This window comes from Canis lupus, chromosome 6 (assembly GCF_003254725.2).
Source record: "Canis lupus dingo isolate Sandy chromosome 6, ASM325472v2, whole genome shotgun sequence".
Classification (NCBI taxonomy): Eukaryota; Metazoa; Chordata; class Mammalia; order Carnivora; family Canidae; genus Canis; species Canis lupus.
This window is the reverse complement of record NC_064248.1, coordinates 4426124-4570302: the sequence shown is the minus strand read 5'-3', so window position 1 is coordinate 4570302 and position 144179 is coordinate 4426124. Positions and strand designations below refer to the sequence as shown.

Below are 144179 nucleotides of genomic sequence, written 5' to 3'. Positions count from 1 at the left end.
CCGGACATGCATTGGACTTACATTTACTTCTTAGATAGACTATAAGCTTCTCAAGCTTAGAGATTCTTTTGCTAAATACACTCTTTCCCCCAGCTTTATGGAGGTTCAATTGACAAGTAAAATTGTAACATATTTATTTTATTTTTTTTAAGATTTTATTTATTTGTTCATGAGAGACAGAGAGAGAGAGAGAGGCAGAGACACAGGCAGAGGGAGAAGCAAGCTCCATGCAGGGAGCCCAATGTGGGACTCGATCCCACGATCCTGGGATCACGCCCTAAGCCAAAGGCAGATGTTCAACCGCTGAGCCTCCCAGGTGCCCCCAAATTGTAACATGTTTGAAGGGTACAACCTGATGATCAGATACACATACACACTGTGGAAGGATTCCCATGATCGTGTTAATTAACACAACCATCGACTTACATAATTACTTTTTTTGTGTGTGAGAATACTTAAGATCTATTAACAAATGTCAATTTTACAATTCAGTATCATTAACCATAGTTATCATGCTGTGCATTAGATCCTCATTCATCTTAAAACTGAAAGTTTGTATCCACTTACCAACCTCTTCTTACCTCTCCTACCCTACCAGGGCCTGGCAACAACCATTCTGTTCTATTTCTATGAGTTCAACTTTTTGTGGGGAGATGGTGATTCCACACACAAGGGATATCACTATTGGTCTTTCTTTGTCTGGATTATTTCACTTAGCATAATTTCCACTAGCTTCACCCAAATTGTCATAAAGGGCAGAGTTTTCTTCCTTTTAGGGCTGAATAATATTCCATTGTATATAGGTATACCACATTTTCTTCATCCATTCACCTGCTGATGGACACTCAGATTGTTTCCATATCTTGGCTATTGTGAATTGTGCTGCAGTGAACAGGGGAGTATAAATACCTCTTCCATGTTGTGAATTCATTCCCTTTGGATATATACCCAGTAGTGGAATTGCTTAGATCATAGGGTGGTTCTATTTTTAATTTTTTTTAATTTATTTTTTATTGGTGTTCAATTTACTAACATACAGAATAACCCCCAGTGCCCGTCACACATTCACTCCCACCCCCCGCCCTCCTCCCCTTCTACCACCCCTAGTTCGTTTCCCAGAGTTAGCAGTCTTTACGTTCTGTCTCCCTTTCTGATATTTCCCACACATTTCTTCTCCCTTCCCTTATATTCCCTTTCACTATTATTTATATTCCCCAAATGAATGAGAACATATAATGTTTGTCCTTCTCTGACTGACTTACTTCACTCAGCATAATACCCTCCAGTTCCATCCACGTTGAAGCAAATGGTGGGTATTTGTCATTTCTAATAGCTGAGTAATATTCCATTGTATACATGGAAGATGTGGTTTACATCTTCTTTATCCATTCATCTTTCGTTGGACACCGAGGCTCCTTCCACAGTTTGGCTATCGTGGCCATTGCTGCTATAAACATCGGGGTGCAGGTGTCCCGGCGTTTCATTGCATTTGTATCTTTGGGGTAAATCCCCAACAGTGCAATTGCTGGGTCGTAGGGCAGGTATATTTTTAACTGTTTGAGGAATCTCTGTGCTGTTTTCCACAGTGATTCCACCAGTTTGCATTCCCACCAGCAGTGAACAAGAGTTCCCTCTCTCTGTATCATTGCTAACATTTATTATCTCTTATTTTTTTGATAATAGCTATTCTTAAATGCAACATGATATCTCCTTGTGGTTTTGATTTGCATTTCCCTGATGACAAGTGATGAATATCTTTTCACATACCTGTTGGCCATCTAGGTATGTTCTTTGGGGAAAAAAAATGTCTACTCAGGCCGCTCCATTTTTTTGTAACTGGGTTGTTTAGCCAAAATGCTAAGTGAGATCGAATAATTGCTTAGACAATGGGAGGGCAAAGGAGAGAGAAGAAAGTATTTGGAGGGGTTGGGGGAGCCAGTGAGTTGCTGGGAGAGAGTGGGATGATGCCAAGGGATGGAGAGCATGGAGAGTACTGTGAAAAGCTGGAGGAAACAACACTACCCACACTTCAATCAGGACGCTTTGGAAAGTATTTTTTTTGGTTGTGAGATAGACAGCCATCAACAAAAGTGACTATCTACCCAAGTCCCTCAGCTATTTATTAAAAACTGTGCTTTTACCATGTTCTTCTGGGACACTCAGGAACACTGTATTTTTTATCCACCTGTTCTGGGCTGATTGCAGGCACAGCCCTATATGTTCATATCTTCCTTGATCCATGCCCTGTGATGTCCCTCTCACACTGACTCTGGGCCTGCTCAGGAAGCTTGCTCTATTGGCTTCTAATTGCCACTGTCACAATCACCTGAGGTTAGTGGCTTAAAGGGACATAAATTAACATCTTGCAGTTCTGGAGGCTAGAACCAGGGCTGAGATCCAAGTTGTTGGCAGAGCTGTATTCCTTTCTGCAGGCTCTAGGGTATAATCCATTTCCTTGACTTTTCCAGTTCCTGGATGCTTGTCTGGATCCCTTGGCTCATGTCCCCTTCCATCAACAAAGTCATCAATGGTAGGTCTGATCTTTCTCATGACGTCATCCCCCCATTTCTCACTGTTCTGCCCCTCTCTTTCCTAATTAAAGACCTATGTGATTACACAGGGTCCACTTGGATACTCCATGATAATCTCCTTATGTTAAGACCAGCTGATTAACACCCTCAATTCCCCCTTGCCATGTAACACACCATTTTAACACATTTCAGAAATTAAGACATGGACTACTTTAGGGAGCCATTATCCTACCTACTTCCAGCCTCCAAAGATTCAACTCCCACATACAAAACACATTCGCCCTTCCCCAAAGCTCTGAATCCATTGCAGTTGCTTTGGCTAACGAGCCAGTAGGAAATGTGATGCAACAGAGATACTGAGATGCATCTGCACTAGGTTGCAGCAACTTGTTCTCTTGCTATGCTGAGAAGTCTGAGCTGCCTGCTAGCTGATGAGAGAGTCATGGCCAAGTCATCCAGAAGCAGAATCTGAACCAAGTATGTGAATCAGGCCAGTGAAATCCAGAGTTAATTGTCAATTCACAGAACTGTGAACTAAGCCTTGGGGTGGTTTGCTGTGTAGCAACACATAACTGAGATATTCCCTCATGGGTAGGTGGGCTTATGTGATTAATTTTGATCAATGGACAAAAGTGATATACATCATTTCTAGGCCTGACCCCTAAAATCTTCTGCAAGAGAATCTACATGCTTCCTCTTGGCCATAAGCCCAGATAGCAGAAGGCTGTAAGGAGGCTCTAGGAGACAGTAGGCAATCCAAATGGAAGGCGCATGAGTCAGAGTCACTACCTGGAGGGTAGCTGTTCAGAGAGCCACCAACTAGGAATATCCTCACTGGACTTTGAGGGAATGAACGGATCAGTGCTTAGGTAAATTTTTACATTGAGTCGCTGAGATATTTGTGGGGTTTTCTTGTTTTTGATTTGTTTTCATTTTTGTCATAGCAACCAGCATTAATGAATCTACTGTTTGGTATTGCTACCTAATATTTGGAACTAGATAAATAGATATGTATCGTGCATGTCCTGATACATCAAACCCATTGACTAGATAGTGGGAAAGGCAATATGTTGATAAATGGGTGAACTGGGGAGAGAATATGAACACGTTTTAATGCCTGCTAAGGCATTTAGTTATTGTGTTTTAAGCAATAAAATGCTAATAGCCTTTTTTTTTTTTTCCAGCAGGACAGTGACAAGATGAACAAGGACTGCCAAATACTTTTCTCTCTCTCTCTCTGCCCACACTTTGCTACCTAACATCATGCTGTGATCACCGGTGGTGTTTCATAAATAACTCCTTACATAAAGGCAGGATGGAGCTGTGTGGAATGGTGCTGTCAGTACCTTCATCGTTCTGCTGTTCTTAGCAGCTGTGTGATTTTCAATCTTTATTAATTACGTGTGTTGCTTTGAGCTATGGTGTTGGAAATTCTTACCTGAATTTGGTTCACTGTCTGTAGCTTTACTCTGCCCCCTTTTAACCCTCTTCAAGGGATGCACCTGTTCTCTGCTTGTCTTTGGAAGGACTCCCTGAAATAGCTCCAGACTATGAAATGCATCTCTATTGATTCCTGGAGAATTCAATCAGCAGAAAGTCAGCCTAGATCTGATGTGAAGTTTGCATGGTCTCTTCTCCCTTCTGGAATCAGGGACACATCATCTCTTAAGGATTACTTATTAAAATGTAAGGTTCAGGGGTGCCTGGTGGCTCAGTGGGTTAAGTATCAGATTCTTGGTTTCGGCTCAAGTCATGACCTTGGGGGCTTGAGATAGAGCCCCAAGTTGGGCTCCATGCTTAGTGCAGTCTGCTTGTTCCTCTCCCTCACTCCCCTCCCCAGAATAAATAAATAAATAAAATCTTAAAATAAATTAAAATGTAAGAAGAAGGTCTGTGAAGTGCCAGTAATCTTTGTTTTCTCTTTTTTCTTTTTCTTACTATAAATCTCTGTGCCTACTTTATCCCATTGGATGAGAATCAGGCTACCCTCCCATCCATTCCCCCTCTTCATGATCCCTCCTCCCTTCTTCATGAACATTGAGTCTTGCTGAAATTGCCAGGTCCAGGTTGTTTAAGATATATTTATTCTGCCATTTAGCTAAAGAGAAGGTACTCAAGGTAAGCACTTTTATTTTATAGGGTTCCGCTCATGTTGTCTCTGATCAAGAAATTAGTAGACTGACCCTTTGTTAAGATTAGCTCTCATGTTAATGGCTTGTCCACTTAACTAACCAGTGGTCACCAACTTGATTTAAGGATGCTAATGAATTAAAAATATTATCAGAAAACAATAATTAACCTTGAGTATAAAAGTATTAACCAGAGACAATCAATCACTCTCCTAGCCTTAGTAAACACTTAGAACGTATTAACTGTCCCTAAAGGAGTAATTAAAGAACTTACCTCTTCTGTTGCAAACATGAAGAGGAAAGGGTCAAGCACAACATGCACATCTGGTGGTTGCGGATGAACGTTAGCAAAATGGTTGACATTGGATGTTGCACTCACAGAGCCAGATGCTCCCTGATAAGTGAATCTATAGCACGTCGGGGTCCCAGGATTGAGCCCCACATCAGGCTCCCTGCTAAGGGGTGGGGAGTCTGCTTCTCCTTCTCTCTCTGCCTGCCTCTCCCCCTGCTTGTGCATATGCAGTCTCCCTCTCTCTGTCAAATAAGTATATGAAATCTTTTAAAAAAGTAGTTTGTTCCCATTTATTGCAAAGCAGTATTCCATTGTAAGGATAAATCACAGCTTGTTTCATCCATTCACCTGTTGTTGGACTCAAGTTATTGGCTATTGTAAATAAAGCTGTTATAAACATTTGCATACAAATCTTCATATGGTTTTACTTCCCTTGGATAAATATCTATCAGTCATATGGCATGTGTATTTTTCACTTTTTAAAGAAACTGCCCAACTGCCTTCCAAAGTGGTTCTGCCATTTTGCATCTCAAGCGGAAGTTTATGAAAGTCTCAGAATCTCAGAATCTTTTAAATTGAATTTAATATTCAATTTTATTCAATTCAATTAATATTATGTTTATTTGGAAGTACTCATTTCTCTTGGGAAGGGTCCATTGCCTAAATATTTGCAGCCAATGTATTTCCAACATGATGTTTACATTTTAGTTATTGTCTGTGTTTTTATTTTTTTTACCATTGCTTATAATTATCCATTTGGTCATAATTTAAGAAAAATAACAGCTATTTATTTCTAGTTTTTCCACTTGGTAAAATAAATCTATTAAATAAATAAATCCGTGTGAAAGGTTTTCCTCTCCCTATATCTTTTAATCTCAATTTTCATGATGCAAGTGTCTTCCAAAGCTTCACCTAAATTTTCTGTCTCTGTGTTTATTATGGAGCTTCACTTTTATTTCTGCTGTCCTAGTGCTTTTTGAGGCTGCCTGGAAAACCTACCTCCCCAATCCCCACTGACCCCACAACTAGCCATGCTTACCTTAGGCCAAGAGCAAGTCTGGCAGAGAGATGATTTCAGATCTCTGAGTGTTTGGTCTGGGTGGCCAAGAGCATCTCTACCTGCTATATAAATAAAATGCATGAGCCAACTATTACCTTGAATGAACCTAAGGATGCCTCCTCTGGGTTTGGGGTAGGGAACAACCTTGGTTTGGTAAAATTTTTTGTGGTTTCCTGACATTGGTTAGGGATGGGCATTGGAGGAGGGGTAGTATTCCATAGGACCTCATTTGAACTTTCTCATATATATTTTTAAGAATTTATTTATTTATTCATGAGATACACAGAGAAAGAGAGAGAGGCAGAGACACAGGCAGAGGGAGAAGCAGGTTCCATGCAGGGAACTTGACGCGGGACTCAATCCCGGGACTCCAGGATCATGCCCTGGGCCAAAGGCAGGCACTAAACTGCTGAGCCACCCAGGCATTCCTTTCTCATAATATTAATGTGAGAAAAACCTAGCCTGACAATAGCATATATATCTACGTGTGTGTACACACAGACACACACACATGCTCATATATGGCCAGTGATTGTATTATTTGGTATAATAACATACATTAGACAATATGTATGTAATATCTATTATTATTTGGTATAATAATAGTGTTTACTATATTTGCTTATTTTTAAAAAAGATTTTATTTATTTATTTATTTGAGAGAGAGACAGGTAGTGAGAGAGAGCACAAGTGAGTAAGGGAGAGAGAGAAGCAGGCTCCCCACTGATCAGGGAGCCCAATGCAGGGCTTGATCCCAGGACTCTGGGGACCTGAGCTGGAGACAGATGCTTAACTGACTGAGCCACCTAGAGGCCCCTATATTTGCTTCTTTTATTTGACACATATATATTGGTGTACAAAGAATATATGTTTGCATCCAACACTTTGGTAAGTCCACTAAAATGAATAGTATGGGGTGCATCAGGTCAAAAAACTTGTTTCTCCTGAAGGTTTGAAGGAAACTTAAGATATTTTTGGAAGAATAGTCTGGAAGAACCATTTAAACCAGTTATTCCATGGTCCTACCATTCTACTACTTTGGAAAAGAGTTGGGCATTATCTACTGATCATGAATATATTTACACCCTATAAACCAGCAGTTTCACTCCTGGATAACAAATGTACATACTCAGGCACACGTGTGTGTGGGGGTTGATGTACATGCTCAATAGAGATGCATTTGCATGCACCAACAGATGAATGTAAGAATGTTCATAGAAGCATTTGGGGTTATAAACCCAAACTGTAAACAATCCAAATGTCTATCAACATTAGAATGAACAAATTCATCACAGAATATTTATACAGTAGAATTCCACACAGCAATGAAATAAATGATGGGTTGCTACATAAATGAATCTTCCATACGTCATGTTGGGCAAAATAAACCAGATACAGAAAATACATGTGTGACTCTATATTAAGTTTAAGAAATAGGCAAACTAATTCATTATGTTTGAATATGCATGCTTGAGTAGCAAGGCTATAAAAAAAGGCAAGAAAGTTATTAGGATATTGGATATCCTAGTTAGGATATTGGTTACTCTTCTGGAGAAAGGAAGGGGTGGTAGTTACACAAAGGAACATGGGAAATTTCTGAGGTGCTGGCTGTTAGATCATGCTTTTGAGGAGTTTGCATTTTGACAAGTCATGGTTATGTAGATTTCTTTTGTGTAGTTTCCCACATAAAATGTACATTTAATAAATTTATGAAAAGAGAGATTTAAAAAATAACAAGCTCTTCAGCCATTGTCCATGGCAGTTGGCCCATGCACTGGCAAGAGATGCCATTTCTTTCTCTTGCTGGCTGCTGCCCATGCTGAGACCCGCTGGTCTAGTCACCTCTGATTCCTCTACAAGCTCCCCTCAGTACTAAGTAGCCCCAGATCTCTATCTTAGATTTCCTTTTAAGGAAAGGAAATGTTCTGACATCTCACTCATACTCACCTGTCTTTCTAGGTGCTTCATCCTTGGTTTATTTCCTCTCATACCAGTGCCAATGGTTTCCCGAAGCTGTCACTACTACAGCAGGAGAAGTTTCTACAGAAATTCCTGGAGCTGGGGTGCCTGGGTGGCTCCATGGTTGAGCATCTGCCTTCAGCTCAGGTCGTGATCCTGGGGTCCTGGGATTGAGTCCCGCATCAGGTTCCCTGAAGGGAGCCTGCTTCTCCCTCTGCCTGTGTCTCTCATGAATAAATAAATAAAATCTTAAAAAAAAAAAAAGAAATTTCTGGAGCCATGGTCTCACCCTCCCCATGTTCTTTATTCCCAGAGACTAGACACACTCAACTATCATCCATTGGCCTGATGTCCCCCTGGGAGCCAGCCTGAGAGACAGTATGCACCCTGTTATCCCAAACAGTCCTTTCCTTTATGCTAGCCTTCCAGTATCTCTTCTTGATGTGCCCTCAGGGCAAGAGACTTTGGAGAGGGATCAGAAAGGGAAGAAGACCACACTACACTGATTAATTGGCTTTAATTAAAAAACAACAAGCCACCATCTTCCAAGTGAACTTACCCAGATATGTCCTGGTTCTTAAACAAATGATTGACCGTGTCCCCAGAGAGTGTACTCATTGACAGTGGTTTAAGGATAGAATGGGAATAAACGATTATTGATTTCTTACTCTGTGTCAAATATGGTGTTAAACTCTCATGCAGTCCCACCCTACAGGGTACATGTCCTTACCTCCAGTTCTCAGGTGAGAAAACAGACCCAGAAAAGGTCACTGGCTTGTCCTTGTTCACTCATACAGAGAATGAGAGACTCAGGATTGAAACTCTCCTGCGCTTGGCTTCAAAACAAAGGCTCTTTCCCTGCCATGATGGTTAGAGCTCCTGGACAGGATGATATATAGGGCAGACCTGGCAAAATGAATATGTTACATAGTAAACATCAGGCGAGTCAGATATTTGTCAAAGCAAATGAATTCTAATGTGAGGTGAGAGAGGAGAGAGCTTCCTGCGTGTTACCTTCATACTACCCTTGAGTGAACAAACTAATTATTGGTCGAGGCAAAATCATGGTGCCTGGATAACTCATTAGCTCTTATTTGTTTAAAGTCTGATGGTGTATGACAAAAGGATCTGTTCCAGATGTCAAAGCAGCACAATAGGGTTTAACAGCCTGTGAGTTAGGAAGGGGAGGAAATCGCAAGAGGTCACTGAGGCAGAGAGAGGCTGGTGGGAGCTGGGTCAACATGGCAGCAAGTCCCCACCTGTCCTCCAGGGAAGTCTCCACTCTCTGACCCACCTAATCCATAAAGTCTTTGTCTACAATTCTGAACGTTAATGACTTTTCCAGTTTCTGAACTTAAGCTATTTGAAAGGATTATTGAGATAAATTCCTTTTGGGGTTTGGTGCTGGAAAAACATTTAATCTGAAAAAAATATATATATGTATAATCACATGATATACTTAATTTGACACATTTTGCTTTTTCCGCTGGTTGTCAGGAAGCTCAGACTTTAATTTCCTACTCAAGCACAGAGCTCTATGGAGCCTAACTTCCTCATAAAATTAATTGCCCACTCTGTTCCATACCTTGTTTTATCACTGTTTAAATGACCCTCTATTTGTTGCGTGAATCTTTATCCACTTTACCTTTGTTTCATTTTTTCCCCTTAGGTTAAAGAACAAAAATTTAACTAAGTAAATTCAAAGATCTAACTGGCTTTATTAAAAGATTCATGAATCAAGAATCAGCTTACAAATAGAAGAGAGCTCCAAGGACTTGTATAAAATGGAAAGTTTTTATAGGAAGGAAGGGGGGCAAGAAATTATTAGCAAAAGAAGAGTTTGTTTCAGGGGTACCTGGGTGGCTCACTGCTTGAGTGTCTGCCTTCAACTCAGGATGTATCCCGGGGTCCTGGGATCAGGGTCCCTGCAGAGAGCCTGCTTCTCCCTCTGCCTGTGTCTCTGTCTCTCCCTCTGTGTCCCTCATGAATAAATAAATAAAATCTCCTAAAAAGGAAAAGTTTGTTTTAGGCAAGACCACCAGCTCTGGGGGAAGAGGAGGGGGACTTGTTAGATGAATTATTTTATCTTTCTTTTTTTTTTTTTTTTTTAAATAATAAGTTTATTTTTTATTGGTGTTCATATTTTATCTTTCTTTAGAGGGGGGATCCCACGTGATGGATGACCTCGCTGGTGCAGACCAGAAAATTCCTGACCGAACAGTTGAGACAACATTTGAGGGGAAGGTTGCAATTGCACTCAGGTTAGGCATTTAGCCCCAGTTTAGTGATTTGTCCTCGCATAAGTGACTCCATTTTAGGCCTATGGACTTTCTTTGTAACATTTGGCAATGATTACTTCCTGGAGTATCATTTATTTACAAATTAGTTTATTGCCTATCTACCAATAGGAAGAATATAAACTCTACAACACACAGACCTCATCTCTTCTGTTCATCATTTTATCCTTGGAGTCTAGGACAGTGCCTTGTAGACTCTAAGTGCTCAGGAAATATGTGGAGAATTGCATAATAAGGATTCCTGTCAAACGTTTGGGAGGTGGACATGATTATCAATCTCACCTTTACATACTTTAGAGGAAGGAAGCAAAGACATGAGTTTTGTGATATTTGAGTAATAGTGATCCTTACTTTTCCAGTAACTTTCCTTGGGAGATTAGAAAATATATCCATTCATCATTAATTCCTTTCAACCTGCCCACACAACCTGTCTGTGGTCATGGAGTGAAGGCCAATCTAGCGTTTTGATGTTACCACTGCTCAGGGTGCTGCTGCTTTTGTCTCCCTTACCCACACCCCATCTCAAGTACTTCCCCACTTCCTTATAAATGGACCCATTCTGGGGCACATGGGTGACTCAGAGGCAGTTGAGCATCTGCCTTCAGCTCAGGGCATGATCCTGGGGTCCTGGAATCAAGTCCCACATTAGGCTCCCCGCAGGGAGCCTGCTTCTCCCTCTGTCTGTGTCTCTGCCTCTCTGTGTGTCTCCCATGAATAAATAAATAAAACATTTAAAAATAACTAAAAATAAATGAACAAACAAACACACAAACCCATTCTTTGCTATCTCACCCCTTGGCTGTCCTTTGGACTTTGCATCTTTTCCACTTGTTGATTTGGTTTCCTGCTTGGCACTCTAGTGTCTGTGAAGACTTTGGGAATGGATATAACCCTGCCTGCTCCTGAATGCTAGTTGTAAACCCCAAGACTCCCAGCCTCCTATGAGGGACAGTAACTGTATGTGCAATAATCACAAACTCTTGGACATGGAGAACCACCTGTAAAGTCCCTGGGAGCCTAAACCCTCACATCCCCTCCCTTTCTGTACCTGGGTCCAGGGTGATTGGGGAAGACTTTTGGGCATCTGTTAAAGTCTTCCTGACATGACTTCTGACACTACTGCTGTCCCTCACCAGATTTATGACTTGTTTGCACAACTTCTGACTTTTAATTCTCTTGCCGTCACCATCATTTCCTTAATTTTGCCAAAATGGGGAGGCATATTCTATGAACTATGTCCTCAACTGATTAAGAACTCCCAAGGAAAGCCTGACTTTGTCCATAACTAAACAGTTACCTATAGGACCACTCATCATTTCCAAAACCCTTCCCAGCTACTTATCTGGGAAGATTTAGCAGATCCTCCTCAAAATAGGAGCGAAAACAGCCTGTTCTAACCTCCCATGGTTTTGTGGTGGGCATGATCAGTAGGGTCCCTCACTAATAATAAATACAAAATGTTGCCCTTTACTGTGTGACACACGCAAGCATCACCAAAAATATTTCTTATACCTTTCTTGTTTCCTGAGAGAAGCTGGAACTGTGCCTCTCACATAGTAAGTGGTCGACGAGTATTTGTGAGACTAGATATTAGCTATTGGATTCATTCATGATCTTTTTGGAGCTGGCACTAATAAAGAAATGGGCAAACATCATTTTAGAATAGGAAGAAATCCCTGTGAGCAGTCATGCCAACATATGGAGGGATTCCATGGCTCTCAGATTTAACTTGGTGAAGCTGCCTGGGTGATGTGTCTTCCCAGGCTGGGCATTTACTGGTAGAGCACATGCTGCTCTCTAGATAGGGTTGCTCCATCTTGTCTAAAATGGAATTGGTTTGTGTAAATGACCTCCATCAGTTGGAGGCTTACAGATGTTTCTGGCCCTACGGCCTTTCTATTTTCCCTTTAACATACTACCCTCCTTCTCACCTTCAATTCCCCAAACCCAGCTATCTGAACTAGACTATTGTAAAGATTTGATTCTGGGTTCTTAGGGTCTCTGGTCTGTTTCAATCATTCTGAACTTCCTTTGTCCAAGACTGGCCCTCCTGACTCTCCATCCCTTTCTCTTGACCGCCTTGCTTCAAATCTTTCCTTTGTCTAACTACGCCTCACTCAGCTAGGTCAGCTAAGTCCCATAGCAGACTAGTTTTCAAATTTACTGACTTAAGCCCATAAAACAGTATCCCTTCTTCAGACAGTAGCCCAGTATAGTAGGGGGAGGGTCATTCTGAAACCCAGACTCTATGATCCCCTTGGGTCCCAGGGTTTTCCACTGAATAGTCAACAGCATCATGCAGTGTGCATCATCCTGTTCACATCCCGCTGTCCAGAATGCAACCACGTGCTCCTTCCTCTGTTCTCAGGAGGAAAAGGAAAAGAAGAACGGACATATTATAGTCCCTGCATAACCAGTGTTATGGGACACATTGCACAGCAGCTTACATCTCTTTTGCAAATCCTGGGATTATTGCCAGGCTAGGGGGAAGAATGGAGTCTGTTTAATATTTAGAAGTCACCAATCCCATCCTGGTTTAATCAGTGGAGATTAATCAAAAGATCCAAGTCTTCTGACAATAATCATAGCTAACACTTACTGTGTACCAAGAACTATTCTAGTCACTTTACATTGTACTTTTCACATTGTATGAGATAGGTTCTACTATTGTCCCCATTTCACAGGAGAACAAACCAGGAAGAGAGAGGTTAAGTACTTCCCCAACATTGCACAGCTAAAAATGCCCAAGCTGGGATTTGAACCAGTCGGTCTGGCTCTAGGATCTATGAATTTCACAACTTTGATACTTTGCCCTAGAATGGGCCAGGATCAGACAAGACATTTTCTTTGATACTAGAGGGTGTGTTGGGCAAAGGAAGTGTCTTGTCCTTTTAGAAATCTTGGAGATGTGCCAAAACTTTAAGCTCGCATGTACATGGAGCCTGTTCTCCTCCTACTTCTTCATCTTTCTTATACAAATGGCTAGAAACGACACAAACTGTTTAGTAGTGTGCCCTCTACATGTTATTTGTCAGCCCCACTGGCTACAAAGGAGAACTCAGAGCACTTCATCTTCCACCTCCTCTCCCCTGTCCCACTCAGCTTTTCCACAATAAAGGATATTTAATGAGCACCTACTATATGCCAGACATGTTTCTAGGTGCCAGAACTGGAAGGAGATGAAAGGAGTCAAAACAACCAGATGCAAGGCATGTCCCTAACAGCATCTGGATTTATAAATGAATAAGAGGCAAAGCACCACAATAAGTCTAGCAGGTCAGATGCTCCATATCTCAGTATCTAGTATGGGGACAGCTGGTGTCAAGTGCCTCAAAGGAAGGGGTGAGGGTGTCCACAGAGGTCTCCTGAGGACATTTGGGCAGAGACATGAATGACCCCAGAAAACCCAGTATTTTAAAATGCACAATGAAATGCAAAAGCCTTCCCAGAAGAGAGAATAACATGTTCAAAGACTCAAAGCAAGCAGCCTTTCATCTTTTGATAATGACAAGGTTTTAACATTTTCAGGGTTTGTCATATTTATATTCTGCTTTTGTAAAAGAAATTATTTTGAGCGGCACCTGGGTGGCACATTTGGTTAAGTGTCCAACTCTTGGTCATGATCTCATGGGGTGTGGGATCGAGCCCCATGCTGGGCTCTATGCTCAACTAGAGTCTGCCTGAGATTCTCTCTCCTTTCCCTCATGCACTGAACTCTGTCTCTCAAATAAAGAAATAAATCTTTAAAAAAATTAAAATAATTTATTTTGAAGTAATCACAAACATACAGAAGAATTATAAGTATGATGGAAAGGATGAAATAGTTGAAAATGAATGAAAGTTAAAATCTCCCTTTCACCCACATTCCCCAGCTGCTAATATTTCATTGTGTTATTCCATATCTTCTCTCTGTCTTTCTCTGTCTCATACACACACACACACACACACACACACACACACACACACACACACAGGTCTTTTTCCTTCACTATTTGAGAGCAAGCTGTAGATGTGATATCCGTTTATTTGTAAATACTCTAGTATGTATTGCCTAAAGCAAAGATAACCATGCTACAAACCTATAAGTCAGGAAGACAATATTTTTACACCACCATCATCCAATCCAAAGATGCCACTCACATTTTGCCAACTATCCCAACCATGTTTTTCTGTCTGTTATGGTCCAGGATGCCACCCAGAAACCTGCACTGGATTGTGATGTCAGGTGTGCTATTGCCTCCAACCTGGAGTAGCTCCTACCTTTCCTGCTTCTCCTGTCCTCAATAATTTTAGAGTACTGGCCTCACATGCTGTCAGATGACCCTCAACGTGATCTCCCCAGGTCATGCATTCCTGATGGGGATATCACGGGAATGATGCTATGCCCTTTGCAGCACATTGACCTCTAAAGATACACAATGTCAGCCCATACTACCCATCACTGCTGAAATTAACCTTGATTACCTGGTCATGCTGGTGTGTGCCATGTTTCTCCACCATAATGATTTCATTTTTCTCTTTGTAACTATCATTCCATGGGGATGGGTATATTCTGAGATTGTGCCAATATCATGTACATCCTCAAACTGCCACCCACCTAGTTTGTGTGCCTGAATCAACACCTACCTGAATTAATGACCATAGGTCCACTGTACCCAACAACCCCTATGATGGCTGCCAAAAGGTGAGCTTCCATTTCCATTTCTTCCACTTAGTAATTTGATTTTACTATAGGGTAGAGCTTTACCTTCTGCATTGGACCCAGACATTCTTTTTTTACTCACTATATTATAATCCCTAATCCATATTGGTTTGAAATCACAATTTTCCTAAGCTTATTCCCACAGTTAGATTGACTCCATACTTACAGCCAGTCTGTTTACCATAGCATTACTGTGCATTTCTGGGTTGGCTGGAGTTTATCATCTAGAATTTCTTTAACAAGACCCTATGGGATTTCTATCCCCTAAATCCTTACACACTTCAAAATGGTTTTTCCCTCATAACAGCTTTATTTAGTTATAATTAATAGACCATACAATTCACTTAATTTGTACAATTCAATGGTTTTTTTTTATATTGACACTTGTGTAACTATCACTACAACCAAATTTAGAACATTTGGATTGAACATTATCAATCCAAAAAGGAAGGTTGTACACATCAGTAGCCACCCTCTGTTCTCCTCACCTACCTCCCTGGCCCTTATCAAAAAAGAATGTATTTTCTGTCTATGTAGACTTACCTATTGTGGATGTTTCATAATGAAATCATATAATATGTAGTCCTCTGTGACTGGCTTATTTTCCTGGACATATTGTTTGCAAGGCTCATTCACATTGTGGTATTTCATTCCTTTTATGCTGAATAGTATTCCATTATACGGATACGCCATATTTTGCTTAGTCATTTATCCATTGGTGGGTATTAAATAGTCATTCCACTTTGAGTTGTTCTGAAAAATGCTGCTAGGAACACTCACGTACAGTCTTGAGTGTGCACTCTTGTATGTGTGGATATACACTTTCATTTGTCTTTGGTATATACCAAGGAGTGGAATTGCTGGTCATATGGTAATACCAGGTTACATCCCCACCACCAATGTCTCCACATCTTCACCAACACTTATTATGTAACCTCCTCATGGTTGACATCCTAGTGGCTATGAAGTGGTACGTCATCGTGGTTGTGATTTGTATTTCGCTGGAGGCTGATGATGTTGAATACCTTTTTAGGGGCTTCATGGCCATTTGTATCTCTTCTCTGGAGAAATGTCTACTCATATCCTTTGCTTATTTCTTAAACTATGTTATTCATCATTTTATTATTCTATCTTTAGTGTTCTTTATATATTCTAGTGATAATTGTCTTGTGAGATAAATTATTTCCAAATGTTCTCTACCATTTATGGGTTGTCTTTTCACTCTCTTTTAAAGCATAAAACTTTTTAATTTGGATAAAGTCCAGTTTATTTTTCTTTGTGTTGCATGTGCTTTTGATGACATATCTAAGAAATTCTTACCTAATCCAAAATCACAAAGACTTATTTCTATGTTTTCTTACAAGAATTTTATAATTACAAAGTTATTACTTTTAAGTCTTTGATCCATCTTGAGTTAATTGTTGTATATGATATGAAGTAGGGGTCCAACTTCATTTTTTTGCATGTGAACATCCTGTTTTCCCAACACCATTTGTTCAAAAGACTAGTCTTTCTGCCATTGAATTGTTTTAGTACCTTTGTCAAAAATCAATTCCTTGTAATGTGAGGACATATTTTTAGACCTTCAGTTCTAGTTCATTGATCTATATGTCTATCCTATGCCAGTACTAAAATGGTTTCCTTTTGGCTTTACACTTGAACAAAAGTTTTTCTAGGGGTATCATTTCTTACCTTGAAAAATTTTGAGTATAGTTCAACTACACCTAGCACTAAATACGGAGAAAGGCTAAGGCCCATCCAGTGATTATTATCTTCAGAGCCAATGCCTAAAGGATTATTTGTCTAAATGTTCACTACTTTTTAGAATACATCTTGATGCTGAGAGCCTCATGTCAGGTTTTCCTGAGAGCATGTTGTGCTTTCATTACATGGATATGATATTTATTACGTGGAGAGGTTTCTTAAATGCTAAATCTTAAAACACATTATTCTAATTTAAGTATTTCCATCTCTTGGGGGTGACAATTATGACAGATTGGAACTTTTTTGTCTTTACTCTCTACATAGATATGTATAAACAGACGATAGGTAGATAGAAGAGAGATGGATGGATGGATAGAGAGTAAATAGGTAAGATATAGACAATACAGTAGATAGATGGTATAGATATTATAAACATACACTTAAAGAATATATATGTATATCATTTGGTTCTGGTTTTATGTAAATTTCTGTTTCATTTTGCTTGCTTCTCTCAACTCTTTCCTCCATAATAATGACCATGCTTCTCACCACACTATAATTCCCGTCTGTCCCGTCTCTAATGTGGCTTGTAAATTTCTGTTTTTATTTTTCTCTTCTGCTTCCTCCTTACTGGCTTCTTTCTGCCAGCTTATGTTTCATCTCATCCTGTTGCCTTGCCCTATATTCTCTGTGCGCTTATATTTCCGCCTCAAGCTTTATTTTTTTAAAAAATGTTCCCTCAACATCTTCTTTCATGAATGAAACTACAGTGACACTCTTCCTCTGTTCAAAGACTGTTTTTCCTCTAGGCGTTTCTCATGTGCTATTTTCTCGTGCTGCTTACCTCCTGTCTTCTTGTTCAGTATTCATAAGGTTCCAGTCTCGATCCCTTTTCGAGTACACTTTGTCTTTGATTGAAGCGAGTTTTTTTCTGGACATACCATGTGTGTAAGGATTTTGTGTTGGGAGGGTGGGGGTGGCGCCATGACTCAGGCCTAAAAGAATCCTCCCCTCTATCCCATGAAGCTGTCGGGGCTCTTGGGCGCCAGGTGAGCAGACCCCGACTCCCTTCAGCGGGTGGAGGCATGCTCCCAGTGCGTTCCTCTTGCCCCATCCTGCCTACTGACTTCTTCCTGCAGTTGCTGTGCACCTGCCCCCGTGTTAATCATTGCTGCGTGTTCCCGAGCACATCCAGAAAGAGAGTCTAACAAAACAGCATCTGTGCTCTCTGAGATGCTGTGCTACGGGGTGCTTTTATCCTACTTGTAGTCTCGTTGTTAACAAAACTGTATATTCTTTCCATAATCAGCAAGTGCGTCATATTAAAAACAGAAGGTTCATATGGCTGCAGGGGGATGAAAGGACCTGGGTGAGTAGGGAGCTGGATATACCAGCCAATCCCTCTGAAGTGTACCACACTAATAGCTAATGACAGGGCAACTGAGGGGGCCGTAGGGTGAGGACCTGGCAAGGTAAGATGGGTCACTACAGTTAAACAAATCACCAGGTCAAGCAGGAAAAAAACCCTGAAACAAGGCCAGGCAGAGGGGAAGTCTTATACATCCAGATTATTATTACAACCAGAGAACTCCCACCTTGGAGGAAACTAAGGCTCAGAGAGGTTGGGTCAATTGCCCAAAGTCCCTCCATCGTGAAAATGCCGATTAAATCATGCTCTTCCAATTCCACATCCCAAGGCTTTTCCTCTCCTTTCTGCCTCCTTATTAGTTCTCTAGCCAGGGTGACTCAGTGTAGGGTATTGCTATTAACTGGGAGTGGGAGCACAAGGGAGGGAAGGAGGCAGCTTGCAGGGAGAGATAATGAGCTCTGTTTTGGACATGATGAGTTATTGTGAGCACAGCACTCACAGCTCTACTGTTGGAATAACATGGAGGCAGAGGCATCATTTCATGTGAAAGCCCACTGTTCCTGTCACCTCACTCCTGTCAGTCAAGCAAGGAAAAAAATAATGTTTCTAGAAACCTGCTGGTGGCTGTCTTTCTCCCAGAATGAAACCACCTAGTACAGATGACACTGGATCTCAAGGAGACGAGGCTCTGACAGCGCCTGCTCTGAGTCATCCGAGGCCCAAATAGCATCGGGATCATCTCTTGGCATCAGGATCATTTCTTGGCATCCATCCGGCTCAGGGCTCTTGAATGGGGCCTTCCAGACACCTTGAAGGTTGGAGGGGGTAGGAGCAGTGACAGCCTTATTGAACTACCCAGGAGCTTCAGAGATTCACCTTCTCCACTGTGGTCTAGGCAATCAGCCTCAGGGGAATTTTACCAGGGTCGTTTTCCCCTTAGGACTGACAAGCACGGCATCCCGAACTTTTATCTGCCTTTGTGCATAGGCCAGTTTGTCAAGACTGACAAGGTGGCGGGGGTGGGGGTGGGGGCAGGTGTCCAACAACAATAACAAAACCACCACCAAAATACATCCAGTCAAACTAACTAATAGCAACTTGGGTGAGATTAAATTTTTGAACAGGAGGTAATTGCTGATTCTCAAACCTATTTTACAAGTGTACCAGTATGAAAAATGAGGCTACCCCATTTTTTTTTTAATCACAAAGGACTGACTTACGTGTGTCAGATTTAGATTCAAATCCAGACTTTACCACTTAGCAGTTCTGTACCCTTTGGAAATAATTTAGTTTCTAAACCTCAACTTTCTCATAATAAAATGGACAGGATAAGCAATCTCATGACATTCTTGCTAGGATTCTATTAAATGCGATAATGTGGACAAAATACCCAGCTGGAGCATAGCCAAGCATAAAATAAATGGCAACTCTCATCAATATTCTTTCACAGAATACAATACGCAATTCCCCACAAAAAAAGTGTACCACGCACATGACTCCAGTGTGATGGTAGCTCATAAGATGTGGCTCCAATGGCGCATTTGGATGTCTGGTTTGATCCTCCTTTACAACAGTGCAGATAAACTCTGTGCTCCGGCATTCATGCAAATGGGACCTTTATCAATACACAGCAGTGACAACGTGTTCCAGTTATGGGTCACCTGCAGAGTGTCGGCAGAAGAGAACAGACACCCTTTTTGTTTTATGTATCAATAGGTCCCCAGCATCGAGTACCTAATAGGGTCTTAATATACATTTTAGATGGAATAAATGAATTGCCTATTTGCCCAACACCATAGGAGTAGCTTTGCAGACTTTGCTTCTTTTAATTCTGGACCCCCGTGAAAACTAACAGAGCCTGTATCTGTCAGGATTGGCTAGGTTATGCTATAGTAACAAATATCCCTCCTGTCTTAGCAGCTTATGAGTTTCTGATTCATTCATTCTACATGTCTAATGATTCAGCTGGCAGCATTGCTCCCCAGTTTCCTCAGCCCCAGATCTAGATAACAGAGCAGCCACCTTTGCCAGTCTCAGGGCACAGAGAAGGATCAGGGAGACTCACAATCTGGCTGGTGGCTCCCATCCCGAAGTGATGCGGGTTTCTTATGCTCCCCTGTCACTGGCCAAGCGTGCCACCTGGCCCACCTAAAATCAAAGAGGATGCGTTGGAGGTAGTGCAACCTTTGTCAACTGCTTCAGAGAAGCAGGCAATGTTTGGGAATGGTTTCTCCACAAGGGAAATTGAAACTCTTGGTTAAGCAACTAAGCCAGGTGTAAGGAAGTGAATCATGGTCTGTCTGACTCCAGAGCACATTGCGTCCCATTTGTCTTTTTGGTCTGCCTGCTTCTCATGTTTTCATGGAGCCAAATATTTGGTCTCTCCAGGAAATCTGCTTTTCCCTAGATTTAAATAGACTGAGCAAATAGAACCAGGTTGCTAATTCAGATAACTATTAAATTCCGGCGAACTGACTCCTAGGCAGAAAGACTCTCTCCAGAACCCAGGAATAGCTGGTTGTCAAGGCCCCACATGTCACCCAGAAGCTGGCCTTTGTCACTCTGATGTGGCACAGATTTCCAGGCCAAGTGCCAAATGCTGTCAGGATTTGTGGTGGAGACGTCCCTGCAATCCGGGCAGATATTCTACTGGTAATCCAAATCCAGGCCTGCTTTTCCCAAATGGCTTGCTAGTCTAGTTTCCTGAGCAATCACTGCCTTGCAAAAACAAAATGCAGATCTTGTTACTGATGCTCCCATTCCAGAAAACTCATAGAACATCTCTACTTATATAAATGTGACGGAGGAAGAAAGAGCATATACCTCTTTTTCTTTCTAAAACATTGAGTAACTCATTTTTCACCAAGTGACATTTCCAAAAAGAAAAGTTGTTTCAGTTCAACCCTTTTTAATTTTTTTCAGTCATGGAGTCGGAGTTTGGGTTCGATTAGGTAAAAGCACTATGGAAATGTACGTGCAACACCGAGGTCTGGAATCACTAGCCTCCGTGTGTTCAGCCCCTGAAGCCTCATCTGAGCCACTTATGAGAATCTGAGGCTTAGCCACTGCTTTTAGCTTTTTCTCTTCCTAGCCTTCTCTTATTGATGTGTTCAAAGAAAATCAAATGGTCACAAGTGAGACAGAAGCAGATGGAAAAGGTGAAAAAGAAATGTGAATCCATTCAAGACTTAATTCAGTGGCTCTCAACTAGAGGTGCGAATCTGCATCATTTGCACACATTTTATAATATCTATCTGCCCAGGATTCATCCCAAACCAATGAATCAGAGCTCTAGGTATGGCACCCCAGACCCTTCTATTCTCAAAGTCCCAGGGTGTCACTTTAGGGTTGAGAACCACTGAATGAGATCATCAAACTTTGAGTGGTTGAGCCGGTGCCTGTTCCTAACCTCCCTGCCTCCCCTTTATTACTTTACATGTTTTGTTCTCATCAAATGAATGATGCATTTGTAGATGTTATGTTGAGGTAAGGGTATATTTATTATGTTAAACCCTAGAAGCTTCTGGATGCTAATTAAGGTCACTTTCAATGTTTGTTCATAAGTCTGCTAGAATAATAACCCTCACTTGTCAAGCAGTGTGGCCTTATCACATTCCCTGTGATAGGTGTGGGAGGGGATGGTTGTCTCACACGTGACTCCTGCCACATCCAATACCTCTGCCTGGTTCAGCATCTTTATTTGGGTCATCTGCACGGGGTACGGATCTATCCCTCAGCTCTGGATTTTCTGGCTCTGGCAATGCTGCATGCCCCACCCCCACCCACCTCCAGATCCCTGGCTTTGACCTTCCTTGCTGGCTTGCAGGAAAATGATTCTCCCTTTCTTATTGGTTATTCATTTTGGAGCTGAGGGTGCGGGGAGAGGGCATGTAGGTCTCCAAGGCTGAGTTGCACTGAGTGTGAGAGACCCAGCATTCCATGTTACCCCGCAATAATTCTTTCCCTGCTACTCAGGCCCCGACGGTCCATCCAGTTGGACTATCATGCCCGACTCCTTCATTTGTGGCATTTTATCTGTCCTCCTCCCTGCAAGTGAGTTTCTGTAGCTTTTCCATATGTAGGCTATTTCAGGACCTTTCTTAAACCTACATTTTGGATTCCATTCCCATGATGTGGTTTGCCTCCAGGGAAGGCAAGGAGGCAGGATCTTTGCTGAAGATGAAGGTCTCCACAGTGTCAATTCCCCAGACTCACAGGGGTAAAGCTGGTAGCACAGATTGGAAAGTGGATTCATGGGGAGGGCTCTGGCTAGAACTGAGACTAGGATTTTCCTTTGACACTCTTCTCCAAAGGACTCAGTGTCTGGAGAACTTTTCATCGTAGAAGCACCATGGCAACTTTCCCAGGAAAAGGGAACAGTGGAGCAGGAAAGCAGAGTGTTGCCTCCTGCCTCAGTTTCCACTTTGTAACACTTGGTAGCTTTTCATTCTAAACTGAGCTCTGAGATAAATCTGCATATACATAAATTTAAAAGGAAGCTGGGAGAAGCTGTTCTATGGCTTTGCAGATCCAGGGTACCCAAGAGGCAGAGTAAGGTGTGATGGGGAAATACTCTGGAGATGGATCCTCACAAAGGGCTGTGGAGCTGAGTCTCATCCCCAGAGGAGGTGAGGTAAAGGGGGCTTTAAAGCACCATTTAAGGCTTACAAATGTGCTCCTGCTTTCAGGAAACACAGGAGACTGATGTCTGAGAACAGGAACACGGATTGTAGACTGCATCAGATTTCCAACCTGAAAGGTCACAGGTGGAGATGGGAGAGGATGACTGGCCCTTTGCCTTGGTGGTGGTGCCTGGGGTAGATGGCATTGGGACTGGCCAGCAAAGGGTCTGCAGGGACATGGGGAATATGAGTGTTCCGTGGCGCAAACACAGGCGACACTGCACAAAAAGAAACCATGGGGTCATCTTGGGTCCTTTTCCATCAGGCTACCCAGAGGGACGAGGAATCCCAGCAGAAAGAGGTTGGAGAAAAAAAAAAAAAAAAGAAAGAAAGAGGTTGGAGGACCACGGCGGGATGGCCAGGGATGAAGAAAAATGGTAAGTCATGACGTGGGACAGAAACATTCACCCCATGGGCAGCTCTGGTTGTGCAGCTGTTTAGCGCTGCCTTTAGCTCAGGGCCTGATCCTGGAGACCGGGGATCGAGTCCCAGGTCGGGCTCCCTGCATGGAGCCTGCTTCTCCCTCTGCCTGTCTCTGCTTTTCTCTCTCTCGAATAAATAAAATAAAATAAATAAAAGAAAAGAAACATTCACCCCAGTCTCCGGGTCAAGGTAGCCACCCAGTCTTCTAAAGAAGCAACAACTAGAAAATGTGAGCAGACACAAAGCAGAAACCAGATGATGTCAGAACTAGTTCAAAGAACACCTTTCCAGCCCGTCTTTCTCCTGGATGCACAGACACTGCAGCTGTGGAGGCCAAGGGTTCGGGGGAAGAGAAATTTGAATCCACTGGCTCCTGTGCCCCCCTCCTCCTGTAGGCTTCCAGACAAGTCCAGAGTCTCTATTTAAATTATGGTGTGGGCCTTTATTCGAGTTTCTGAATTGATCTGTATTTGTGATTTCAAGCAATATTTAGATGTTCTACTATCTGAGAGTGAGCAGAGAAAGCAAAGACTTGCCTGCCCACTAGGAGAAATATCTAAGATGACCCCATGAGCTAAAGTTTAAAGGGACAGTGAGAGACAATAACATTGTGGTGTGCTCACCGACCTACGTGTCTCCATACAATTTTTGACAGGAATCCGAAGGCAGAAGTCAGCGGAAACCCATATGCTCTGAGCTGTGCTTCTTGATTTGCCTTTTATGAATTTCACATATTATTTTTAAAAAGTAAATCAAGGGGAGGGACTCCAGTCCACGCTTGTACTAGAACTTGGAGGAGTCGATTGGAGGGTTGTAGTGCCCCCAGAGGGACAGGCTCATGAGTCCCAGGAATGAGGTGAAATTCAAGGCCTGGGGGCCCCATTTGGACACACACTTCCTGGTGGTAAAAATCTATACTTTGTATGTGTGGCCTCTGTTGGTTTGCTAACCCCTCAGGAGCTTCCTGGGTATGATCTGAAACCAGCCCCTGTTCTCAGAGAGGAGGGAGAGACCAAAGAAAGAGGCAGGCCACTCCAGATGGGTAGGCGGAAGGTTTTCTAAGCAAGAGGACTTACCTACCAGGCTCATCTTGGGCTCTGCATCAGCCCAGTACCCGAGGGAGTATCTAAGTCAACACTACTGTAGTAACATTGTGTAGTGACAGATGGTACCTACACTTTCGGTGGTGAGCAATTGTTGAATCACCACGTTGGACGTCAGAAACTAATATAATATTATATGTCAGTTATACTTCAATTAAAAATAAAAATTGAAAAAATGTGTAAAGTTTATATAGAAACCTTAACTGGGTTCCGTAGCAGGTGCTCTCAAGGCTGTGGCCCCCTGAGCAGCCTCTGGGAGTGAGAAAGGTGGGCAGGAATGCACATGCCCAGGATGGGACAAGGGGCGAGGAGCTTCCCTCATTGCTTGGGTCCCACTCGTGGGTCAGCCGGTGATCACCTCTTCTGGAAGACTTCCTCCAACAACCTCCAGTAGAGAATCAAACTGTCACTTTAATCAAACTTTCCCAGGAGGCCCCAGGAATCATACAGAGAGCACAGAGGCAGAGCTGGGGGGAAGGTAATGTTCACCTGGAGCTCCACTGTGGAGGATGGCACGGATGCACCAGCCACCTTGAATGCAGCTGCACCCCATCGGGATATTTATGCATTGTAAGTTTCACTGGGTAAACAGGTTGGAAACACAAACACTATTAAAATCTAATCAGTAGAAAACATAGCTAAAGGGCAGATTGACTTCAAGAGCCTCGGTTAAGTATACAAAATTGCAATATGCTTTTGGTTTGTTTCCACCTCTTGCCCAGAGCTAACCCATGGACAATGTCATCCTGTGGTGTCATTTGGGAGACGATTTGACTTACATTGGAAAACAGGTCAATGGTATTGATCTGAAACTTCGTGACACTGCCCGTTGTTACTGATAAGCAGTGTGCGGTCAGACTTCTTTCCGGCGGCTGCCCTTTCAGAACTGTGGGGTGGCAGGCAAGTCTGGCGTGGCACAGTGCCCCAGAATTATGGACTTCTGCTTGGAAGCTTCTACTCCATTAGGAGAGGCTCTTGCTCTTGCAACGGTCTGGGCAACTCTGTGGATGCTGTCTTTCAGCAAGTGGCCTTATGAACTTGGAGGGACCTTGAGATCAGAACCCAGTAGACTTGGTCTGAATTTTGACTGCCACTGACCTAGCACCTAATGGTGCTGATTCTCTACATGGCTGCCTCTAAAGCTTGAAGGCTTGAAGTCTTGTTCTGAGGATTAAATAAGTTTTATATTCGAAAATTTTTTGCACAGTGCTTGGCACATAGCAGGCCTTCAACGGATGATAGCTGATCTTTATAAGTCTATTTTTATAACAACACAATAACTCTGGAAGTTCACTACTAAGATGCCCTATCTCATAAAGAAATAATTTTAAGATTTTATTTATTTATTTATTTATTTATTTATTTATTTGAGAGACAGCATGAACAGGGGAGCAAGGGAAGGAGAGGCAGAGAAAAAGGGAGAAGCAGGCTTTCCACTGAGCAGGAAGCCCGACACAGGGCTCAATCCCAGGACCCTGAGATCAGGACCTGGGCTGAAGGCAGAAGCTTAACCCACTGAGCCACCCAGGTGCCCCTAAATATATCATTCTTGAATAGGAGTCAGTGGTTGTGAGTTGATGGATGATCAATCCCCAAACTACTTAAAGTCCAGGAAGTAAAAAATTGGCAGCATTGTGCAATTAAAGAAAACCTAACATCCAGCCCATTTCAGAATGCTCACGGGATCATATTTCCATAAACACTAAAATTGGAGAAAGATTCTTGAAAGTTCTGTCTCTACTGTTCCACTCCCTTTCACCTGGCAGCCAGCCTTCTTAAATATGCCTCCACTTCTCATCTTCCTTTTGAAAGGTTTGTTGAGTGAGCCACTGACATTTTTAAGGCAACCCTGGAAACACCCGAGTGGGCAAAGCACAGTGTTACTAACAGAGGGTATTAAACAGATAAATTGTGGACTGAGAGAGATAAAATTATATGTGAGTGTAAAGGGAAAGTTGCCGTGAGAGGTTATTTGAAGCATTTCTGTAGAGCCTGCAGCTTTTCAGGTGTCGAGCAAGAAGAGGCTGCAAAGCAACCAAAATGTTTACTTGGGGTCCCAGGGATTGCCATCCGGGAGACAAAGGGTCGCAGGAAATTGGAAGTGTGCTCAAAACTGCAAGCAGGCAAAACCCGCAAGGTTACACAACTTGTTTGAAAGAATTGTGCTCAGCAATGACAGAGTTAAGCCACCTAATAAACCCTCCTTACCTAAGCTAACAGCTGTTACATTATCTCTATTTCAGTCCAGGCAGAAGGACCTGCTCCAGTAGGTGGGCGAGTTGCAGTTGACAAAAATCAAAAGTCCACATGTTCCAGAGATCGAAACAGGAGATGTGCCTGGTCCAGCTTCCTCAATATCCCCGGGAGCCTATTTTGAATGACTTTTAGCCATGCTTACTTCACTTTGGAATCTCCTTTCGCACAGCACAAGCTTTCCAGCTGGGAGAACACTTTTTTTTTTCCCTCCCTGCAGTTCCTTAAAAATGTTCCTTATGTAATGAGTTAATTCCTCTGCCAAGAGCTCTCAGGAGCAGATACTCACTGCAACAGCTGCCAGCCTCCGTCTTCCAAATCAGTGTCATGATTTTGAGCCCTTCTCCCCTTTGATCGCTCTGTCCTGGAGCCTCCTGAGCTTCTCCACGTCCCTCCTTCTCGCTCTTCCATGTGGGCGCCAACCTGTGTCGACATGGCTGGGGTTTCCGTGGACTCCTGTTGACTCTTAAGCCTGGGGTCCACACCCCAGCCCCAGCTTGATATGTCAACAACCTTTCTCTTCAAAAACTTAAAGGCAGCCCTTTCTGTTTATCCTCATCATACCAGCGTTTCATGACTGTAGCCGTGTTCCAGACTCTGTATCAGAGGTTTTACATTGGAGCGCCAGGGTGGCTCAGCAGGTGAAGCACCTGACTCTTGACCTCAGTTTAGCTCGTGTTCTCAGGGGCATGAATTCAAGCCCTATGTTGGGCTTGGAGCTTACTTTAAAAAAGAAAAGAAAACCATTTTACATTTGTCACCTCATTTAATCTCTAAACCAGGAGTTAGCAAACTGTTTCCATAGAGGGCCAGACAGTGACTCTTTTCGGTTTTAGGAGCTCTGTGGCGGCTACTTACCTGTGTCACCTTAGCACAAAAATAACCATAGACAGTAGGTAAACAAAGCATGGCTTCGTGCCAATAAAACTTTATTTAGATAAATGTTCAGCAGCATAGTCTTGGCAGACAAGACTCCTCTAAATGACCCTTTGAAGTAGGCATGGTCTAGAACACTCTAGAACGAGAAGACTTGTTCTACAATGGAAAACATGAAGCATAGAGAAAAGATTAAGCAAATTTCCAAAGATCATGCTGGTTGTATGTGGCCAGCCAGAGTGTTTTTGATTCCAGCACCCATGTACACACCACATGGAAATCTCTGCAAATAATGAAGACATGCACCTCAAGAAGAGAGAGAAGGAAGACAGATGCTCTCCCCCACAACCTGCCCCTTCGGCATTATTACAGGCTTCTCCCTAGGATCTCTTCAGCTCCACACTAGCCTCTATTTTTTCCTCATGGGATGGAATCCTGCTCAGGGCAGCTAATTAATTGCTCTTGGTGCTCTGACATGGGTGTCAGACTGTTGCTAGCTATTCTGCATTGAAATGCAACTTCCAGAAAGTTTTCCAATAAACACAACAGCTTTTTCATACTTTGCCTGGAAGTTGAGTAATAATTTTTATTTTTTAAAAGATTTTATTTACTTATTTGAGAGAGAGAGCACAAGCAGGGGGAGCAGCAGGCAGAGGGAGAGGGAGAAGCAGGCTCCCCCACTGAGCAGGGAGCCTGACACGGGGCTCGATCCCCAGGATCATGACCTGAGCTAAAGGCGGACACAACCACCTGAGCCACCCAGGTGCTGCAGTAATATGTTTTAGTGCATATGTTAATGGCATTTAGGAATTTAAGAAATTCTGAGTGTATGTGCATGTGTGTCTGCATATACACAACAGACATGGAGCTTAGTCCTGGGAATGCACTATAAAATAATGAAAACTTCAGACCTTGTTCCTGCCTTGGTGAAATACCATCTAGACATATGTGATTGACTCCATGTTGCTTAGATCTATGCAGTTTGGCCCTTGTCTGCATTACGTGGATTGACCCTCACAACCTGAACGAGGCATCAGTTACCCCATTTTAATGGTAAGATCAGGCTGGGAGATGCAGAGACCTGGCACACAGTGACGACTTTGATGGTGGAGCGGTCTTTGGCTTGGGGCTTCTGACCCCTGCCCTGTGCCCCATCCAGCACACCTTGCAGCTCTGCTTCTCCCAGAGCCATGCTCTGCACCATTCGGCTTTACTCCTGCACCCCCAGCTGGCAGTGTCTTTGTCTGAACTTTATATAACCTGGCTCCTTTCCAGGCCCTCTGGCAGCCTTCCCAGTTCTTGGTTTCTATCTGCCCAGCATCTCCCAGGTTCCCTTCTGAAGCTCTTATCCTTCTCTGGCAGCCAAATGCCCTCTATTTTATTTTCTCCCTAGGGCACACTCATAGGATGGAGAAAAGCCGAGAGATTGTTCACTTTCTTAACAGGAGCTGCTTTCAATTCAGCCACAGCTGCTACACGTTTCAGAAGTAAGATGGATCCCAAGACAGATGGCTCAGCAGCGACTATTTTAAGCCTGAGAGTCACAAGAACAGATCCAAAATAACTCAGTCCAGCAGGGGTCAAACACAGAGCAGAGCTGCTGGCTTTGGAGAAAGCGTGACCCCAGGTTTTTGGAGTCACCAAGTGAGTCAGCCCTGGTGTTTTCTAGTTAATAAGACTTCTTCGGCACAGTTCTTATGCTGATGTTTCAGGACTGAGTCAACTCTATGTTCAGCTGCTGCTCTCAAAAAATCTGCCTCTGTTGGCTTCAAAGCTCTTATTTGAATATTTGTTACTGCTACTGAGATTCCTACCAGGGGAAACTCTGTTCCCCTGTGTATCAGTCAGCTAATTGTAACAATGATGCTGTGTAAGATTCTAGCAATGATTATTTATTCCCTTTCATGTGCCTGAACTTGGCTGGGGTTCAGCTGATCTGGACTCAGCCTAGTTAATCTTGGCTTCAGGTTGCAAATTTGCTTCTGCTGCAACACCCACCTTTCATCCTTGTTGGGCCAGAGGGTAGAAATGCAAGAGGAAAAGTCTCACTATCTCACTATGCTTGCTTGTTTCAAGCCTTCGTTTGCATATGTCTGCTGAGAATCACATTAGCCAGAGCACTTCATGTGGACAAGCCCAATATCAGTGAGGTAGGAAAAGACCCCACAGATGATGGAGCAGGGAGGGCCTGTGAGGTCACAGGTGTGGCTAGGAGAGTGAAGAATTAGGAGCAACATTGGTACCCATTACCCTTGGGCTGCAGAGCACTTGGCAAAGAGGGCTGTATAGAGGGGCAGCAGAGAAACCTGGTGATCTTTCCCTGTTGAGCAGCTATGGCTGCTCATTTTCCTTATCACTCAAGAGTCAGAGTGGAGTCAGAGCCATGACAGATTGCCTGACTTCTCCCTTTGGGATGGCCTTAAACTATCTCTGCCCTCTTTTGTAAAGACTGGCCTTCTGACCCTTGAGTGGGCTGCCTGATGCTGTTGAAGGAACATTTTAATAGATTTGGTAAGTCCAGAGATACAAACAGGATGAGTGAGTAATTGGAGAGCCTGTGTGGTACAGTCGGTTAAGCATCTGACTCATGCTTTCAGCTTAGGTCATGATATTGGGTTCATGAAATCAAGCCCCGTGTCGGGCTCCATGCTCAGCACAGCCTGCTTGAGATTTTCCCTCTCCCTCTGCCCCTCCTGCTTGTGCCCTCATTCTCAGTCTCTCATCAATCAGTCAATCAATCAATCAATCAATCAATCAATCAATCTTTAAAAACAAATGATGGGTAAATAGAGGGTGATTTAAAGTCTTGAGTTCATTTATTTGCGTACGTCTTTCCCTGCACATAAAAGAATCTTGAGTTTCAATGACTATACCAGAGAAGTGGGCTTCCAGGAGCTTGCTGGAGATGACAGCACATTCAAGGTGAAGCTATCTTGCATTTGAGGCCATTATAACGGGTGCAGGCTGGCAATGGGGGCAGACATTCTATGTATAGTATTTTCACATATAAAGAGCATATAACACTAGTCAGTGGCATTGATAGAATCACACAGAGCTTCTCACTGCGCCTACCCCTGTCCAGCACACTGAGCCTTGGTGAAAGGGGCATTTGGCTTCAGAGTCACGGGGGCAATAATGTAATGCCATCTGCCTTCCATTACTCCCTATGCCACTGCCCTCCTTTACACGTTTATGGCATCTGTCACTGTATGACATGCATTTGTGTATTCACTTATTGATTGCCTGGCTCTTCCACTGCTCCTCATGGGCAAAAACTCCATTCATCTCGTTCAGGATTATATCCCCAGAACCTAGACTCTGACATGTAGTATTAGTCAAAAAAGAGTTCAATTAGACATTTGTGAAATAAATAAATAGTCTTGCCTCATTGTGTGAAACAGAGTATTCATTTCCTCCCTTCCTTCTTTCTCTTTTTCCTTTTTTCCTTCTATCTGTCCTTCCTCTGGATGTATGTTGAAGGCCCCATCTAAGACTCTACTTCATCTTTCCCAATGTGCACTGTAAACTTCCTTTTAGCTATATCAACATTTAGGGCCAACTAGTGATTTTAGAGGAAACAAATCAGTCTTGGCTCATGGAGGCCCGACCTTTGGAAACTCAGATGTGAAGACATTAAGGTCTCAGGAAGAAGGGGATCACCATTCTATCTATAGATCTGTCTATCTATTTATCTATCTAATTATAGATTTTATTTATTTCTTCGAGAGAGTGAGAGAGAGAGAGCATGAGCAAGAGGAGGGACAGAAGGAGAAGCAGACTCCCTGCTGAGCAAGGTACCTGCCATGGGGATCAATCCTGGGACCCTGGGATCATGATCTGAGCCAAAGGCAGCCGCTTAACTGCCTGAACCACCCAGGCCCCCCTGGATATTGAGAAATTGTCTCTCTTTTCCTTCATAGAGAAATATTGGAAGTGAGTGAAGAGCAGAGGCTTAGCTCTCCCAAATGCCAGCATGGTACACAGAGCAATGGCCCCTCCGTGATACCCACAGTCTAATCACATTCAGATCCTGTAAATATGTTAGATCACATGGCAAAGAGGGAATTAAGGTTGCAAATGGAATTAAGTTTTCTAATCAGTTGACCTTGAGATAAGGAGATTATCTGGATTATGTGAGTGGGCCCAAAGTTAAAAATTGGGTGGATCCAATTGTTAAAAAATAAAGGATTTTGATGGGAAAGAAAGAGGCAGAAGATCAGTGTCAGAATGACATTGTGTGAGGATGATTCAACTAGCCATCTCTGGCTTTCAAGATGGGAGAAGGCCCTTAGCCTCAGAATGTGGAAGCCGGAAAAGGCAAGAAAACCGATCTTCCTCTAAAAACCTCCAGAAATGTACATTGTTTTTTAAACTTAATGTAAGTTTTGAAGGAAAAGTTTTAAATTCTGATGTAGGTCAATTTTTTTTTTTGTTTTGGCACTTGTGTTTTTGGTATTAAATACATGAAGGCTTTGTCTATCCCAAAGTCATGAAGATGTATTCCTTTATTTTCTTCTAAGAATTTTATAGTTTTAGTTCTTTTTTTTTAATTTATTTTTTATTGGTGTTCAATTTACTAACATACAGAATAACCCCCAGTGCCCATCACCCATTCACTCCCACCCCCCGCCCTCCTCCCCTTCCACCACCCCTAGTTCGTTTCCCAGAGTTAGCAGTCTTTATGTTCTGTCTCCCTTTCTGATATTTCCCACACAATATGATACTACTTTATACCCTCCACAGCTATTAAAATAAAAAAGATAGACAATAACAAATGTTGTTAATTAAGGATCTAGAGAAATTGAAGCCCTCAACATTCCTAGATGGAATAAAATGGTGCAATCACTTTGGAAAACAGGCCAAACATTAAACACAGAGTTACATATAATCCAGCAATCCTATTCCTAGGAATTTACTCAAGAAAATTAAAAACATATGTCCCCACAAAAACTTGTAAACTAATGTTCCCAGCATTTATAATTGCCAAAAAGTGAAGACAATTCAAATGTCCACCAACTGATATGGATAAATAAAACGTGATTTCTTCATACAAGGGAATGTCATCTGACAATGAAAATATATGAAGTACTGATACACGCTACAACATGGATGAATCTTTAATACATGGAAAGAAGCCAGTTTCATGTGATTCAATTTATATGAAATGTCCAGAATAGGCAAATCCCTAGAGTCAGAAAGTAGATTGGTAGTTACCAGAATCTGGAAAGGGGTTGGAGGAAAATGGGAAGTGATTACTAATGGGAGCAAGATTTGTTTTTGGTTTAATGAGAATGTTCTAACACCTGATTGTGATGATGGATGCACAACCCTGAATATACTAAAATTATTGAACTGTATTAAGTGGGGGGGACATTTTATGTACATGATTTATATCTCAATAAGGCTTCCTTTTTAAGGAAGAAGAAACTAAAAAAGAAAGAATGCACCCTTAAAAAAAAAAAAAACTGAGCTAAGAAGTAGAACAAACCTGAAGAATTATTATGTTAGAGGGTATTGTTGTGCCCCTGGAATGTAAGAGACCGTCCTGATGAACCGTCAATATATTTAATTTTAGAAAAAAAATAAAAAAAAAATAAAAAATAAAAAAAATAAAAACCTCCAGAAATGAACGCATCCCTGTTGGCACCCTGATTTTAGTCCTTTTTGGACCTAATGGCCTCTAGAACTCTGAGATAATGATTTTGCACTGTTTTCAGCCACTATGTTTTTATGGTTTTAATTTTTTTACAACAGCAATAGGAAACTAATATGCCGGTTTACTGATGGGATGAAATTTTAATCTTTAAAACCAAGGGGACTGAACTCGATGGCACCAACAATTTTTCCGGTTCTAATTTCCTCTCATTAGAAAACTCTTCATTTCTGTAAACTGTCAAGGAGGCATAACAGGGAAAGGACTGGAAGTTGGAGTCAGGCCGAGCCAGGGTGACTTGTGTTCCTTAGCTCATTCCGAGCCTGTTTGCTCACTGGGAACACCATCATCCCCTTCCCATGGGCATGGTGTAGAGGTCATCAACCATGGCTCAGGCCTTTTTACCTGTTTCTCTTGCTGCTTCCTGTCAGTCTTCCTTTCTGTAATAAAGGTAGAGGGATCATGGTACACACATATGGGACAGAAAAGACACTGGCTTAAGCTTAGCTGAAGGAACCTCTGTGGGTTTGGTTGTTGGCTTTGTGGGCTTCACACTATCTCTATCATGTCTACTTCTTGTTGTCCTTTCTGTGTCAGAACAGGGTGGTCAAGGAACATCCCTCTGGGCCAGACTGTAAGACTCTGACTTCCTCCAACTGTAGTTTCTACTTCAAAAAGTGCTCCATATACAGGCAGGGGTGATGGCTGGGATCCTTGGGGAGACACTGATTCAGGAGAGAGTCCAAGGCTCTCACCTTGGAACCGTAGGCAAATATACTCAATGGGGTTGTATCTATTGCAAGGCTCCTGGTTGGGATCTGAACAGAAGAATATAAGGAGAGGAGGTAATTCACACTGAACAAGGAGGGAGTTTGGAAGGTTACAAACCTTCAGGGTAACCTCAGTCAGAGGCAAATGACCAATCGACCACAGGGTTCAATTTGATGAACTACAGGGAAAGACTCCCAGGGCACCTGGGTGGCTCGGTGGATGAACATCTGACTTTGGCTCAGGTCGCAATCCTGGGGTCCTGGGATCGAGTCCCACATCGGGCTCCCTGCATGGAGCCTGCTTCTCCTTCTGCCTGTATCTCTGCCTCTCTCTGTGTCTCTCATGAATAAATAAAATCTTAAAAAAAAAAAAGACTCCCATTCCAAGTGATTCCTAACTCTCTGTGCTCACACTATTTTTTATTTATTTTAAATTTTTATTTATTTATTAAAGATTTTTTCTTTATTTATTCATGAGAGACACACACACACAGAGAGGCAGAGACATAGCCCGATGTGGGACTATATCCTGGGACCCTGGGATCTTGCCCTGGGCCGAAGGCAGGCACCAAACCATTGAGCCACCCAGGCATCCTTCACTCTATTTTCTTTAAAGTACTTTTTATAAAAGTTAAAATTTTTAAAGTTCATTTTCCTTTTTTTTAAAGGTTTTGTTTTTTTATTCATGAGAGACACAGAGAGAGAGGCAGAGACACAGGCAGAGGGAGAAGCAGGCTCCCTGCAGGGAGTCCAAAATGGAAATCGATCCCCAGACTGGGGGATCACACCCTGAGTCGAAGGCAGGCACTAAACCGCTGAGCCACTTAGGCATCCCTAAAGTTCATTTTCCATCCAAAACTAATTTATATTTTTTGTAGGTACTTTACACTATCTAAAGTTGTTCTGTACTTTTATTTAACAGACAATAAAGGCTGATATTTTATATTAGAGATCAAATTTAACATGAGAATACTGCACATACTTCCGAAAAGGTGGCCCAGCTAGCTCAACCCATTAAATAGTTGGGATGTTATCCTTGCTGAGAGCTAGAAACTTGGGAGGGCAGATGCATGCAGATTCTCCAAAAAATGAGGAAGTTTGACATACAGGATGAAGGAAAAGGGGGTTGCAGAGCTGGGGGGACAGAAAGAAGACCCCTCTGGGGGCCAGGGGCTCTCTCAGCCAGCTTTTCCATTAAGGAGCCAAGTCCACCTCTCTCTGACTGTGGCAGAAATTATACCACTTACATTCCCCAGGCCTCAAGAGACTTGCCACTTCATCTCTTGCCATTCTTGGGAAGCCTGCAGCCATCACTGTGGGAATCAGTCAGGGTTAACCTGCTGACTGACACGAGTGTGTGGCTCAGTTCCTCTGACCCCTAGCCAATCACCAGCCAACCACGTCATGCAACTGAAGCCTTCTATTGTCTGCTCACCGTAAACATGAAGTGAGCCCAACCCACAGCCACAGAAGTGCCCAGCCGCACTCAGCCCAAAATGCCAGCCCATGTGAGCTATAAATGATGGAGGACTTTATTTTAAAGATTTTGTTTATTTATTCATGAGAGACACACAGAGAGAGGCAGAGGGAGAAGGCAGAGGGAGAAGCAGGCTCCCCATGGGAAGCATGATGTGAGACTTGATCCCAAGACCCCTGAACCAAAGGTAGGAGCTTAACCAACTGAGCCACCCAGGTGTCCCTAAATGATGGAGTTTTAAGCCACCAATTTGGAGGCTTAGTTTTTTAATACGGCAAAAGCTAATTGATTAACTTGCGACTGCAGAAGGAAACCTGGAATTTTTGGGGTTTTACTTACAAGGACATTGTCAAGGACACTCAATGGTTAACTGAAGTTCTCCCAGGGGCCTCGTTTAGAGCTGGGAGAGGAAAGCTGTGCTGGCTGAGTGTCTGGCCCAGGGTGGAGGGAAGCTGTTTGAAATTCCAATTCATTCTCTCCTACTGGTGGACAACAATGACCCTGTGCTCTTAGCAAACTGTGCTTTTTTTCATTAGAGTAGTCACTGAAACGGTAGAAAAATCAACACGGCCTCAAGTGATGGCTTTGCTCATTGTTCACTGCTGAAAGAGGTTTCGCCTTAGAATATACAGGCTGAATATCCCAATCTGAATTCTCTGATTAGAAGAGAATGTCTCCCCACCAACAGCCCCACCCCACCCAGCACTGTGCCAGCAACGTTGGGCACCGCCCTGGAGACAGTGAGTGTTATTGGCTGGCGAGCCTGGAAAGAGATTTTTCTGAAGCAGAGACCCTGGCTCTCCATTTCTAGATGCAGGTTCTTGTGTCATTGCTTCTTTTTTGGAAATAGAGCTCCCATTGACATCAAAAAGAATCTTTCTCAAAGTGTGGAGAAACCGCAGGGCGGGCAGCGGGGTTCTCCCAGCGGCAGAGAATCAGCTCCTGATGCATTGACTGGAGATCAAATTGGGTTAAATGCCCCCTTCCAAGCAAGCCTGGAAAATTCTCCAACACGAGGTCTTTCATGCGTTAGACCTCGAATGAAGGGCAAGCCTCAAAGCCTGGCCTAGTTCTAAAATTAGATCAGTAATTTTATCCGAGAATGCAAGCGCACAGTGAATACTTCTGGTTTTCCTTCTCGTCTCATGCCCGAGTGGGGAGGATTAGGGCTACATTTGTGCCTTGACAATTTTGAGAAGGTGTCATGTGGATATTTCTCAGTGAAAAGAGCAAAAGTAATAGGAGACCAGCTTAAAATGTCAAGTCACATTATTGGCAGACACCTAAGGTGATCTTTGCTGCTTTTTCCCTGCTCTTAATTCAAGCAACATTACATGTGCTATGACAACAGAGAGCAGTTTGGAACAGACTGCTTGATCTCCGCGAGCTGGCTGCCGCAAGGACAATCTGAATGGTCCTTCATGCATTTTATCATCCTTAAAGGGGTGCTTATTCTCTGGGGGTCGCTTTATATGCTCTAAGAGCCATAGCAACAGAGAAGGAGTGAAAGGCTCTTGGTGTGCTTAGAGTTGATTTTAAATATTTTAAAAGTTAAATGAATATATGCATATGTATGCGCGCGCACACACACACACACACACACACACACACAAACACACACACCCCAAAACTCCACATTCTAAAATATCAGCTGCCTTTCTTTGGGGATTGAATTATTTCAGCCCATCCTATCAAATGTGGAAAAGAAGGTCTAACTGGGGGGCGCCTGGGTGGCCCAGTCAGTTGAGTGTCTGACTCTTGGTTTTGGCTCAGGTCATGATCTCAAGGTCGTGAGATCGAGCCCCGAGTTGGGCTCCACACTCAGCGTGGAGTCTGCTTGAGATTCTTGCTCCCTCTCCCTTTGCCCCTCCCCCTCTACTCTCTCTCAGATAAATAAATAAATCTTTTTTTAAAAGGTCTAATTGGCAATCATCTATCTATCTATCTATCTATCTATATTAATTTAATAAAAAAGAGCAAAGTAATTAGTGGTTAGGTTATAAACACAGTGTGTTAAGGTCTCAGGGAGAACAAGCAGGACTCGCTCACCCAGCTCTGGAATTCAAAGGCCCCCCTGAAGGGGCACGGGACTGGCCAAGCCAGCAGACTGAATGGCCACATTGGGAGAGGCCAGCAACTCTGTAGTGATTTTTCAGTAGAGTCGCTGCAGAATGCAGATGTTTCGATGAAGATTTTCAGAACAATCCACGTGCTCTTGAGGCGAATCTTGGACTTACCTGTCTCCCTTATAACCTGAAAAGCAAGGCACGGGGGTTTGATTGAATTGCCTAGTAATTCTGTCATGAACTGCACTGCTTTTTTCTCCCTTGAACACATTACTGATGGTAACAAGGGAGTTATTTTCAATCAAAGCATGCTCCAACGAAAAAGATTTCTCCTAACATTGTGATCCCTTCCTCTGAAATCCATTTCAGATTGGCGGATAAAATGTGATTATATTTACACTTCCCTGACACAATTCAGGCAGCAAAATAACAGCCTGCCGGAGACATTTTTCTCCTTCATATTTAGATCTGTCAGTGCTGTAGTGGTGGGGGAACGGGGAGGGGTGCCAGAGGCAGCTGGGGTTGGCGATATGGTTTCGTTGGCTCACAAATAGAGACGTCCTGGGCACTGCGTGTCTATCTCTTTCTCCCTCGTCTCAGAGTTCCTTGAACACCATCCTGAATAGCGTTCAGAGTGATGATACAGCGTGCTAATCAATAGTGCTCTATGCAAATCAAATTTCTCATTTTTGCCTTGACACAGCCCATAAATTATTTCAACATAATACGTTAATTGGTTCACACTCATTAGGGGACGTACGATGTATGACTCACCAGTTTCCATGTAAGTCAGTTGCAATTTGTATTAAAAAAATCTAGGCTTCCAGATTGCGAGGTTAGAGTGGAGGATGGGACAGTGTAGAACAGGAGAGTCTTGAGGTGAGGGGAATCTTAATTCCTGTTCTCGACCTGCAGGGATTTACCGTATATAGTATTAGCCAACTCATTCAACTTCTTTGAGCCCAAGTGTCCTCATCTGTACAATGAGTGGGTTGATTTAGGGGGTAATCAGGATTTTATGTATGTGAACCCCCTGCCTATAGTCCCCAGAGTGGCAATGTCAAGCTTGTGTCCCAGTCTCCACACTCGGGCAAAAATGGACATTCCATTTCAACAAGATTATAAAGATCATCAGGGATCTCACAGACATCACTCACCCTGGACCCTTCCTGAGGAACCATGTTTCTAACTAAATGCAACACTGTCCCTCTTGAATCCAGAGAGGAAGGTGACCCTCCTCTTTCTCAGGTCTTCTCTGAGCTCTGGATCTGTGGTGGATATTGTGATCTAGGAATAAAGGCCTTCTTGGCTCCACAGCTGGGAGCGCTGCCAGCAGATAGCAGCAATTGGCTACCTTTGGGGATTCCCTTAGCAGCAGAGAGCAGAGCCCATAGCCCCTTCCTGGAACAGGCTGCATCCAGTGACAGATGGATATGGAGGAGTGAAAGCTGGGGCTTCTCACCTCAACCTGGGACAGCTCAGAAGGGTCATTCCATCTTGAGAAATCCCCAGAAGGTTGACCGAGACTTCCGCAGACACTACATCGAAGTTCAATGTCTTCCTCTGCCCAGTGTTGCTTCTCTCCCTCCCTTCCCAGAGCACTCACTAATAAACTTATTACCTGCTGAGCTCCATCTCAGGGGCTGCATCCAAAGGAGGCCAATCTGTACCGTGATAAAATGTGTTTCCTCTAGGACCGAAAATTTAGATATCTTCCATCAGCCATACAATGTGGATCCCAGACCCAAGTTCAGTAGCCAACCTTCGAAAACTAGGAGATATTTCACCAACCTACAGATTTCTTTGGAAAATGTTGGAGGTCTCTGAATGTTGAGACAAACACAGCAATAAGCTGAGGCTGAGTAGCCTTGTACCCCTGAGATGGGACCTATCTCTTCTCCCCTATTTGCTATGCCCCCTGCAATGCCCTATTGCTCTCCAGTGTGAAGCTGACTGCAATGATATTTTTGGTGCCAAGTTAGTGACTCCTTTTCTCACCTTCTTCCAGATTGGTAATTTCTCTTTTTATCTGCTGATGCTTGGACACATGGAGTCCAAAGTATCTTGAAAGCACCTATAGTTTGTAGTTTGGTGGACTCTTGCTGTGTCCTCTAGTAAGTATATCTACTTTGGGGGCTAGCCTACAGAAGCCAGAATTTCAGGAATAGAAAATACAAAGTCTCCCAGGGGCTCAGTGGTTGTGATGATAATTAGGAGCAAATTGGCTTCTACCCCATTGTTCCTAGACCCATACAGTCTTCTTATGGAACACAGTTATCAAATAAAGGTCTCTGATTTAATTGTGAATGTATATTTTTAAGGATACCTTCTATGCTTTCCAAGTATTCCTTTCAAGATGGTTGTTCAGCTGTGCATTTAGAAGTCTATTAAGCATTCTTTGAGGCCATTTCTTTCAGGATGGCATAGAATATCATATGACCGTGATAGACAGTATGCCCTTGCTCAAATCTTTACTATCAAGTGGGCCCCTGGCCGAATGCTATGTTGTGTAGGATTCTATCTATGAACCAGGCATTTGTAAGTTCTGTGGAAAAAAACAAAACAAAACCGAATTGCTTGTCTAGACACATAGCCCTATAAGGTGGAACTCCTGGCCCTTCATGGATGGAGGGGGCCTAATGTAGCTAGGTTGCTAACAATGGTCTGCTGGTCTCATTGAGGAAGATTTCTTTATTGGCAGTGGTATGCTGGGGTCAGCTTGTACCAGCTACCGGAAGTTACTTGTGTACATCTTTTCCAACTCTGTGTGAAGGGACATCATATTGGTAGCTTGAAATTTGCCATGGTAGAGTATTTATATCACTGAAATTGGAAAACACCACAAATGAGAGCCACTTATTAAACACTTCCCAGCATATCACTGCTTATCACTAAACTGCTATACACACTGCAGAATTAATTCTAACCCTCACCCCAACTAGGCATTTTTGTTGGCTTAAATCTAAATCAGTGAAGGTTTCTATTTCTACTTATAATGGGCATCTTCTCTTAGAACTATCATCTCACTGAAAGCAACTATGAATTTTTGATGAAATCCAGAAGCAAGCACATTTGAAATGTCTTTTTGATGGCATCAGTGCACAACCAAGGCAACCATGTCTTGAGAAACCATATGAACAGTGCTTTCCCTTGCTTAGGGAATTTGCTGAGTCCCAGCCTGGAGCCTATATGGCCATCAGGAAACATCAGACTAGAGCTTTTAGCACTATCATGGGGATGGGATAGAAATGAGAGTTCAGGGCTCCAAAGGCTTCCAGGATTTGAGAAATCAAAATCCTGGACAAAAGAGCCTACAGAGACATTCTGTGCCGCTTTTTTACCTCATGGTATTTGCTGAATCCAGAGTTGAGCTGGACAAAAAGCCGATAAATAAAGCAGAAAATGGAAACTTACGGCGGAGGTGGGGGGAATCTATAAGCAGAGCTTTTAGTCTCTTGAGGTGCTAGGAATACAAAATTGAACTTCAGAGAGAGCCAGGAAGTTGGCTAAACCTTCATGGGTGAATTTATTTGAGACCCATAAAAGGCTATGCTCCAGGAGTCAGTATGGACCAAAAATAGACAAGCCCATATGGAACCTTAAATCTAGTCCTGAATCATCTTGGCCCCTGAGTAGATGGAGATTGTCCCTGAGAGTCAGGAAAATTTTAAATTCTCTCTGGAAGAATATAAAATTATCCATTAGCCTACAATTTTTTATGCAACATGTCTGGCATTCAATAAAAAAATCATCATGCATGCCAGGAGACAGGAGCAGGTGTCCAAAAGCCAAGAGAAAAAGCAAAACAGAAGAAAGAAACAGACCTATAGGTGATATACATTTTAAGGTGAGGACATTGACTATGATGAATATGTTTAAGAAAACAGATAAGGTGGAAAATTTCAACAGGGAATTAGAACATATAAAAATAACCAATTAGAAATTCTAGAACAAAAAAATAGTAATGGCTAAAATTAAAAATTGATGATTTAATGGTGGATTTGACACAGCAGAGGAAGGAACTCACAGATTGGAAAGTAATATATACAAAAAAATACAAAGTGGTCACAAAGAGAAATAATACTGACAAGTAGAGAAAAGAACACATAGGGCATGTAAGGCATGATCTGTAGGCTAACATGCTTAGAATTAGATTCCTGGGAGGAGGAAAAGCTAGAATGAGACAGAAGCACTATTTTCAGCACATTGGCTAAAAAATTCCCCAAATTGACAAAGGGCACTAAGCCACACATTCAAAAAGCTTAACTGCTCCTTACAAGCATAAATACAAAGAATGTCTTACTAGGCACATCATAATAAAACTCCTGAAAACCATATTGAGACTCTTGAAAAAAGTCATTGACAAAAATACAGATTGCCTTCAAAGGCACAATAATAGTTTTTTAAAAGCTTAAGAGCTGGGTTTTTTTTCTACAGAAATAATGTAAACCAGAAAACAATAAAATGTGCCTATCAAGGTGCCCCTTCCAAAATTATTTCTAACCTAGAATTATATATCCAGTGAGAATATCCTTCAATAGCAAAAGTGATATAAAAACATTTTCAGACAAGCAAATATTGACAACATGTGTGCCCAGTAAAAGTTCACTAAAGAAAATTCTAGAAAGAGTTTCTTAGGCAGATATTAAATGATCCATATAGACGCATAATTATGTAGCAAATTGGTAAAAAACAAAAACAAAAACAAAAACAAAAACAAAAACAAAAAAAACCAACCCTGGAAAGAGTATGTCAGAAGACTGAATATTTTGTATATCTCTTATATGTAGAATCTTCAAAAGCCAAATCCTGCAGAAACAGGGAATAGAATGGTGGTCACCAGAAGTTAGAGCAACTAGGGATATGTTATTAAAGGGAACAACACTGCACCTGGAAGATGAGTAAGTTCTGGAGATCTAATGCACAGCATAGTGATAATAGTCAACAATGCTGTACTACATAACTCACAACTGCTAAGAAGACACAGATCTTAAATGTGTTCACCACAAAGAGGAAGTAATAATTGCATGAGGTGTTGGAGATGCTGGCTAAAGCTGCAATGGTAATCATGTCACAACATATAAACATATGAAATCAATACTTTGTATACCTTAAACTTACATAGTGCTGTATGTCAATTCTATCTCACTTTCAAAAATACAATTGATACGAGCACAAGTTAAGATCAAATCCAGACCAATGGAATACCATACACATTAGTCACCTGATCTATGGTAAATATGCTACTGCAGAATTCCTTTTTATATATAAATGTTAATTTTTAATGTAATCTCTATGTCTAACGTGGGGCTCAAACTTATGGCCCCAAGACCAAGAGCTGCATGCGCTATCAACTGAGCCAGTCAGGTGCCCTGCCCAAATGACAAATGATGAAAAGTTGCTCAACACTACTGGTTGACGGGGAGAACTATGTTAGAACTATAAGATACCATGACAAACAAACAAATACAAAAGTAGCGTGGCTAAAGTTAAGAGGAAAAAGTTGGCCATGCTACACATTGGTAAGATTGTGGAGCGACTAGAATTTTCATAGTCTGCTGGTGAGAGCATGGTTTGGTACTAACCACTTTGGAAAACTTCCAATCACATATGGTGAAGAAGGTAGGGCAAAGGTGAAGGCAGAGGTGGCAGGAGGTTTAGTCGTGGCTCTTATTGTGTAGATGCCAAACTATTGGGACTAGGGAAACAGCCTCAAAGTCTTTCTCCCCTAGCTCAAACGTGGGGTTTGGTAAACTTCAGTAATTAATCTTACAAAGAAGCCTCCGATTTTCTGGGAATTACCGTTCTCCGTTTGAATCTTCTTATGCCAACTACAGACATATGACCTTCCAAGAGATCTTTTTAATATACTTTTCTTTCCACAAAAACATGAGATGGAATCTACTTGATACCAAAGCAGTGGCTAACTTAATTTTTATTTATTTATTGGTTTATTTTTAAATTTCTTTATTTCTAATGTATGTATGTATGTATGTATGTATGTATGTATTATTTTTTTAAGCAATGACTTACTTTAGCCAGTTCTGGCTGCTTCTCTAAGTACTGAGGTCCCGGGATGCCTGAGTAGCTCGACTGTTGAGTGTATGCCTTCAGCTCAGGTCATGATCCCAGGTCCTAGGATCGAGTCCCGCATCAGGTTCCCCACAGGGAGAACTACATAACTCACAATTGCTAAGAAGCAATTGGAATTAGACTAGCAGTTCCTAACCTGCCTGAACAAGGATACGTAAGATGATGGCCTCCCTACCTAAACCCATCATGATGTCTTTGGCTGTGGTTGCTGGTTTCTCCTTTTTGCCTGTGAGGATAGAGGTTCAACTCTGAATGTCAGCAGGATACCTAACAATCTTGTTAGCTCCACATTCCAGTGGCCCACACTGGACGGTGCTTCTGCAATAACCACCAGCTATTGTTGGTTGTTCCCTACATAGGCCCCAAAAGATGTTCCGTACCACAGGTAGGTACTTCTGAGCAGAAGATCGTGACAACCCCACTCAACTTCCTATAAATACATTCCTCGTGGACCCCCCCCTCCAAACTTGGCCATCCCACATTAAACTGAACTCACTATATCCCCAGATTTTGTGATTCGTGCTATCTGACTTAACAGGCTCACCACATTTGTGGCCTTCTCCTTCCAGGGTATTTCTGGTATGTGATATGATTCATGGAAAAACTAAAAAAATCTGTCAAACCAGTTGTTGGAATTCATGTGTACTTGTCTGACAGAAATTTAACATTTCAAAGGCTTTAGGGAAAATTGTGTCAGGACAAAGGATACTTAGAATAATAGATGTACAACATCTCTGTTCAGCGCAGCCTTCCTTGGTTATTAGATCTGTAAGTTGTTACTTAAAGATGCATTTTTCAGTTTGATTTTGTTTAAACATTGCCTCTGAAAATTACATTTCCAGAGGCCACAGGACAGTCCATACAACTTAAATAAATTGGGCATATTTGAATCGATAAATAAATGCATAAATAAATAGAGTGTCCACCCACTCCAGTCCCCTGTGCATGGAATATTCTTGGGGAAAGGTCTAAGAAAATCTTGAGAATTACCACAAGACAGCAGAAAAAATCCTTCTGGAGCAAGGTGAAGTGGGACACCCACCTACCCATGAGATGAGTCAAACACATCTCCAAGGTACGGGGCAGGGAATTTTGTGGTGGAGATTTTGAAATCCAATGGATAGATTAGTTATTTTTTTAAAGACTATTTTTAGAGCTATTTTAGGTTTACAGCAACATGGAGAGGAAGGCACAGAGATTTCCCATTTACTCCCAGCCTTCACCCATGCACAGCATCCCTCATTTGTCAACATCCACCTCTGAGTATTATCTTTGTGGTGATGGATGAGCCTACATGGATACATCACAGTCATCCAACGTCCCCAGTTTACTTTAACGTTCAATCCTGGCGTTGCACATTCTATGGGATTTGACAAAAGAATAAATGACATATAGGGACATGTGGGTGGTGCAGTCAGTTGATCAACTGATTCTTGATTTCAGCTCACTTTGCGATCTTGAGGTTGTGGGATGGAGCTCCTCATCCAGCTCTGTGCTCAGTGCAGAGTCTGCTTCAGATCTCTCTCCTCCTCCCTCCTACTCACTCTCTGTTGCAAATAAATAAATAACATCTTAAAGAAAAAAAATAAATGACACGCATCCACCATTTTGGTACCATACATAATAATTTCACTTCCCTAAAAATCCTCTGTGTTCTGCCTATTGATCTCCTCCTCCCCCCCTCCCACCTCCTGCATTCCATTGGTAATTTTACTGTTTATGTAGTTTTGCCTTGTCCAGAATGTGATATGGTCAGAGTCATATAGCATGTAGCCTTTTCAGCCTGGCTTCTTTCCCTTAGTAATATGCATTTAAGTTTCCTTCATGACTTTTCATGGCTCAACAGCTCATTTCTTTTTCTGGGGAATAATATTGCCTCTTGTGGATGTGCCACAGTTTATTTATCCATTCACCTGCTGAAGGACATCATGGCTGCTTCCAAGTTTTGACAATTATGGGTAAAGCTGCTATAAACATCTGTGTTCAGGCTTTTGTGTGGACAGTTTTCAGCTCCTTTGGGTAAATACCACAGAGTGTAATAGTTCAATCATGTAGTAGGACTATTTTTCGCTTGTAAGAAACTGCCAAACTGTCTTCCAAAGTGGCTGTTCCATTTTGCATCCCCACCAGCATTGAATGAGAGTTCCTGTTGTTCTCCACTCTCACCAGCATTTGGTGCTGTTATTGCTTTGGATTTGGGCTAATAGACGTGTAGGGCTTTCCCATTGTTGTTTTAATTTGTAGCTTCCTGACAGCATATGATGTGGAGCATATTTTCATATGCTTATTTGTCAGATGCATATCTGTCACCCTCTTTGGCCTATTATTTAATTGAGTTGTTTCTTTATTGTTGAATTTTAAGTGTTCTTTGTATATTTTGGGCACCAGGCTTTTTTTTTTTTTTTTTTTTTTGGCACCAGGCTTTTAGCAGATGTTATCTTTTGCAAATATTTTCTCCCAGCCTGTGCCTTGTTTTCTTGTTCTCTTAAGCATGTTATTTTCTTGAGTTGATGGGTACAAGTCAATGGGGTTTGTGCATGATTAATTTCATGAAAAATTATAAGTTAAAAAAAAAACCATCAAGTCTTTGAGCACTTGTTTACTAGAGAGACTGGAGACCATAGTGGTTAAGGTTAAGTTTATGTTTGTGCAGCTTGAGCTGGGAATGGGAGCCAGCGACTGCTCTGCGTCAGGCTGCTTGAACTCCAATCCCAGTTATACCACTTAATTGCGAGCAATCTGGGACAAACTACATAACCTTCTCTGCCATAGGTTCCTAACCTGTCAAATAGAAATAATTATATGGTAAGCATATTGAGAGGATACAAAGATGTGTTTGACTAGATGCAAAGCACTAAGAACACTGCTAGCACTTAGAAAGTGCTCAGTCAATGCTGGTCACTATTATTATACACCCATTCCCACTGGGGTATTTTTGAGGATGCAGGAGAAAAAGACATTCCTACTCAGGGCCATCATATTATTACATTGCAAAAGAAGATTAAAATGCAAGATAATAGAAGCAAAGAGTAAAAGTGAGCATAGGCCATTTTTGAAAACATTCCACGTCACCTAAAGTCAAGCAAAATGTCGGGAACATAGTGGTTTCTGAATACATGTTTCATTCTTCCATTTATTACTCAACATAAAGGCTTACCTTCGTGGTAGGTAAGGTAGAGACATCGAGAATGAAACCGTCTAAGATGATTTAATGAAAGAAAGTGGGATGGGCCCAAATCCCAAAGGATTCAGCCAGATTTGGATTAGTAAGGGAAGAGGAGAAAAGCATAGCAGATTGATGAATAGTAGAAAGGGAGGACTGTATTCACCAGACATGGGTAGCCTGGCAGCAGAGGAAATTAGACAGGAAGCGAAGGGCCATATTACTTGAATATGAATGACGTCAGCTGCCAATTTCCAAACCAGATTTTGCATGTAGGAATAACTGCTTATAAGAATCAATTACTAGGCTTCACCTCCCCTTAAATCTGCTTGCTGAGCAGCTGCTTTCAGAATAACCAGGTGGTTGTTGAATTAAATGGTTGGGTTCACCTGGGCATTCAAGATCGCATTCACCCACCCACCGCCATGTAACTTAGTTCTCCTTCCTGGGACATCTGTTAAATCTAGTATTTCACTCTTGGGGCAAATGCAGCAAAAAGGTGATTTGAGATTCTCTTCACTTACCCAGCCTCCGAGGCCCTCTGAGAAGCTTCAGGCAAAGTGTTTAAATGTTGAACCGCCCCCCTACCCTGCCCCCCGCCCCCCCCCCCCCCGCTGTCCAACTAAATGTTTATTGGTTAAAATTGAATTCAATATACAAGGCATCTGAAAACTGGAGGCAACCATGATGTTCTCCTACAGGAGAAGAGAGAAACCCTGGTACACCTGTACAATAAAGTACCATTCAGAATCAATAGGAACAAGCTAGCAAGTCATAAAAAGACATGATGCAGGGGCAGACCGGGTAGCTCAGCAGTTTAGTGCCGCCTTCTGCCCAGGGCATGATCCTGGATTCTGGAGTCGCTGGATTGAGTCTCGCATCAGGCTCCCTGCATGGAGCCTGCTTCTCCCTCTGCCTGTGTCTCTGCCTCTCTCTTTCTCTGTGTCTCTCATGAATAAATAAAATCTTAAAAAGAAAAAAAGACACGGGGCATCTTAAGTGCATATTGTTAAGTGAAAGAAGCCATCTGAAAAGGCTGCATATGAAAGACTTCATCTATATGATGTTCTAGAAAAGATGAAACTACAGAGATTGCAAATGCATCAGGGGCTGCTAGGGGGTTCCGGGGAAGGAAGGAGAGGCTGAAGAGATGAGGCATGTGGGATTTTTGAAGATGGTGAAAGTAGTCTATGTGCTGCTGTAAGGGTGGCTACATGATGCTCAGGAGATATTTGTTAAAACTCACAGAACTTTATGACTTACAGAGTGAACCTTAATGTATGTAAATGAAAGGAGTCATGTAGGAATTCTGGAGCTCCCAGGATGGCGTAAAGAATGTGGCAGCAAAATGTCTAGGTAAATTACAAATGTATGAGGAAAAATCCTGATAAAGGGGATAGGGAGGAAGGGTGCTGACCCAAGTACATTTGAAAGAGTAGACATAATGCCCAGCCTTTAGCGATTCCGTGGGGGTGGCCCAGATGCTGAGCAGAATGTAGGTCCACCCACTCCCCAGCACCTTTAGGAAGACTTTGCAGCTCCCTGGAAAGGAGCCTAGCCTTATAAGTTTGCCAATTAACCTTGGTGCCCTGGGTCCTTTGCCAGATAGTAGGCCTATCTTAAGTGTCATAAGGGTGCAAACTGAGGACAGTTGTCCGGACAGGTTTCGGTTATGGAGAAATCCCTAAACTATGCAGGAGTCCTGGGATTTCTCCCTGTGGCCCCACAATATCTTAGGGTGGCAAATCAAGGCAGAATTCAGCAGAAGTCCCTGGCATCCAAGTGTAAGCGTGTTAATTAGCCCGTGGTGCCTTTCCAGGCCATGCATGCCATTCTATGAATTCAGTTAGTAAGCCAAAAGCAGTGAAGTCACACGTCATCACGTCTGTCACCGAGCTACCAATTATTTTGAAACTTACCTGGGATTTGTTCTAATCATGTATGGTAAGATGACAGACATGCAGACAACTGCCTTGAGAATAGAGTTTATTATCTATGATTCCCGGGGGTGGGGCATGCCTCTCTTCTGTGGGGGCCAGATGAGGAAGCCCCAGGGTCAGTCAGGAGCAGAAAGAGGGAGAGGAAATGGTAGACAAGAGTCTTTATTCTGGGGTGGTGGGAAGTTGTTAGCCCTGGATGTCCTCTGTGGGGCGGGAAGCAAAATGCAGATGTTGGGGTTTGCCATTGGAAGGGTTGGAATGTGATTTCTGTGTGCTCAGGCACCACACCTCAGAGATGGAAGGGACATAAACAATTTTGACTCATGACTTCAAGATGTCAAATTATCAGTTCTGGGTGATCAAGGTTGATTATCACAATGGGATCCTGAAGCAAAATAAGGGTGGGGGGGCATTAGGTAAGAAGTAAGGATATCTGAATAAAGCATGGAATTTAGGTAAACGCAATGAAGCAATTCATTCATGAGTTGTGACAAATGTACCACTCTGACGAAGGGTGTTAAGTCTGGGGGAAATTGGGTATGAAGTATATGGGAACTCTCTGTGCTATCTTTATAACTTTCCTGCAAATCTGCAACTTTTCCAAAGCAAAAGTTTATTTCATAAAACCAACTTTGAGAATAATGTGTACATTTTAGTTCTCTCTTTTAAGCTTCTTTTTTTCCCCCCACCTTAGGTATGTGTACTTCCACAGGAAGACAGAAAGAAGAGTTGGTACTCATCCTCTCTCAACGTTTGTTAATTCATTTTTCAAGTGCTTATTGAGCACCTGGCTGTTTCTGGCCCAGTGCTGGGGCCAGATCAAAAGAAAAAAAAATGCTAGCCCTGCTCTGAAGAAGGACTAGCCCAGTTCAGTGGACACTGTAGATGTAAAATCACCAAAGTGCCACACACTGTGACAAGTACAGTGCCAGGATTGTACGCAAGATGCCATGAGATACTTGAGAAGTGTTTGGAGGACCTGGGGAGAACTTCTCAGCAGAGCCAACATTTAAAGACATCTTGAAGGGTAAGGAGCAATCTGAGAAGATGCAGAGGAGAATTTGCATGAGAACACGTCTAAAGGCAAAGACACAAAGGCAGAAAGTCATGGTGTTTGGGCAGGACATGGAGCCATGGTCAGGAGTGGTAGGAGATGCATCTGGAAAGGAGTATTAGGGCTCTAGCTATTAGGAAACAATAAACATTTGCTGATTAACAGAATGAATAAGTGACCAGAAGCTGAAAGGTCCCCTGTGATTTCTAGAATTTAGATTTTACTGTCTAGGCAACAGAGAGCCACCTCAGGTTTCCAGAGGGGGCATAACCTGACATGTTGGTGCTCTTGCCACTTCAAGTATGGCTCATGGACCACATGGTTCATGCAGCATCAGCATGATGTGAATGTTTGCAAGAGCCAGAGAATCTGAGGTCAGACTCCAGAATCAGAATCCTCATTTCATCAAGAACCCTGGGGTTGGGAGCGCCTGGGGGTGGCTCAGTGGATGAGCGCCTGCCTTCAGCTCAGGGTGTGATCCTGGAGTCCCGGGATCAAATCTCGCATGGGGTTCCCCGCAAAGAGCCTGCTTCTCCCTTGTGTCTCTCATGAATAAATAAATAAAATCTTAAAAAAAAAGAACCCTGGGGGTGATTCGTTTCCATGTTTAGATTCCAGGAGAGCTGCTTTAGAAAGATCACTTTGTTAATAGAGGGGGGATAAATAGTCTGGTTTTGTTGTGTTGTGTTGTATTTTGCTCCACACCAAAAGAGAAAGAAAGAGAGGGAAGGAGGGAGGGAGGGAGGGAAAGAAGGAAGAAACAGTAACACACATAAAAGATGTGAACCAGCACTGTTCTCCCTGTTTTCTTCCACTTAAGTCCTGACTTGTGAAAGAAGCAATGTCTCTGATCCCTTGGGCAGCCTTTGAAAGGGCTACTTGGCAATTGGGGAGGGAGCAGGACCGGCTGGACCACTGGTGGCAGAGCGACCAGGGCAACCATGGAACCCTCATTCCCTCTGCAAACAGAGGAAACAGGCACCGCATTCCCAGGAAAGTGGCTGCTGGGATTGCAGCTGAGGGCAATCCAAGGCTCAGCGGGCTTCCAGGATTCACACTTGTTTTGTGTGGCCAGAACAGACGATGGGACGGCAGGGTAAAAATGTCCCCGGCTCTTACTGGTGCACTGCTGTGTAAAACCCATCCCGCGCTTCTGTCCCCAGCTGCGCACTTGCCCAGGGCAGCCCAAATCTGGATTCGTGCAGAGAAAAAAAATGGGAATGTCCCACTCTGCGCAGGTACGGGCTGCTGCATGGAGTGATGCACCTCCACCACCTCATCTGTCTACATCGCCTGTGCTGCTAGGCCGTCCTCCTCCCAGGGACACTCACGGTGGTCTATTTGCATTTACCCACAAAGGCTGAATTTCCTTCTGATGAGCTATACAGGATAATGGTATCCTTATGTCTCAGGCTTTTATTTGGGCTGAAAGACCCAACAGAGCCTGATTAGAGCCCTAGGGCCAGTGATTATGTTGGGGGAATAGAGGCAGGGCTGGATTTGGGGTTTTGTTCTCTCCCTCCTCTCACCATTGAGAACAGAGCGCATTCTCCGATAAAGCCTGGCGGCTGCTCCCCTGCTCTGTGCCAGCCATGCTCACACAGCGTTTTCCCTTGAAGCTCCTCACAAGCACACTGGAAGGCCAGCCACTTGTTCCTAGTTTACAGACTGGGACATTGATCCTAGCAGCAGGGCTGGGATTTTGCCCAAGTCCGTGTTTTTTCCCCTGCATCGCTAGTGACAATATTCATTCGAGGTCGAAATCCTTTCACAGCCACCATCCTGGTTCCCTGGAGCAGTATGCTCTGGAACAATCCCCCACCCGGGAGAGTGCCAAGTCTTTCATACTAACACCGATAGCTTACCGTTGCTAGAGCTTTGGGCTTTCTGAACTGTTCATCCCATCTTCTCTCATTTGTGCTCAAGAGCATAAGACCTGCAGGCCTGGAGTAGCATTTCCAACTGTTCCCGGAAAGGGACTGAGCCCTGCACAAGCAACAGCATGGCTTAGCGGGAAGCTTCCTGGGAGAATGGAGGGGCGTTGAGGCACCTTACCTCCCCACCTGTGTGCACAGGCTCCGGCCTTCTCCCAGCAGAAACTGGGATGTGAAGTTTGGGATTGATGGGATGGAATTGGAAGGCTGTGACTGTTGCCTTAGAAAATTTGAAAAAAAAAAAAACATTTTGAAAATGGCTAAGAGAAGGAAGCAGCAGCCTTGGTGTGTGTGTGTGTGTGTGTACATGTGTGTGTGTGTGTACATGTGCGTGCCTGTGTGTGTGTGTGTGTGTTTTCCAGAAGGCTGTGAGAAGGAGAGAATCCAGCCTCTGAATAGGTCTCTGGCAAATCTGAGTCACCCCACTAGCTCAGGCAGATGCAGTTAAATATGGAGACAGGAGCCCTGAGCTGCACATCTCATGAGAACCAGAATGGCCAACAAAGTGACCAGCTCCCCAAGGTGCCACTTGCCTAAAGATGTCATGGGCTTTGTGTGCACAGAGTGAGAAAAGTCCATGGGGATTATGATCTTCCAAGACTGAGATTCTCAAATCAATTGGGAAGCAGCTCCCTGCCCTCCCTTGCTCCCCTGGGCCACATGATAAAGGTACAAGGTGTGCAACACAGACCTGAGCGGACAGTTGGTTGGTAGCAAGGTGGAAGCATTGGGGCTGGTGTCACGCTTACCATCTTTGAGCGTCATCTTAAGGGAATCCAGCTGAGATCCTGAAGAGAGTGACTGCCAGGATCTGGCAACCTCGGTGCCACAAGAAACTGAGTAAACAGAACCATTGAGGGCTGAGGACTACAAGGAGATGTGTCACATAGTCATAGGGAGGGCCACACTCCATCCCAGTGTGGCTAGCTGGCCTGGAGGAGCTGCCGGAAGCATGTGGAAGTGACATCCACTCAGCCTCCATGGCGTTGGCAGTCCCTGTGTGACCCATGGGCAAGGATGGGAGGGGGAAGAGGCGGGGTGGCACGGTCCAGCTGCGACACCAGAGCCATTAACAGGCCAGGAGGAAGATGGAGTCCAGCCAAGCAGCTGTAGCTGGAGAACTTCAATGACTCCCAGGATGGGGGGAGGGGGGTTTTCTGAGATGATGCCTGAGGGACCCTACCCACAGGACACCCCAGTTCTTCTCTCTACTTGATTTTATCTTATTCAACCTTTAAAACCCAGCTCCAAGGACACTCCCTGAAGTGTTCTGTTCTAGAAATGGGTCATCCTCCTCCGAACTCCTGGAGCTCCCAAAGCTCTTAACCTTTATTACACACGTTATTTTCCATCTTGTACTTGGGCTGGCTGTGGTCCATTTGCCCCAATTAATTTTTCTAGACCATAGCCACCTGTCCTGTGTTCCTCTGTCCTCTTTACATCCAACATCTCCTTTGAGATCAAGAGACCTCCTCTCCCGAGTCCTCCCTGCAACCCAGGCAGAGTGCTTCACACATCACGGATGGGGTGATTTTATTTTGAAAGAGTGACTGCATGCCTAATGAAGAAGGCAAGAGGGAGCCCAGATCGGGGAGGGAGACAGGGTGCTTTTGAGTCCTTTGGGAAAGGAATCGCTGTGGCTTTGGCTGCACTGCAGCCTCGTTTTCCCAGGAGGGGTTAAGTCTTGCTCACAGTGGGTGAGCCAAGAGATGGAGGGAAGGAGACAGCCAGTGCAGGAACATGAGTCCCTCAGTTCCAAGGGACAAAATGCCCTTGACAGGGGCAGCCTGTGCTGGGGGCCCCGCCCTGGGGATGTGTTATCCCAGCTGCCTTCCCAGGAATTAGAGGCAGAGAAGGCATGGAAAGACTCATGGTGGAGGCTGGTGGGTGAAGGGACAGGAAGCAGGGATGCGGGTGGGGGCGGAGAGGACACCTGGGCTGACTAATTAAAGCCTTTGGTAGCTGGCCCCCACCAGCTCAAGCAGATTATCACTGCTGACTCAGCTCCCTGCCAAGGCCAGAGGCACACTCCCTTTTTTCCTGCTTGATTTGCCTAATGGAAGCTGACAGTGAAGTTCAACCCTGATTGTCAGATTTCAGTAGGAACCTCAAGGGGGGAGAGGAAGGCAGACATTTGAGGAATAAAAATAGCTCACATAATGAGATCCTTTATTTAGCTGAACCACTTTTTAATGACTCACCTCTCCCTCCCTCTTCTCTCTTTCTCTCTCTCTCTCTCTCTCACACACACACATGCACACACATAGTTGTCCACACAAATGTCTGATTTTCAAGTAGAGCTTGCCTAGAGCCCATAGGAAAGAGGCTGTCCGTCCCGGACCGTCGGGGTCTGCAAAAGGGGATGTGATCTCATGGCGGAGCAGGGAGACATTTGTCCACACCCCTCCGACCAGCCTTCCTTTTAGTGATCCATTTTCCAATAGGTGACCCAAGAAATTGGTCTGGCCAGCAAAACCCAATGTGTGGGCTGGCACTCACGGCCTTGGCTGCTTCCTTACCCATCTGTGCTCTGGTTCTCAGCTGAGGTCTGGAAGGTCTAGTTAACTTCTCAAAATCTGAGCTCCTCCTCATCACAATCAGGCTGACCTCTCGTGCAGAGGAACAAAATGGCACAGGGAAACTTCTAGACACCACCTGTCACACCGCATCTGGCAAGAACGTCAGCGCCTTCTCTCCTCTGACGGGCAGTCTTCTGTGACTTTTATAGGAAGTCACTCAGTAATTGTAAGCTTGGGATTAAAAACAGGAAGCTCTAAAACAGGAAGCTGGGTTTTCATAATGGGAGGTTCTGGGCCACCTGGGTGGCTCAGTGGTTGAGCATCTGCCTTTGGCTCGGTCGTGATCCTGGGGTCCGGAATCGAGTCCCGCATCGGTCTCCCCTCAGGGAGCCTGCTTCTCCCCTTGCCTGTGTCTCTGCCTCTCTCTCTCTCTCTCTGTGTCTCTCATGAATAAATAAATGAAATCTTTAAAAGGGGCGCAGTCCCGAGGGTTTGTGAGGGCCGGGCTCCTTTCTGAACACTTCATGCACACAAACTCAGGGAAGCCTCCCCACTCTTGCCCCCCATTTTACAGATGAGGCAGCTGAGGCACAGGATAGTGAAATTTCTTGCCCAAAGTCACCATGGCATTCATCCGTGGTGAACCTAGACTTTGTGAAAGAACTGAAGAAATTGCGAAGGCTCCATAAATATAAGACGTTAGTATCCTGGGTCACATGTGTGTAAAGATTCTTTCATAAGGAGCTAATAACAAATGACAAGAGCAAAATTCTGTGTGGGAGGGACATGGGCCCAGATCCTTAGGCCTCATTGTGCTTTGTCCCCTATATGCCTCCCTCACCCCATGCTGACCAGGAGATGCTGAAGGTCACTCTGCAGTGACCCCCTTGTCCTGAAGGTCCAGCTAAACACAAACCTTCCCACACTAGCTAATGTCTCCAGAACAGGCTTCTAGAGAGCAAGTCTGGATCTACTGCCTGAAGCCAACCCTGCCTCAGGTATCGCTGAACCCTGAGGGGAAAGGCAAGCCAGAAGGTCACTCTAGGAAATTTAAAAATTGACTTGTGGAGTGTTTTTCTGAGTGGTCTTTTCCCCCGTTTGGATATAGACCACACTTTCTGCTCCTCATCTATCAAAATATCTACTGAGAGTTAGTTGCCATTTTTCATGGTGATGCTTTGCCCCCATTTGTCAACATTTCCACCCCGTCTCTGGTTTCACAGAGGACTCACCTGAGGCACAGAGAATTGATGTAAGTTGCCCAGGATAGAGGCAGCCAAGGAAGGCCTGGTGTCCAAAGCCTGAACTCTGTTCACTGTAAAATGCTCCCTCCTTATGTGGTCAACATAGAATACGAGGCATAATGAGGCAGGGAGGAACAAAAGAAGAAAACCCAGTTAGTGACCCCAGGACCTTGGAACTTACTGTTCTGCGTTGACTCCTATATTTTTTAACATGCCCATGTGAGGGAGCCACACAAACCACCACCCCAGATGCCTGTATTTCTCACCTCATACATTTTCCTTAAATTTATCTTCGTGTCTCCACCATAGGAGAATCTTCCGTTTGATTCTGAGGATTCTGCACAGCAACTCAGCCCTGGCCAGCCTGCCCACCTCTCCCTTCCGCTCCTGCAAAAGAATGATCTTCATATACATTCACGTTTGTTGTTGAGCAACAGTCTATAAACCTATGCTCTGCTCATTGCCACGCAAAGCAACAAAATCACGCACTTTTTAAGGTTCTCTGTGCAGCTATTCAAATTAATGTCTAGGGGCACCTGGGTGGCTCATTGGTTAAGGATCTGCCTTTGGCTTAAGGCATGATCCCAGGGTCCTGGGATCGAGTTCCGCCTCGGGCTCCCTGCATGGAGCCTGCTTCTCCCTCTGCCTGTGTCTCTGCCCCTCTCTCTGTGTCTCTCATGAATAAATAAATAAATAAAATCTTTAAAAAATAATTAATTAATATTTAACTACTTTTACAAGGCAGGCATGATTTTTATCAATCCCCAGCTTCCCATCGTTGGTGAACTGTTAATTTGGAACATATGACCAAATAATAACATCCATTGAAGGATTCCCCAACTTTTGCTCACTTCATTTTCCATCTGCTCCATGACCAAGTGACTAGAAAAGTGGCCATCAGGAGGCTGGTGACAAGACAGAAACAGCAAGAGAAATCTGCAATCAATAAAACAAGTGGGACTCCTATCAGCTCCTCACCTGCTTGGCTCATTCACTTCTGATCAACACCTGCCACGGGCTTCTGCTCTCTCCCTGTCAGGGGGACAGACTGACCATCACCAACTCTGCCCATGAGACCCCAGATGAATCCAAATGAAATAAAAAGCATGCCCACCCAAACCGAGGGAAGGGGCATGGGAGTGGGTTACTGTCGTTAGTGGTTGAGAGATCTCAAGACAGTGAAAAAAGATGAAAGCCACATAAAGTGTATTGTTGGGTAAAACAGGAATCTTAGCTCAGAATATCTAAAGAGATGCAGGGGTGCAGAAGTTGGCCTTCTGAGAAGAGCTCAGAATAGACTCCGGACTAGAAGGGGAATAGAGGCTGACAGAGGGAGGAGAAACAGAAGCAAAGAACTTAATTGAACATTTCCTTGTCCTCAGAATGGATATGCCATGAACCCTTCCCTCTATGCTTATACTTAGGGAATGGAAATGAGGGAAGTTCTAGGATGGAATCCAGGAAGCACCTGGATTGAGTTTGAAAAGAGAGTTTGGGAGGATCCAGGGAGAGAAACTGGGTGCTCTAATAGGTGGAATCGTTGACAGATGGGATAATTTCGAGGATTTGGGTGAGACATAATATTGTTTTATCAATAGATAAGAGAGAAGGAGGGAGGAAGGGAGAAAGGGGGGAAGGAAATAAAGGAAGAAGGAAGGGAGGGAGGGGGGTGGAGGGAAGGGGGTGTTCCAAGTGGCGGAAAGAAACTCAGCATCCAAATATAAAGTGAAGTAAAATGTGAATGTTTCTGAGTCATTAATAGAGTTTTCAAAAAAAAGGAGAGAGAAATTCTACTTCATCTACATGTTTGAAACCTTTTCCCTGGAGTGGGCATTATGCTCAAGAAGGAAATGTAGTCCTAGTATACAGAAGTGCTTTGCAGACCAGAAACTTTATATAGTTAGGTTAGGGTGAATTGTTTTTCAAGTTTTAGAATTAGTCTGTAGAAAAAGTAAACAAGTCCTCATTTGGGTTATGGAACACCATGATTGTGTTTTTATCTTGATCACATAAAAGTGATATTGTTGGAGAGTGGTCGGAGAACAGAGTTAGGGATGGAGGAAGAAGAGGCCAGAAGGCCAAACTGACGAAAAGGATCCACTCTGATGGCCTAAAGTCAGGCATCTGCTAAAGTCTATGCAAGAAGAATTAGAGGTTTAAATATAGTATTTGGGGGCACCTGGGTGGCTCAGTGGTTGAGCATCTATCTGCCTTTGGCTCAGGGTGTGATCCGGGGATCCTGGGATCAAGTCCTGCATTGGGCTCCCCTCGGAGCCTGCTTCTCCTCCTGCCTGTGTCTCTGTCTCTCTCTGTCTGTGTCTCTCATGAATAAATAAATAAATAAAATCTTTAAAAAATAAGCAAATAAGTATAGTACTTAAAATTGTCAGCAGAACGGTGAGGAAAAAAATCCAAATCATAAATATCAAATGTCAGGACTGAAGAGGTTCCTACTGTATTCCACAAGGAGTAAATAGAGTGATCCTGGAGGGAGAGGGAGGCAGAGCAAGTGACCAACACGGTTTTCTTTTACATTATCAGGTCAGTGTATCTGCTTTACCATCGACAAATTAGGAAATGTTGCTATAAGCGCTTTATCTGGAGGAGAAACAAAACCAAGGGAAGTTGAAAGTTCTAGCTTCTGTGGTTAAGAATGGGAATCAGAAGACCATTTCCCTTCTGTTCAAGAATTTTTGAACTATTTGTTTTCTTCCCCCATATACATCTAATATTGTGATTAAAACTTAAATGAAAAAAATTAGATCATTCTAGCAAATGAAAAAAAAAATTGAAGAACTATCATTCTCCCCTGGGAAATTGTGACTCACCTCAGGATAACAGATTTATTTGCTTCAGACCAAATGTGAGAATCTTAAATTTTGCACATGACTGGAATTTTTGTAAATTCAGGAAAACGCAGCTGTGACTCTCATGCTTTACTTCTAGCTTCTGTCTCACTGTATGTATGAGTTGCATGCTTTCCTGAAGACCTCCTAATCAAAGGTCTAAGGCACCATGAAGTTAGCTTATCAATAACCCTTCATCTCATCTCCCTCATAAAGCTTATCCAGAGCCCATTGCTTAAGATAAATGTCTTTTCTTTTCTTTTCTTTTGAAACATTGGCAGGGGGAGAAGCAGGCTCCTTGCAGGGAAAACCCTCCCCCCCCAATGCTGGACTAGATCCTAAGGACCCCAGGATCACGACCTGAGCCCAAGGCAGATGCTCAACCACTGAGCCACCCAGGTCCCCAAGAAATTCATTTTCTTGTTTCTGTTCTCTTTCCATGTGTGTTACAGACCTTCAGATAGCATATCAGTTCACCTCATCCAAAGACTTCCCATTCCACCTATCGATTCTGCTCTTTCGTGCTCCCTGCAACTGTCTGCTCCTGACCATTATCTGCCTCATCATTGGCAGGTTCATCTTGTATTCACTGTCTTACTTTTACTTCTTCTGGGACCTGTCAGGTAGTGTCCTTTGAAACTACATTGATGGCAAGGAAGGAAACCAGCTGGGAACTCAAGTAAAAGTTTACCCCTTGCTAGTAGTTGATTGTATGGGAAAAGAATATACATGATCCAGAGAACCAGCATCTATTGAACACTCTCAATACTATGGTAGGTGTTCCATAGGAATGATCCACTAAATTCCCACAAGCAACTCATGATAAAGGAATTGTTTCTTCTCTATTACAGATAAGAAACAACTTCATTAAAAGTTAGGCACCTGTCCTGGCCATACTGTTACTATGGGGGAGTGCCAAGTTTGACCTTAGGTCTATCTGGCTTCCCGTGTCTTTTAAAAATATAAATCTGATAGTAATTTCATTGTGGCTGGCTTTCCACATAAGACAACTTACAGTGAATAATAAAATGGGGATCAATATAGCTGTATTCCAACCAGCTGGCTTCTAGGCAGTCGAGAACTTGGAGTTGGTGCCATACGTTGGCATCAGGAAACAATCAGCAGGATTGAGGATCCAGGGATATTGGCTTTCATCTAGGCCCTAAGACCAAATAGCTCTTTGGACTTCAATTTTCTCATTTATAAAATAAATCATTTTTACTGGATGATCATTAAGCTCTCCTCTGACACTGTCGAATCTGTATACTTGAAAGAAATAAGGCTCATTAAAGTTATTGTCTAATTCAGATATCTTGCAAATCACTGTGGTGAATGAGGTGGAAAAATGGATTTTTAAGGTTAAATAGTAAGATAATAATTGAACTAAAAATAAAATCCTCACATTCTAACATTTAACTTGTTACTGCATGGAATGGAGTTAAAGTACTATAGTGTATTTGTCAGCTCTGGGCTGCCATGACAAAAAAAAAAAAAAAAAAAAAACACAGACTGCATGCTGTAAGCAACAGAAATATATTTCTCATACTTCTGGAAGTTGAGAGAGCTAAGAGCAAGGTGCCAACAAGGTAAATTGTAGGTGACCACTATCTCCCCATGTGCTCATGTAACCTCTTTTTTTTTTTGTATGTGTGCAAAGAGAAACAGAGAGAGACAGAGCCAGGGAGAGAGAGGGAAGAAAGGGAGAAGGGAGAGGAAGAGAGAGAATGTTATCAGTGTTCTTTTCTTACTGTGACACTAATTCTAATCCTATAGGATCAGAGTCCCACCTTTATGTCCTCATGTAACTTAAATTACTTCCCATCTCCAAAGACAGCCACGTGATAGTGAGGAGGGGTTAGGACTTTAACATATAAATTGTAGGGGGACACAAACATTAAATTCAGAGCATTAGAATCAGGAAACAATGGCCTGAACCTGTGAGAGCTGAATTGCCAAATTATCTCCCTCAAAGAAGAGCAAAGGAAATATCCCAGTAAAAGCCTTAAGTTGTAAATAATGCAGAGCAGTGCTTTCTCAAACTTTAGCATGCATAAGCATCACCTAGAGAGCCTGTTTAGATGTATAGTTTAGCTGTGAAATTGGCTCTCAAATTACCTGTGAACAGAGCAGAAAGGAAAACATGCTGGTTGTACACTTTTCATTGTCCATAAGAAATTTGATATAAATCCCTTAGGGGAACTAAGTTTTTGCCATTGATTAATTCTAAAATAAATGTATCATCTCTATGATAATGAGAATAAGTGAATGATGCTTGGAACAAAATCCTGACAGTAAGTAATAAAGCTATTTCTTAGAGCATTTCTCAATATAAGTTGAGGCTATAATGTCAAAACCAACTCAATAAAATCATTATTCTGGGATTATGGATTATAGACTATTTCAAAATAAATGTAATTTTGTTTCTTCCAAATGCATAGAGTAATTAAAATTGGGCCAACAAAACATTGTCTAACAAAAATCCTTGGGGGACCTGCTTTAATGAATAGATAACACATCTTCGATAAGCATGATTTAAAAAAACAAAAAACAAAAACCGAAGGTACTTCTGTAAAGCTTGAAGAGTTGTTTGTCTCCTAAGTAGTTTAATCATTCTCCTGGGGCTTGTGTTTATACAATTAATTTGCTTAGGAACACTTTTTTGTTTTTGTAGGCCAATAGGTTTTACCTAGAAATAGGGATGTTAATGAGAGAAGACAGGCTGTATGTATAAGATTCAGAAATCCTATGTCCTATAACTTTTATATCTATTTTATGCAGCTGGCCTCTGATGCCTGTCTTTATGGTGTGGTTGAAGGGCTGGTTGGTAAAATATCCATAAGAGTTTGCTCAAAGATATGTAAGACAACAGATTACATTGGATGGGGCATAGTTCTCTGATCCCAATGCTTCTCCATAATATCACTTAAAAATGCCTCCACACAAGTGTTTTGTGCTAGCCCGGGCACTGTATATCTCATCTCTTTTCTGAGCCAGAGGAGATGTGCAGATATGAGGGGAAAAAACAAAGAGAAAACAACAAAATTTCATTGTGTTTGATTTATGGATTTGTTCTACTTTGGGAGTCTCAGAGGCGTTCTTTTTTGATAAGGGCCATAACCGATTAGAAAGTAATGAACTATGGAAAAGAGTCCAAAGATACTGAGATTAGATCTCCATTGAACTGAAACTGGTAGGACTTGTATGAAATGTCCTCTTGCTGTCAGCTACACAAAATGTGGTTGCCTCCCTGTTGTCATGTTCTTTACCTTCTAAGAGCTAGGTTAGAGAGCCAGAAACACCAGCAAAAGGAGTGAGCATGCCTTTGTGCTTGGCAGTTATGTTACCTATTTTAAGTAATGTTACCTCTATTAAGCCATGGGAGTGGGGTGTATGGTATTACAACCTTCCCAGGAGCAATATTTATACTTCCTATACTTCAGCTAAATGACTAAATCTAATCTAGTCACTGAGATCAAAAGTGTTCACAGATAATGTTTGCCTCCTCTTGAGGTAGATTCACCATAAAGATTTCTGATGGACTCCAAAAACACACACAGAATCATATTGTCTATCTTTACATCACGATTGTCTTGTTAGGGCATGTCAGTGGAAATCCAGCTCAGAATTAATATGTATCAATCACTTCTAACTTCATCAGTCACACCATAGACAAGTTTATACTTTGGTTTTGTGCTATTATATATACCTGGAAAGACATCTTTTCATCCATCCATTTATTCAAAAAGGCTTCAACTTCATACCGAGATTGAAATAGAGAAACTAAAGCTCATCTTATTTGTTCTAATTATTTATCCTACAGTATTTATTTTGAAAAGATAAGCAGAGTACAGAAATAGTTCTAGTTTTCAGGGGCTCTGGTGGGCAATCCCAGCAACCCTTTTCATATCAATATAATTGATAAACCTCTAGGCAGACTCAGAGTGAGGGAGAGAGAGAGAGAGAGAAGGAGGGAAGAAGGGAGTAGAGGAAAGAAGAAAGTAAGAGAGAGACAGAAAATCCAAATTATCCATACCAGGAATGAAAGAGGTAATATCACTCCAGATTCTACAGATAATAAAAGGATGTGTCAATAATTTCAGCAATTTAGGTAACAAGGGCCAATTCTTGAAAAAGCACTCAAGAGTAAGTAGATAACCTGAAGAGTCTTGTATCTATTATAGAAATGGAATTTATAGTTTAAATCCTCCTCACAAAGAAAACTCCAGGCCAAGATTACAGCATTGGTAAGTTCCAACAAACATTTAAGGAGGAGATAATTCTAATTCAACACAAACTCTTCCAAAAAATCAAGGAAGGGGGAATACCTCCCCATTCATTCGATGAGGCTAGCATTATACTTACTTCAAATCAGACAAAGACATCCCAAGAAAAGAGACCTGTATACCAATATCCCTTATGAACATTGATGCAAAAATTCAAAACCAAATTTTAGCAAATTAAATTTAAAAATAAAAATAAGACATCATGAGCAAGGAAGGTTATCTCAATAGTACAGTTTTGGTTTAACATTATTAAAGGAATCAAAATCAATTCACCATATTAATAGAGGAAAAAAAGGAAACTCATCTGAACATCTAAATAGATGGAGGGAAAAGCATTAAAAATAAACAGCTTATCTGCATTTAAAATAAACAAACCTCTCAGCACTATAGGAATACAAGGAAATTTCTTCAATCAGATAAAAGGCCTCTAAGAGGAAGCATAGACAAGGATATCTTCTCTCATCACTTCCACGCTGTATGTATTTGGGGTTGTAGCTGGTGCAATCAGGTACAAAAAAAGAGTTAAAAAGCATCCAGATTGGAAAGGAAGAAGTTACCAGTCTTTATTCTCAGACAACCTGATAATCTTTATAGAAAACCCAATGGAATCTACAAAAAGTGCTACTAGATCTAGAAAGTGCAAAGTTGTAGGATCTACAATCAATATACGAAGATAAATTGTATTTCTATACGAGCAATCAGTAATTGAAATTAAAGAAGTAATACCATTTAAAATAGCGTCAAAGTACGAAATATTTAGGAATACATCTGACAAAGTGTGCAGGACTTGTATATTGACAGCTACATAATATTGCCATGAGAATGTAAAGAAGAAATTGATAAGTGGAGAGTTATGTCATATAAGATCTAGAGCTATAAAGCTTTTAGAACAAAATATAAGAAAAATATTTTTACTTTTGCATTCCATACTTTAGATAGGACACTGAAAGCATGATCCAGTTTTTTATTCTGTATGTTGGTAAATTGAACACCAATAAAGAATAAATTTAAAAAAAATAAATAAAAGAAAAAAATTAGACAAATCGGACTTCATTAAAAACTGAAATCTTTTGCTCTTCCAAAGACACCAATGAAAATGAAAAGACAAGCCATGAACTAGGAGAAAATATTTGTCAATCAAACATGTAATAATACATCATATATATTATTATATATAATAATACATTATATTAAATATATTAATATAATGTTCATATATAAAATGATATTAATATGACATAATTACATATATAAATATATTAAGGATGTAATATATATTATATATTATTCAGACATGCAGATAGAAATATGTACAAATAGGAAAACATTTTAAATAACATTAGCCATTAGTGAAATATAAATTAAACCATGGTAAGATGCCTATTACATTGGTGAAAAAAAATAATGACAATGTCAAGTGCTAATGAGCATGTTGAGGAATTGGAACTCTCATGCACTGCAGGTGGGAATGTAAATGGAACAATTACTTTGGAAAGCAGTTTGGCAGTTTCTTTAAAAGTCAAACATACATTTACCATATGAGCCAGCCATTCCACTCCCAGGTATGAATCCAAGAGAAAAAAAAAGTATGTGTCCTTTCAAACACTTACACATGAATATGCTGTGAAGCTTTATTTGTAATAGCTCAACACTGCAAACAACCCAAATGCCTGCTCAGAGGTGAGTGGATAAACAGAAGGTGGTGTAGTCTCACGATGGAATACTACACAGCACTAAACAGGAATGGGCTCCTGCTAAGGCAGAATCATGGATAAATCAAAATAAGTGTACTGCGTGAATAGTGGTAGATGAAACAAGAGTAAAAATACCAGATAGTGAAAACATCACTCCAATCAACTTGCACTGTCCACACTTTGAGGACTGACCATATCCTATTTTGAGCTAATGAGTGATTTTCTTTTTGAAGTTCTTATTTTAATTCCATCTGGTTAACATACAGTGTTATATTGGTTTCAGGTGTACAATAGAGTGATCCAACACTTCCATACAACACCCTGTGCTCATCACCATAGGTGTGTTCCTTAATCCCCATTACCTATTTCAACCATCCCCCTCTCCCCCTCCCTTCTGGTATCCATCAGTTTGTTCTCTAGAGTTAAGAGTCTGAGCTAAGGAGTCTTTAAAAAACAAACAAACAAACAAGCTAAATTTGTGTTAATCTGGAAAGCCATCAACCCACCTTTGATCCTTTGAACCAGTTGGATGAGTCCATGTATCCTAGCTCCTGCCAGGTGACCAAGCTGAGCCCCCTAGAGCTGCAACACCATAGCCTAGAGCTCATGGCTACTGCATGGACTGGGCCTCCCTTTCAGATGCCCTACTCTCTCCCAAATCCTATTGCCACCAGCTCTCACTTGGAGATCCTGGAGTTACAGCCCTGCTTTCCACCTGGTTTTTGGCTTGGAAATTTGCTTTTGCCCTTGGTTTCTCCCAGCATTTGATGCAAACAGTCCTCAACCAGTCTGAGCTGGCTTACCTCTCTGCCTTCCTTGTTACCAGGTTCCTGATCCTGACCCCTACCATGCAGAGAAAGCCAGCCCTGGGTCTCCTGTGATATCAGGCAGGTAATTAGTTAAGAGTGTATGCACGTTTCATCTGAGTTTGTATTGTCTATCAGGTTGTGTGAAATATATATGTTCATCTCCATGCCTATTTAACACAAAGTCCCTATCTCTAGGGGTAATGTGCCATTTTATCAGTAGTTTTCCATCAAGTGAAGATCATAACATCCTAATATTCTCAGTTCTGTTCCTCAGTTCCCCAGGGAATCCCTTTTCTCAGGTACTAATCTTGGCAGCAGTGCTCATTAATATGATAAGGCTCTCTGGTTTTAAACAGCTCTTCAGACCCAAACAGACCATAATTGAATGGAAGATTTAATTGTTTTTTTCTCAGCAAACAATCAGGCCAGGAGAGCAAGGACACTGCAGACAAAACAGCACCGTTCGACTCTGGAATGAAAGGCGTGTGTTTCCATTCACTAATAGGCAGAAATGTCACTGGATTGCAGAAAGGCTGACTCGGGTCTCAGTTCGGAGGAGGGCACTATTGAATGCTCCCTTCTGGCTGGCAGACAGCTCAGCTGAGTGGCTCTCTCTTCCGCTGTCACTCCTGTTGATTTGCCTTCAAGGTGGTCATTCAGAGGGAAAGAAAAGGCCACAGTTTGCATTTCAGGCCCAAAGATTTAGCTGTGACCCCCATCCAGCCTCAGCTTTCAGCTGCATGGCTCAGTGAAGCTCCAGCAGAAGGGTGGCACACCTTGCCTTACTGTTGTCTTTTGTTCGCATTAAGTAAGATCATCACACAGAGGGATAATAACTGCTTCCCACCCACCCACCTCCCCGCCAAAATCCCACAGCCAGGGGCATGGGTTGGATGCATCGGTAGCTAGCCCAGGATCAGCCAATCCCATATTTCACTACACAACAACTTGGTAAATCATCTTTTTAACCTTATTGAGAGTTGGCATCTCCTCTGCTTTATTACCTTCTGCCTGACTTTGCTCTGTTCCTCCGCTGGCACTCAATTTTCCAACTCTTTGCATTCGAGCTGGAAAACTTTGTAAAACCTGAATTTTCAGCTTTTTTTGCTGTTGTTCTCAGACAATGCGAGAGAGCCTGTCTGTATACGGTATAGATCATGTTTGCTGCCATTTTGAGGGACTTAGAATCATAGAGCAAGTTTATAATATAGTTTCAGGAGAGGCATGCCTCTTGAGCAGGGAGCAGAATGGGAGACTGGACATGTTTCTAGCTATACTGGAATCAGATCTCCATATCTGGAGAGGAAACAAAATCCCAGAATATCACAAGTGCCTAGGTCTGTGGTGGAAGGAGTCAAAACACATCTTAAAGCCAAGTGACCAAAAAAAAAAAAAAAAAAAAGTGACTCTGAACATGCCCAAATTCACTTCTAATAGTGATCATTAATGAAAATAAGATCAATTGCCCCTCTGTAGTCTGGTAGAGATTGCTAGAAGTTTGTACAAAGTTTATGCATTGCTAGAAAACCAATATTCCTTTCTTCATGGATATATTATTCAGAGTCCATGTAGGAAAACAATTACATTTCTGTAACTAGTCTCATTGATACACATAACTTTCTTCTTCACTTCCATTCTACTATCCCTTTGTCTTTATTCAGATTCCAAAGTGGTTAGAGTTCTTGACCTTGTTGATGATATGAAACTTCTTTCCTGATGGGTCTGAATATTGAGTGGTCCTGCCCTTCTTTGATTAGTATAGTTTTCTATTGAGCATGGAACCAAAAAATGGCTTCTCTAGAGAATCCCTAGTTTGAAGAATGATCTGGAATGTCCCTCTTATGTGGCTGCAACCCTAAAAAAAATCAAGATCTATCGGGATCCCTGGGTGGTGCAGCGGTTTGGTGCCTGCCTCTGGCCCAGGGCGCGATCCTGGAGACCCGGGATCGAATCCCACGTTGGGCTCCTGGTGCATGGAGCCTGCTTCTCCATCTGCCTGTGTCTCTGCCTCTCTCTCTCTCTCTCTGTGTGTGTGTGACTATCATAAAAAAAAATTTAAAAAATCAAGATCTATCACTTCAGTCAACAGAATAGCAGCCTTCTTTGTCTATTGGATCAATGGCATAAAGATCCCAAAATGGGGGCACCTGGGTGGCTCAGTCAGCTGGGCATCTGCCTTCAGCTTGGGTTGTGATCCTGAGGTCTTGGAATTGAGTCTTGTGTTGGGCTTCCTGCTCAGCAGGGAGTCTGCTTATCCTCCCTCTGCCCACTTGTGCTCTCTCTCTCTCAAATAAATAAATAAAATCTCTAAAAAGAAAAATCCCCAAATGGCCAGAAGGTCAGCTAAACTTCGTACTTAATGGAACCCTAGGCGTGTACTTTGTTGGAAGTATGGGAATTAAGCCTAGAATGGCAAGGATGGGAAGCAAATATTTGCAAATTGGTCATTTGGTATGTTAATTCCCAGACCCATGTATTAAGGCTATGAGAGAAACAGCACTGTACATAGGTCACTTCTTGAAAGTACACTCTACATCAGGTTTTAAGAGTTCTTTCTCCCAACTGGGACTATAATCAACTCTTAAATAAGCAATTTTCCCATCTATCTGACCAGCTGCTTCAGTGTAATGTGATACATGGTAAGACTAGTAAATTCCATGGGCATGAATCCATTGTCACACTTATTTTGCTGTGAAATAGGTTCTTTCATCAGCAGTAATGTTGTATGGCACACGGCGACTGAAAATAAGGCATTTAATAAGTGCTAGTGCTGGCACAAGCATTGAAAGAAAAGAAGGCATGTATGTATCTATCCTAGTATGAACGAATCACTGCCTTCTTCATGCCAGAAGGAGACTGGAGAAGTTAATTCACCACCATGTAGCTGTCTGGTCACCCTGGACAAAGGCACCAAAGCAGGGCTTAGCCCTGGTCTTTGCTGTTGGAAGTTATACCCTCAGACCACATTGGTGAGCCAATACATAGCCTTTGTCTATGTCCTTCTGGGAACTTTGCACATCTGACTTTGCACACGTGACATCTATAGAATGTGTCATCTTGTCCATGTGATTATTGAGAGCCTCCTCTGCAGTGCACAGCCTTTGCTTGGCATTAACATGGAACACAAATATGTTGACACGCTGCTCATCCAATACCTCTTCCTCAGACTTGTTGTTGCTAGTCTTCCAATTTTGTGCCTTCTGATGCCTGACCAACGAGCCAAACACTTAGCAACTGCACATGAATCAGATACATCCAAATTGCTCATCTCTCAGTCCAATCAGAGTAGAAAAACAACTGCCCAAAGTTTTGCCATTGGGAAAGATTTGCCTGTATCTGTATCTTGACCGAATATTCCTGATCAGAGCTGTAATACCACAGCAGTTCATTTCAGATTGTGGCAGCACATTGTGCAGAGCAATCTGTGAACCAGATCAAGCTTTTTTTTTTTTTTTTTTCAGTAAACCAGTCATCTTTGAAGCCATAGATGTGGATTGAGAGAAAGGAGTGTTTGCAGGAGGGATAGATGAAGTAGGAATTGGGGCCTCCTGTTCATGCATCTTACCTCCCTTTCAGACCTGCTTAACCCCGAGCTCTTTCATAGCATTCTAACTTGATGAGAGATGGTTGCTGTGCATATCCAAAGGTGGTGAGTCAGTTAATAGCCAGTTCATAGTTGGTAGAGTAACAGATGCTTTGGTGCTCTGCCCGGATCTTGACACTCATCATTTCGGTACATGCCAGTAGCGTTCTGCTGTAGTCATCAGCAATTCTCTACTTGACAGCTTTCTGGGCACATGGCACACCAATGTGCAGAGCAGTTAACAGCCCTGGGAACAGCTCTCAGCCAATGACAAATGGGAGGCAGAGAGTCAGTACACCAGCTTCCTCATCCCTTTAGGTAGAATGTTCCAAACAGTCTCCCAAGGGTTTCCAGTGGGATTAACCACTGTGAGTTGCTCACAGTTCAAAACTCATGAATGTGCTCATAGTCCTTTGTTTCTCTTCCCTGCCTCATATCTCTACTACTTTTCTTTACCAGTGCTTTCTGGGATCATCTTTCAAACAAACTATATGTATTCAAGTCTTGTCTCCAGGTATGCTCCCGGGAGAACCCAGGATATGACAGCTCAGATGGCACAGAACTCGATGTCAGGTGCTCAGGTTCTTTTCAAAAATAATCAGGAGCTTTACCTCAGGAAAAGGATATGTAGATGTGAAGGCATCCACGACTTAGCTCTAAAACCTCTATCTGCATGTAGGTAGGAAACCACACTTCCCACCTCCCTTGAAGCTCAGTGTGGAAATGAATCTGAATTCCAGTCAATAGGATGTGAGCAGAGAACTGTGTGCTACTTTTTAGGAGCCTTGCTCATAAGCAACAACAACTCCCATGAGTACTCACCATGCTCTATTTCCTTTCAGGCTACCTGCAGTGGCAATACCTGATTTGTCACTGGGAAGCACATGATAAAGCTAAGAGACTTGTTAGCCTGGGTGACTGTATGGAACACTCCCTTCCTCAGCTTCCTGGGAATGGCACTAAACTGGTATATGGGTAAGTAATGAACTTCTGTGTCCTTGAGCCAATCAAAGCATAGATATTATTCTACCTTCACCAATATATATAAACCTCAAAATATATAAACCTCAGAATTATTATTTTAAGTAGAAAAGATGAGAAACAAAAAATAATGTTTCAGAGAAAATCTTTTTTTAAAAAGATTTTATTTATTTATTCATGAGAGACACAGAGAGAGAGGCAGAGACACCGGCAGAGGGAGAATCAGGCTCCATGCAGGGAGCCCGATGTGGGACTCGATCCTGGGCTCTAGGATCATACCCTGAGCCAAAGGCAGGTGCTGAACCACTGAGCCACCCAGGGATCACCCTGAGAAACAAAAAAATAATGAGAAGTTTCAAAGAAAATCGAATCACTATAGTAAGCTTGATTTTGTTTGGTCCACATCAAAGCTGCTCAAAAACAAAAGAAAATAGAGAAAACAAATCTATAGAAGTTCATCAAACCTGCATCCAACCAGGGCCCACTGGTCACCCCAGAGTTATGCAAAATCATTTTGCTCTCTCTCAGAACAACTTCCCATGCCATGTAACTTTTGCCCACTTCATCAAGGGGGAAATCTTTGTTCTCTCCTTGAATATTTTCTACTCAATTTGCATTCCTGTTAGGCAAATGCCTTTTCCAATGATCTATAGAGGGTCTCCAAATATTCCACTCCCTCATTTCCCCATTGGGCTGCCCATACCACCATTGAGAGATTCAAATCACAAGTAGGAAGCCTCTCATTAAACAAATGGATTAAAGACAGAATAAATGGAAGTTCCAATTCTTGTAACTGTGAAATAGTTTTTATCTGATTAAATTTCATGCAGAAAACAATGATGAAACTGGGACAAACAAAACAAAACAAAAAAAGCAAAGAGGGATGTTTCTATTGGTACTGGAGAACGATCAAAAGCAGGCAGAAATTGGAATGGATTCAACACTTGAGTGAAAGAAAATGCACTGGGTGAGAGCTATGTTTATATAGCTTTTCCCCTGAGGGCTTCTCCAGTATGCTCAATGTAGGTTGCCTAGAACTCAAACTACTGTATCCAGCCTTTTAGTCTGAAGTATCAGAAGGAAGAATTTGGTGCTTCCAGAGTAGTTGAAAATTTAGGAGAAGAATGTTTAAAAATAAGGAGCTACAGAAAGAGAAGACCCCACATTTACATGTAAACTCCCCTCAAATTCTTGATGTCACTTGAATTATATGTAAATGAGGGGGAAGCAGTGCTGCCAAGACACTCAGCAGAGAGCAGAAACTGGAAAGTTGAAAAACTTGAGCAGAGAGTTCAGTTGTGACCTGCTTGAGGAGTGATAGAGTTCAGAGTTTGAATCCCATCAAGTTACAAAGTACTGGTCAACATGTCAGGTTTCTACTGATTTTCAAGGACAATGCCTTCATGACTCTTTCCCAGAACTAAAGAAAAACTACATCTGACCCACACTAACAAAGGATAAAACAAAACATCTACAAGTTCAAGTTAACTAGCTAGCAATTAGATCACTGGCTAGAACAAAAACTGACTCATTCAAGGAAGATGAGTTTCTGAACATCTACAATATCCAATACACAATAAACAATTAGTGGACATGGAAAAAAAAAACAATTAGTGGACATGGGAAGAACAGTGCAGTGTGATCCAAGAGAAAATTCAGTCCATAGACTAAGATCATAGATAAGTATGTTGTTATTAACAAACAAGGACTTTGAAGCAGTAATTAAATATATGATCAAGAAAGTAAATTAAAAGATAGTTATAATTAGTGATCTGAAGAAGAATACCAACAGAAAAATACGAACTATAAAAAAGAACCAAAATTAAATTCTAGAACTTGAAAAAATAATATTTGAAATGAAAAATTCACCTGATGGGCTAAGTAGCAGATTATATATGGTATAACAAAGTCACTATGAACATGAAAGAGGAAAAAAATGGGAAAAAGTTCAATAAGTTCTCAGGAACATAAAGGACAATATAAAATACTCTAACACAGGTGTAATTGCAGTCCCTAAAGGAGAATTTTTTTAAAGACCAGAAAAATATATGAAGCAATTGTTGACTTTCCAGAATTTGGCAAAAACAATTAACTTATATATCCAAGAAACTCATAGAACCTTCAGCAGGATAAATATAAAGGAAACCATAAGTTGATAATCATATTTACACTGCTGTAAACCAAAGAGAATAAAAAAAAATCAGAGAGACATGACACATGATGTACAGGGGAACAATACTTATTATAAATAACTTCTCTTTTGGAACAATAGGGATCAAGAGACAATGGAATGTCTACCTAGAATTCTGTATCTAGTAAAAATAGTCTTTGAACATGAAAGCAAAATGACATTTCAGATAAACAAAATTTGAGAGAATTCATAGTCAGCAGACCTGATTTTAAAGAAATGCTAAAGACATTTCTTCAGCCTAAAAGTAAGTGAAACTTGATAGAAACTAAATTCTGTAGAAAGGAACGAAGAACATCAGTAATGATAAGTCGAGTCAGTCCTCATTATTCAGGGATTCTGTATTTATGAGTTCACCTATTCACTAAAACTTATGAAGGACATGTGCCAAGTGGTGGAAAATGTGAGTTGTCTGATGTGCATGTTCCCAGCTGCAGTGACACTCTGCTTTCTTGCTTCAGCTCTCATAGTGTAAATAAATGACTTTTTAGTTTTACTTAGTGCCGTATTTTTCAAATATCTGTGCTTTTTGTTGGTGATTTTGCCATTTAAAATGACTCCTTCAAGGGGCACCTGGGTAGCTCAGTCAGTTAAGCCTCCAACTTTTGGTATTGGTTCAGGTCATGATCTCACAGTTGTGGGATCCAGCACCATGTCAGCCTCTGAGCTCAGAGTGGAGCTGCTTCACATTCTCTCTCTCTCTCTCTCCCTCTCACTCACTCACTCTCTCTCTCTCTCAAATAAATAAATAACATATTTAAAATAAAATAAAATAATAAAAGTGGCCCCTTTGGGGCATCCAGGTGACTTAGTTGTCAAATTCTTGATTTCAGCTCAGATCATCATCTCATGCTAATAAGATGGAGCCCTGAGTCCCTGCTTTAGATTCTCCCCTCCCTCTTCCTCTCCTATCCTCGTTCCCTCTCTCTTTAAAATAAATAAATAAATATTTAAAATGGCCTCTTCAGTGTAGTGCTGACGAGCTGTATAGTGTTCTTAAGTGTAAGTGGGCTATGACATGACATGTGTGTGGGTAAGCTTCATTCAGGCATGAGTTACAGTACTGTTGTCCATGAGTTCAATGTTAATGAATCAACAACATATATTTTAACTAAGGTGTCTTTAAACATAAACACACATAAAACAAGGTTAGGTATTGGTCACTTGATGAAAATGTTGTGACCAGAGTCTTGAAGGAACATTACCCTGTATTTCCTATAGAAGTGAGAGCTCAGTATTCACTAACTCACTATTCATAGAACTTGATGGAACATTACTAACAGAGTATCAGCTGTATAGAACATTACCATGAATAATGGGAAGAGGAGTCAATTGTTCCTTATTAGCTTCCTTAAAGACACATGACTAACACAAAAATGTTAATACTGTTTTGTGGGTTTATAAAGTATGTAGATGTAAAATACAAAACATAGGTAAACAGTAAACGGAATCGTATTGTACTGTCGCAGGTTTCTTACATTTTATGTGAAGTGGTATAAAATTAAATCCAAATAGAGTATAATAAGGATGCATATTATAATCCCTAGAGCAACCTCTACAAAATTGATATGAAAAAAATTATAGCTTAAGAGGCTATTAGTGAATTTAAATGGAATATTAAGAGTATTTGATTAGTTCAAAGAGGTCAGGAGAGAAGGAACACAGGAACAAAAATCAGATGGGACAAATATAAAACAGATAGTGAAATGGTTGACCTAAATACAACCATGTATCAGAATACACTAAATGTAAATACATGAAACAGATTGAAACGTAGAGAAATGTCAGACTGTGTTGAAAAAAAAAAATGAGTGAATGAACAAACTATCTTGAAAAATGGGTCAAATGGGACTAGTGAATATGTTGTCCTTACTGGAAACCATTTAAAGAACTAGCATCCCCCACCTTCATTCAGTTCACCCAGTGTAATGGTGAGTCTAACCCTATCTGTGGCTTCCAAACTGGGCATATAACCCAAACCTGGACAGTCATAGCATAGTTTATCCCTATCTATAGTGACTGACTAAGAAACAGGCATAGTACCCAAACTCTACTAATGAGTCACAGCCAACACTTTCGCTGGTATGCTGGGGAAGAGAAGTTATTTTTTCACAAGGTTCTAAGCTGATAAAATGTAAACCTGGGACTTCCATTTTTGTCAGTTTAATGATGACAGTAACACAGAAAAAGCAGAATTGAAAAAAACATAAACAGTTTTCTGATGTTATCATTTTAGCCATTTGCGTTCAGGTGTGCCTGTAGCCATATATACTCTGTCTTTTGAGTCATTAAAACAAAAACAAAAAAAACCCTCTTTTAGTTTCTATTATTTTCAACCAAAAGAGACCTGATTAAGATAAGTAGCAAACCAACTATTTTCCAAATAATCCTGAATATTGATTGAAACGAGATATGCCTGTTAAATGAGTTTGTTTTTAATTTCTGACCCATTTTCTTCAACCCTGAGAAATCCTTGCAAACTCATAAACCAGAAATGATATAGAGAGCTGCCTTCAACTTTTCACAATTGATGGATATTGTTCATGAAAACGTTGTGCCCTCGAATTTCCACATGACATGTTAGTAGGCCCCCGAGGGTGTGCTCTCAACCATCATCTATTCCCTCTAGGGTGCTCCCCTTGGAAGAATTCTTTACCTTTTCCCCAGATGATTGGCTCAGTGTCCATGACTATGGGTTTATGTATAGGAATATTAACCTCCTCTTCCCACAGCATGGAAATGCTGTTTACATATACTGAACCTAGAGCTAGGTGGATTTCAAGTAGATCCCTACTTGCCTATCATTGATGAAAGTTTTTATGAAATTAAAAACTAAAGGGATAATCTATGCTGTTCTGTACTTTTAAAATGTCTGATGTTTGGGGGATTTGTATGATTAGAAAGGGAAACTATCCCTTAATTTTCGTGAATTGCCTTCCAAGTAATTGACTTTCTCACATGTCTTTTTTTTCTTAAGATTTTATTTATTTATTCATGAGAGACACAGAGAGATTGGCAGAGACATAGGCAGAGAGAGAAGCAGGCTCCCTGCAGGGAGCCCAGTGCAGGACTGGATCCCAGAACCCAGGATCACGCCCTGAACTGAAGGCATATGTTCAATCGTTTAGCCACCCACATGCCCCTCTCACATGTCTTTAAATGTGACATTTCATCTGTAATGAAAGAATGAGTTTTTAGGGACTTGTAAAACTAACAACTGTTTTTTAGGATCTTCCTCCACAACTATCTACTGTCACACATATAAAGAACAAGTCGGCTGCCAGTGGATTAATAAATGTACACCAACATAGGCATGATATATTGATCAGCACTCAATTCAAGAAGCTGTTGTGGGAGGTAAGTGCAAAATGGCTTAAGTGCTACTTGTTTATTCATACAACATGGTAAATTCTCAATAAATGTCCCATGGATTGAATTGAATATATGCTGGAACAGACTTGTGTGCAAAGCGTACTGGCCTAAAGAGGACGCAGACAGAGCCGGGACAAGGGGGATAAAAATGAGAGCCTAAGGAACAGAAGAACAAAGTACACATGACCCTGAGAGTGGATAGCTCGAAGATGAGCCAGAGATGCCTCACTAGCTTTGCCCTGGTCCTGGCCTTCAGTGTGGGTCATGCATTCCAACCAAGAAGGATGCAGAAAGTATTCTAAGCATAGGGAACAATGTGCACTACAGATCAGAAACATGGAAACAGGTGTAACTAGAGGAGAAAGAAGTAGTCCTTTTAAGTATAGCCAACAATGTGGAAGGGAGAGGGAAGAGGGGTAAAAGATGAGTCTAGAAGAGTGGGCTGTGGCCAAATGGGGAAGGATCTTATGTGCTACACTGAGGACTTGATCATGGAATGTGTCTGATGAGGAAAGGCCACATGTAACTCCATGGTCTCCAGGATGAGCAAGTGGGTGAGTCTGCCCACGAGGAAAGACAAGAGAAAGGGGCAATCAAGAGAGTAAGCTGGTAACATTGAGTTCAGGGCACGTTTGAAAACATTCACCTTGTGTGTTAGCTCAGCCTGCTGTAACAAAAATACTGTAGCCAGGGCAGACATTTATCTTGAACAGCACACATTTATTTCTCATGGTTCTGGAGGCTGAGAAGTCCAAGATCAAGGTACTGGCAGACTTACTTCCTGGTGAGGGCTTTCTTCCTGTCTTTCGGACATCTGCCTTCTCGCTGTGTCCTCATATGGCTTTTGCTTTCCTTGGTGCAGGCACGCACTCCAAATATCGTAGAACAGAAGAGATAGACGGATGGAGGAAAAGCTTTCTGATCTTTTCATGTAAGGCTAGGAATCTCATTACAGCTCTACCCTTGTGATTTCATAACTACTCCCCAAAATCCCCAGCACTACATACCACCACAATGGGAGTTAGGGTTTCAACATATGTATTTGGGAACACCAAAGGAAACTCAGTCCAGAGGAGCTCGGAGAACTTTTTGATTTCATTGGCAGGAAAACTGGACTCCATTCCTTGGCACTCCATAAATACAGTCAACAGAGCTGTCTCTAATCTATTTTTCACATGTTCACAGCTGGCCACCAGGACTTGATGGGCAAATGAGATCTCACCCGTGACTTGAACCACTTTAGCTCAGGAAATATAAAGGCAATTCCCAGTCTTACTTGGAAAAAAAATAAGCAAGCTTGTCCTGGAAGCCCAGTGCTGACCCCACAGCCCCAGCTGACAATCTTTTGGCTTTGGAAATTTGTGTAAAGTGTCTCCTGGGCCTTACCATTTTTCATAACCTTTATTTTCAAATCAACCCCTAGTTCCTGATCCCCTAGGCCCCTGCTGGAGAAAAGTTGATATATCTTAGAACCAAGGTGTATACATGCAACACTTGCTACTCTACCATATTTGCCAAATGTCAAATTCCCCTGCTGCCTATTTTCAAAACTAACCTTTCATCTCCTCCTCCATCAGTATCCCCCCCAAATGCCCATATTATTATTATTTTGACATCTCTTGGGTCTTCAGATTTAGATGAAGGCATAGCATGGCTCAGGGGTGGTTTCAAAAGCCATAGATCAAAATCCATTTTTTTTTTCATTCCACCTTGTTAGCAGAAAATTACACACACGCATACATACACACGAGAGCACACTTCATTCTCAATTATTATTTTTTATTTATTTATTCCTGAAAGACACTGGAGAGATTGGCAGAGACACAGGAAGAGGGAGAAGGAGGCTCCTCACAGGGAGCCCGATGTGGGACTTGATCCCAGGACCCTGGGATCATGACCTGAGCCAAAGGCAGACGCTCAACCACTGAGCCACCCTGGTGCTCCCATTCTCAATTGTGAATATAACAAGAAGACTCGGCTCTCCCATCCTGGACAGAGTGTATAATTGTAAGAAAACTGGCTTTATGTTCGTAGAGAGGCTTCAGACAGCAGAAGGCACAGGTGCATGTTCCATAAGAGCCTGTTGCTGAATGAGTGAACGATGGATTTACAGGCCCTCCTGGGTATTGAACAAAATGCTCCTCATCTGAATAGCAAAGTGCTCCTACCAGCGGGGCTTCTCTGCTGTCTGGCACAGTGAAGGCCCTGTTCTCTGTGTTAACAGAGGGTTACAGGACAGCAGGTGGGGATGAGGGCTACCCAGAGCCCAGGTGATAGAGCAGTTTCCAGGTGAAGGAACCCCTCGTTCTGACCATTTTGTCCTGAGCACTGACTACAGCAGCCAGCTGGCTGTGGCTCACCCACAAGGACCTTCCTTCATCTCCCACTCAATGCACTCCCCAGGAGGCTGTCTGCAGTCTGGGACCCGGGTCACGAGAAAGGCACTCTCCCCACAGCTGCCATATTATTTACTTGGAAGCTCATAAGATCCAGGATTGCAAATTCCAATTCCGAAATAGCCAGGAAAGCAATTACAGCAGGCCACACTGATGCTCAGTTTTAGAAAAGACATGTTCTCTCCTGATGCATTTGAATGCGCTGTTTCCTCCGTGGACCTCTACTTTGTCACATGCTCCTGCATTCAGTCAACAAACTTGGCCAAGTACCCACTCCCCATGAGCCAGCTCTATCTCACAAGTCACTCTCTTCCGTGAAGCCCTCCCTGGCTTGCTCAGCCTGAGTTAACAATTCAGCAGCACTTATTTGCCATTCATTTCAACTGTGTATTTACTGCTTTCACTGCCCACCTCCAGTATGCCATCCTCGAGGGACACTGAGGCACCCAGCATGCCCACTGACCAACAGGAGCACAACAAGCCATCACGTGGTGTTCAAAATCCCACATTGGCTACAAAATCCCACTCTTCAATACCAGAGATTTTTCCAGGATAAATACTACATATTTCTCCCTACAGGGTTCGAGTAATGCACTTAGATTTTTCGGTTGTTTCTTTTTGACACTAGAAATAGCTTCTTGGGACACCTGGGTGGCTCAGTGGTTGAGAATCTGCCTTTGGCTCAGGTTCTGATCCCATGGTCCTGGGATCGAGTTCCGCATCGCGCTCACCACAGGGAGCCTGCTTCTCCCTCGGCCTGTATCCCTGCCTCTCCCTCTCTCTGTGTCTCTCATGGATAAATAAATAAAAGCTTAAAAACAAAAAAAGAAATGGCTTTTTTATGAATAGCTTGGCTGTTGTACACCTGCGTTTAAGGTGGACTTCACACCACAGTCAGGATTATCAGAGAATAATCTCACACGGAGATCTCCGAGTATTGGGTCCCAGAAAGAAAACAGACAGACAAACAACAACAAAACCCCACTTCCTAAGAGTGCTTAGGGGTTAAGTCTGGACTCCATAAGAACTTCAAGGCCCTGAGGACAAGCCAATGGTTCAAAATCTGTGGTCGTTTCTCAGCCAGGTGTTATGCTGGAATATCCTGTGTCCCAGGTTTCTGAAATAAATCATTGCAGTCCCAGCCAAATGTCCTAAATACTACACATTATTAATTAGTATGACTAAAAAGGCCAGCACGGGCCAGCAACATCCCCAAATGGGACAGAGTGTTGAATAACACAGTCAGTGATTTCTAAGGTATCCGGCAAAAATAGGAATGTGCTTGCTTGTAAAACCAGCAAAGTAAGCCTTATTAAGAGGCAGTGCTTTGTTGGTGGTCCTGCAGGTCAAATAGCTAGGCTATCTGCAGACAGACAGCAGAGGGTGAGAAAGAGAGGGGACGAGGGGCAGAGACAGAGACAGAGAAGGGGAGAGAGCTGATGCTAGAGACGCTGCTGGAGGGAGGCTGGGGGCAGAACAGTTCTGTGCTTTCTGCTAATTTATGTCTTTGGTTCCCCACCGATTCCTCCATCGACTGAACCCGGATAAAGTCTGGGAGATGCAGTGTGCAGGCCAGGGCCCACAGACAACGCAGGCTGGGCTGGGGAAGGCGAGGCAGGCTCTGACGTCCCAGAGACCCAGAGCAGGCACAGCGGTTCTGGAGCTGCCACGGCTCCACGGGACCAAGAGGTGAGCATGCAAAGAGCAATGAGTCCCACGCTGTTTTCCAGGGAGCCACTGCCTGTGACTAATGTTAAGCATGTTCCTGAAGGTCTTTATTCACCTCTGTCACATGATAGAAAGTTAACCCCAATACCTTGCAATTCCTCTTTCCCTTCATGGGCAGGTGGGTGTTGATCCCAGCAATTTGCCCCGTGTGTGGGAAGCAGCCTGGATGATCTGAGCCCTCTGGGACTCCTGAGCTGCTGAAACATTGGGTGACCCGTGAGAAGGAATCGCTGAGCCCGGGCCAGCACACACTGTCCCCTGCTGGGCTCATAAGCGCTCCAGTCAGACAGGATCTATGAACAGCTCAGATGACGGTCTACCCAGGAGCAGACACAGTGAGAACCTGTGTCCTGTCTTCCTCCCAGTGTGTGTTAGTGTAAGGGAGACAGAAGAGGAGGAGGGGCTTTAGCTTTAGTTAATATAAAAGACAGAAGACGCTTTCCAGAATCTTCTCCTTGGCAGAATGAGAGGCTAAGAGCCAAGGGCCACAGGTGCTAGGCACACACAAAGCTCCTCGACTGGGCCTTCAGCTCAGGACCCACGGACCCCACATGCTGCAATCACAGAGTCACGGGGCTAAAGTGACTTTCTGTCCAGGAGACAGTCAACTATTAAAGCTGCTTGATTCGGGAGAGCTAGCTGTAAACCTTGGATCTGCCATTTATTTGTTAAGGGTCTTGGAGGCAGGTGACACAAATCTCCTAGAGTCCCAGTGTTCTTGTCTGCAAAGTGCTATTCCTCACTGCATTGCTGGAAGAATTAAATAAATAAGATCTCCGAAATATGAGAATCCTAAATAAATGCATGTACATGTTTCTGTTCCATTTCGAAGAATAAGATTGTGACAGCTACTCTTGATTTGACTTAGCGTAATGATGACCATGATTTCTATAGCTCTCGGGATAGGAGCAAGAGAAATATGTCTCTACTTTTTGATTTAATAAATTGAAGCTTCTGAGCATAGGGAGAGGGAGTGGATGCTGCTTCTGGGATGGGATGGGGGCTGTCAATCTTTTCGGCTTCTCCTGTTCTTTCCTCAAAAGAACATTGCCTTGTTCACAACGGCCTGGGGGAGGGGAGTGGATACGTTGTTGGGTCCCTTATGAGGTGACTTGAAATGAATTTCTACCATTGAACAGGTAGCCAGGTAGCTTCTGGCTGTCTCTCTGGCTGGTCCCCTCCTGCTGATGCCCCCAGAGCACCTGTCTACCAGTTTCCATGGCAGCAGCTATAAGAGTAACAAGCTGGACCACAGGGAGGTGATGGTCACGTGAGATGTCAAAATCTGATCACCTTGAATCCTGCTCCCAACCATTTATTCCTGAGCGTCGCTCTGTAGGCAGAAGCCTAAACCCCTGCTCCTACCTTCCCTGGTGTCCATTTCCCTTTGTCCTTTGTCTTTTTATTTGTCCCTTAAGGCCTCCCCCATGTTATCTGTTCAGTGATATATCTGGAAGATGTTCACTTGATCCATTTCTCCTGTCTTCACCCTAATCCAAGTCACAAACATCTCTCAACTAGAGTGTTGCAGCGGCTTCCTAACTGGTCCATGGGACTCTCCTCCAGCCCCCATCATCCATTCTCCAGGCTGCAGCCAGAGAGAGCTTTTAAAAACACAAATTAGGTAGTGGTATCCCCTTCCTGACTCTCTTTAATGGCTCCCCATTGGTTGGAGGATCAGAAGAAGATTCTCAGTGCAGCTTCCATAGCCTTGTGAGGTATGGCTGACACCTCCCATCATCCGCAGTCAGCCACACCAGCCTTCTGTTCTTTCAGTGTAGAGGTCTTGTCCCTTAGGGCCATGGCATGTGCTGTCCTCACGGCCTGCAAACTCTTCAAAACCTCCCCACCTCTCTTCTTCTTGAGAATGCCTGCCCACCGGATCTCAGCTGAACTGTCTCTTCTACAGGGAGGCCATTTCTTCCAGGACAAGCTCACTGCCGCAGCCAGCCTCTCTAAGACACGCTGGAGTCCCATGTTCTACACTCACCCAGGCTGTTGTTCTTTGTCTTTCAGAGACATTATCATGGTCATAACTACATGGGATCTCTTATAACTAGGTGTGTGTACTTCATGTATTCAGCCAGTCATTCTTTCTGGTTCTCTACCATAACTCCAAAGGCTGAAAAGGGATTGGCACGTGGTAGATCCTTACTTAATATTCACTGGATGAATGAATGAATGAATGATGTTTGGCAAGAACAATTATCTTTTCTGTATCTCAGTTATACATTCTGGAAAGTAGATATCATATTATAATCATCCTTGTTTTCTAAGAGATGTTGTGTGGAAAACTGGAATTCCACACCACCCCAGCTGGACTCAGCCCTCAGCCCAAGGACCAAAGTGCACCTGCCAGCCTGTATGTGGTGTCTATCCTCATCGCAACCTTTTCACCCCCCACAGACAAGCTGGAAACCAACCCCTGGCACAGGTACTCCATGCCTGTTTGGGATCAATTATAAAGACTGATTAATTCCTAAGGATTAGTCCAAGACGTGACTCCCTTTCCTCCCTATTTCTTCTTCTTTGTCCACTCTCCTGGCATGTCCCATGGTCAAGCCTAAAGAAGCATTACCTCAGCAGAAGTTCCAGGATTCCTGTCCAAGTCAGTGGTGGATCTCCTGCTCATTCATATGCTGCCTCCTTATACCCCATGCTGGGGTGTGAGTGCCCCATCCTGCCCATTCCAGCCTTTGGTGTGCTGGCTAATCCTCAGACTCACTCTGGCAAGACCTGGCCAAGCTCAGAGTCTAGAGCACCCCTGCTTCCAGGGCTGCAAAAGAGAGAACTGGATGTACTTCCTTTGGGCAGGCCTGTCCAACCATGGCACCTGTCACAGGAACTCTCTCATAAAACTCTGAAGCCCGATTTTATCCTAATTTATGTGGTGCGAAGGACAACCCTGACCACATTCACTGGGTATTGGGAATAGAAACACGTTTCTTCTTTGCCAGCAAAGGTCTATTTGACTTTTCAACCTGTGGCATTTAAACCTTTGTGTTCCTTTTGTTGTAAGCAATTCTGGAGCTCCAATGCATCCCCTTAAGATGACATCTCTAACTGGAATGGTAGCTTTGCAAATTGATGTGAATGTACTTGGCAGTGTCTTGAGATGCTGAGTTAACAAATCTGTCCTTCCAATCATCTGAATTCAGTGTGATACCTTTTGGCCCAATGTCAACAAACACTGTGAATGCATGTGGTTTTAGAGACGGGAGTTTACCGCAGCTTGTTTAGATGTAGATCAAAAGAAACAGATGTTTGCATTAAGAATTAGACGTGGGATTGTCCTCTGAACATAACTATCCTCTCTTCCCAATGCATGTAATGCTGTTGGATAATCTATATTTCTACATGGCATTCTTTCTGATTTTATAGATTGACTTATCTTAAGGCTATTTTTAATCATGTTGCCCACAGACAATATATGTAATTCTGACTTTCCTTCATGAAACATGATTGAGATCTAGCTTTGTGCCAAGTCCTGTGTTATGTCTTTTGATAAAGAGATAGTGTTACTATCTGTTTCTGTTTCATTTTCTAGTAGAAGAGACTAAAAAGGAAATGAATGTTGACAGTGCATTATGATACATATACAGATCTTTCTCCATTTACAAGGGGGTTACATCCTAGTAAACCCATGGTAGGTTGAAAATATCATAAGTCGAAAATGCATGTAATACACCTAACCTACCAAACATTGTAGCTTAGCCTAGCCAAGCTTAAATGTGCTCAGAGCACTTCCAATAGCCTACAGGTGGGCACAACCATCTCACACAAAATCTATTTTACAATATAATGTTAAGTGTTGCATGTGATGCATTAAAAGCTATCCTGAATGTGGAAAACCTGGATGCCAAACGTTTCTGAGTTACAGAGGATATAGATGCTGGCGTGGCCATTCTGTAGAATAAACTCTCAATATTTAGTGAAATTAGGAACTTGAATGCTCTCTGGCCAGCAATTCCATTTCTGGGCATCTATCTCCCACGGAGATTTTCATACAAGTCCATTGTGGCATTATTTGCGGTTCTGGGGAGTTAGAGGCAAGCCCTTGCACAGATGATAGTATGCAATGAACTAAAGCTGAGATTAACATTACTCTAAACCTGAGACTATAAAAGGGAAGAGACAGAAACAGATTGAAAATTGGGGAAAGGCATTTCAGACAAAGATAATGAGGCTTAAGAGAGAAAGTGTGTTACTTCTTGAATATCTCAAACACTAGCACTTCTGTTGCATTGGGTGTGCCTGGAAGGCAGTGGAAGAAGGGTTGGACAGGTAGGTCGGGGAGAGAATGAAGAGGTCTTGTAATCATGCTAATAAAATACTTTATAGTCAAGCTATATGCAGTTGGGTTATAGATATGCCCATATTTGGATATTTAAGCTAATCACTCAGGTAGCAGTTTGAAAGAAGAGCTAAAAGGAGGTGATGTGTCACGTGCCAAGGGCCAATAGAATCCTATAGTAATAATAAGGAAGTTCTCAATTTTTAGCTACATTTTCCCTTCCATAGATAAGTGAAATGACAATGACTTGTGAAAAGTGACACCACACTTGAACATATTTAGTCATTCATATTTTAAAAATTTATTTTGGGTGGGGGGCGCCTGGGTGGCTCAGTGGTTGAGCACCTGCCTTTGGCTTAGGTTGTGATCCCCGGGTCCTAGGATCAAGTCCTGCATCAGGTTCCCTGCACGGAGCCTGCTTCTCCTTCTGCCTATGTCTCTGCCTCTCTCTGTGTCTCTCATGAATAAATAAATAAAATCTTAAAGAAAAGAAAATTGACACGAAGGTGCCTGGAACCCCAGCTCTGTCAATCTCTTAGGTGCTTCTTCTAATTCTTCTCAGAGAAGTCCCTACCCTCTGAACTCCATTAAACAACTTTGAACTGGCTCAGTGCAGACAGCATCCCAGGACTGACTGGTGGCTTGGTTTTCACCTTTCAGACTGAAAATTTTTCTTCCTCCCACCCACACTTGCTCTGGTTCAAATTCCTCCTCCCTCCTCAGGAAATGGAGGGGAAGAGATGATGCCTTGTCTTGGTAACAGGAAAAGACTCCCAAAGGAAGTCTTTCCTGGGCCTTAACATTAGCAAATCAATCAATGTGTTTTACCACATTAACAAACATCCCTTTTCTGCATTCTGAATGCAGAAAAGGCATTCAACAAAACCCAACATCCACTGCAGATACAAACTCTCAAGAACCTAAGAATAGAGGAAAACTTCCTCAACTTGACAAGAACATTTAAGCAAAACCTGTAGCCACCTTAATTCTTAGTGGTGGAAGGGTGAATGCTTTCCCTGTCAGGGACAGGAAAGAGATGGATTCTCACCAGAGATTGTAACAGTGCAATCAGGGAAAGAGGAAGGAAAGAAGGAAAGAAGGAAGGAAGGAAGGAAGGAAGGAAGGAAGGAAGGAAGGAAGGAAGGGAGGAAGGAGATAGAGACAGAGACAAAGAGAGAGAAAGAGAGAAAGTAAAGAAAGATTGAAAAAATGAAGTGAAACTACTCTTAATACAGACGACATGATAGTGAAGGGGATCAGAATATGCCACCCCAAAGTATACCACTTTGGTATACAGGTTATTTTGAGCTGAAGGCAAATGAGAACCAACAGACACTGTCTGCGGAAAGGAGCCTTCTTGGAACTTCCTTTACTCGACTAAAACCAGAAACTTCTGAAAAATGAGGCTGCTATAAATTCCCTCTCCAGGGGATTTTTATGGCCATGAAGAAGACAGGAAATTGGCATTGAGATGAATCTGCACAAACAAGCCTAACTAAAATAACCTTTATCTTCCTTGTTTCTCCATATAGTTGATTTCCCACAATTTACAGCTCCTAGAAACCCAAGCTCCCCTTTCCTTTGTCTAGTCACTTCTTACCACACTTTGTTAAAATTGTATGAAAGCTTCAAAGTCCACCTACTTCTTTGGGTTTTCACGTCTGTGTATTTTCCTTGCATATAAAACTAAAGAACATTAAGGAAATTTGTTTTCCTTTTTCCCCATTAATATTCTTTTATCACTTTTTTTTTTAATTCACTGGCCCCAGTTACAGAGCCTAAGGAGGTAGAGGAAAAGCTTTCCCTCTCCTAAGATAAATGATGCAGAGAAGAGGATAAAAATCTCTAAAAACCTAATAAGCAAGATTAGTACGGTTGCAGGATACAAGATCAATATACAAAAGTCATCATAATTCTATGTACTATAAGTGAATAATGAACACCTGAAATTAAAACATCTTTTACAGGGATGCCTGGGGTGTCTCAGCAGTTGAGCGTCTGCCTTCAGCTCAGGTTGTGATCCCGGGGTCCTGGGATTGAGTTCCACATCGAGCTCCCTGCAGGGAGCCTGCTTCTCCCTCTGCCTGTGTCTCTGCCTCTCTCTCTGGGTCTCTCATAAATAAATAAATAATAAAATCTTTAAAAAATAAGTATAAAACATCTTTTACTAAGCATGAAAAAATATTAAATGCTTAAAGAACATATGAGAATAGAAAAGATCCACATACCAAAGAGAACAGAACACTGAGAAAGGTCAAAGAAGAATTGAATACATGGAGAAACTACTGTGTTGGTGGGTCAGAAGATTCAATATTGCTAAGATGTCCATTCTTCCCAAACTGATCTATGCATTCAATGCAATCCCAACTGAAAACTCGGTGAGCCGCTTGTAGAAATTGACAAACTGATTCTAAAATTCATATGGAAAAGCAAAAGCACCCAAAATGGCAAAAAAAAAAAAGTCTGAAAAGGAACTAGAAACCATTACTTGATTTCAATATGTCTTTTAAAGCTACGGTAATCAAGGTCTTACGGCATTCATGTCAAAATAGGTGACCAGATCAATGGGACACAAGAGTCTGGTAATAGGCCCACATTTATATGGAAAAGTGATTTTCAACAAAGGTGCAAAGCAATTCAGTGGGAAAATGATAGTCTTCAACAGATGATATTGGAACAAGTGGATAACCACACACACACACACACACACACACACACACATCTTGGCATCCTTTTCAGCATACAGAAAAAATAACTTGAGATGGATCATACAACTGAACATCATACCTAAAACTGTATAAGATATAAATGAAAACATCAAAGAAATTCATTGTGAACTTGAGTACCCAAAGACTTCTTAGATATGATACCAAAAATGCCACCTATAAAAGAACAAATTAATACACTGGCTTTGATCAAAATTAAAAAGTTCTGTTCTTCAAAAGACGCTATTAAGAAAAGGCACAGACTGGGAGAAAATATTTGCCAAACATAGATGCGATAAAGTGCTTGCATCCAGAATATGGGAAGAACTCTCGACATTCAATTAAAAGAAAACAAACAAAAAATTGGCAAAAGTTCTGAACAGACACTTCATCAAAGACTATGTAAGGCTGGCAATAAGCATGTGAAAATATGCTCAACATACTAGTCATCAGGGAATGGAAATTAAAACCACAATGTGATACTACTACACACCTAATAAAGCAGCTAAAATTAAAAAGGCTGACTACACTGGTGTTGGCAAGGCTATGGTGGACCCAGAACTTTCTTCACACCTTGCCCATGGAAGGTAAAAAGGCGGAAGCAGTGGTAAAGACAGTTTGATAGTTTCATTAAAAATCAAACATGTACCATATGTTCTAGTCATGCCGTTTCCTAGGTATTTACTTGAAAGATCTTTTAAAAAGTCCACACAAAAACGTTTTTTTGTGTGGCAGCTTTGTTTGCAATAGCCCAAAACAAGAGACAATCCAAATGTCCATGAACGGGCGAAGGGACAAGCAAATTGTCATCCATCCATCCATACAACAGAATTCTAATTAGCAACATACAGGGGTTAACCACTGATAGAAGCACAACAGAAATGGATCTCAAAATAGTTCTACTGATCAAAGAAGTCCGACAAAAGCAAGTGTGTATTGTATAAAATTCCATTTAGATAAAATTCTAGAAAATGCAAAGTATTGCCTTAACTCAGTGAAGGAAAGCAGATCCGTGATTGTCCCGGGGTGAGGGTGGATAGCTGGAGAATATGATGGGATACACACAGACACACCCAATAAAAAAAACTCTTGGCAATGATGGGTCTATTCATTGTCTTGATTGAGGTGATGGTTTACCCAAGCATATTCATATGTCAAAACGTAATATTGTGTACTTTGCTGTTTTAAATATTTTATTTATTTATTTGAAAGAGAGAGAGCATGAACATGAGCAGGGGAGGGAGGGGCAGAGGGAGAAGGAGAAGCCGATTTCCCACTGAGCAGGGAACCCAAAATGGGGTTCAAGGACCCCCCATCAGGACCCCAAGATCATGACCTGAGCCCAAGGCAGACGCTTAACCGACTGAGCCCCGCCAGGGGCCCCAACAGGGGTGTATTTTAAACATCAACAGATAGTTATGTTAACTGTACCTTAACAAAGATGATCAAAATAAGCTTTCTACATTCTAAAAATGGAAAAGTAGTGGTCAGAGAGTACAGGGACCAGCAGGTGGTGGGTGATAAAAACCCAAGGGAAGATAGTGTCTCAGGAAGGAGAGTGGGCAGGAGCTGGAATGCTAACAAGAGAACCAGTCAGAGGAGGAAAGATAGTGTCCTCTTGTGTAAAATGAAGCCAGTAAACATCTCTCTCCCAGGGCTGCTGTGAGGATTAACTTCTGTAAACTCTCTGTAAAATGCAATGACTGTTAATATGCAATCAATAAATATGAGTCATTAGCACTAATGAGATATCCAGGTAGAGCCACGGCAGTCAGGATCATAAAATAATATCCCACAGAGAAGAGGGTAGAAATCAAGGCAGGCTTCGTGAAGGAGGAGTCATTTGATCAAAGGCACAAGCAGTATATGCATCATTATTTAAATTTTCATGTCCCGGTGACCTGCGTGCACAAACACATAAACTCTCTGTGGAATATTCAGCTTTTTATATCTTTTCTCGCCAGCTCATCTCCAGCCACCAGCTCGGTGCTCAACAGTCTTAAGCCTTCAATGAATGAGAGTCACAAAGTCATAGAATTTTAGATTTGCGAGGGACCTCAGAGATCAGCTAGTTCAAATTCCTCATTTTATAAGCAATTGAATTGTATTTTAAAGCAGCCAAGCAAAAAGGAGAGACAGTGGAGTAGAAGGCAGGTTTTTTGACCTCCCAGTAGCCTCAGGCTAACCTCTTAACCTTTGCAGGCTTCAGAGGTGTTTTATATGTAAAACAAGAGCAAAGGTACTGCCTGAAGACAGTAGGCTAAACCCCCATATTTCCCTTCCTTCCTCAAGGTAACAGCATGAATTCTTATATCTTTCTCCTTTTAAAGTTCGAAGAACATTGGAGGTTCGGGACAGAGGTTACTTATCTTATAAATCGTCACACACACACACACACACACACACACACACACACACAATCTACAAAAGAAGATGCACAAAGTCAGCTCCTGCATGCAACTTTGTGGTGATCTTGAGTATGTCAAAGCATGCTCAACCACTTATCTTTTTAACTGCACATCCTCACAAAGAGATCCTGCGATATCAACAAATGAGCCTCTTGTCCTCACCACCACAGAGGACCACACACCCAGAAATGTATCCCGGGTGCGTTTGTAGCATCTCTGATCGTGCACTAAATATTACAGTTAAATCTCACTATTCGAAGCAGTGACATGCTACAAGTGTCCGTGAATGCTGAATTAGCAAGTCCTGAATCACTGCTCCTAGGGTACATACAGAGCTAGGTTCCTATGAGCTTCTGGATACAACATGTCCATCAGCTGATCAATGCATAACTTTGTTTTATATGTGCTTCTGTTTAAACACACCTTAGTTAATACATACTGTGGATTCATGACCTTCAGACAGCGCCGTAACTTGGGCCTTCACCAAGTGCGTTTAACACATCATGACTGTCTCACCTCAGCACTGTGCTTGGGGGCCATTTTATATAACATAATTAACCACCACCACCCCCAAAAGCTCAAAACTGTAAAGAAAATGGCATTGAATAGATTATGAAAAAGATGCTCATTTATTGTGTGTGATCTGACACAAGAAAACAGAGCATCCCCTCGTTCAACCTTGGCTGGAAATGTGTATATTGGGATGAATCACCTTTTTGGCTGCTCTGTGCATATCTGCAAATGACCATGAAAGCACTTTGAATATTGTACTTTGAAAATTCACAAATAAATTTTGAGGGAGTGGGTGAATTTGCAAATGCAGAATCCGTGATTACCGAGGGTAACTCTTGGTACTCAGTAGCATCTTCTCTTGGTACTCAGTAGCATCTTCTGCTTTTAAGCTCTCCCCATACATTGGCTGCAAGGAGCCCAAGAACTGTATTCTTAAGGCTCCCTTGTTAGTTGAATTATTATTGAGATTCTGCCAACAATGGATATGGAAGGTGGGAGAAAAACAGGAACAGTTATAATCCTCAGACATAGGTGGGCAGGGTGTGGGTTTCAGCAGAAGGCTGTGTGCTGTTTTATGAGGTTTTCCATTTTCCTGTGAATTGCCTGCTCTGAGTGGCAGTTTCTTATAGTTTCTCTAATGCCTGATATCTGGGTGATTGGCACCATTGATGATTCCCCTGTTTGTACTCCCACCCACCGCTTTGCCAAAAGTTTTGTGGGGCAACTGCGATATTACGATACATAATAAAATATATATTTCATCTTTGTCCTTGACACAGAGTTCCTGAAACCTTTGTCAGTTCATAAGAGATAAGAACACTAGGACTATCTTTTATTCTATTGAGGTGAGTCTGGGTGAGCTCTGGGTTAGGGGCTGGTCACCAGAAAGACTAACTCAGGATTAGAAGCTTGAAATTTTCAATCCCACCTTCCATTCTCCAGAGAGAGGGGAGAGGGGCTGGAAATGGAATTAATAATTGATAATTGATCATGCCTGTGTGAAAAAGGCTCCATGAAAATTCTAATAGTACTGGGTTCAGAGAGCTTTCAGGTCACTGACCACATCTACACTGGGAGAGTGACATACCCTGTTTCCACAGGACAGAACCTCCTGTGCTCAGGACTCTCCCAGAGCTTGTCCTGTGTATCTCCTCATTTGGTTGTTCTTCTGTGTCCTTTATCACATTCTAAACTGGTAAAAATAAGCTACTGTTCTTGTGAGTTCCATGAACCACTCTAGCAAATAAATCAAATCTGAGAAGGAGGCTCATGGAAACTTGTGACCTATAGGCCATCAGCCAGGAGACAACCTGGGTGTGCAATTGACTTCAGAGAAGGAGGCTGGTCTTATAGGACTGAGCCCTTAACTTGAGGGATCTGATGCTATCTGCAGGTAGATAGTGTCAAAGTTGGAGTAAATTAAAAGATACTTAGCTGCTGTTTCAGAGAATGGCCTGGTAGTAGTAACATGAGAATAAAGAACACAGAAGGGAGGAGGGACTGGGGTTTTATCGTTTAGCACCTAATTCTCTACATTCAATTCCTTCCTGATGATAACATCTTGAGTGCTTTCTGTGTCTTTGCCCAAAATCCCAACCATATTGCTTAGAAAGACTGGAACTTACTGATTTATTTGAAAATAATACATTTGGGGACAAAGGTTCCCACTGATCACCCAAGATGCAAATTCCTCTCTCATGATTTCAGTTTTTTCACCTTGATGGTCGTGTTCTGAAAAGCATGTTGGATGATTTGTGTTATTACATATTCAGGTAGGGCTGACATCAGAATGTTGCTTATTAGGTCCTGGGCATGATGCTAAGCACGGTAGAAAAGTGACCTGATTCTATCATTACCACAACCCAGTGAGGAAGACAATATTAGCTTTTATAAATGAGTCTCATAGAAGTTCAATTCCTTGACCAGGGTCATGAAAATAGCAAATGGTGGAATAGTGGCTGAGTACAAAGTTTCCTATAATGACCTCACTGGTGCTTCTGACAGCTGCATCCTTCCATATGATCCCATATTCCCTCTCTCCCCACCATCACGTCAATCCTCAATCTGCAATTAGTCTTTAATAATCTGGGGAGGGGATTTAATGAAGTCCGATTTTGAGGCTAAAAAAGAATAGTTTGTGTATTTTATATTTTATCTGATGTTCACAATGATAGGGGATCATTTTCTCAATCATGGATACAATAATGAAATGAACATGTGCTGGGTGCAACAACCCTGGCTTGCACATCTTTCCTAGATTAGTCAGAAAATGGTAGTCCCCTTTTCAAATGTACAAAGTGCAGGTGGGTGTGGAGACGGTCTCCCCTGGATAAATCTTTGTAAAGTGCATGATCTCAAACACTTCTTTGCTGACTCTCAATTCTGTATAGGCTCTGGGGTCACATCACTAAAAAGCTCTGAGTTTAATAAACTTACCACCCATTTGACTCTTAACCATCTGAGCAATGCTACAAGCTGAATACCACATATTCATTTAATAAACATTTACGAGCGCCTCCTGCGAAATGGGCTCCATGCTTGTGTAAGTAGATGTGCTCTTGAAGTGGGGGGAAGACCATTTTCGTGGATGGGCATCAACACCTCCTCTTTGCCGTCTGGTCTGCTCCTTTATGGGACTCTTATAATCTTTCATGGGAGACATGGTGAATGAGACTTTGGGCTCTTCCCATCCTAGAATGAATGAGAAACCTATTGTTAGTGTCTTGAATGTTTTCTATCCTCCTAAATTCATCTGCTGAAGCTCCCAGTGAGGCTGTTCTTCGGAGATAGGGCTTTCAAGGAAGTAGTTAAGGTTAAATAATCATAAGGATAGAACCCTGATTCCATAAGATTAGTGTCTTGCTTCCTGGCAGGAGGACTATAGAAGACACTTTCTATTCTCCTCCATGGCTATGCCAGGCTTGGGTTTCCAGGGAGTCAGCCCAGAGTCTAAAAGGAATTCACACAGGAGAAAGGAGCTAAAATGTCTGAGATAGGAGAGGGTGTAGGTAGCTTGTTTTAATTCTAAAGCTTAGAAGATAAGGTTGGGGAAATGACTGTAGCCTCCTCCCCAGTGTCTGGCATTTCTGCACCTTCAGCTCTTCCCACACAACCCTGAGATGTTAGACATGCTGGCCTGATGGCCCCCAATTCTCCCTACTTGTCCACTCACCTACACCACCACCAAAGAGGCCCTGTTGTTTGTCAAAAATGACTCTTCTAAGTGGTACCGGCCACCCTCTACTTCTCCTCCCTATTCTTAAACTCTGTTGTCTTCTTGCTAAATAGTCATTAATTGAATGAACATTTACTGCTTCCCTATAATGTGACATGTTGGAAAAGGGTAACTCCACACAGTTGACCTTGCCATTAACCACCCCACCCCAGGAACTTTGCTTGCTTGCCTTTCTCCTGTGTAGGAAAGTTGGAGTCAAAGTATGAATATCAAATTTATTGACATTTCTACTGGCGGGGCTGGGGGTGGGCAGGGTTCTGATGAGTTTGCCGAGTTGAATGCCATCCTGCCTAAAACACTTAGAGCAGTTTTGGACTTTCCCCAACCAACACCAACAAACCAAAAACTAAAATTTTCAGATTTCTGAGTGGTCAGATTGGGATGGAACATTCCCATGGAATTTTCATTCCTTGGTACTTACTCTTTTGTGTGTGAACCAGGAGCCCCTAGGGTCTACCACATTAGGGGAATCAGTCATGTTATCTGGCCTCAGTTTCCCCAGCTGTTACCAATGTTCTAGAGCTGTGTTGTTCAATATAGTAGCCACTGGCTCCTTATGGCTTAAAAAATTTTTTTTAGAGATTTTTATTTATTTATTAGAGAGAGAGAGAGAGAGAGAGAAAGCACAAGTGAGGTGAAGGCAGGCAGAGGGAGAGGGAGAAGCAGGCTCCCCACTGAGCAAGAAGCCCGATCTGGGGCTCCATCCCAGGACTCTGGGATCATGACCTGAGCCAAAGGCAGATGCTTAACAAACTGCACCACCCAGGTCCCCTAAACTAATTATAATTTAATGAAGCTAAAAATCCAGTTCCTCAGCTTCTTTAGCTGCATTTCAAGTGGCTGGCGGTTACTGCATTGGATAGCACAGGCTTAGAATATTTCCCCCATCATAGAAAGGTCCACCTCACAGCACTGAAGCTCTAGCAAGGACCACAGCAGAGATTTGTACAGAGACAAGTTTGTCCAGTGCTTAAGAGCAAGGGTTTGGGCTCTGACAAGCTTGCACCGAAATTGCAACTCTGTCCCACTCATATTAACTGAGTGACCCTGGGGAGTTGCTCACCTTTTCTGAGCTTCAAGGCCCTCCTCATCTGTTGTATGGCAATAAGGGCATTCATAGGGTAAACTGTGAAACTTCCATGAGGCATGAGAGGGAAAGGGCTAAACTCGGACTTCCATACCTGCAGTCTTTGCTCTCATGTAGTTCAGGTGTGTTGTGGAGGAGGAAGAGTGGGTCAGAGGCACCCAAGAGAATGAAACTCAGGGGCTTCCCTGTGCTGCCTGCACAGTGTAAGGTGGATCTGCTGTTGAAGGTCATTTAGGTACGGGTTTGCCCCTCTGGCTGGCTTTCTGGGCAAGTCAGTTTGAGACCTTTCATTTCTGAAAGGTAAACAGCATGGAAGGTCAGGAGCCTGGCACTTCCTCTATGCAGAAGATGCCTGCTGGCAGCAGAGCCAGCAACCTGGGGTTTGTGCAGGACATCCAAGCGAGTATGAAGACATAAAGAAGATGCTATTACATCTAGTGTATGGCTGTAGAGTTTGTATCCTTTTCAAAATATCTGGCTTTTAGGATTCATTAATCATTCATTCAGCCCCCATTTGCTTTCATGTTGGTTGCATGCCTACTTGACGCCAGTGGTAGCTTCTGACCTTGTGCATATGTGAGGGGTGGGAAGGTAGGCGGGTGGGTGGGTGAGTGGAACGGTGGGTAGGTGGTAGGTAGGTCAGATTCTAGATGCTTAAGAACAGGATGAGGATGCGCATAAGAGTCAGCAGACCTAGATTTTGTTCTCTGGATGACTGTACCTTGTCCATGTGGTCCCTGGAATACCATCATTTATTTAGACTTTCTGCTCCATAGGTAGAGACATCTATAAAATGAGGCTGTTCATTTCTGTTCAGCCTATCCCAGGTTTTTATTGAGAATCAAACAAACTTCTGTGCGTGAAGGGCTTTGAAACTGTGGTCTCTCCCTCCAGTAATACCCTTCCACGCCCGCCTTCCCTTTGCCTCTGCTTCTAGATGGTAAGTTCCCTGAAGGCAAGGAAAAGGACTCTTTCACTTGGTACTCTTGCTACTATGTATCCAATACCATCCCTCTTTCTTCCCTACTTAACAGAAGCCCAAGAGGAAACTTGCCAGCTTAATACGACAAAGCCAATCATGACAGCTCTGTCCCCTGCCCAGGTTCCCTTGCACCTAGGAACGGACCAGTGAGTAATTTTGTCTTGACCAATGAGATACAAAGGGGGCATTGGCTGAGAGAAAGTGATGTGGAGAAGTTTTAGGCTTTCTCAATGAAAATATCATTACGGCTGAGTTAGCCTTTCTTTTTTCCTGCCTTGAAATGGAAGCTATGGTTGGAGCTGCAGCAGCCACCTTGAGATCATGAGGAAGGGGCTCAGATATCAGAACTGTCATCCCAAACATCATACAGCCTATTCACTGATACCAATAATTATCTGATACCAGCCTTCTTGATATAAAAGAGAAAGAAAATCCTTCTTTATTCAAGGCAATTTTGTTTGGTTTTCTGTTACTGGGAGAAGACTAGAGTCTTAATTGACATAAAGTTCCAGCTCAGCACCTACCAGTAACTGGTCAATAGCAGGTGCTCAAAGATGTTATTGTAAGAATGACTAGATAAATACCTGAATGAACACGTGAATCATCAATCTTCATGCCCTCTGCAGCACTTAGCCTGGAGCCTGACATCCGATAAGCACATGATAAATATTTGTTGAATTCAATTGCAGAACCCAAAGTTATCATTTAGCACATGGAGGAAAGGAGCCAGAAATACTTCTCTGAACAACTCAATTGCCCTTTTAAATAACACAACAAAAACTGCCAGCTCTCTGAGTTGAAGGAAATACAAAATTGAGAACATCTAGTACCCAAAAGCAGTGCTCCAATTTAGAAAGCCTAAAATAATACCACTCATCACTCTTGTCTCCTGGCAAAGTACAAATTAGTGGCTTGGAAAATTCATCCAAGCTCAAGGGTGACACAGACATTAGCCTAACTAGGAAAAGCCCTTGTGGCCTGCTAGGTCTGCTTTCCAGGTAGGGTTTCTCAGGCTCCACCAAGTCCAGAAAATCACAGGGCACCTCATTTAAAACAATCTCTGCAAAGAGTCAGATACAGCAATGTCAGAAGCACAGAACATTCTCAGTGCAGGCAGAGGCTGCTCCTTGCAGCTCCCCTGGCTCCCAGCACCGAGTATAAAGGGGTTGCTAAAGGAGGGGCTGGCATTGCCTCGAATCCCCCCTTGGTCATTCCCCCACTTTTAGCAGAAGAGACTCAGACCCACCTTGCCCTCCATGGAGATGGCTCTGCAGACAGCCTCCTTCCAGGAAAGCATCATGTCTGGTCTGCTTGGGCCTCCAGCAAGAAAGAAGGATGGGAAAAACACCAGGCAGATTACTGAGCATGAATTATTAATTCTTATTAGCATATGAAAATGCTGTCGGTGACAAGCACTGCGAGATATTGCTCATGGCAGCTAGGCCCACGTGCATGGAGCCGGCTAGACTCCTCTGCATGGAAACTAAGCATATGTTCAAATAGAGCAGCAATGATTATGGAGTGGCCACTCTGCCCCAGATGAGGCATTCATCACGTAGGCACAGGGGCAGCACAGTACGGCTGTGCGCGCACATGTGTTGGAGTCAGACAGACAGGATTCTGAGGCCAGCCAAACCGTCTGTTAATTCATTCCTTCTATCATCCAGTTTTCTCATCGATACAATACATTTGATAGTATTTAAGCCCAAGGACAAGATATGGCTATTAAATAAAATAATGTAGATAAAATGCAATGCTGCATGCCTAACCACTTACGTGAATGATACATATGCACACGTGTGCACACTATGCTTATGCAGACACTGCTCTTTACCACGCTCCCCAGAAGAGGAAACCCAGTCTCCGAGGGGAAATAAGCAAGCGACAGAGCTAGCAGCAAGCTGTCAACCGGAGCTGGAGCCGGAGTCAACCCTCCCTGCCATCACAGCCTAGGTTCCCTCTCTGGGACCTCTCACAGGAGGCGGGGGTTTAGCAGAGAATCATGCAGGGAGAATGTCTTACAGATCCAGTGCTCTAGAACATCCCTGCAGTTCTTTCACTCTCCTTCCTTGTCCACAGCCCAAGCCTTCATTCTGGATCTGACACCTGAACTCAGGAATGGCTCACCTCTTCTGGGGGGTCCTCGGGGCAAAGTAGCTAGCTGAGCCAGATCTTGTGGAAATTCAAAAGATCCTCAGGGACTGCTGGCCCAAGCTTCATAAAGACCTAATGAAAATCTGTCAGGAGGTTGAGCACAGGTGCTTATGAACTGCTTTTTCTTTTTCCTTTGTGGCAGTCTTTTATAGGATCCTATGTCTGGAAAGCCCAGGGTCAGAGGCTGGGGCCAGCAGGCTGGGGCAACTACAGCCACAACCAGGCTCTGTGTTCTGATGTGCAGGTGTGAGTTCAGGGAGCATCATAAAAAGATAGAGCACAGATCACTCGGGCAAAGGTCACCTCTGAAATGAATGTGACTGGTGATCACCTGTCAAACAGTAAGAGCATCATTTATACTGTGCACTGTTTGATGAATGGGGGAAAGAGAGAGGTCGGTGGTAAGAGGGATCTAGCATTTATTATGAATGGACTCTCTAAATAAATCTGTGGGTCCTGGTCACTTAATTCCCATCCAACCACCACAACCATCCCCTTATAAGACCTCTGAACCTCTTGAAGATCTTAGACCAAGGAGTCCAGTGTAGCGGACACTTGTAGAGTTTGTGGCTGTGTAATGTCCATTTTGCCTTTGATACTGGCATCCAGATTTCCTTTTGGGAAACTGATTCCCTCCCACGAGATACAGACTGGATAAGCCAAGAAGCAGAGATGTGGCACCTGAGTAGGATCAATCAGACCCTCTGCAACAGGGTGTGAATCTTGAGCAGTGACAATGAGGATGAAGGTGATACATGCTTGGTTATTCCAGTAGCAGTGTTCTGGTGGGACTGTCAAAATCCATGCTACCTACACCCTTGAGTTTCCTTGTTCCTCACTCTTCAATATTCCTGTCATTTCCTGGAGTTCCCCTTCCTCCGAATTATAAGAAATAATAGTAAAGCTGCTAATTACATTAATGCCCATAATCATCTAGAATCACACAATCTCTGTGGATCAATCAGACTGGTTGCTAAGACAGACACTACAATGGACACAAAGAAATGTAGGACGGGAAGCGAGGGTAGTTACAATTGACAGGGACTCAGAAGGAGCAAGACCAGGATACTGATGACCAGGCAGCTGGGGGAAGAAATATGTGAGATGGAACTTTTACATGGGCCAGAGTATTAGAATATTTGTATCCAGTGTAAATGCTCACCAAAAACTACCCCCTTCCCCACTGAGGATGGACAGATGGACTCTTCCTTCAATACCAATCACCTTCCTCTGCAAATACCCAAGTACCAATGAGAGAACCTAGTGACCAAAATGGCAGCTGTGGGACTAAGGATAAAGGGTAGGAAAAAGCTCAACAATATGGACTTCCTCTCACCAAGGACCTCCTGTCACCTGCTGTCACTCTAGAATGACCAGTATGCTGACATCAGTAACAAACTGTGGACATGAGGGAGTAGCACTATGATAAAATCCCTCCAGGAGGTCATCCAGCTGCCTGGTGGCAGGTTAATTACACTAAGCCACTCCTGTCACAGGGGCCTCTGTAATTTGTCCTGTTGGAACAGACCTCCATTCTGGGTTTTTTTGCTTCTCCCTCCTGGCCTGTCAGGCCTCCGCCAGCACCGTCATCTGTCAAGTTACTGAATACGTTATTCACTGTCTCACACAACATTGCTTCTGGCCAAAGAACGTACTCCCCAGGCAGAGAAGAAAGGCAATGAGCTGATGCCTATGCAATCCACTCTTATCATGAATCCTATCAGCCAGGAGCATCTGACTTCACAGCTTGGTGGACTGGCTTGCTGATGGCTCAATCACAGGGCAAGCTGAAGACAATATTTTCAAAGTTGGGGGCTGTCTTTCTGAGGGGTGTGCATCAAAGCCCAGAATATGGTCCAGTTTCTCCTATGGCTGGAGCACGTGAGTCCAGAGACACAGAGGGGAAGGTGGGAAGGGCATTGCTCATGAACATACCCGATGATCCATTTGTAAGTGATTTTCTTCCTGTATACATGATTCTGTCTCTCCTAGGAAAGATAGTGGAATTGGAAGCAGGCAGTGCCACCCAGATATTCCCTGCTACATTTCACTGGGACAAAAGTGGTTCCCCTGCTGGCTGGGACGATTGGCTGAGTAGTAAAGGGAAACTGGGCCCCTGTTACACAGTGGTGAATAGGAAAATACTCAGGGCATCCCTAGGGCAGTCACACCATTCTGACCTGTGACAAAGGTCCATAGGAGATGCCAGTCACTCTATGTGGGCAGGTACACCAAGGGCTCAGAGCCCTCAGGATGCAGAGTTGGGTCTTTGTAACTTGCCCAAGAGCACCCCCATCCCACCATTTTCTGCAGTGCTGGAACAAGGTGGGGGAAAGTGGAATGGATATTGGAAGAGGGAAGCATTATAGATTGATGGGACAGCTGCCATGGCCCCATGAACAGTTCATTCATCGATTCATTCATTCAATAAACATTTATTGAGCGCCTCCTACATGGTAAGCAGTCTCTGGGCCAAGGGGCAAAGTAATGAATGAAACAGACAAAATTCCCTTTCTTCATAGAGTTTATGTAGATAATAAGCCCCATAAATAAACAATATATATTGTGCTCGAATGTAATAGGAAATATGGGTCCAAAAAAAAGCAGAGGAGCAGAACTGTGTGTTGGAGGAGAGTGTAAGTCTTATGGTTGGGACCAGTCTCCCTGAAAAGGTGACATGTGAATAAGGACGTGAAAGGCTTGCAAATGAGCAAGGTGTGTGGAGTCTTCCAAGTAGAAGGGATGACAGGTGCACACATGCTGTGGTGGGGACAAACCAGCCATGTTGGAAGAGTGAAGGGGCCAGAGTGGCTGAAGTAGAGTGAACACAAGGGATGAGGCCACAGGGTCAGGGAAGCATAGAGGCCAGATCATGGATACTCTACTGGCATGATGATGAAGAGTCTGGTTTCTAGCAGAGAGTACTGAAAGCCACTGGGGGTTAAGACAGGATGCTGTCAGGTTCATTCTGGCTGCTGTGTTGAGAATAGACTGTAGCAGGGCAAGAGAAGGGACAGGCACGCTGGTTGGGAGGTTATGGCAGCAATCCTAGCAAGAACCAGTGGTGTTTTCAAGAGGATTTTATAACAAGGAAGGGATACAGAGTGGTTGGATTCCCTATGCACTTTTTAAAGTAAAGCCAATGAGACTTGCAGACAGATTTATACAGAATGAGAAAAAAAGAGGAGGTCTAGGATGTCAAATGTTCAGGTTTATATTTTAAATAATTTCCCTTCTTTTTCCTCTTTTGTTTGCCTCACTTCACATGTAGGTTGGGTAGGTGGTGGTTAAATTAACCATCTACTTCATAGACTGGAAAATATCCAGATGGGCTCACATATAAGCAGAAGTGAGGTAAATATGAATCAGAGATTCTGGACATGGACCTGGAGGCATGATTGATAAGAGTTTAATTTGCTGCTTTTTGGTAAAGGGGTGGGAATGTTTTCAGTTGTATCTGGAATATCAAATTACTTTAAGTGAAGGTGTTTTGAGAAGTGCATGGCAGGGGGTTGGGGGGAAGAGTGGCTATAGACACTGCACTGCAGTGGACACCTGTTTGTTTCTGGCTTTTCAGCACCCATCCTACCTTTCTCCTGCATCCTTCTGGGAAACTTTTCCCAAATTATGGACCTGCGGTCTCTCTTATGGGTAATGAGGATGATGATAGTCCTTGAGACCACATTCCAGGTCTGCAAATTCCAGCTCTGGGGATCTTGGACCAGCCTCCCAGTCTTGAAAATGAGGATTATAATACCTTGGTGAGCCCCAATCTGCAACCTACTGACCCTGGTCTATGTGTGGAGCATTGGTCTGGCTTGCCTTTCCCTCTGGATTGGATTTACTGTTCATTTCCCCAATGGACAAACCCCTCGCCCTGAATCCAGTCTAGTTGCCTGTGGTCTTGTCCTTCTGACCTAATTCCAACCAAAATTTTCCATCCAACCAACATAGTATTAAACCCTTATGTTCTTTATTGGAATTCACTTTCTTGGAAGGATCCTAAAGGATCAGGGCAAATAGAGATATGGAGTCAAAGTTTATGCCTGGAAAGAGTCATACTGGGCAGATAAACATCCTGACAACTGTGAAATCCAGACTGTCGTGAGAGCAAAGTAAGCCTGAGGTGGGTAGCAGAAACCCAAGAATAAGCAAAGGGCTCAAGATCTGGGGAGAACGAGTAGGCAATGTCCAGGATGATGGGCTCATGGGGGCACAATGGGGATACATGCCAGAGGAAGAAGCAGGGAGGTGTTGCTACTGGCTGGCCTTATTCTTCTTAACACTGACTCACATGGATAATCTGGAGCCATTTAAGTGCCCAGACGCAATAAATGCCCGTGATCTCCATTGGAGTTGTTCTCTTGGGTCTAGCATTTTGACAGCCCTCTGATGATAAGACTCATGTTGCCTGAAGCTTCAGAAGCCACATACTCCCTACCCAGATCTTTCAAAACTGCACCTAGACCAAAAGCAGCCATGTTCTTTGCACATGGAGTCTTGAAATCTTGGCATCAACTGCTAGTGAGACCAGTGTCACCTTGTCCCTGTGCTATAGTGGCCCTAGCTCAGTGCTATCCTCACTGTCCCCTCCCTCATCACCTTGGAAATGAACCATATGGCTGTCAATTTCCTGTCCAGAGTGACTTTCAGAGACGTGCTGGGGAGCATTTTATTGAAGTCGGGAAATTGGAAAGCATCTCAATTTCTCTTGCACCAAGATTTTATTATTTCCTTTGAAGTGAATTTTCAAATACACCAGACAAGTCTCCTCTCAAATGGAAGTATGAAAATGCATGTAAAAATCAAAAAGAAGTTTTTTTTTTTTGGCTTCTCCCATTTTGTATCTTCCCTGCACTTGCTTGCCTGTCTCGCATCTGTTAGTGGAAAGCTCACCTCTACGTACCCGAAAGTGGAAGGCCAAACAGAGCGCTGAAACGCCAGAGAGAAAATGACAGTGAGATTTTTAAGGTCTTACTTCATCACCAGTTTTAGCTATTTATCATGCAGGGATGACAGTCATCTTCATGAAATGATGCTTATTTTTATTAACATTTTTTCTATATGCTCCATGATGAACATGTATTACATTTAAAATAAAACAACAAGCTCCTTTAATTTTGTACCATAGGCCTCAGCTATGTAGAATGCAATAAAGAAATAATAAGTTTGGACTTGGAAGTGACGTTTTAGGTCATCAAGAATCCTTTTGTAGCACCTGTGACAGATTAGGATCCTTTCAAAGGAAACTCTTAAATTCTAGTAGGTCAGAGGCAGGAGGATTTTGTTTGGCCATGACTAGCCTTCTGGATCTAATTAGAAAATGTCTCCATGACAGGGTCAGCTCACAGACATTTCCCTGTGCTTGGTATATGGAGGAATGCCGCAGGCGAAGCCAGCGGAGGTCTGGGTCTGATTGAGCCAGGATGACACTCAGCAGCCTCAGCCTCAGTGTCCAGTGACGTCTGGGACAAAAGAACCTGTACTAGACCTAGGATGGGCTCCTCTGTAGTCTGGAAGTCATAATTTGTCCTACACACCTAGCCTAGCTAGCATCTGCAGGCCAAAGCTTGAATCCCGCTCTTATTCCCAGCTACCCTGCTTCATGTCCTAGTCTTTTAAGGGGCTGCGAGACCTTTCTGGAATGCCAGCCCACTGTAATGAGATCTCCATCCCTCCCTGACTCTTGGAGTCTTTTCAGGGCTCAAAGGTGGCCCATTCCTAGAAGCTTGTTGGATCTTGCTGTGAATGAAGAGAATCCACCTAATTTGGACCCACACTACCTGATTTTTCACACACGTCATGTCATAGCTGGTATAGAAGCTCCTGCTACAGGGGTCTGCTCAACCACAGCTGAGCCCACCATCACCTTTAAACACCATGCCTCAACTTCCAAGGCAAATTTCTGACATTGGCTCAGTCTCTGTGACATCTGAGTCCAGACTAGTGTTCAATCCTGGCTGCCCCTCCTCCCTCAGTGGCCACCCATGCCTCGCATGCCGAATGCACACATGAAACTTTTCAGATATGTGCACACAAAATCTGATCTAGCTCAGTCAGCAGCTCTTCAGTATTGACCCCAGGCATAGACATTCCATGCATCTCTTGTTCCATGGATGAACACCTAGGCAGCAAGCCCTCTAAGATTTTGAGGGAGGCTCATTTCTCAGCAATTACAGACCTAATCCCTGCTCAAGAATGAGACAGCTTCCCCTGTGCCTGGAACTGGGACTATTCACCCTCCGGCCAGGACATCAGAATCCAACCTTTGGCAAGGATAGATTGATGCTGTTTCAAGTTCATTTGTTGCTATCAAAGTCCCGACTCAGTCCACCTGTCATCATTTCTTGAGAAGTCAGCATTTCAGCACTGGCCTTGTTACTGTTCACACATATGCTAGAAACTCCATCCTACACAAGAAAGGAAGCTACTCTTCAATTGAAGAAGCAGAGTCCATTTGTGCTGTCATAACTACATCTGGCTCAAAAAAAATGAATGGAAGGTCAGGGCAAAGCTTAGGAACCCTTAATCCCTGATAGATCACCTAAATAATGCTTTCTGTTTAGTTGAGGTGGTTCGGGTGGCAACAGGTCAGGAAACCTCACAAGGGGAGCCTGATGTCTTCGGGAAGAAGAGCTTGCATTCATTCTCCAGAAGAGTGCTGCCATTAAAGTCCCCGTGGAGTCAACATCTTTCCCGCTTTCCACGGTGGGCGTATTTCATTAAACCAGAACTAGAACTTGGCTGTGAACTTGGAGTTCACATACAGGCGTGGAAGCACCGGTTCACCAAGATGGATCTGATGGGCCCGCCCTGTGTGCTCAGGAAACCAGCAGGGCATAGTTAAGGGAAACAGATGCTGTGCAATGTCACCATCTCAGCATCCTGTGGGCTTCCGCACATGGGCACTCACAATGAACACTAGCCATTATCTTGTAGGTAAAATGCTTTCATAGTGGATGCATTATATTATTATCCCTAGCCTCGCCAGTTTATTTGCCTAGTCTTTGTGATAAAATCTCAACATTTTTTTTTATCTGATAAGTTGCCTTTACTCTAATCCATAGTGGCTTGATTGAATGGAGAGCTAATGAAAAGCCAGGGAGTACAATATGATAAAATCAGCTACTCAAAACTCACCAGTGCTAAATACTGTCACAAGTACAAAGATCCTACCTCATCACCCAGCATCCAACGTGCTCTGTGATCTGCCTCTGGCCAACATTCCCAACCATGTCTTCTATACTTGTATTTTGTATTTGAAGCATCTATTATTTTATTGCGCCACACATTTTTTTTTAACTTTATTCTCGGAAATATGCTTCATATTTTATCCCTACCCCTCCTCTTCTTATCCCAAGTCCAGAATGTGGGTTTAGAAGTGATATTCTTATTCTTACAAATTCTATGCTTTTATAAGATCCCCCATTGGCTTCTCTATGGACAGTATCAGTATAGGAGTGGACACTCAACCTGAGCTGAATTCTTGCACCGTTCTTTAGATCTTGACCCAGGATCTGGGAATTGTACTAACAGGGGACCGGCACCATTGTTTCCCTCCAAGAGGAGGCAGATAGTCTAGAAGATTGTAAATGACAAGCTAAGAGATTCAGAGACAGAGGTGGTCACAGTGAGTCCTGGTGATTCTCAAGCTATCTGTCCCTTTTGTTGTTATGATACCTATTCCCCTACTGGCCCCACAACTTTGTGAGCCTTACTGTTAGTTTCCATTTTTACCTGAGCTATGGCAAGTTGATTTTTCAGTCACTCGCAACCAAAATAATTCCAACTAGCACATAGAATATGTGCTTTTTCTACCCATTTGCCTGCCTCTATGGGTCCTGCTTCCTCTGTGAATCCATTCCCTTATCTCTAAGGCACAGAGTCCTACCTTTCTTTCAAGACCAAATTTAAATGCCAAAATCTTAATCAAAAATGGCAGCCAATATTCCCAGCTGAAGTGATCACACTCTCTCTGCTCTACTGCTCTCACCACTTCTTTACATTTGTGATGCTCTGCCTTAGAATGAAATGATGCAGGTATTTGTCTGACCTTACCTCTTATTCTCCATTAATTGCAAAGTTTCCTGAAGCCACAGATTGTATGATCATTGGTTTGTTAATCCCTACCATATTTAGCACTGGACAAGTCATGTGAGAAGAAATACTCACTTAGGTTTTTTTCTTTCTTTCTTTCTTTCTTTCTTTCTTTCTTTCTTTCTTTCTTTCTTTCTTTCTTTCTTTCTTTCTTTCTTTCTTTCTTTTTTTTTTCAGATTGTATCTACACCTGATTCTTCCAGGTCATGGGAGCCAAGTTGTGGAAGTAGTTAAATTTCCTAATCAAGCAAATTCCACCCAACAACACTGTGTTCTAAGCATGAGTTTCAGGCTCCTGGAAAAGGCACTTTCCATATCCCAAGGCTGCTTGACCTACAGCCACTCTTTTTAGTTTTTGCTCAAAATATGCATGCAAGCATTAGCATTGCTGCAGAGCAGCATTACCCCAGGGGACCTCCCTTCCTTTTGAGCCCCTGTGATGTCATGAAATGATGTTGTTGGTGGGCCAACGAAATAGTCCCCCTCACTGACTTTTGAGCCAGGATCACAACATAAGATCAGCGCAGGACCTGGAAAGTAACATGAACCAGCAATCTGCAGGAGCTGCTACCCTAAGGGGTCATCAAGACTGCAGAGCATGAAACATCGCTGCTGGAGATTGAACATAGCCATGTGTTTAATTGTAGTGTTACTTAGTCTTGGAATGGCCCATTCCAATCCACCTTCCGTGTCTATTGGAATATATTTTTTTTTATCTTTCAGGGTACTCTCAAAACCCGTCTCCCTTTAGCTCTCCCTCTGCCTCCTCCCTACCACTGGGAGCATTTCACCTTCTCCTGCCTCTCCACAATACTCCTGTTCCCCGCTCTTAGAGCTTTGAGTGATGAAGGGCAAGCATCTGCTTGGCTTATATTTGTACCGCCCGAGTCTGTCTCCCCGGCTAATGGAAGGCTGGAGCTTGTTCCTTTTGATGTCCTATTTCGCAGCATGGAGCCTGGCACAGATTAGGTTCTCAGTCAATATTTATTGTTGGTATCATCCCATAATTAGATGATGACAACAGGAAATATTTATCTTCTCGCATCTAGGTAAAACTGAACCTGATTAAGCAAGGCAGTTATAGGTGTCTGGGCAACTTCTGTGGCCTTCCAGCGGAGGAAAAATTTATAACTCATCTCAGCAAACACTTATAACACTGGTGCAGTTTGCTCAGTGATGATAAATATGTTGGCATTGTCATTTTGTCTGTCATCTGCTGTTTGTTTCTCTTCCTGGATTGCGGCGTCTCGAGATACACTTATTACCTTTCTTCCTAAAACTCCACTGCATCTAACCTAAGACAATAAGCGGAGTGGACAAGTCATAAATGATTGATTAGTTGATTGACTCCATTAATAAACATTTCCTGGGCTTTCACTGACTGCCAAAGATGCATAAACTGGGATGATTTTCCGTAAGGCTCTTAGTCCAGCGAGGGAGACATTGCATCCAATTGCAGCTTTTTGTTGATGAATGTGAATCACAATGGAGACATTTACAGGCCAATATGGGAACAAAGCAAGGGGTGAGGAATCCTGCCCCAGAAAGTGCTTCACAGAGGAGGTGATATTTGAGCTTCATTTTGCAAGTGTTTGGGCCACCCAGAAGAGAACAGATTTGAGGCTGAGGGTCATAATTAAATGTCATAATTTCATGCCTCCATACGGCATGGCTGTTTGCCCAGCAAAACACTTACACCACAACTGACTGGGTCCTGACCCTGAATCGAGCATGAAGAAGTAGAGACAGCCAGCTACAAAGCATCCACATGCCAGGTTCCAGTCCCAGGGACAGAGCTGCAAGGACAGCTGGCCCCTTTCTGAGCCTTAGTGTTCTCACCTGTAAAGCAGGTGTGATCATCTCATTCCGATGAAAATTCAAGTTTGAAAGTACTTCGAAGCTCTGTGATAGTCCCTACTCATTTTTTTTCTTTCCTTTGCTCTGGTGCAAGTACTCTACTGTTCTTTAAAGTCCATCACTTTATTCCTCTCCTGCAAAGTGTTCATTGCTTTCATGTTGAAAGAAAAGCTACAGCGCCCCTGCTAACCCAAGGAGGAGTGGACGGAGCAGTGGTACAGAAGAAGCAGTTAAAATATAAAATAATAGCAAGGGGCTGGGCTTGCCCCTGACTGCCCATTGGTGCTCTAGTTTTTATAGTCCATTAAAACCTACAATCACTGTAATGTTTATGCATTATTGGGGAGATAAATTGCATAATTTTCATTTTGCAATTTAAATGTAATTATGATCTTACTAATGACTAGAACCTGAATTTGCTAGACTATCAGTTTTTCTAACCCTTGCCAAAATTATAGGTAATTACTTAAGGCTTACAATAATTATAAGTCCATCTCTTAAATAATTAATGTGCACTTTCATGGTACAAAACAGCTAGTAATCAAACGACCTCCGCTTATACCGCAAACCCATGCAATTAGGCCTATTGTGAGGGTCTGCAGAAATAGACCCATTTGTAAGGGGCCCTTCAGTTGGTGAGCTGAAATGCGGGGTTGCTGTGTTTTATAACATCAAATAAGGCAGAGTTCCCCTGGGAAAAATGATCTGCGAAACGGTAGGAATTCAATATTAATCTGCAGGATGCTCGAGTAGTTGGTGGGAGTTAGTCTGAGAAGGGGAAAGAAAGGGAGGAGTGCTTTCCGTGTTGGGCCTGGAGAAATGGGGGATGAGCACAAAGCACCTAAGCATGGTGAGTTTGGGGGGGTATCATCTACCTTTTGGGCTGCCTTTCTCTAGGGGACGTGTCCATTCTGTCATATGACCAATACAGAAGAGCATGCTGGGCTTTGGAAGCACAGGATAAACTAGACAGGTTTTTGGCCATAAGGGATATAATCCACTGATGTGGACAAGCAAACAGAAACTGAGACTGTATTCTGAGAAGTGGCACGATTTCCACCTAGTACTGGCCGATCTAAGAGCACCGAGCCCTGACCAGTGCTTCTCACTGTTTATTATTATCCCACTCACAAAGAGCTTTAAAAATTCTAGAGGGGGGAGTGGGCCAGCAAGAAACCTCCTAAGGGCCTGTATGCCTTCACACACCCACTCCTGGCCCAAGGTTATGCTTCACAGTGAACATGATGACCGTGTCTTAGTCACATTGGCAGATGTTCTTGATTTAGGAAATGTTGGAAAACAAGCTGCTGGAGGCATCTCTTCCTCAATAGTCTGTGTTCTCTGTTTTCCTCCTCAGCTCTTCCTTTTCTTTTTTTTTTTTTTTTTTAAATTTTTATTTATTTATGATAGTCACAGAGAGAGAGAGAGGCACAGAGACACAGGCAGAGGGAGAAGCAGGCTCCATGCACCGGGAGCCCGACGTGGGATTCGATCCCGGGTCTCCAGGATCGTGCCCTGGGCCAAAGGCAGGCGCCAAACCGCTGCGCCACCCAGGGATCCCAGCTCTTCCTTTTCTAATTACACTCTGTCCACTCCCGTCTCCTCCAAGAACTTCTCCAAGCACTACAAACCCTTTGACTTTTCCTCTTTGTGCGACAGTTAAGCTTATTTGAAGGGTGTTGTGTTCATTCATTTTTATGTGATCAACTTGGCTGGGCACAGTGCCTAGATATGTAGTCAAACATTATTCTGCATGTTCTACAAGGATGTTTTTTGGAAGAGATTAATATTTAAATCTGTTGCCTTTCCCCATGTGGGTGAGCCTCAACCAATCAGTGGAAGGCCTGAATAGAACAAAGTCTGATCTCCCTTGAGCAAGAGGGAATTCTGGACCAGATGGTCTTTGGATTTGAACTACAATGTCCTCTCTTCCCTGAGTCTTCCACCCTGCAGATTTTGGGACTTGCCAGCCTCCATAGGAGCACAAGCCAATTCATTTTTTTTTTTTAAGATTTTATTTATTTATTCATGAGAGATACAGAGAAAGAGAGAGGCAGAGACACAGGTGGAGGGAGAAGCAGGATCCACACAGGGAGCCTGATACGGGACTCGATCCTGTGACCCTAGTATCATGCCCCAGGCCAAAGGCAGGCGCTAAACTGATGAGCCACCCAGGGATCCCCACAAGCCAATTCTTTAAAATCTCTTCATCTCTTCCTCTCTGTATATATGTATATATATACACACACACATATTTTACACATTTAAATGTTTGTATATATAAATTATTAATAATTATTTATAATTAACAATTCTGTATTATACTAGTTAATATGTGTTTATATATAATTAACATATTATCATATATTATACTATTAATATTTATTAACAATGCACAATATTTTATTATTATGACATGATTATAATATTAATATATTATTATACTGTATTTTAATATTATAGAATTATATATTCACATACATTTCATTGGTTCTGTTTTTTTTTGGAAAGCCTAATACAGGTGTCTTAGTCTAATGTCAATAAACTTAACTATTAATTATATATATATAATATATATATAATATATATATATAATTATAGTCTCCTGCTCTGGAAAGATGTGGATCTAAGGCCTTGCCCTCAACCACTGGAATCCTCATCCCTCATCCCTTCAATATTGACTAGTATGTGCTTAAAATGATGCCATCCCAGAGGCACATACTCTGCAAAACCAAAACACTATTAAGATTCAAAGCGTGGGCTGAGTAATCAGTTTATTTAGGGGAATAGTGAAAAACAGTGAGGCAGAAAGCCTTGTCCAGTTCCTGCCCAGATGGAGCTGGCTTCATGTACCCATGTTCTCCGAGAATCATGGCATTCTTCAATGTGGCAATGCAATATTTTTTAAAAGATGTATTAATTTATTTGGGGGGGCACATGAAGAGGGAGAGGGGAAGCTGACTCCCCACTGAGTGCAGAGCCCAACCAAGCCTAAACCAAGAGTCAGACACTCAACCGACTGAACCACCCAGGTCTCTACAATGCATCAATTTTTAAGTGTAATATTTTTATCTTACCCATCTCCCAGTGAGTCTATAAAATTCCAGGAGCATAGGGACCAACCATATTTGTAGTTAGCTCAGTGGTTCAATAAATACACGCTTTCTAAATGATTAATCAATTCCATCGTAATGGTTAGGCTGAAAATCTGTGATAATGACATTTCTTTTTAATGATCTAATTCAAGCTACCAACCTACCTCTACAACCACCACAATTTCCCTCTATCCAAACCATTAAAATTCTGGCCAATCTGGCCATAAAATAAGAACCCAGAAGTTTGGTTCAGGAAGGCTTCACCAAGCCCATCTGTTCTGCTTTATGCCTTGCTCATCCATACTCTTGCCTCCCACCAATGGGCTAAGTGGAGTCCAGTCCATGAAGAATGCACCCTCTAAGGGCAAAAGTGACCCAAATTGTGAGTGATCCATGGTCCTATACATGAAGGATACTCTCCCTGAACCATTTCCAGTCAGATCTTCTCCACAGAATAAGGATAATCTTTAAAAACTTCACTGGGGTAGCTGTCCAGTGACGTGAGATTCGAGGGACCTAGCTACAGTCCTATCTTCCACCTCCATGATAAAAGACTTTTCAAATTAGTTAAGACACACCTCTTCTTCATGCCAGAGTAAGGGAGACATACATGAAGACATATTTTGCCCATTTTTTTCTTTCTAAAATTTTTATCTTTCAATCTGTGATTTAAGTAGTATCATGTGTGCCAGAGGGGCTGGTGGGGTGTTATTTGTACTCTCTCCTTTGGATTTCTGATGGAATTTATTCTTTTATGTCCTTGTACTTACCTGCCTCAGGAGCAGAGTATGAGTGCGGAGGGTGGTTGTGGAAGCAGTGATAGTTCTCTTTGATTCTGGATATCCTGGCAATGACAAGGAAGTGAAGGCTGATAAGAGCTGGCACTGGAACCTCAACTCTAGCCTGACAGTAAGAGGACCCTGTGCTTAGCTATGATGACAAAATTAGACCTGAAAGCCTCCTTCTTGGGATGCCCAAGTTGAGAGGCAATCGCTTCACTGAAGCCAAGAAAGTGAAATCCAGGATCCCAGATAGAAGTGACAGACTGTGGGACCCAAACACGGATACTCCACACCCTTGCTTCACCTTCCTCACTCAGTGAATTTATAGAGTTCTTGATGGATGTGGTATGATATGGTGTGGACCCTTTCTCTTAAAACAGCAGCAACAACAACAACAACAATAATATTCACTGATATTCAGGGCCTTAAGGGATTGAATTCCAACCCAAGTCCTCCACTCACTGCTGGGTCCTCCTGTGAATGTCATCTTCTCTCTCCGGCTTCACATATGCACAAGTAGAGTTAAAAGGCTCAAGACTCGGCAGACTTGGATTCTGATATCTGGCTCTTCGCACCAGATACCTCTGGTAAATGGTGAGAGATTTACATTTCTTAACTATAATCAGCAGTTTCGTGAAGACATCGTAGCTTTTGCAGTCGGGAGATGTCATATGTCCTCACCCTGCCATGTTAGGGATTTGTAGGATGTGAGCATGTAGGATTACGTGAAATCTATTTTTTTTTCCTGAAGAAGCCATCCCACACCATCTCAAAATCCCCCAAAGCACCTGTCGTTGTATCCCTGACCTCTTTGGCAAAGACAGCAGCCCTGCAACAGTTGTTCTCAAAGTATGCTTGACAGATTTTATCTTCTCTGACAATAGGGCTCCACACAGGCCTTACTGAAATTTAAGAATCTGTGCAAAGTATCCATATCCACACTATCACCTTCACACCCCATCACCCTCAAGCAAAGGGTCTGACTCAAAGGACAGGAGACTCTGTTGCCAACTACAGCAGGCAATTGTCCTCCAAGATATGCTGAATTTCTCAGCACTCAGCACGTTATTCCCCAGAGGGAATCAGCCCCCCTTGAATCCACAACTTGATGGTATAAGAGACCCTCGGAGCATCTTCTTCTGAAGTCAGAGGAGTGCAAACCAACAGTCTTTGAGTGCTCCAGTCCCACCCAAACTCATAGCAGAGATTGGAAAACCACTAGGTTGGCACGCCCAGTCCTTGAGCCACTGGGAGCCTGCCAAGAACAGGCAGTGGATTCTGGTAGCAGATGGGGGATCCCACTGCAGGAGGCCTTATGTGTGCTCACTGAATTCTGACATCCTCTGTGGATCCTCTGTGGATGATCACTCCACTCTCTCAAACCCAGAGTGCAAGGACACAGATTTCTATATGAAGGAGAGAAAGAAAGCGTGGCAGAAACAATGACTTTGGACTCACATGCATTTGGTTCAAAAATCTAGCTACGATATTCTAGACTCTAAGATCGTGGGCACGTTGCCTAGTATGAGAGATTGGGGTAACTTTCTGGTGCAGTTGTTAAAAGGTGGGAGGGTATGGCACATGGTTTGTGCCTAATGCACATGAGGAATCATAATCACTTCTCTGTGTAGACACTTAGGAGCTCTTTGTAAGTCCTACTTCCCAGCCATCCAACAGGGCTTTCCTTGCCTCTTTTGATGTGCTCTGACAGCTTTGCCATTGCCTTCCATGTAATGCCCACCCTCCACCCAATCAAGACTTTGGTTGATTTAGTCTGGTTGCATCTCAACTCCAGATTCGTCTTTGGATATCACCTTTTAAGTCTCCCTAGACCGCACTCTGAAATGTACAGGTCAGGTGTTCACACCCTCCAGGTTTGGTTCCCAGACTTTAGTCTATTGGGAACTCTAACCACCAGTCTGGCTCCCTCTTTGTAGTAGATTGTTTTTTTGTTTGTTTGTTTTTTTGTTTTGTTTTGTTTTAAGATTTTACTTATTTATTCATGAGACACACAGAGAGAGTGTCAGAGAGACAGGCAGAGAGAAAAACAGGTTCCTCATGGGGAGCTCAATGCAGTTCTTGATCCCAGGATCCTGGGATCACGACCTGAGCCAAAGGCAGGTGCTCAATGAGTGAGCCACCCACGTGCCCCTCTTCTTCTTCTTTTCTAAAAATTGATTAACATATAGTGTATTATTAATTTCAGAGGTAGAGTTTAGTGATTCATCAGTTGTATATAACACCCAGTACTCATTACATCAAGTGTCCTCCTTAACACCCATCACCCAGTTATCCCATTCCTCCCACTCACCTCCCCTCCAGCCTGGCACCCCATTTTTAACCAGACCTTCTCGGGAAGTGTGAGCCTATTTCTTGTACATTTCCCCCTAGCCATGTCTACTGGTCCAAACCAGACACCACCTGTTGTTTGACATCATCCCAAGTATCTGCCCAGCAAGAAGGACTCTGTCTCAAGGGCCCACCAGCTGCAGTTGAAGCGATGTCAATATGGACACTGCTTCCTATAAGCCGGAGCTAAAAACACATATGTGCACTGTTGGTCCCTCTCCCGGGAAACCTTTGGCCAGGTTTAGCCCTATCTTCCCCCCTCTTCTTTAAACCCAAACTGCTGACGTTGTATATGCTATTTGCAAGCCCAGGAGAAATATGGCCTCTCTAGGCTATGTAACTTCTCCGCTATAGCAGCATGAGAAGGCAGTCGTGATTTCTTACTGGGAGAGACCAATTTTAAACCTCCATTGGGTTCTGCAGCAAAGGAGCTGATGATTTCACCAGGCACCTCTATTTATTTTATAAAAGAAGACATAGCAGACCGACTGGGGAAATCTTGTAGAATAGAGCACCATTCATTATATAAATGGATGAGATTATTCTCATGCATACAGCTGGAAAACATGTCTCTTCTGTTCTCTGGTCTGCTACCAGAATTGTAAGCCAAGACACAACATTCTCTGTGAAACCCTTGTGAGAGTCTTCAAAGAGTAAGAAAATATTTCTAGAGACATTGAACTCTAGGGCGTATGCAAGTGAGCCAGTCATTTTAAGCAGTGTCTCTGGGTAGCAAAAATAAAGGACAAGCTTCTCTGCCCAGCCTTTGTGGCCTTCGCCTGGCTAGAGGTTCAAGGAGAATGCAAAACCCCTTTGTCTTGAACTGCAGGCAGCTGAGATACTAAAGATAATTTAGAGAGTGACTTTTTAAAAAATAGATGGATTATCTTCATAGAAGAAATCTGCCTTTCCCAGCCTCCTTTGGAAACCCACTCCCCCACGTAACCGACCCTTCGGCTACGCTCCCTTTTGGGTCACTGTAGTAACTTCTAGTGACCTTGGTAGAGGTCAAGTCTCTCCAGGCTTTGGTTTCCCCTCTCAGGTGCCTCAAGAGGCAGCCCTCATTCTCTTCGTCATCTGGGACTTATGATGGTCACCATGGTGGGCTCCCCAGGGATGCTGATGGTCAGTCAGTAGCAGGTATAGAGTCTCCCAGCACTGCTAGATACAGCGTCAAGAGATCCGGCGGCAGTGAAACCTGCACACCAACTCATTTCCAGGCACCTCTTTCCTCTCTCTTCCCTTCTCTCGCATAGGAGCCCCCACCTTCCTGTCTGCGGCCCAATGAGTAGCTCTTGGTCCAGTGAAACCAAGCATCCCTTCATGGCCTTTAATGATGATTAGATTGGCTAATGATGATGATTAGATGGGCTTGGAATAGCAAGCCAAGTCATTGATTCTCATTTCTGTGTGTCACACACTACGGAATGTGATGGAAGAATTAAGGTTCAATTATGGAATCCCTTTATACTGGGCTCCTTCATGGGTAGTGAGCACTGTGGACAGAGGGTCAGGGTAGGGGGTCATTAACACATGCTGTGTATACACGATGGGCCCAAGTGCTTCCTGGAGCTTCAAATACAGGTTTCCACTTTAGCAGGGAAAAAAAAGTAATTTGTTTCAGAGTTGGATTCTCAGGGCAGTGTTAGAAAAAAAAATTAAAGAAAAGAAAGACAATAGTAGCAGGACTGCTTGTGAGCGAGGCTGGGGAAAGCTGTGACAGGAGGACCTGCAGACCCCACCCCCAACCAGAAGGGGGATGTCACGTTCTACCACATTTAATTAGGTTTAACTCTATATTCAGGTTCTAAATTGTGACATTGAAAACTTGAAACTAGGTGTGAAACATTTCCATTTGTCATAAAAGTGCCAATCTGTATAAGAAACGGAAACACTCCCCGCACTGCCAACCTCCGCCCCCAGAACTCTGCAACTGTCCCTTTAATTAGGCGTTCATTAATAAATCTATCTCATTCTCAAATCCCCACGCACTTGGTACAGTAGTTCATTAGCACAGGAAGAGGCAATTTAGATTTCCTCAGATAATAGCATCTGTCGCTAATCAAATTAAGGCAGGATGTGCAAATGTATCTAACGCTGGACAAGCCAGTGTGGGGTGAGGTGGGGGGGTCACGACAGAAAAGATCATCTTTAAAACTACAGTCCTGCACCCTCAGTGTATGAGGAGGCAGTCCTCATGCCAGCTATCTTGCCTTATTTTTTCAGTGAAAGCACTTTTATTGATCAGAACATCCATGTTGACATGAGGCTCATCTACTCTTGACACCATATCTAAAAGCAGTGGAGTCACTACCAATGGACTCTCTGAAATCCGTTCATTCATATATGTACTGTGTATATCTGAATATTTATGTGTGCATATGTATGTATATACACAATTATATATACCATATTATATATACATTATATTATATAACAATATAGTGTATATATGTATATAATATGTATATTATATTATAATGAAATTATAATAATATTATATTATTATATAATGTATATATACATATATAATATATATGCGTATATATACACTAACATAAATATATACATAATACATACATGTGTATGTGGATATGTGTGCATATGTGCATGTATGTGAATACTTACGTGTGTATATGTATATATATTTCCATAAATATATACAATAATATATACAAATATATACAATGAACATATATGTGTATATGTGTACATATATAATATAATTACATATAATGCAATTAATATATACTAATAGTATATATATATCATAATTAATATTGATTGAGCTTGTGCCAGGCCTTGGGATGTGGAAGGAGGAGAAAGACACAGGGAATGCATTTACAATTCTGTGTCTGTGAACATGAATGCAGGTGGGACCATATGCATGCCCTCTGCCGACTGCCACCAACGTGGGCACTAGAGATCCAGCATGAACAAACCCATGTCCCTGCCCTTGGGGAGCTGATATTCCAGGACTGGTACAGGGATGGGGCAGACCAGCTAGATGCTATGAGGTAGTGATGTTGGTATGGAGACAACAGAGCAGGTAATGAAAGAAACTGAGAGGGGCATGGAGCAAAGAGAGTCCTGATCTTCTTGGAGTGACTAGGACAGGATTCTGAGAAGATGACCTTTGAGCAGAGACCATAATCATCAAGTAAGGGCACGAGCCACAGATCTGAGAGCCATGAAGAAAGACCCTAAAGTCAAGGTTAGGGATAGAACAATGACAGTTTGGTTTTAAAGACTGTGTTCTGGGGCACTTGGGTGGCTCAGTGGTTCAGTGTCTGCTTTGACTCAGGTCATGATCTTTGGGATTTGGGGATCGAGTTCTGCATTGGCTCCCTGCAAGGAGCCTGCTTCTCCCTCCGCCTATGTCTCTGCCTCTCTCTGTATGTCTTTCATGAATAAATAAATAAAATCTTTTAAAAAGAAAAGGAGACTGTGTTCTTACCCCCCATACTATCCTGCCCATCTTGTTTTGCCATTTGAGACAACATGGATGCACCTTGAGGGCATTATGCCCAGTGAAATAAGTCAGACAAAGAAATACACATATTATGTAATATTATGTAATCTCACATGTGGAATCTAAAAAAAACAAAAAGGACTCAAAGATACAAACTAAATGGCAACAGATGGAGGAGGCAGGAGTGGGGGTGAGGGTGAAATGGGTGGAGGACATCAAATGGTACAAACTTCCAGTTATAAAATATATAAGCCCTGGGAGTATAGCATACAGCATGGTGGCTATCACTGATAATACTGTATTTTATATTTGAAAGTTGCTAGGAGAGCCAATCTTCAAAGATCTTATGAACAGGTTCCCATTATAAGAAAAAAAATTTATAACCATGTATGCTGATAGATATTAGCTAGACTTACCATGCTGATCATTTTGCAATGTATCTATTGAATAATTATGTTGTAGACATGAAAATGATAAATTTTATATGTTAATTACAACTTCGTAAAAGAAATTCATGCTCCCAACTGGCAATGTTGCAGTGATATCCCCCTGACCCTCAGGACAGCTTCCAGAAGACCAAAGTCTTTGGGTTTCAGCAAGGGGAGGGTATGATTGCAGAGCTGAAATGTAAAGGGAACCACCCTGAGGTTGGGGGGAACTAGGACAGCGTGGTGACCCTGAACCCTGGTGAAGAGGGTCGCTCCAGCCAGAAGGCGAAGCTGTGCCATGTGCTGCTGAAACCTTGAGTCAAATAACAAAGAGAAGTAACTGGTGGATCCAGCAGAATGAAGATTTTTGCTGACTTTGGCAAGAACAGTTTCTATGGGTGATGAAGACAAAAACCTGACGATGGTCGTGATTTGAAGAGAGACCACGAGACAAGTAAGAGGGGGCAGCAGGTGGAGTCACTGTTGTGAGGAACTTGGCTATGACAGCTGAAGGAGGATGCAGGCCCCAGGGAGAACATTGTTCTTAAAAGATGTGAACTGCTATGATATTGTCATAAGCTGAGAGTAATGGCTCTGGAGAGAAGGAGAAGCTGATGACGATGAGAGCATGATCATTGTGGGGGGCAGGGGCGGCTGTTCCAGTAGCGACACTTGTCTTGGCTATGTGCAATACCATTTCATCCACTTTAAAGAGGGGATGTAGAGAAAGTGTGTAAAACGTAGCCATGTGAGTAGATTACATGGTGGCAAAGTAGGCTAGTGAGTGGTTCTCCCACTGCTTCTGTTTTCTCAGTGAAATATGGAGTCAGACCCATCGGTGGAGCAGGGGGTATGAGAGGTGAGGAGGTATGAGAATAGACCCTGAAAATGTCGCAGGACACCTGGGAGGAACACCTGAGGTTCCACTCGAGAATTGTAGTCATAAATTAAAAAAAGAGAGGTATCCATCTTGTAGGATGGTTTTCTCCAGTCATGTCCAGCAGCTTGGCTCAGGGGAGAGGTTAAAATTTGAGTTGGGGGCAATTAGGATGGTTGGAGGGTGAAGTGGGGGTCGTTAAGGATGTGTGCAAGGGAGGGAAGGTAAGGATGGAGTGTGGACTCTAAACTGGGCCAGGAAGGTAGTGGACACAGAAGCAGCAAAAAAGAAAATTGGCAACGATGATTGGAGGACCCAATGCATCAAAAAAGGAGTGTGGGAAGTGAGTGGGAAACATGGCAGCAGTTGACCTTGGCGACTGGAAATATCCTTGCATCTTAGTAGTGACCCTGAGGCCTGGCATTGTCTTGTCCACATTACCAGGGCTAGTTGAGGATAAGGAATAGACTCAGGACTAATGGAATTCTGGGAAGTTACTGGCCAATGTGGGGAACCCTAGCAGGTTAATTTTGACTCACTTCCACTAAGAACATGTCATAGAAACTAAAATAAGTTAAAGTAGAAATAAGAAATCTGAGTTACATCTCAGGACAAGAGCTTGGTACCAAATGAGAATCCAAAGTGCATCCATAGCAGGGATCATGAAGTTAGAAGTGATTAGAAATTAAGGAGTATATAAGCAGCATGTGGTGTAGACACAACCATGTGTATACCTGTCATTACACAAAGGCCCAGAGAGAGTTTTCTGAATTTACGAGAGTCCCTGCTGGTTCCACATTCAGATGTCTCTGCCCTTGGATCCTCAAGGTAAACAGTATGCCTTCTGATAGCAGTAAGGTATCGATCTCCCATGGATGGTGAACAGTATGCTGGGCTACAGGATCCCAGGTCACTGTCCAGTGGTCAAGGTTACACTGGGCTGTGTAGCTGGTAGGATAGTGATTCTTTCTGAGGGTTCACTTTAGAAACAGACCATCTTCTCCACTTCTCCCAACTCAGTGTTTACAGAGCAATGAGAGAGTCAAGGTGATTTAGCAAAGGAAGGACAGTATTTAGGGGCACTGGGTTCTAGATCCAACTTTGCCACAAAGTAATCAGCTAGTGAATAATTTAACTTCAGCAGATCCAATCACTGCCACAGAATATTGGCGGACATTATGGTCTAGAACAGTATATTTCAAATATCCATGTGCCTTAAGAATGACCTGGCAAACTTGTTGAAGTATAGGTTCCTTGACCTGGTGACTCTGATTTCGTGTGTCCGGAATGGGACCCGTGCATTTCACTTCTAACCAGCTTGTAGGTGATGCAGAAGCTACACCACACTTTGAGTAGCACTGGTTGAACTGTAATGATGGGAAGAAAAAGAGGAATCAGGAGCACAGTTGGCCAAAGGATACAAAACAAAGAGGAGAAGGCTGAAGAGGATGACCAGGGGAGTCCCCATTTCTTTGTGAAGTTGGGCTTGTGGGAAGGTAGAAACCCTTCCCAAACTCAAGGTAAGGTCGGTTCACGAAGGCCTGGCAACCATATTGATGTTTGGACTACCTCCTCCAGGCAGCAATTCCTGTGAGTAGAAGTGATGACAGGATAAAAACCATATTGCAGGAATATTATCATGGCAGGAGACAGGGTCACAGGAAAGACTGAAGCCATCACAAGGGAGACCAAAATAAAGATTATCATTCACTGAGAAATCAGGGGTAGGGGTGGGATGAAGACCATAGAACAGAAGGAAAGCAAGGGAAGTAGGAAATTGATGTTCAATCTGAGAAATGATACAAAAGAACAGTAGAATTGAATGAAAATTAGCTGTACAGGCAGAAATGAGGAGATGAGCTTTCGAGACGCTGAGGCTTTTTGACCTTCTGGATCTTTTATCTTTGGGACAGGGGCAGAAAAAAATCACCAGAAGTAGATCTTCTTCTATGTCGGCATGGAACGAAGTTTGATGGATTCTTACTTTGAGTGGAAGAATCAGAGACAAACATCAAGAAGTTAATTTGCGAAACACTCTGGTTTATCATCTAACATAATAGTTTTTTAAAGTAACACCCCATAAAATTACTCATTCTACAATTAGTCTGTTTGCTATGGAACATGGTTTTCTGACATGATTATCATATCTACAAACATGACGTATCCTTAGACATCACACTTGTAAAAGTCAGAGATAAACTTGTTTTGTTGTGAGTCGGGAACGTACAGGAAGCGCTCAAGGATGACCTTGTCACTTTTGGTTCTCTTGGGTTTTGGAAGGTTCTGTTCTGGGTTTTATTACTTTGGTTTTGTTTTCTGATGGTGGGATCTGTGAAGGGAGATTCCAAAGTGAATTAAGCATCGCAAAAAGTCGTTTAAAATGGGGTGGGGGTGGAGGACATCGAGGAAGCTAGACCCAAGCACATCTCCTATTTCAATTTTTGAAACTCTCCGGACTTTTGTCAGTTGCGATGGTCAACTATAAATCCACCATCTCCTGGAACACGTCCTCCTACTTTGGACTGAAATAGAGATAATGGAGCATCCATTAGCTAAATAGACAATTGTTTATTTGATGATCAGTTGATATCTTCCAGAACCAATCATAATTCTTTCAGAACAAGTTATACAACCCTGTGGCTTTTGCCTTTATAAGTCTATACTCCCCACATGGAGTTCAGAGCATAATTTCGATTATAGTCCACTCTGTCTCTGAGATTGCCAATCCCTGAGACCCCAAATAAACGTTTTTGGTTGCTGTGTAGGCTCCTCATCTTCTTGATGGACAGACCTGATGTGCATGGTAACTGGCACCAGTGCGGGTAGTGTCTGCTTTGTTTGCTCCCTTTCCTACACCCTTATTCTGACTAATGAGACAGCGAAGTCCGATGGGAAGAGCATTGGCTGGAAGTCCAGAAGACCTTGCTTGGGGGGAATTAATGACGTACCTCAGGTCCTCTCTTAATAAGGCTTCAGAAACTCCCGGGTAGCTTCCAGAGCTGACAACCAATATGTTTGTAGACCTGTCACTGATGTCTTAGTGGATATTCCTTTCTAAACACATCCCCTTTCTCCAGAACACACCAACCTCAGCATGAACTATACAAGACTCCTTCCTGGGGAATGCCAAAGTCCCTCCCTTCCCCTCTCTCCCTTTCCTCCTCTCTCCACTCCCCACCATCTCCCTTTCCCCATCTCTCCTGCAGCTCCCTTATCTCCCCTCCCCCCCCACAGTCTTCCCTCCCCTTCCCTTCTCTTATTTTCTTGTCTTCTCTTCCAGTCTTTTCTCTCTCCTTTCCCTCCATCTTTCCTCATCCCCATACCCCTCTTTCTCTCTCTCCCCCACCATAGATACACTTTTAGGCTTTCTCTTGCTCTCTCCTTCTGCACAAGAAAAATAAATATTATTCATGTACGTGCCTCCCCAAATCCTCCCGTATCTGAAGCTTTCCTTTCTAAATTTTTTTTAATTTTTAATTTATTTATGATAGTCACAGAGAGAAAGAGAGGCAGAGACATAGGCAGAGGGAGAAGCAGGCTCCATGCACCGGGAGCCCGACGTGGGATTCGATCCCGGGTCTCCAGGAAGGCGCCCTGGGCCAAAGGCAGGCGCTAAACCGCTGCGCCACCCAGGGAGCCCTGAAGCTTTCCTTTCTAAATCTGCCCCCAGTAGGTGAAATGCCAACATTTGAGATCCATTCCTTTGCATGAGGACACTCTACAGAAGCCCTTTATAAAAACACACGTCATCCTCCAAAGGGTGATGTCAAAATTAGCAACTGTGAATCCATCAGATATCCTTCAGTCATCTCACTGAGCGCCAATGACTGGGGGTCCAGATGAGAGAAGCAGTGACTCTGAACAGAGCTGGGCTCAGTAGGGTGGGTAGTACTGGACCCTGGCCAGTCACGGCCACAAAGAACTCCTGTTTTCTCTTCTGGAGAGAGGAGACAAGTTCTAAGCCCATCTGTTGTCCATTGTGTAACCCAAAGTCACCTTTTTCTGGGGTCTTTGCTTCTTTGATCGTAAAATACGATGTGGGAAATGGTTGCCATCAAGCTCCAGAAGGATGGCTTCCAGAATACCAGGCAGAGGAGAATAGAGCACGAGGGAAGGGAATAATGTAAGCAAATCTACTTCACAGCTTCTTCCAAGACCAGCCATGTGGAAGTACAAGTTCCTCCCAGAGGGTAAAGAGATGCAGTCTGGATATATGCCTAGGATTCCAACTTAACTGAGTAATGTCTCCTCCACTTTCAAAAGGATCATAATGTGGGTCAAATATTACTGCTCACCCATTTCTAGTGAATGTTCTCAAGGATAGAAGAGCAGGAACACTCCTGTCTCTCCCATGAAAGCACTTCACAATCATTTATTTATTTATTTTTTTTGTTAGCTGAAGCCAATCCCATCTAGCCCACCTCGTTTGACTTCTATCACACCTACAGAGCACTTACGCAGAGAGTAGTGGCAGCTATTTATTATCCCAACTCAAGAATCCTAAAGGCTGGGATCCCTGGGTGGCGCAGCGGTTTGGCGCCTGCCTTTGGCCCAGGGCGTGATCCCGGAGACCCCGGATCGAATCCCACATCGGGCTCCTGGTGCATGGAGCCTGCTTCTCCCTCTGCCTGTGTCTCTGCCTCCCTCTCTCTCTCTCTGTAACTATCATAAATAAATAAAAATTAAAAAAAAAAAAGAATCCTAAAGGCATTCGTCCGTCCAGAGCCTCACCTTAGAGAACTGACATTGACCTTTGGGCTGTTGGCCTCAGGGGACCACATATCCCAAAATATCTAAAGCAAAACAAGCATTATGCTTTGAGACTAATGTGGATGGAATCAGCTTAGGACAAATAAGCTTAAAAAAGAGAGAGAAAGGTTTCTACATCAGGTATTAATGCAGAAAAGCCTGACAAACGTTTGGGGATTTCTTACCCGAGGCCCTTGTGACCCATCTGCCATGATGACCATCACCCGCAAGGTGGTGGGTGGGGAGGCATCACTTCCCTGTCCTGCAGTAGCAGAAGTTCTCCTGAGCCTTGTCATTGGTCCACACAGAGGCATCCTCTCACCCCCTTCCCACTCTTAAGAATGCTTTTCCCCAGTAGGACAATAATTTTCTCATCTCGGCTCTGCAAGACCTCCATTTTATGAGATCTTGGAGGCTCAAAGCAGCTATCTACCATCCAAAACAGCCGGCACGTTCATCCTCAGGACATGATCTCCAGCCCTTTTTCAAACAAGCATTATTACAATCATTTTATAAAACCCAGACAGAGAGAGCTCCCTGGTGTGTCTTTGTGGTGTAGGCCACACACAAGAACCTTGCGTTTCCTCCTCCCTACCCACTCCTGGAGGGAGCCAGGAGGACAAGAAACCCAGTGCCTGCAAGCCACAAGCCAAAGGGAAGGCAGTCAGGAGAGAGCCATAAAGGACAGAGGAAGGGTAGGGGTGGCTGAAATCATGGTCCTCAAAGCTCTGTCCACGTCTTGATCCCCAGAACCCATGAGTGTTTCCTTACTTGGCAAAATCACCTTTGCAGATATAAGTAAACTAAAGAGCCTGAGATGGGGTGATTTTTTTGCATTATCTAGGTGGGCCCTAAATGTGATCATATGTATCCTTGAAAGAAGGAAGTACAGAGATTGCAGACACACACACACACACACACACGTATGCATGTGGCACACATGTGGGCACACGAAGAGGGGAAGGTAAAGTGACCACAGAGAGAGATCAGAATGATGGGGCCACAAGCCAAGGAATGCTGGCAACCAACCAGAAGCTGGAAGAGGCAAGGGACTGATCCTTCCTTAGTGCCTCCAGGGAGAGCACAGCCCTGCCAGTATCCTGATATTGACACAGTGGAACTGATTTTGGAATTCAGCTTCTAGAACTCAGAGAATACATGTGCCTGGCCTTAAACCACCCAGTGTGTGGTGACTGGGTACAGCAAACACAGGAGGCCAACATAGGTTGTCACTGCAGTGTCCAGGATACAGAGGGGTATGGGGGGTAGAGGACAGGTCAGCCGAGGGTTGAGGGGCTGGAATCCACTGCATCTTACAGGCACTGGCTCTGGGACCAAATAGCAGTGAGTGCCACTCACTGGCTGCACGATGCTGGGCGTCCCAGAGCCTCAGCCCCCAACCTTTGACACCTTTGACAAGAAAGTAATAATATCCCATTTCCAGCATTGTGGTGATGGATCCAAGAGCTAAAATAGAAAAGAAAAATGTCTTACCTATGGCAGGTGCTCATTTGAAAAGTAATGACTATTGAAAAAGCGTGTTCCTGAAGCACCTGGATGACTCAGGTCGTGATCCCGGGGTCCTGGGATCGAGTCCCACATTGGGCTCTGCACAGAGAGCCTGCTTCTCCTCCCTCTGCCGATGTCTCTGCCTCTCTCTCTCTCTCTCTCTCTCTGTCTCTCCTGAATAAATATATAAAATGTTTTTTTTTTTAAAGAAAAGATAAAAAATAAAGAGCGTGTTCTCTGATACCCACTTCTACAGGATCAGCTGTGACTCACCTGCAGTGAGTTCTCTGCTCCACACAAATACCCTGGATTCACCCACTGGGGAAACAGGGCCTGCTTTGCCCATGTGCTGCCTCTGGGTAGAGAGAAGGGAACAGCCACTGCACTGTGACATGGGGAGGTACAGGAAATCAGAACAAGAGAGGCCACAAGACACACATGCGTAGCTGCTTGGGGATCCCAGAGATTTTGCAGGAGGGGCATTTTGCACCTTCCTGCTGTGGGGCAAGGTGACACGTCAGGGCCGGAAGACCTGGGAACTCCACCAGGTGAGTACAGTAGGAGCTACATTCTTATTAACGTCGTGGCCTGAATGCGAAGCCAAGCGGGCGTCCACACCCCAGGGTGCTGGACAATGTGTGGGGTGAGTGTCGTTGTTGGTGAAGTCACTGTGTTTGTTCTTGCCCGCTGGGCTGGAACAGCCAGAGCGCTCCGGGCACTAGCCTGCCTGCCTCCATCCAGTCCCCACCAGCCGCCAGCCTTTCCTCCCCCCTGGAGAGGGCCCCTGCTCACCCAACGGAGCCTGCCTCCTGGGCCCCTCTTGGAAATCCTCCCACTCTGCGCCTGTGCCCCTGTGTGACCTTGGCCTTGCAGGGGGGAGACTGTGAGATCAAAGGAATCAAAGCGCTCCTCTCCGCACTTCAATCAGGGAGAGAGGCAATTAAAATATGAATTAATCTAAGTGAGATGAAAATGCAGTTGTAGAACAAGAGCATCTCTATCACCTTGAACCTGCACTGAGCACAGTTTAGCTTCTGTGATTAAAGGCATTTTCATGCCATTAAAAGCCATCCCTTTTAATGTGGCAAACACTGTCAAACTTCCCTGCAGCCTTGGTGGAGACTGCCTTCTCCTCATTTCTGTCCCTTGATCTTTCCAGAGTACTGGGAGCTGATGGGGAGGGGGTGGTGGTGGCTCTTAGGAGGGGACATGGAGGGCTTGGGGGATGATGAAAGTCCAGGATCCTGAGCTACATGGAAAGAGCCATCATCACCTGTGTCCCTTCTTAAACAGGTCTCTACAGAGCTGGGAAACCCCATTCCTGGCTCTCCTTGATCCCTTTGGCCCTTCTGGGTTCCCAACTGTCTCTTTGAAGGGAGGGATAGCTGTAGTATTTACTTCCAGAATTTTCCTTCTGCTTCTCTATTGCCTTAAGGATCCAGGATCCTTAAGGGTTGTCTTAAGGAGGAGCAAGGCTGTGACCCCAGAGGAGAGGATATATGTGAGGGAGTGACTGGCACATTGAGCCATTGGATCTTCCAGGCCAGCCATTCATGCCATGGCCTTGGATTTGCTTACTTCTGTTGACACCCTACATCCGACTTTGGCTTTTTCTCCGATTTCCAGCTGTATATTCTCTTCTTGCTTTCATCCATAGTATTTGTCAGTCTCGGGGTTTGAAGCATGGAACTTAAACAAACTCATCCTGAATCCCCTTTTCCAAAGCAAACTGCCCTGCTCCATCCCGCCCTTGTGGATTGCTGGCCTGTCCTGATCTGAATTTAAGAGGGTCTCTCTCTCTTCCCTTCTCTGACTCTCCTTAGGGACGAACTAGTGGAAATTAGAACCAACAGCAGTGCCTGCTGTAAGAATAACTTGGGAAAGACCACCCATGGAGGTTGGGAGGTGCACTGTAGGTGGGATAGTGGCCCGCGGGAGGTTGGTAGCCTGAATCTGATGGCTAATGCAGCTTCTTCTCTTGCTGTCTCTAGAAACCCCTGCTCAGGCCATGCAAGACACAGGTCCCGAGGACACCTCCGGTTTAGCAAACAAATCATCTCTTACTCCAAGGCCTGTAAAGAGATGCCCAGAAGCTTCATATTCATACACACTTAAAGTACAAAGGGCAGCACTCTGGTCTACACTTGCAAACAGTGTAAGGAGCCCCAACATTTTGAAACGTCCTCAGAGTTGGCCACAGCATTCTGATGTAGACCATGCAAGGCAAAATCCTTTGCATGTTTTGTCTCAGTCTCCCCAACATGCCAAGAAGCAGAAAGTGCCCTACCGTGCTGCCGTGTCACACTTCTTTGGGCCTGCCCCTCTGTAGGCTGCTACTCTTTCAAATTCATTCCCTGTCGATGTGTTTCACCGTAGACAACATCACAGGCAGTTAAACCCAAAGCCCCAGAAAACCCCCGAGCAGCCAACCAGCTTCTTGTTTCCACCCCAGACCCACCCTGCCTGGCCCCTTGGGTCTTCAGGGGGAGACAAGTCTTCTAGGTAGAAGACAGTGCCAGCCGCCAGGAGAGGTCTACGAAGGACCCTCCTCTTTCATCTGGAGGCTTAAGTAGAGTCTCCAAAATTCTTGAAGTTACAACTCGAGGAAGGAGGAGAGTATGGGGCTCCTCGGTGTCCATTCTAATCTGTGTGCCCATGTTCCCACTTGCCCCCTCAGTGCTACTGTATCTTAGTAGGTGCAGGGGGCAGAGGTGCCTTCCTAGGTGCTCTGCTTCCTGCTGCTGGGTTAGAAACCCTAATTCTGCCAACCTCCAGTTTTGCTTTCCACTTAGTGTCTTCGAAGGCCACCACATATAATCATGATTAATGAGCTTCATTGTGATCCCAACTTCATTAGTTGCAGTAGCTATGTGTCCTTAGCTGGAGGATAACAGTGCTGCCTACCTCGAAGGATTTTTTTTCTGCAAATTAAATGAGACAATATATGTAATATGCATATGTATATTATGTAATGTACATAAATGTGAGCTATAATTACTGTTATTGTATTATTGTTACACTCACTGCTACTTTGACCATGACCAGGTCCTCCTCTTGGTAACTGATTTCTTTTATCAGTGTGGGGTCCTATCTCTTGGTTTGGGCTCCCAAGCAGGGTGCCACCCACCCGTTCACCCCTGCAAATGACCCCACCTGCCCCTATTTGGTCTACATGTCACTACTGGTCTCTCTGTCACTGGCCTGGCCACTGCTGCTCACAAACATTATAGCACCTAGTGGTCAGCTGGCTCGAGTCGTGCAATTTTGTGCATTTCTCATCCATTGGCTTTGTGTTTCGGTCCTCTCAGCCCTTCATGACCTGTCAGACTCAGCCTTGGGAAATCACTGCATGAGGAGCCCTGCTTCTTTCTTTAGGACACTGAACTCTGGGAGAGTAGATACTCTGCCTCTGAGATTGGGACCAGAGCTTTAGTTCCCACAGGTTGGGTGGCCTTCTACCCATGTCATAGAAGGGTAGTGGACACAGAAGGACCTGGAATGGAGAACACTATCCTCTCTTTTCTCTAGCTATGAATAGAAAGCCGAAACCTGATCAGTGGCTAGCTTGGAAGGATCTGGCATTCTAGAAGCAGCAAGTGAAATGTGCCAACATCACTGCAATTGATAACTTGCTTATCATTCATCAGGAAACCAAACCTAATCTACATGGATTTCCTGCAACACGAGACTCCAGCCACTGCACCCCACGTGTGCATGTGTGTGTGGATGTGTGTAGACACACGCGTGCACACAAGTACATGCGCAAGTGGGCTATCCGAAAAGGAGGATGCTCCCGTCATCAGTGAGATAGATTGGGGGCCAGAATTGATTTTCCATAGACAAATGCTTTACATTTTGGTAAACCCTTTGTAGCATCTTAGTCAAATTAAACCAAGCCCTCTGAAGTCAGATTTATAGTCCATAGGATTCCACTTAACTGAGACAAGCAATCCAATTTAAGGGCAATTTAAAGAGTATTTCATTTGGAGACAGAACCAATCCTTGTCAAGGCCCTGGAGGTAGCAAGAAATCTTCCTCCTCTCATTTGCTGAGAAGCAAGTGCTGTCCAGGCCATGGGGGCCGAGCAACCCCTGAAGCGCAGTGAGTAGCTCAGTGCAGTAGATTTTATGCCTCATGTTCACTAAAGAGGAACTGATCAAAAAGAGGGGATAGGAAAGAAGGCAGGGCCTACCTCCAGCACTCAGAGCTCCCTAACATAGGAAGGGATGTTCAGTCCAAGTGCACAGATCACTGTGAGATGCTTCCCCAACCCCGGCTGCAGCTCCTATCAGAGCACAAGACTCAGGATCTGAGCACTGGCTGGATTGCCATCCCCATTTGTCCCCCTGAATGGCACCCGTGAGCAAGGTGCAACCTGTGCAACTGTGCACGGCAGCCCTGGGCAAATGACATCAGGAAATTTACATGCACATGTTACTTTCCTTAATGCTCACCATGCTAGGAGGTTTTAATTACGGCCCCCATTTTACAAATACAGATAGCTGGGAGAGAGTAAGCACGATGTTCATACAAATGTAGACTCAGCTGGGATTCTAATCTAGGACTTTGTGATTCTAAATTCCAATCTTTCTCTCCTAATTCACCATGGACTGGGAGTTCAACCACAGGGCTTGAAATTTTTTTCCAGGGAAAAAGGAAAGACTGGAAGTTCTGAGACTCAAATCTTTGGAGGTGCTTTTGAAAAGAGGAAGCAGATATTGTCAGGTTGGCCATCTGGCTTCTGCTACAAGGCTCCTAGTTAGTCATAAGGAACTCAGCTTTGCTGTCTACAAAGTTCTGCCTTACGTAAAGCTGAAACCTTCCTCTCCATGACCCAGACAAATGACAAGATTAGTGCCCATGGATTGCAAGTCCATTTTCCAGAACTCATGGCAAAGCTGAACAGAGAGAGAGAACTGAGACAGCCACTGCTTCCCCTCCCTGTCTTGGTTCTGCTCTGGAAAAATACAGCAAAAGCCCTTTTCTTCCCCATCCTACTGGGTGTGAGCATCAGAGATGAAGCAAGTGCATGACCACACTTGCAACTAAAATGAGGAAATTAAGAAAATATATTGAGTTTTTAGTTTTATAAGTTTCTGTTATCCATTGTCATATATATACAACAGTATATTGTTAACATGTTTACATGCAAGTTTTAACACATTGAGTTTTCAATATATTAATTTTTAAGAAAATTTATTTCATTTCAAGAAATTTTATGCTGAGATTAAAATTCTTTTGGGGCATCTGGGTGGCTCCTTGGTTGAGCGTCTACCTTTAGCTCAAGATGTGATCCCAGGGTTTGGGATAGAGTCCTGCACTGGGGTCCCCGCAGGGAGCCTGCTTCTCTCTGCCTGTGTCTGTGCCTCTCACTCTGTGCCTCTCATGAATAAATAAATAAGTAATCTTAAAAAAAAAAACCTCTTTTACTGTGTTGTTTTTAAAATCCCTTTATTAAAGAAGGTAATCGATAGCTGTGTGTATGTGTGGTTTTATTTTAGCTTATTTGTGTTTTGTAAATCCTGTACTTTGAAGAAAGTTATAGTTGTCAAGTTTTTGTCAGTATCAAAAACATGTGTGTATGTGCGTATGTGTGTGCTTTACACTTACAGGCCTATGATTCTAACATCATAGGAATCATTGTCTTTGACGTACAGAATTAACATTTACTGACTGCCAGCCCTATTATTTTAATACATCACTGAATTCTACTCCAGAAACCAATATTGCATTGTTAGGTTGTTAGGTTCACTAACTAAAATTTAAATTAAAAAAAATAAATTAAAAAAAATATTCACAACAGCCCTGCAAGATTAGCATCTCTGATTCAAGATAATGCCATTTCTCAAAGAATTTGTGCATCTTTTTAAAAAAAGATTTTATTTATTTATTTAATAGAGAAAGAGAGCAGAAGCACAGACAGTGGGAGAGTGAGAAGCAGGCTCCTGAGCAAGAAGCCTAATGTGGGGCTCGATCCCAGGATCTTGAGATCATGACTTGAGCTGAAGGCAGATTCTTAACCCATTGAACCACCCAGGAGCCCCAAATTTGTGCATCTTGTCCAATCTCTCATAGTTATGGAGCTGAAGATCTGAACGCAGGCCCTCATGGTCCCCAAACACCAGCCTCTTTCATTTGTTCTTTTTGTTGTTTTTCACTTGACCACAACCTTAATACCTTCCTTTATTCCTGTAGTTCCACAGTGGGGTACTCAGAGGAAATTTGCTGGCGTCAAATATAATCAGTAAATTTTCATTAATCCTTTCCCTGGGTGTCCGCGATATTAAATATATATGGCTGTAGAAAACATATCTGACCCAGTCGGACAGATGTTTTGGAGTCTGTAATTCAATGCAACCGAAAAAGAGTTACTGGCAAATTAAAATCCCCTTCCATAGGCTTCTTGGTTTGCTTAGATCAGTGATTCTTAAAAATGTTCAGGTCCACTGGAAATTAGACAATTTGCCCACAAAGACAGGCATTTTGTCTTGTTTTATTCACTGCTATCCTTGCTATACCAAGACCATAGTATAAACACTCAACAAATAGCTGTCGAAAGAATGAATAAAAATAGACTCATTTGAGTATCTGATAAAAGCTATGGACTACCTTCCCAGAAAATTGCAGAGAGGCCCATGGGCAACACAACACCATGCATGGCGTTCAGGTTCAGTGACCCCTCAAAGCCTCTCCATGAGACACAAAAGCTTTAGACTATACTCTCATGACGAAATAGCTCTTGACATTTTCTATGATGGAGAAGAGGACGGCCAGTGGGCTCTGGACTCTTTCTTCCATGCTGATGGGCACCTGAGTGGTGTGAGGCCATCCACGCTTTGGATCACTCCTTCTTGACCTATTTGATCTGAACATCCTGGGCCCTTCTGAATCTAGAGTAAGAAGAGGAATAATAGCCACCACTCAATGAGATTTTATAATTTGCCCGGCACTGTGAGATGCATTTTACATATGATTGATCTGATAATCCACCTGTCAACCTTACCAAGTAGATCTTGTTAACCCCATTTTTCATTGTTTAAATTTTTATTTTACCTTTCAATTTATTTTTTATTTATTTTACCTTTTGAGGTACATTGACATACTACAGTAGTTTCAGATGTACACCATAATGAGTTAATATTTGTATGCACTGTAAAATGATCACCACAATAAGTATACTTAACACATCACTGTGTTGCAAAAAGTTGCAAAAAGGTTTTTTGTTTTTCATTTTTCTTGTGATGAGGACTTTTAAGATATGCTCTCAGCAGGGCTCCTGGGTGGCACAGTCCATTAAGTGTGGACTCTTGGTTTCAGCTCAGGTCATGGTCCAGCATCATGAAATCCAGCCCCATGTCTGCAGTCAGCTGAGAATCTGCTTAAGAGTCTCTCTCGGACCCTCGATCCTGGGATCGAGCCCCACATTAGGCTTCTTGCTCAGGAACCTGCTTCTCACTCTCCCACTGTCTGTGCTTCTGCTTTCTCTATTAAATAAATAAATAAAATCTTTTTTTAAAAAGATGCACAAATTCTTTGAGAAATGGCATTATCTTGAATCAGAGATGCTAATCTTGCACCCCCTGCTCACACGTGCTCTCTCTCTCTCTCTCAAATAAATAAATCTAAAAAATATATATATACCTGTAGCAACTTTTAAACATGTAATACCATTACTATTATCCATATTCACTGTGCTATACATGATATCCCCATGACTTATTTTATAAATGGATGTTTGTACTTTTAGACTCTCTTCACCCATTTTGCCCTCCCCATCCCCAACAAACCACCAATCTATTCTCTGTTTTTTCCCATTTGTTTTATTTTCTTAGATTTCACATATAATTTACATCACAGAGTATTTGTTTTTCTGTCTTATTTCACTTAGCATAATGCCCTCAAAGTCGATCCATGTAGTCGCAAACAGCAGAATTTCACTCTTTTTTATGGCTGAATAATATTCCTGTGTGTATTTGTGTGTGATCATATTTTCTTTATCCATTCATCCTTCAATGGACACTTAGATTGTTGCTTCCATGACTTGGCTATTGTGAATAATGCTGCAGTGAACATGGGAGTGTAGCTATCTTTTCAAGTTAGTGTTTTCATCTTCTTCAGATAAATACCCAAAGATGAGGGACACCTGGGTGGCTCAGTGGTTGATTGTTTGCCTTTGTCTTGGGGTGTGATCCTGGGGTTCTGGGATCTAGTCCCTTATCGGGATCCCCACAGGGAGCCTGCTTCTCCCTCTGCCTGTGTCTCTGCCTCTCTCTCTCTCTCTCTCTCTGTGTGTCTCTCATGAATAAATAAATAATATCTTTTAAAAATAAACAAATAAATACCGAGAGGTGGAAATGCTGGATCATAGGTAATTCTAGTTTTAAATTTTTGAGGACCCCACAGACTGTTTTCCATGGCAGCTGTACCAATTTATTCCTCATAAAAGTGTACAAGGGTTCCCTTTTCTCCACATCCTTGCCAAGAATTGTTATTTATCTCTGTTCTTCAGATGGAGAAACTGAGGCCCAGAGAGTTTAAGGTTAAGAAATCTTGTGAAGACCACACAGCTAGAAAATGCTGGCAAAAGATTTAGGCCCTTGTCTACCCAATCCCCAGCCTTTGTTTTTCTTGGCATGCCTGATGACCTTGGTGCTTGCAAGCTGTCCAGAAACTGGAAAAGCTCTAGGTCATCAAGTCTAGGAGGTGGAGAGTACAGATGTGCTCCCTGACTAGACATACAAGCCAAATAAGCAGATAATTGAAAAAAACCAAGTAAGCAAATGAGCTGTTTTAAGGTACAAAATTTGGACCTTAAAGGTGTTACGTTTGTATTTTTTGAATTTTTTTTATCTCTCCTTTTTTCTTTTCTTTTTTTTTCTTTTTTTTTTTCTTTTTTTTTAGAGAGACCGAGAGCATGAGTGAGGTACGGAGAGGCAGAGGGGAGGGAGAGAGAGAATCATAAGCAGGCTCACTGGGCTCCATCTCATGGCCCTGAGATCATGACCTGAGCTGAAATTAGAGAGTCGGACACTTAACTGATTGAGCTGCCCAAGGTGCCCCTGTTTCTTGGATTTTAAATGTATTTTCACTTGTGCTTTTCTTAAAAGTCCTATATAAAAATTGTAGTTTTAGCTGTGCTCAGAAGAACAAAAGAAAAGCACTACCATCATTTAGGAGGAAGGTGGCCACGGGACAAGTGAGGCCAGTGCAATAAGATTTAATCTCCCACAATTCTGGCTTTTCAGGATGTGTCCAAAATCCAAAGTATGTTGTTCGAAGAGATGCAGTACATTCAGACTCCATGGTCAAGGGGCTCCAACTCAATGGGTGGGGCAAGAGTCAAACTGAGGAGCCTTGTTCCCTATTTGAGCACCTGGGTTCTATATCCTCATTCCTGGGGAGGGAGATGGCGAAAAGCAAGTAAGGTATCAGAGCCCCCATAAAGATGGCTGGGAACAAGACCACAGTTCCATTCTCAATCAGATCTAATATGGAAATCAGATGACATGATTGGGGCACACATGTTGAGGGCTATGGATGGATGCAGCTTCATAGGCTCTCAGCTCCCCAACCAAGTTATGCTAGATACACTAATACACTAACAAAGATGGTAAGACCACTCCTGTTATTGAGATCTGCTTCCTAAGGTGCAACATGTCCTAGTCTGGGCTGGTCAAGAACTGGGCAGAGCTAGGAATTCAGGTTCTGGGCCCCAGGAACTTCCTCTGAGGCAAAGCCTAGGCTGGCAAGGATAAGTAGGTGCACCTGCTTATCAGATCCTTTGTTCTGCACAACCCCAGAGCACTGTTCCTACTGGATTCCATCTGTACCTGAGGCAAGAAAGGGAGATTATTGGAAGATGACAAGAAAGAAGGCTAAAAGGCAAGAGCATTTCACTGGAACATATTTGATAGTCAGACCTTGAAAATCCAGAGCCAGTTGCTTCCATGGCTTGGCAAAATAGTGAAAGTTGAAGAACACCAGGGTCCAATGTGTTTTGTGAACTGGGGTCTCCCGACAGCCATTCTTACAGTTAAGAAGAGTTCCACAGAGATACAAAGGGAGTCCCAAAATAAGATTTGGGTTCAAATTTGACTTGATAGATTGCAGACTTATAAAGTTTTTATTTTTATTATGAAAGATTTCAAACACATACAAAACCAGAGGGCCAACAGTTCAGTGAAGCACCATGTTGTCTCAGGAACCAATAGATTTCTGTCAATCTTGTTTCGTCACCCTACTATATTTTTATTGCAATTTTTAAGAACTTTTTTCTTGATGCCTTCAAATGCATCCCACAGAAGACATCCCAATAGGGACAAGTTGACTCATGTTTAACATAGCCATCATCTTTTTATAGTTGAAAGAGCAAGGAATTTGTGGACAATATAATCTGATCCTTTATTTTCAAGAGAGTGCAATTTTGAGTCATACACATGCAAAGGAGAGAAGGGTCACCACCGGCACACCAAGTAGACTTGAAAAAGTCTTTCTTTCAGTCTGGCAATGCGGGTTTCCTGGGATGTGTTGAATCAAGCTGTATTCCCCAAAGTACTTGGGTCTTTTATATTAGTTTCACTAGGGTAGTTCTGGTTCATACTTGTAGCAGAGCTTGGTAAATGAGAGGCCACCTGAGAAGCAATTAAACTAAACCAGGAAATCTTTCCTGTTCATTTCATCTTGTCCTTAAATAGTTTACACATCAATTGAACTGGGAAGAGCTCATGGTGCTTTATGGTGATTACTCCAGTAGGGGTCAGCGCCTAATGAGTTGGGTACTTATCTGTGACCCCGACAAGATGACTGTAAATGAACAGATAAGAGGACCACTGGGACTCATTCTCAAAGCTGCCCATGGAATGAAGATAACAGAAGCTGATGGAATTAGGTAGACTGAAAAGCAGAGCTGGTGAAGTTAGGTAGTTTGAAACACCTAGGGTATTTTAGTTAGAAAAATAAGGTGCTTGATTTACTCTTGACAAATTACGAGATACCTATTTGACACATTCTTGCTTTTGGTACCACACCTTCCTTGTCTTTCTTCACAGTACCTGGTAAACTTGTGGTTCCTGTCAAGTGATTCTATGGAGGTGGGTATCTTTACTTATTACAGAAGATGTGTGTCAATTTAATGGAACTGACTGCATGTACCTTCACAGCAGCTGACTGAAAAGGGGAAAACAAAACAAAATCTTAGTGGGGCACTGTGTGGCTCAGTCAGTTAGGCATCCGACTCTTGGTTCCCACTCAGGTCTTGATCTCAGGGTCGTGAGATGGAGCCCCACATTAGGCTCTGTGCTCAGTGCAGTCTGCCTGAGATTCTCTTTCTTCCTCTCCCTCACCTCCTCCACCCTGGCTCACTCATGTGCTGTCTCTAAAAATCTTAGTAAAAGTGTGTTTACAGAGTAAATGATAAAATTGTAGCAACACATTGTATGAGATGATCAAAATTCTCAATAATTGGCAAAATAGACACACAATCTCCTCCCCCCGCCCCCATTTATTAGCTATATTATCCAGGTCATTTGGATTTTTTTTCCTGTGAGATGTTAGTATAACAACCAAACAAATCTCAGTGGTTTGCAGCAGCAAATATTAGTTTCAAGTTTATGGGTTGAAGTTTTGCTGTGGCTTGGCTGATCTTAGCTGGGCTCAGCTGGGCTACATTACATCCAGGTTTGCTCCCTGTATTTTCATCCCAACATCTAAGCTTAAGGAGCAACAGCTTCCTGGGGCCTATTTTTCTCATTACAGAAGGCAGATGTTCAATAGGGCTGGTGGAAATTTGATAACTTCTTCAACCCTCAGCTAGTTATCAAAGTAAATTGCATGGTCAAGTTTAAAGACGAGTATCGATGTACACACTCTATAGACTCCAGTGGAAGCTACTACAAAGTCATAGGCCAAGAGGCATGGAAATAGAAATTCCCTTCTGAGAATGAGGAGTTGGGAACACTAATTCAACCTCCCACAACCACCATAAAAACAGCCAATTTCTGCCAAAATTGGCAGAAATCTGTGTTGGTGTCTCGACACAACTTAATCGATCTGCTCACTTGTGGCCATTTTGGTAAGACAGAGTGCTCTCCAGGTCTGGGTAGCCTTATCCTCTGGCTCCTTTGACAATGGCACCAATGATTCTATTTACACGCCATCAGCATGGAATGAGGATGGGATTTTCCTCCTCTGCAACAAAGCATCAATTACGGCTCTCACAGAGAGAAATAAGTCAGGTAGCAAGCACACAAGAGTCACAAAAGCAGCACTACTCAGGCTAAAGTATATTATTTAATAGAAAGGGTGTTATTTTAGTTGAAAAGTTTGAGAATGCAAGGGCTGGACTCCAGTGGCAGTTAATTTTCAAGATAATATTTGCCTCTTCCTGGGTGACTAGAGAGAAGCCAGCAAGTTCTACAGGCTTGACACCAGGGCCAGAGCCATTTCATCTCGTGCTTCATTAACTGGTGCCCGGTTAGAGAGAAGACGTGAGGCAGGTGGACTGTGGGGATGGGCTAGAGTGACAACTTGTGTGCTCGTCTGCTCACCCCAGGTGGCTCATCTTGCCTGAGACGCAGCTCACACACCCAGGTGCCTTCAGCTGCCAGAGCTATAAGAAGACTGAATGGTGCTGACTGGGCATCAGGAAAACTACTGCAGAGGCATGACGATTGTTGGCCACTGACACTCAGCCTTGGTGTCAGGGTGATGGTACAATGGGGGGTAGACTGAGATCTCATGGAAGGCACAGGCCAGTCCAGAAGACAAGCCTTTCATTAACTAGTTTCAGCTACCTACCAAGTGAAAATCTGAAGCCTCTGTTGCCAGATATTAGAAATTTCCAGGAGAAGCCAGAAATCTAGATGAAATCTAATTTTTTAAATGTTGACAAGGATAATAAATTTAAAAGAAAGGAAGAGAAGAAAAAAGAAAGAAAGAAAGAAAGAAAGAAAGAAAGAAAGAAAGAAAGAAAGAAAGAAAGAAAGAAGAAAGAGGGGGGGAGGCAGAGAGGAAATCACTTGGCAGTCAAAAAAACGTCCTTCACAAGCCAAGGACAGCCAGGATGGCCAGTCTGTGACTTCAATGTATGAGGTGACACCTGTACCCCTTTGAGAGCTGGAAATAGGGAGACACTGAGGAGGGAACCATACAGCGACTCCCAGCTTCTCCTGAGTCAGACCATCACCCTGTATCCTCATTATTTTGTAAGAAGTGACATGAATCCCATAAATAGCAAACCCGAATTCAAACATAAATACACAAATGCATTTGAAAAGAAAAGCATCCATGATTAAGTAACTATCCACCCTTTGAATTACCCACACTACTCCTCCCAGGAACGGGGAGAACAGAATTTAAAATCAGTATTTAATTTCGGATCCACTAGCACCGTGAGAAGAATGAGCATGAGTTTATGGAGTGTCTAGTGTGGGTCCACACAGCGCTAGGCACTGCGTGGACTATAGGGCAAGGGCAGGCTCTTCACGTCCCGTGGGGACCCCAGTATAAAGGACCATGGGGACAGCTAGCCTTGGCTCCATTCACATTGTCCCCTCCTAGGCTGTGTGCTTCAAACAGGGACCTCATCTCCTAAGCCTGCCCTTCCTTACAGCAAGCTGAGGAGTTCTTAAACATGTAGAATGAATTCATGATAGATCACTACAAGCCCTAGTTTCATACCTGATACAACACCGATGAGAACTTTGTAACATCTCTGTGCCTCAGTTTCTCATCTACATAGAGGAAGAATAATAGTTTCTGGATCAGAAAATTGATAGAAGAGGGTGCCTGGGTGGCTCAGTTGGCGAAGCATCTGCCTTTGGCTCAGGTCATGATCCCAGGGTCCTGGGATTGAACCCCACATCCAGCTCCCTGCTCCGTAGAGAACCTGCTTTTCCCTCTGCCCCTCTGCCCCCATTCATGCTCTCTCTCTTTCAAAAAATAAAATAAAATATTAAAAAAGGAAAAATGATATAAGAAGCAAATGAGATAATGTGCCTACAGTACTTAGAATGTAGCTCAACGTATAGTACTACTCAATATGTATGTATATTGAGTAGCTAAATATATATAAACATAGTAGCTACTTTTTCAATACTTATTACTATTATTATGTAGATTCATTACAGGAGGAAAAATAGATCAACACTGTAATGGTCTTTCACGTCCCAAATAAGATGTTTTTCATCAACAGAATGCTCTTTATAATCCCAGGACCTGGCTGGACCTTTGGCTCACACCTTTCCTGTGGGTGGAAGTAGTAATTAAGTGCTTTGGTTTATAAGAGAGAAAATGAGACCACCTTCTCTCTGGCTCTGCCCTGTGCGGATGGAGGTGGTCACCGTAGAAGCATAGGAATTACTGTGAGCTCAAAAGAGCGGAAGCCGCATGTATGCTGTCTTCTCCCACACCCGGAGGACCAGACCTATGGAAGATGTTCTCTGCGTCCATCCAGACAAGCGCACACACACACAAGATGAATGGACTAAGCAAAGGTAGGAGCCAAGAGCGGGCAGGAAGGCAGCCTGGCCTCCCCAGATTCCAGCGACCTCCCGCTCCTGTTCTTCTGGAGGCCGGTTCTACACTGGAATTGCAGAAGGGAGGACCCTTGGATGCTCAGTGCATACAGACCCTTGGGAGGAGGAAGAGGAGTTGGTCCGGGAAGAAGGGCAGTCAAGGAAAGAAGAAGAAAAAGAGCTCCGTGATTGTGCGACAGCCTCACTTCTCGGCTTGGAAATTGCGATCTTTGGGAAGGCTGGGCTCCTCATGTCATCAGCCACGTGTCTCGGGAAAAGGCTCAATTTCACTTGGTCCTCAGTTTCCCCATTGACAACAATCCCATTTAATTGTCTGAAAGGTGCTTGGAGATTCCTGCAAAGAGTGGCACTCCATAAAAACAAATGATTCTCATTATCCTGTGGGCTCTGCGCTCCCGGCATCCAGGCAGCTAGTGCAGTCAGTGTCTAGATGTCTGGGATGGATGTGGCCTGGGAGAGCAGTTAAGGAGGAGAGCGCAGGGGAGGCATGCAGGCTGCTAGGGCACCGAGCAGAATGGCAGTTTTCTGGTACTTGCTTAATCGAGAGCCCCTCCTGCTCCTACTCGGGAGGAAAAGCTGGCAAAAAGCTTTGTGTAATATGAACAGAGTCCGCAGAACAGTGAGGGGAGCTATGACACAGGCCTAAGTGGGGCTCAGTCTGGGGGAGGGTTCAGCGGAGACACGGGGATGCCATCTGCTGCCTCCCTTCCATTACCTGGCTGAGAAAGGGCTCCCCATGGTGCACAGCCTGTTCTGGAAGGAAAAGTCTGAGAAACAGCTGTGCTCCACCCTCCTCAGGCAGCCGGTCAGCTCCTTTCCCTGGGCCCCCTGGGAACTGTGTAAGCTGCCCTGCAAGGGGATGGACCGGGGCATGTGGAGGGGTCAGGGCAGGTGGGCTGCCGAGTTGCTAAAGCCTCGGAGAGTCTAACTCCAGAATGCATCTGGGTCAGTGGACAGAAAACGAACAAGAATAAGAGAGGTGATTGCAAATACAGGCACACGCGTGCACACGCACTCCAGGATGCGTGTCTATGCAAACAGGAACACGTGCATGCACCCAGACTGGGAACGCATCTGCATGCAGAGTTGCAGAAGGTTATGGACAAGAAAGGGAGAGAGGAGTTACAGAGCTGTTGAAGTATTTGCAAGGTATTTTGTTATTCAGCCTAAAAAAATTTCAGGAACCAAAAATTTTAAGTTAAACAGACATTTTTAAAATAGTGCCCTCGACCAATGCACTTTGCACATAGTTGAAACTCTATGTTTTTAGAGGGCAGGGAAGGGCAGAGAGAGAGGGAGAGAGAGAATCTTAAGCAGGCTCCACACCCAGTGCAGAGCCCAACTCAGGGCTGATCTCATGTACCTGAGATCACGACCTGAGCCTAAAATGGAAGTTGGACGGTTAATGGACTGAACGACCCAGGCCCCCTGACACTGTGTTTATTGTACGGATAAACGGGGTAAGGAAGAAAGAAAAGAGAGGGGTGGGGGAAGTCTGGCTGATTTCAAAGCAGAAAATATTCTAGATGATATAAGGATGGTCATGACAGTCGAACTGCTCTTCTTTCATCTTGACTAGCCACAAAGGTAAGTCCCATCTATAGAAATATTAAAAAACAAAAAAGAAATATCTAAGAGGGAGAAGTGTGACTTTGGGTCTGGGATGGCTTGGATGCAATATTCTCTCTTGCTCTATTCTAGAATGCTCTCTTTCTTTTGGGGGGGTGGGGGTGGGGCAGCAGAGTTAGAACCTTTCTTCTTGGCCTTGGCTTCAAGATGTGGCCAAGAAACCAGCTCCTGTGAGCAGGTCACAGCAGAGGGAGGAAGCTGGACCGTGGAAGGTAAAGGACCCACAGAAGGAGACTGAACAGGAACCAGAACTCTGGAACCAGCGCACAGACACCTGCCCCAGAGTTCCAGACTGTTTTTATGCCTCTATTATTTTTCTTTGTTTCTCTTTTGCCTTTCTTTGCTGTTTCGTTAGGTTCTTTTTAACATCTCTGGCCACCTCGGCTACACTAAGGAAAACCAGGGAACATTACTGGCATCCACACAAACACACATACACACATCAATGGATTGGGAAGGATGTAGTTCACTCAATGGGGCCGGGGTGGGGGCGGGGGGAGGGATGTGTTGGGGAAGAACTGGGAATCCAGACAGAGCCCCTCCACCTGCAGAGGGAGAAACTTCAGGAAACAGTAATTTGGACAGCTGTGGTTTCCTTCCTTGAGCATTTCCTCCGCCCTAAACAAAGCCTTAAGATTCTGACTTTCCTTTAAATCAGGGTGGCAGTGCTCGGATAAGGAGTCCCAGAAAATAAGAGAGCGTTGGCAAGGAGCTGCAAGGAAACACAAGGCTAGAAAAATAAAATCAACCTCAAAGAGTTGGTGCCACCTGTAGCCCAGCCCACAAGCACCAGCGGCGGAGATGCAGATACAACCAGAAGACGCGCTCCCTCCGACAGCCACAAAGCAGAGGCGACGGTCAGGATGGGGCCCACACGGCCTGTGCCCTTTTGGCAAACATCTCGTGGGAATAACAAGCACAGGAAAAACTGGACAATTATTTTCCAGGAGATGAGGAGTCGAGTCTCTGCCAGCACTGTCTTGGTCCCCGAGGGCCACCCATCTCCACAGCAACCACCACTTGGGGAGAACACTGCCTTCAAGTTAACTATCCCAGGAAGATATTTAGGCAGAGCTATCAACTCTGCACGGGCAGAATGAGCACAGAAGACGAGCCACCGACCTCACCAGGGTTTCGGGAGGTTGCAGAAATTGGTTCTGTGGTTAGTGCATCAAGGCAGCTGTCAGCACCAATGTGGAACTCCACCTGGGTGACTCTCTGCTGAGTTCCTGCTGGTCCTGTGCCCCGTGAACCCAGGTCCTCGTCCTGGCAATCTGACGGTGATGACAATCATGATAGCAATAGTGACAAGGATGATGGTAAAAGTGGCAGCGATCGTAACAGACACTAACTGCTGAGTCTTCACAAGTGTTTTCTTATTTTGCCTCACACATGCCCTACGAAGTCCTTGCTATTCTTGTCTTCCTTTACTGATGAGGGAAGAATGGCAGCCCAGAGAGGTTAAGCAGCCTGACTGGAGTCACAAAGCCAGGAAAAAGGACCTGATATATGAACCCAGCTCTGGGTAACACCAAAGTCACTTTTTTTTTTTTTTTTTTTTTTTCCCAGAAGCAAGGATGCTTAAGAAATCAGATTCTGCAACAGACTACCCCAGTTCAATGCTGGCTCAACCCTTCCCAGGTTGGGCAAATCGCTTGATCCATCTGTGCCCAAGTGTCATCATCTGTAAAATAAGAGCAACAATCTCCGCTCCCTCCTGGGACTTTCTGTGAGCATTTAAAGAGTTAATGTATGGAAAGCAGGACGTGGCAAGCTCTCACCTGCTTATAAATGACCTGGGGATCTTGTTAAAATGCACTTTCCGTTTGTTAGGTCTGAGGTGGGGCCTGAGGCTCTGCATTTCTGGGGAGCTCCCAGGTGCCATCAGTGGCAGACCACATGTCCCAGCCAGCAAAGCTGTCAGGCACTTGGACTGGGTCGTGATAATCAATAACGAAGTGTTGGCTGTTACTGTTACTTATTTTAGCCTCCCCCAGCCAGGCCACGTGACTTGTTCTGAGGGTTGTATCCCAGAGCACCCCAAGCCCCTGGGAAGTGCTGGCTCATTCTTCATATGCAAACATAGAGACCGAACAGCCACACAGTTGCAGTCAGCATGGGCAGGCTCCTCCCGTAAACAGCCTTCATCTTCAGTTACCTCCATGAATTACTTAACCACGCACATGAAGATGCTTTGGCCCCCAAAAGAAACCAAGGGGACATGTCTGCTTTTGTTCCTCCTGACCTAAGCAGGAGGGGAACAGGGTGACTGCGTCCACAGTGGGCACAGGGACGTGAGTGGGCAGCAAGACATAATGCACAGGTGTCCCTCTAAGTAAGCTGGGGTGGCTGCCGGCAGGCTGCCCCCACCAGGTGGCCACTTCCCAGTCGTCTCTGCTGCAGCATGGATATACACTTACCCAGGGCGCTCTTTGGCCTTCCTTGGGCCATGTTATTTCCCATAGACTAAGGGTTCTAGAGGTAGAGGGGATAACCCACTGGGAATCTATGACCCTTGACTCTCAAGATCATGATCCAAGAACATTGAGTCCTGGTATTGCCTGCCTCAGTTTCCCATGAATGCTTCCAGGGCTACAGGGTCTCTCCTCTGAGGCCATTTTCTCAAAGGCAGATCTCAACTACAGTGTCCATACAACTGCCCTGCTGTTTGTGGAGTGGGTAGGCACCTGGGAAGATCTTGAACATGACATTAGGGTGTCCACATATGTATCCACAAAGCCCCTCACAGTGCAGATGGAACTGGGGAGGGAAACGTAAGGAGGTCAATGGCCAGGAGCCTAGGGCTCACTCTCCCTGATACCAAGTTCTTGAAAGAAGCCTCGGGAATCCAAGAATTGTAAGTTTATCCAAATCATTAGGAAGCTGTATCTGTCAAGATAGGAAGATTGAAAATATTTAACAGTTCATTAGCTTTCTTTGTGACTTTTACATCTGTAGATGCATGACATATGGGCTTCGGGTTGGACCCTTGTCCTGGAGGCCCAATACCCAGATCTACACTTATCAGCTCATCTGAACATACCAGCTCCCGACTTAGGATAACCCCATTGTTAAATGGGTGGAAAAACAGTAGCTCATGCTTGTTTTAATCTGCATTCTAAATATATTTGGTCATTCATATTTTAAAAGTTTATTTTTTTTGGGGGGTGCCTGTGTGGCTCAGTCCATTAAGCGTCTGCCTTTGGCTCAGGTTATGATCCCAGTGTCCTGGGATGGAGCCCCTCATCGGGCTCCCTGCTCAATGGGGGGCCTGCTTCTCCCTCTCCCTCTGCCCCTTCATCCACTTGCATTCACGTGCTCTCATTTGTGCTCTCTCTCTCTCTCTCTCAAATGAATAAATAAAATCCTTTAAACTTTTTATTTTTTTTAATTTCAAGTATAATTGAATTTATGTTATATTAGTTTCAGGTATACAAGATAATAATGTGATGAATATATAACAATTCAACAATTCCCTACAATACTCAGTGCTCATCATTCTTAATCCCCTTCACCAAGCTCACCCTTCTCCTCACCCACCTCCCTTCTGATGACCACCAGTTTGTTCTCTATATTTGAATCTGATTTTTTATTTTTCTCTTTATTTTTCTCTGTTCATTTGCTTTGTTTTGGGGTCATTCATATTTTCATTTTGTTAATGATTTATATCTTTGTTTATTTACCGGGGCCTCAGTGCTTTTCTTGTAAGTTTGTAAAGACTGTCTCTATATTAAGGATGGTCACCTCCATCTGTGTAACAGCTAATCCTAGAGTTAGGTACATGGTGTCTGTCCAATTCCGATCCCCAAGAATAACTACCTGTCTTTAGGAGGAGCCAAGATGGGCAGAGAGTAAAATAAAGTAGTAAGTGAAGAGCAAGTAAAATCTGAGAGATCTCTGGGGGCCTCACTTGATTATAGACATTAAGAGGGGAGTCACTAATACAACAAGGGAATTGGAACCAATTCAAACCAGGAGGAAGAGAGCAAGGAATAAAGACCACAGTAAGGTACCCTGACAGTCCTGAGAGTGTCAACAAATCCCTGCGCCGGTGATTCATGTAAGGGTCCTGCTCCTGGGCATGTACTGGCAGTCAATACCTGCATGAAGAATTGGATTCTCAAACTAAGCTGGAATCTAGCTCGCCGAATGTCCAAAAGCAGAGCCAACTCCTCCCATAAAATGGCCTCCAATTAACAAGGAGTTGATCTTGTTCAATTCCAACCAGCAAGTCACCACCGCAGGGACCT

At 43.2% G+C, this 144179-nt stretch overlaps 3 long non-coding RNA genes across 7 annotated transcripts; 1 reads left to right on the top strand and 2 right to left on the bottom strand.

Moving 5' to 3' along the window:
• Positions 1–53692: 53692 nt before the first annotated feature.
• LOC112646376 (uncharacterized) lies at positions 53693–59859 on the bottom strand. 4 transcript variants are annotated; one of them, XR_007411062.1, is made up of 5 exons: positions 59155–59859; positions 56272–56325; positions 55560–55680; positions 55282–55381; positions 53693–54280 (listed from the first exon to the last, which is right to left on the bottom strand). It is a non-coding gene; the product is annotated as an uncharacterized LOC112646376 (long non-coding RNA). The 4 variants fall into 4 exon arrangements; XR_003127616.3 differs by lacking the exon at positions 56272–56325 and having other exon boundaries at positions 53693–53880; positions 54050–54280; XR_003127615.2 differs by lacking the exon at positions 56272–56325 and having other exon boundaries at positions 59155–59405; positions 59686–59859.
• An 82-nt stretch (positions 59860–59941) lies between these two features.
• Positions 59942–119581, top strand: LOC112646118 (uncharacterized). 2 transcript variants are annotated; one of them, XR_003127479.3, is made up of 6 exons: positions 59942–60430; positions 64400–64455; positions 64943–65007; positions 69351–69483; positions 74906–75034; positions 119422–119581. It is a non-coding gene; the product is annotated as an uncharacterized LOC112646118 (long non-coding RNA). The 2 variants fall into 2 exon arrangements; XR_003127478.3 differs by lacking the exon at positions 64400–64455.
• Positions 91574–95859, bottom strand: LOC125755219 (uncharacterized). Its single transcript, XR_007411094.1, has 2 exons — positions 95644–95859; positions 91574–91784 (listed from the first exon to the last, which is right to left on the bottom strand). It is a non-coding gene; the product is annotated as an uncharacterized LOC125755219 (long non-coding RNA).
• Positions 119582–144179: the final 24598 nt, after the last annotated feature.